A 144,179-nucleotide genomic window follows, 5' to 3' on the forward strand; every position below is an offset into this window, starting at 1 on the left:
CAAAACGGAGTAATTTCAAGTGTTAGAGAGTCGTTATTCCCCGGTCTCTGCGCCCTGAGATGTTGGCGCTTGTGCACTCAAGTCACATAGGAGGTGAGGCCTGTTACAGACAAGCACGTGACACACTGTATTGGCCAGGAATGCAGAGTGAAATCAAAAACTATGTCAGTAAATGCACAATCTGCAATGAATATGCCATTGAGCAACAGAGAGAGACGATGATGTCCCACGAGCTACCGATGCGCCCCTGGCAGATAGTAAGTCTAGATCTCTTCCAGCACAGTGGCAAAGACTTTCTGCTGGTAGTCGATCATTACTCAGACTTTTGGGAGATTGACCTCCTCCCCGACCTCTCAGCAGAGACAATTATCAAACGCTGCAAGGCTCAGTTTGCCCACTATGGCCAGCCAGATAGGGTAATTTCAGACAATGGACCCTAATTCTCCGGAGTTGAGTTCCGAAAATTTGCTGCAGGATGGGAATTTGAGCACGTCACTTCATCACCACGACACCCAAAAGCTAATGGGAAGGCGGAGTCCGCAGTAAAAATCGCAAAGAACCTTTGCAAAAGGGCTCTGCGAGAGGGCAAAGATGCCTGGAAAGCAATCCTGCAGTGGCGCAATACCCCAACAGAAGGCATGGATAGCAGCCCGGCACAGCGCCTCATGGCATGGCGCTTAAAAGCAGCTCTGCCAGTAGCCAGCACTCTCCTGGAGCCATGTGTGGTGACAGACGTGCTGGTGAAGCTACGTCACAGAAGAGAGGTCTCCAAGTTCATCTACGACAAATCAGCAAAAGACTTACCTGAGCTCAGGGTGGGTGAAACGGTGCGAATGAAGCCACTACCAGGGGACCGGACAGGCCTCTGGAGACTCGGATCCTGTGTACAGAAAGTGGCACCACGCTCCTACTTGGTCGAAGTGAATGGATCACTGTACCGTAACAGGGTTGACCTTCGGATTGCTGAGCCAGCACCTCAGAACCACGATGGCCAAAGGGGTCGCATGACAAAAGACAGAACCCCTGCAAGTCACATGGGGCCTGAGGCACTGGGCGAAGAGCCAGTGGATCACAGGTCGGCCGCTCCCTCGCCCTTAGACATTCAGGTGACATGCCTGTGCGGGAACCCGCAGTCCTCGCAGACAAGCCTCCTGTCTTTTCACGCTGCGGGCGTCTGTCCCAGCCACCAAAAATACTTCATCTGTAGGTTTCCCATCAGGGATTGTTGACAGACAGAGATAAAAGTGAAGAGAATATCAAAATGTGTTGTTGTTACCTGAAACAAATAAAAAAATAAAATACTAAACTGTTCATGTTGGAAATTGTTACTAGGTTTGTTTTGTTAGTAAATTGACACCTCTTGTCCTATTTTATTAAATGGAAGATGTTATGGGTGTAAGATGGCACAGTGATGCCATCTGTTGGTAAATGTTCATTACTGCAACTCTTGTGTTTTGTGAGATACCCGGATGTGTTGTGGTGTACTGAACAAGACTGGTTACTCGCATCAATGCCTCTGTCTCGTCATTTAACATTCAAACAATAGCCACCTATCTAACATGGCGTCCCTCTATTTTGGCAGGGTGTTTGAGTAGGCTAAACTAGCTAGCTGCATTTTCTAGCTAAGTAAGTGAAACTGAAAAAAATGACAACCTCTCTCTCTAACTGTTCAACTATTGTCTTTCTCTCTCTTTGAGTCAACTACTCACCCCATTTTATGCCCTGCTGTGCTAGCTAGCTGTAGTTTATGCTTTCAGTACTAGATTAATTATCTGATCCTTTGATTGGTTGGACAACATGTCAGTTCAAGAGCTCTGATAGGTTGGAGGACGTCTTCCAGAAGTTGTCATAAGTATTGTGCAAGTCAATGGAAGGGGGTGAGAACCATGAGCCTCCTAGGTTTAGATTTGAAGTCAATGTACCCAGAGGAGGTCAGAAGCTAGCAGTAAAAATTGGACATTGTACAAATTGGAGAATTCAGAGAGCGAAGCAATGACCCATCATAATTGTACAACATTGAGGAGTCATGAAGTTGATATTGTGTATTATTAGACCAGCCACACCCTAGAGTATGAGTAGTTCTGGATTTGTGCTACTTTTTCAGCAATTTTGGGAGGTCCACAGCTTCCATGGAAGAACAATTAAGACACAATGGTGTTTTTAGTCAGATTACAGTGTGGAAATTCTTACTATAATGTAAGAACTATTCTTACTATATAATGTTTGAAATAATAATTTATCCAATTGATTTACATGTTGACAAATTAGAGAAAATGTTATATCATATGAGATGTGATTGAGTATGTACGACAGATACTGTATAGGAACCTAAACCACCATAGACTGTGTTTTGGCAGTGCTAATTTGGAGGCTGGACTCATTGCCAGGAAGTGGACCTGTCATTCCGATTTCTTGCCGTGTCCTTGTTAGCTAGCTAGCAATAACCAATGTGTACCATCTGGAAATATGATTTAAATAGTGCCTAAGCGCGACTTTATAATACATTTGCACTCACCCCTTGTTGGTAACTTAATAGCAACAGCTAGCTATGTTACGAGTTGGAAGAGCAGTGGCCTGGTAAGTGGGGTAATAATATTTCCAAAAGCTCAACCTTTAGCGCCAGCTGGCTAGTTTAGCTAGCTAGGCTATATCGAGCTAGTTAGCAATGCTGACCACAATACTATCTAGACAAGTTAAACAATTATACATAGATAGACGTTTTCAAACAGCAATAGTTGATGGCAGTGATGGCAGTACAACTTCTAATGAAATGACTGGCTAACTTTGCTAGATAACGTTAGTTGGCTAGAGCCGGTAGCGGCTGATTACGAAAAGGTTGTTATTCCTCTGTTGATGGTCAGGAAGCTGGTTAACTGGCCATTAGGTAGTTACGTTGTAAAACAAATGCCAATCACTGACAAGCGGCCTGCTCGTAAATAGTTTTCCAACTAGCTAGCTAACGTTGGATGGGGGTGTGTGCTGGCCATCTGCAAAACAAAAGCAAAGGCTGACATTCTGGTAGCCAGTTAACGTTAGCCAGTTAACGCAGTCAACTAAATTAGCTAGCTAACGTTACTGTAGTATTTTTAGGTAACTAACGTTGCTGTAGTGTATTTAGCCAGGCAGGTGTTCAGCTAGCTTTCATATTTTTTTTTCGCTTTCTTTCAATCAACACTGTCATGCTATTGTTCATCATCATGTTGTAATGTACAGTTATAATTCATCTTTCAACTAATCACACCAAACTGATGTCTGCAGAAGGTAGTGTTGAATTTACTTGTGGGTCTTAATCCCTGACTCGTTTTCTCTGTCTTGTCAGCGTGGCCTGCAAGAACCTGGTCTCCAAGAACATGGGGGTGAGGTTCAGGATGCCCTTGCAGAAGCTGCACCCGCTGTCCCGTGCCATCCACCACCGGTACAACGCCAGTGCCAACGCCCAGCGCCCCCCGCACTGTTCGGCAGCCCGCCACTTCACCTCCATGTCCCGGCTGCCCATGCGGCCTCCCAAGCCTCCCCCAGGCGGCCATGGCGGCTGGCGCTACCAGCAGCACCGCAATTTCTGGATGCTGCGCCTAGCCTCTAGGCTGCTCAAGCTCCGGTACATCGTGCTGGGCTCGGCAGTGGGAGGCGGGTACACCGCCAAAAAGGTACCGCACATTTGAGGTGGAGGAGAGAGAGTTGAATGTTAAGGGAATGTATCCTAGACACAGATTTTCCACTGAAAGTGCTTTGTAGTCCAGGACTAGGCTTAATCTGTGCCTGGGTTTCTGTCCCATAATTTTGATAGAGAATCTGTTTAAAATCTAGATAGTGGTTGACACTCTGACACTAATTGGCTTTACCTGCTTGGTAAGAGCTTTGAGAATAACAAACACATAGATATAGTGGTTTATTACCGTTCACAGGATCAAGTGATATTGGATTTGAATGCTGCTTTTGTAATCCTAATGTATGAGTCCACCTACTGTTCTTAACATCCAGTGAAACCGAGGTTAATTGCTCTACAGTTGACTGCTGCTCTGCTAGGGTGTATGTTTATTCAGGTCATGTGACGCGCTAGGCTGCCAGCATAATGAGATGCCCTTACGAGCGTGTTATCTCAAACCCATTTCACTATATGCACCAGGTTAATATATGATTCTGTTGAAGTTTAGCTTGTGTAGGCTAGATGTCCAGACTCCGTCACGCCTCTATTTTTAACCCAGACTCTTTCAAGACAGAAGAAAGGAAGGGACCTTTTAAAGACTTAACCCTTTCCTGTCACTTAGAATGTGAAATATGCCCTATTAAATACCATGGCATTGTTGAATACTTGTTTCTGATTGGCTTGAAGGGCATTCTAGAGCGTGCATTATTTAAGGGATAGTCTACGAATGCATAGAGCCCCAAGAGTTGATTAATAATCAACAGAGCTCAGAGTTGATTATTCCTTTTATACCATGGTTATAATTGAACACACTTGCTGCTAGAAATGTGTTAATTTGCTTGTAGAAATGTGTTCAACATCCAGTGAAAAAGCAGCTCAATCAGAACATGTAAGATAGCCATTGAATTCTATTGTGCAGGTATACTGTGCGTTATCGGGAAATAATGCACACTCAAGAATGCCCTTCAAGCCAATCAGAAATGAGTGTTCCATTGTATAATTCCCTATAATGCACGGTATAAGTCAATGGCTATGAAGTTCATTCTTACATGTTCTATGTTTGAGCTGCTTTTGAAAGCAAAAGCTGATTTTGAAAATATTATTGACATTGTTGAATTAGATTTTCATAATAGCAATATAGGACTAATGGTTTGGTTAGCTAAGCTAGCAAGTCTATTTGTTTGGTTACCAGGGCAACTACTGTAGCTACCTAGTAGGGGTGTGCTGATCTCATCGTAATCGTATCGGTTTTATCACATTTGATACTTGTGATCGTATTTACTTGTGATCAGAGAACATGGAAGTGCGCTTTAAATGCCTGTAAAACATGAACAGTACAAAAAGTATCTATTAATGCACCATCATTCAGAGCACATCTCCGAGCACATTGTCATGTTCCTTCACTCATTTGCACACATTGTTCAAAGTTAAATGACCCCGACGGATGAAAATGTACATGATTTTCATAGTCCTATTCAATTATCAACAGAATAGGCTATTCACCTAATGCATGGCTGGCTGGCTACTACTGCCTGCATTTATCCCAGACACAGGTTTAGATGAAGGTAGTCTAATTTGTTCGTCCCATTTTTATTGTTTCACTTTCAAGAGGAGCAAATAATTTTATCCTCCCGACACTTATGCCACAACATTTGTCCAATCAAAACAAGCTATCTACATTTGTCATTTTATTTTCTAATGATCTGTCACTCTGTAAACGTGCCCGGGCAAGAATAAATAATAGCAAGCAAGCATGGCTTGTATCTCATCGTCAGCAATTGAATAAAGTTGACAGAAAATAACTAGATTGAGCAACAGTGACTAGCTCCAGATTCTGATTCATACATGAAGGTGAGACTTGTGCCCTGGGGGAGGCGGCAGAGATGCCTGCCTGTCTGGGGGAAATGAGAGCATCTTGTTCTAATCCAATCATTGCAGCAGGCTCAACAGATACCCCGCCCGTTTCTTTATAGAAAGAACTCACCAATAGCACTTCATACTGTATCAGTGAGAGAGAGATGGGTGCTGGCACCTGAAAATAACTTTATTTAAATCACGGATAATTACAAAAAGAAACTTGCGTCATAATTGTATTCAGAAAATGCTCCATATCAGTTATGATACTTGTTTTGTCCAAGTACTCTGCACAGCCCTACTATCTAGTTAACCTGCTGGCTACTTCGGTGAATGTTGAACACGTTTCTAGGTGCAAATGTGTTGAATTTAGGGCTGGCTCAATTACTCTATAACCGTGTAACCGATAGTTATGGATGAAAATAAAATAATTCTTAAAAGGTTATCACACATTTTTGGAACGAATAGATGCTTGAAGACGGGACGGCCGGGCATTCGTTCACTTGAGTCTGTTTCTGCCGTAACATGAACTCTTAACAACGTGATAACTTCCTGCTTTGCTGCTATGCAGGAAACTTGCAATGGTCGCCAGTCCACCCATTATGCCACCATTGGCTTGAACGGGGTACGCCCATTCCATTCAATCTATTTCTATAGCTTCACATCCATTGTTTTTTTTTGCTGCTAACAGTTAATACGGTGACCGTGGTCTTTTGGTTGGCCAGTTACCATCATCCACAATTCCATGACCGTCACAGCCGTAGTTAGATTATAGTCGCGGGATAATCAATCGGATAATCGGAAAAGATCTCTGGAAAATAATGCCACGCCGTGGAAGTGCCACTCCGCTAGAACACATACCCCTTACTTATTGTCTCCTAACCCATCCCTTGAAATGTTGTTCTTGTTAGTCTTTAATGGAGGTTTTTTGTTGTTGTCCCATTATCACATGTTGAATTGTAAATTGACCATATGATTGAAATGCCACTTATGTTCTGTTTTTCCAGACCTATGAGGAGTGGAAGGATATGCTGCCCGATATGAGTGCATACAATTGGGTAATACCTGATTTTGTCTGGGAGCTGAGTGATCAAATTGACCTAGGTAGGTGTGTCCCCTGTATGCCACAAAATGCCTCGTTAGAAGTCTGTGAACTTGAAAGTGTTAAACACCTTGTCATGTTGGTTTCTTCTCTGTCAGTCAGTGCAGTGTGTGGTTGTTCAGATGTGAATTGTAAAACATTTTAATAAGCATTCAGACTGAGCCATTGCTATTTTTCTCTTAAACTGGAATCCTTGTTGGTGAAACTGCCATGTCCGTTTTGCGATATTTCAACAACGAAGGAGTTGCTGCAAACAACAAACACTGTTTTTTCACCCCCCTCTGATATCATTGCATGCGTGATAGAACAGTTTTTCGATGGGCAACGCTCCCCAGCTCTGCTTTGTAAACAAAACAATAACAATGGCCGTGGGGCGGACAGTGGCGCTGTTTCCCCTAATGTGGATTCCATCTTTAAGGCTGCTTATTTAGTTTGGTTCATTTAAGTCTGATGCAAGGAGCACAACATTTGTTCAAATGGTCAACTCCACTAACCATATCTCACTTTTCTACACACAGATAAACTAACCAAAATTCTGCCTGAGTTAGAGGAGATTGCCAAGCTCCTACCCGAGTTACCTGACTTTGATAAGATAGGAGAGAACTTCACCTTCCTGAAGAGCATACTCTCCACTGGTGAGTACACAGTCTTGTCAGATAAAAAAATAAAAAAAATTGCCATTTTATGCTTCAATATGCCCATGTTGGACGTTAATCAACTATTTTTGCATAGGATTAGATTTTTTTTATAGATCTTAGGTGAAGTGGCAAAACGTTTTGAGCTTTATGAATCCAGAATAGCTATAGCACCTGCCCCAAGTGGTAGAAAGTCACACTCCACGTCATTGGTTATCTGAATTTGAAGTGGGCTTCTTTTGTCAATCCTTGTCTAATCACTCCTGCATTACCTACTGTTGCAATCTACTTTCCAGCAATCAGTTAAATGTTTTATTTTCGCCAATTTACGGTGCCAGTTCCAGCCACTTTTCACTTTCCTGCCTCTTATCTGGGCTTTTGCATTATTGATGTCCTTGTGAAGTGTATCTAACACCACAATTGGGCTGCCTTGTGTTGAAATAGTGCCGCTCAATATGCTGCTTGCTGGAAGTCCAGAGGAAGTGAGGAGAGAGAGGACACACTCTAGGGTGTATTCACTAGGAAGCAAATGGGCTGAAATGGGAGGGGGAAACTTACCTGAATTTGTCCAATAAGAAACTGTTGTCTTCGTTGCTAAATGTTTTCCCTTGCAGAACATTTTGCTACGGCGTGCACTACTGAATACACCTCGAGAGCTATGGAGAAATTTCCACCCGTCTCTATGATTGACATTTTTCAAAGCATACTATAATTATTTACTGACGGCAGCTGTTTTTATAGGCTAAGTCACAGATTTTGGAATTTTGAGTACTAGAATGGACAGGAACCTTCTTCTGCTGGGCTAAAGCTCAGCCATTTTGGTCAGGGAGTTGGTCATCCATGATCTTCCAGTGCTGTGATAAGATATTGTGTAAAGTAATTTATTTTTTATGTGTCCGAACTGTATATTTGTTACCTAGGGAGCCAGACAGTTTTTTTTTAGAGGAATGATTCCATAAATGTTTCAAATGAACAGCCAACATTCCATTCAAATAATGCAGTCAATCCACAGCCAGACACTGGCTGAGATCAGTTGATGTTACGACTTAGACAAATTGTAAATGCAACGACTACTGCTATTGTTTTCCAAGAAAACAAAAAATGGAGGCATTTATGGTCCGTTTACATATATTTTAGAAGCTATTTATACATCAAATTTGTATGAAACCCATATAGATTGCATTTATAATATTATGTCAATATTATATATAATATTATATGACAATATTTTAGGTAGACAGTTGTATTACAACATTTCTGATATCACATGCCTTTTATTGTCCTGTAAAAAGAGGGATTTGGCCTCTACTGCCGTTCAGTCCAATTATTAGACTAGTTTGGATTTCTCCCTGACTAATATGGCTGCCATTTTCACCCCATTCTGGAACTTTGAGGGTTTATGACATTGCCCCTCGAGTAATTTAATAGGATCTCTATGGGCTAAGTATAATTTCCAAAGTAACTGGGTCTAATTTAGGTCAATATTAGTAATTTGACAATGTTACTATTGTATGCATGTGATGAGCATAAGTGAACAGTACCAATCCATTGATTTCACACAGTCAAATTAGGCCAATCGATTAGTTATCCTGTATAATGAGTAGTATCACAATTGCGTGCCCAGATTGCAAAAGTCGCCTCTGGACTTGCAGGCCGCAGCCACAACAACAAGCTCACATTCTGGCAGCAGGGCCTTGCCACATGTGTCCAGCAGTGACCCTGCTCTGACCCCTTTTTGCTTCAGTCTTTTGATTTTTTTGTTGTGTTCTTCCTCCCCACCCCCCTCCCCCTCCGCATTCTTCACAGGTGTGAGTGTGGGTAGTGAAGGAGCTTCTGGTCTGCGTCTGTTAGGTGTGTACACCCCACACTCAGCCCCTCCACTCTCTTCCCTGGTGCTGTTTGAATACCCAACGTTGGTGTGTGTGTGTGCAGCAGCACCCTTGCAGACGTGGTTAACAGGGGTTTGGAGCCAAAGACGATGTCAAGTGTTCCTGGATTGGCACCTCCTAACTCAACACGATTGGCTTTACTTATTTACCAACTGATTTATTTGTCCAATAGAGCATCACAGTGGAAATGTCATAATACCCTTAAAACCTAGCAGTTAAACCATACGTTTATCCCATTGGGGATTTTAAGACTTAAAATAAGCACTGTGTTTCGTGTCGGTTTACCCTGGTGGTGTGTTTTGATAACCATGTACATCTCTCTCGGACAAGGTGACTTTTATCAATATATTCTGCTCTATTTATTCTCAGATTTGAAAATGCTAATTATCTATTTAAAACTTGCACAGAATTGTCAATTTAAAGAAATGTATCCAATTTATTCATTGCTACGTTTAGCTAACATTAGATAGTTAATCCAGAGATTCTTACCTTTGCTTCGATTCGGCAGTCTCGTCCAGATCATGATGGTATTTGTAGTTCTTTATGATAGCCACGTTAGAAGCAAATAAGCGTCTCATTTTCTTGCTGGAAAATACAAGTTAATATATTGATAAAAGTCACCTGTTCCTTGAGAGACTTACACGATTATCAAAACGTTACCCCAGGATAAGCCTACACAAAACACAGCCATTATTTTAAGTGTTTCTAAAATCACCAATGGGGGGAAAATGAACGGTGGAAAAACAATTGGAACCATTTCCCTGTTTGAATGCTAGGTTTTATGGGTATTATGACTCATTCTGTGGTACTCTATGCTGCTGTCTGAGACGCCAATGACAAATTATTAATGGAAGGATTTGTCTTTTGGGTGTCCATAGTACCAGAGTGTGCTTTGATTGACACACAGGCTTTAATTGATGCAGAGGATTTAACCTTTTGATATTGATATCAAAAGGGTGCAGAGAAGGACATTTTGTGTACTGTCCCATTGTGTAATTGAATTCCTCTAAAAACACAATTCCTCAAACTGAATTGGACAAACTTGGAATTAATTGAATTGGATATGATAATGAGGATCTTTATCCTTCTGGTCTACAGTGCTCTTAACAACAGATACAGTCTGTTTGTTTTGCATAGTCTCCTCTTCTCCCTTGTCATGCAGTTTAGTCTGACTGTGGCTTTTGTCTGTTCTGCTTGTGTGTTTCTGTATTTTGACTTTCAAGTTCCTCCTCTCTCTCTGGCTTCCCTGGGCTCTCCCCCCTCCTGTACTTACATTATGGGATCCCTTATCCTTGGCTGAGAGGGCTCTCCTTGTCTGCTGGTAGCTGATGCTTCTCAGATGTTTGGAAGAAGCGCAGTGTCTTTGATGGATGCAAACACCTCGAACCACATCCCTCCCTCTTCTTTGACTTGCTAAAACAATGGGTGTATTCCTTTCATGTCCCAAGTGGTTCCCTATGTAGTGCACTACTTTAGACATGGGCCCATGTGGCTCTTTTCAAAAGTAGGGCACTATATAAGGAATAGAGTTCCATTTGGGACGCAGTCCTGTACGGTATGTGCAAGGCTTGTTATTGACAGGGCTTTCATTGGCTGGACGAGAGATTGTTGTTCCATGACACTCAAGGGCAGTTATTAAGCGATAAGGCCCGTGGGGGTTTGGTTTATGGCCTACACACCACGACGAACGGCTGTTCTAAAGCACGACGCAACACGGAGTGCCTGGATACAGCCCTTAGCTGTGGTGTATTGGCAATATACCACAAACACCTGAGGTTCCTTATTGCTGATAAGGCAACTGGTTACCAAAGTAATTAGAGCAGAACAAATTATCACGGCTTTCAGCCAATCAGCAAATTCTATTGTGAGCAATATTTTCCAAACATTTGAGATTCTGTCACATGGGACCGGGTGCTTCTTCTGATCTGGGGCATAGATAAAGGCCTCTCTAATGTTGGGCATGCCATTACTTTTGACTCATTATTACTTACTGCTAATAAACTATTAAAGATAATGTATTATCATGTGTGGGTAACCTTGTGTTTGTCAAGTGTTATAATTGACTGTTTTGTTGTCTCCTAGCAGAAGCCCCTGGGGACACTCCAGTGAAAGCAGCCACAGAGGTCCCGGTCACCGCCACACCGGAGGCCAGCGACAAACAGTTCAAGAAGGCAAGCATGCTCTGCACCGCCTTACTAGCTTACCCTCACTCCCTGTGACATATAGCTGTGTCTCATTGTGGAAAGAAACTGCTGCTTGTTGAGTTCGCAGTTTGGGGCAATTCCATTTCAGCTCCAGGCAATTTGGGAAATGAAGTGAGATTCAATTCTTGAGTTGAAAACTGCTAGAGGTAAAGGGCAGTATTCAGGTTGTTAACTGAATTTCTGCTTATTTTTACTGGAATTGACCCCCATTCTGGCTGCCTGTTTATGGATAAGTGGTTTTTAATATTGTATGTTGTTGACCATTGAAAATAGCAGAGATTTGTACTCTGTACAACTGAGGTTCGTATACCAGCTTTTATTTTGTCACATGTACAACATTATATTTTTTCCTGCTAGGGAATGCAGGTATGTTTTTTTTGTTGTTGTGTTACCATTTGTGACATGGAGGTGATCATTAAGTCCTCAATCTTACAGAGTAATTACATCATGGCTAGAAAATCATATGGGCTATATGCACTTATGCTGATATTTGCCCTTGCTTCCCCCCCCTCATGCTCCTCTGTGTTGTTTTTCCAGAAGTCTCATGCTGCATTCAGGAGATGATACTCTTTAGCTTCTGAACAGTACTTTTGTGTCTTCCTCTGTTTCATTCCCGTTGTCTTCACATACTGCCCATTTTATATTGTTCCTCTGCTCCCAAGGGGCTCTTCCGCTGTTGTCCTCAAGTTCAATGGAATAGTCCCGCTTTTAATGTTTTCACGCTGTTCAACCCTAGTGACTTTCATATGTTAAAAGAGTGACCTATTGTAGAACAATAGGCTGAATATTAGACAATCTATGGCATCCATATACCTCTACCCTGCTTTTAATCAAAAGCAGTGGTCCCAACATGATTTAAAAAAATATATATATACATTGTCATAGACCAACTTAGGGACCGTTGGGCTTGAGCTTAGCTCCTCTCCCACTGGACGGCATCACGCTTTCTGCTCCATCCTTGACAGATCACTCATTGCTAGAATTCCTGGTTAGCGGATTCACAGATTTCCTGCTTATTCCCTCCTGATTCCAGCAATATTCCAAATGGGATTTCTGGAAAACCTGAGAAATTTGCAACCCTATTCCCAGTGCAGCTTGCTTCGCTAATCATCAGGCTAATTTTAGCAGAGAATATCCTTTTCAATATAATTACATGTGTTGAATATCAGCCACATTTTAAATAGCTTACCCGCTTTCAATTATGTATCCAGTACATCTACACATGGGCTTTTTTTCTTCAAGACCTCAATCCACGATTTCTTGAGTGTTCATTTGTCATATCTACATTGCCTCGCCTAGCATAATCATTCTTTAAGTTGCAGGGTATCAGTTGTGTTTTGGTATGACTAAAAAAGCCATAGTGATGGAAGACTGCTAAGAAACCATTACTCTACAGAATCCTTCCCTGTGTGCCACTGGCTGAGGGACACTGGTTGGGATATCAGTTGCTTCGTCCGCGTTCAGATCTCCAGACTGGCAAGTCTGTTCTGGAGTCTCTTTGACAGAGAAAAACTGACTTTGTTGGGTACCGATGATGTTGGCAAGATCTAGGAGCTAGACGTCGATTCAGTTTACCCACAAGCTTTGACAGAATGGTGACCATCGATGATGATGGGCATAGGCTAGGCATAGATCGACATTGGGTTGTCTAGCTGTAGGTCAGCCCTGGCTCCAGCTCCAGCTTAGTTGGTTGGTCAGTGGGTTGCTGGACTGACGGGTACAGTAGGTTGTGTTGACGGCTGTGTTGCTCCTGCCTCTCTCTCACTGTGACGTCCCTCAGGGTCTGCTCGGCGAGCTCATTCTCATTCAACAGCAGATCCAGCAGGCCGAGGAGGAGGTCCGGCGGGCCGCCGCATCCAAAAACGCACGGCCAAGCCCAGATCCCGCCCCCAGCCCACCCCCACGCCCGCGCCTGATACCCGAGCCAATGCCAACCACCACCCCGAACCCCAGTCCCAGCCCCCCTCAGCAGAAACGCAAGGTGAAGGTCCTACCCCTCCCCACCCCCCCCCCTCCCACCACCCAGCTCTCATCTGTAGAAGCCCCCTTCAGAACGTAAACAGTAGAACTGCCCACAAAACCACCCGCCCTCCTCAGGATGGACAAACCCCCTGCCGTTTAAATTCACACGAATGGAGATTTGCTGAGTAATTTAATATGAATGCTGTTTATGAGATTGGTGGATGAAATTCCTATGATCCTATACCGTTTGGATTTGCCTCATTTAGCAACCCTAGAGCTCCTTCCTAGCTCACTATCCTATGTGAAGTGGACAAGAAGGCACTGTGGTGCACTTTATTGTATCTCTAGTCATTGTTGATTTAAACTGCAGTCTTTTTATAGCTTCGGCTATATGCTACAAGCAACGAATTGTACTGTGCATTGTTACTTTCTGATCGCTGAGTACAATGCAATGATATTAGCAAATATTCAATTAACAGCATCTTTTGTATCACTTTGCAAATTTCTGGTCAGCTTTGAATTCATTCTGGTCTAGCTGCTTTTGTCTTATTAAGTTAGTTTGCATATGCTATTTAGCCTATATACAGTTCCTTGTAAAAGTATTTACCCCCTTGGCGTTTTTGCTATTTTGTTTCATTACAACCTGTAATTTAAATGGATTTTTATTTGAAATTCATGTAATGGACATACACAAAATAGTCCAAATTGGTGAAGTGAAATGGAAAAAAATGACTTGTTTCCTAAAACAATAAATGTAAAACAGAAAAGTGGTGCGTGCATATGTATTCACCCCCTTTGCTATGAATCCCCTAAATAAGATCTGGTGCAACCAGTTACCTTCAGAAGTCACATAATTAGTTAGATTGCACACAGGTGGACTTGATTTCAGTATCACATGATCTCAGTATCGATACGCCTGTTCTGAAAGGCTCCAGAGTCTGCAACACCACTAAGCAAGTGGCACCACCAAGCAAGTGGCACCATGAAGCCCAAGGAGCTCTCCAAACAAGTCAGGGACAAAGTTGTGGAGAAATACAGATTTGGGTTCTAAAAAAAAAATATCAGAAACTTTGAACATCTCACGGAGCACCATTAAATCTATTATGAAAGAATATGGCACCGCAACAAACCTGCCAAGAGAGTGCCGCCCACCACAACTCACGGACCAGGCAAGGAGGGCATTAATCAGAGAGGCATCAAAGAGACCAAAGATAACCTGCAAAGCTCCACAGCGGAGATTGGAGTATTTGTCCATAGGACCACTTTAAGCCGTACACTTCACAGAGCTGGAAGGAAGAGTGGCTAGAAAAAAGCCATTGCTAAAATAAAACAATAAGCAAACACGTTTGGGATTCGCCAAAAGGCATGTGGGAGACTCCCCAAACATATGGATGAAGGTACTTTGGTTAGATAAGACTAAAATGTAGCTTTTTTGCCATTAAGGAAAATGTCTATGTCTGGTGCAAACCCAACACCTCTCAACACCCCGAGATCCCATCCCCACAGTGAAGCGTGGTGGCAGCATCATGTTTTATATCGGCATGGACTGGGAAACTGGTCAGAATTGAAGGAATGATGGATGGTGCTAGATACAGGGAAATTATTGTGTGAAACCTGTTTCACTCTTCCAGAGATTTGAGACTGGGAAAGAGGGTCACCTTCCAGCAGGACAGTGACCATAAGCATACTGCTAAAGCAACACTCGCGTGGTTTAAGGGGAAACGTTTAAATGTCTTGGAATGGCCTAGTCAAAGCCCAGTCCTCAATCCAATTGAGAATCTATGGTATGGCTTAAGATTTCTGTACACCAGCGGAACCCATCCAACTTGAAGGAGCTGGAGCAATTTTGCCTTGAATAATGGGCAAAGATCCCAGTGGCTAGATGTGCCAAGCTTATAGAGACATACCCCAAGAGACTTGCAGCTGTAATTCCTGCAAAAGGTGGTTCTACAAAGTATTGACTTTGGGGGGTGAATATTTATGCACGCTCAAGTTTTCTGTTTTTTTTTGGTCCTATTTCTTGTTTGTTTCAAAATTAAAAATATATTTTACATCTTCAAAGTGGTAGGCATGTTGTGTAATCAAAATCTACAAACCCCCTAAAAATCGACTTTAATTCCAGGTTGTAAGGCAACAAAATAGGAAAAATTCCAGGGGGGTGAATACTTTCACCAGGCACTGTAGGCTGCATTGCAGTAGCACACATCTCGCTTTATTCAACCTACCTAAACATACTACCCCGTCATCCCCCGCAAACTTCCCATTAGTGTGAGCAGACATTGGAAAACATCATCCATCCACATGGTGTCCAGCAGTGTGCTGTGACCGCTATGTTGTGCCACTGGTGGGATGGCATGTCTGATGCCTGGAAATCTGAATCACCTGTCACCAGTTCAGTACCGCAGTAACACAGCCTAGGCTCCCTATCTCATGCAAGCCGCTGGACTACGGCCAACGGTCCTCCCGTAACACTTCACTAACGTACGGACAACCTACACTGCATGGAGTGGAGGGACATACCGCTGCATGGTGTGCTGTGCACTTCTGGAATTATCCTAAATGTCAGTTATACAGTGAAATCTATCTAATTGGGTATAGGCCTATATCAGGATGTAGGAATCAGTACTAGATCTTTCTTCTTAGTCCACTAATCAGATTAACTGCTATAGCCTATTATCATGACATTGCAATTTGCACGTAGTTAGCACAATCACCTTTGCTATAGCCCCTTTCTCTCATCTATCAGTGTGTGTACTGTACTTGTTTGTGTGTGTGTGTGTGTGTGTTTAATCTGTTGTCCCTTCTTGCTGTCCCAATCCATCCGCTCACTGGTGCTCTGTCTCCTTCTGTCTCTGCTTTGTGATCTCCACCTCTCAAAAATGAATTGCAGGTGTGGAACTCTTTAATCTGGGGAAGGGCTGCTCAAATCATGAAAAATCATGTTTGATCATGCTGTAATAATCTTGATAATGATCTCTTGATTGATGATTGGTATAATTCAGACGTCTTTTCCAGGGCCTGATTTTACTTTTTTTTTGCACTATGATTTACTGTATTACATGTTAAGACCAAACAAATGACTTCAACCTGGACTGGAATCAGTTTTCCCCCCTTTTTTTCTATTAACTTGGCTTTCCTCCGCTGCGGTGCCCACTGGTCTGTGTAATGTAACGTGCACGTTAGCTGTCTGATGATGCTAGTGGTCTCAGTGGGTTTGGAGTGGCTCACAGTGGGTGATGGGTTAAATGTCCCAGACATGTGAGAGAGAGGGTTAATGAACTTGCTCTCTGTCTCCAGTCTTCAGACAAGGAGAAGGTGGACCAGCTGCAAGAGGAACTGCTCCGAACTCAGGTACAGCCCAATATGGTCCGTATCCTTCCTTGTTTTAATATACCCCAAGTTTTTATACCACATAATAAAAATCCGGGTTAACTGATTGCAAAATAGCTGGGAAGAGATTTCCGATGTAACAATTCCATGGCACATTGTGTGTGTGAACTGATACACAAAACAACGCTTGATTCAACACTTCAAGTTTTTCAGTTTAAATTATTATCAGAATTTCTTGCCACCAACAGAATGGTATATACACCCACCAGACAGTTTATTAGGTACACCAACCCGTTCACGAAAATGGAGTCACGTGGCCGTGGCTTGCTAAACAAAGCAGGCAGACAGGCATCAACGCGTTCAGTTACCGTTCAATGTATTGTAAGAATGGGCCAAACGAGTGACCTAAACGACATTGAGCGTCGTATGATCGTCGGTGCCAGGCACACTGGATCCAGTATCAAATGGATGGGCCAATAAAATAAATACATCCGGTTTACTTTGGTAAATGGACTGAATGGTCCAGATATTTCCTTTAATAGACTCTACTTGTAAGGTACCACATTCACCTTGTAAAGTTAGGTTTAGAAAAATCCAGTTTACTTTGACAAATGGACTGAGCGAGGATTTGTTGTTAAAGCTTGAACTTCTTTCTCTCTTGCACGTAGATGAAGTACCAGCGCATGCTGGAGAGACTGGAGAAGGAGAACAAGGACCTGAGGAAAGTGGTGCTGCAGAAAGACGAGAAGGGCATCCACCAGAGGAAGATCAAGGTGTGTGTGAGTCACGCACACCACACACACTCTTACACAGTCATGCACATACACACACCAGTGTTCTGCATGGTAGTACAAGTTAATCAATGAGTTTGTTTCAAAACACTGTCTCCTGAAGAAATAGACTCAATCTCCCATCAGGCATTACCCTAAAGTATTTTTCTATCTGTGTTCCTTCTACAGAAGTCTCTGATTGACATGTACTCTGAGGTCCTGGACATCCTCTCAGATTTTGACTCCAACTACAACACCCAGGATCACCTACCCAGGGTAAAGATAAATCAAAGGGTCATGGCTGTCTGGAAATGCAATCAAATTAAGGAGACATTCTTTTTTTATGTTCATGTTTCTTTAGTAGATCCCATAAATATTGGGGCCATACTTAGCAACAGAAGTAACCATTTTAAATTGAAATAGTTTCCTTCAGCTCAAAATGTGTATTAGCCAATTACATTAAATTGATTTATGACAGAACGCTAAATTGGAGCTGGTCCCATTAGATAAGATGGCACACATTATCCCTATGCTAACCTCACCAGGTGGCTGTGATTATATCCTGGAACAAATTCTTCATCTGCCTATCAAAGGTCTTAGACTTTATATCCACCAACTAATGGAATTTCTTAAAATGGGTCAACCCTGACCACTAGAAGGATATTTTAAAAGTACTAATTCAAGGTTTACTTTTGTTCCTTTGGTCTGTAAATAAATGTTGTCCATATTTCATTTGAATTTTATTAGGATTCCCGTTAGCTGACGACATAACGTCAGCTAATCTAATCTTCGTGGGGTCCAACACAGAACTAAAAAGACATTACAATTTATATTAAGACATCACAAACTAGAGGTCGACCGATTAATCGGCATGGCCGATTATAGCCTGGGCAGGCTGACCTTGCATTCCACGAGGAAACTGCGTGGCAGGCTGACCACCTGTTACGCAAGTGCAGCAAGGAGCCAAGATCAGTTGCTAGCTAACATTAAACTTATCTTATAAAAAAACAATCAATCTAAACATAATCACTAGTTAACTACACATGGTTGATGATATTACTAGTTTAACTAGCTTGTCCTGCGTTGCATATAATCAATGCGGTGCCTGTCAATTTATCATTGAATCACAGCCTACTTCGCCAAACGGGTGATGATTTAACAAGCGCATTCGCGAAAGAAGCACTGTCGTTGCACGAATGAACCTAACCATAAACATCAATGCCTTTCTTAAAATCAATACACAAGTATATTTTTTTAAACCTGCATATTTAGTTAAAATAAATTCATGTTAGCAGGCAATATTAACTAGGGAAATTGTCACTTCTCTTGCATTCCGTGCAAGCAGTCAGGGTGTCAGGGTAGGGTAAATGCAGCATTTTGGGCCGCCTGGCTCGTTGCGAACTGTGTGAAGACCATTACTTCCTAACAAAGACCGTAATTAATTTGCCAGAATTTCACATAATTATGACATAACATTGACGGTTGTGCAATGTAACAGCAATATTTAGACTTATGGATGCCACCCGTTTGATAAAACACGAAACGGTTCTGTATTTCACTGAAAGAATAAACGTTTTGTTTTCGAAATGATAGTTTCCGGATTTGGCCATATTAATTACCTAAGGCTCGTATTTCTGTGTATTTATTATATTATAATTACATCTATGATTTGATAGAGCAGTCTGACTGAGCGGTGGTAGGCAGCAGCAGGCTCGTAATGCTTGAAGCACAGCGCTGTTTATGACTTCAAGCCTATCAACTCCTGAGATTAGGCTGGCAATACTGTAGTGCCTATTAGAACATCCAATAGTCAAAGGTATATGAAATACAAATGGTATAGAGAGAAATAGTCCAAAAATAACTACAACCTAAAACTTCTTACCTGGGAATATTGAAGACTCATGTTAAAAGGAACCACCAGCTTTCATATGTTCTCATATGATGCAAAAATGTATCATACGCAGATGACTTCTGTATTTTGAAAGTATTTGATGTCCTGAATTTGCCTGTCTGGTTTGGTGGTTGTGTTTTGTTGCTACTATACATCAATTGGTTTGAGGAATACTCTAGTTTCTTGAAGAATATAACATTCCTAAAGAACATCTAAAGACTGGATAGCCATTTGATGCATCCTTGACTAGGCTACTAATATTAGACATTTTCAAGTTTTCGCATACGTGAACAAAATCCCACGTGTTTGTTTCCGTTTCACACACATCCATGTTGCGTTTCTGCAAAACGGATAAATGAGGACCTCGCAACATTGAAGTTTCCTAAAAATAAAAACCAAAGAGCCTTATGGATTTGTCAAATAAAATGTAGGCTACCATTATCACCATCACTTCTAGGTGGCACACTGCTAAACGGTGAGTGAATGTAGACTATAGCTATGTGCACTCTGTTTAGCTTCTGTACACTAATGCCCATCCTCCTCGAGCATGGGAATGTAATATAACGGGCATGTAATATAGCATATGCACTATGATTATTAGGCAATAGCAGTGTGTTTGTGTGCTTGGCTGAATGAGGTAGCTCCTTACTCAAATTCTCCATCTTCAACCTGTTGGATGCAGCCTACGTCACTTTTCAACACGCGAACCCAATAGAGGTGAATCGACGTTTCAAAGGGGGAAAGGGGGAAAAACTCATGTGTGATTTTGATCCATTGCTACGATCTGCGACAAATGACGTGGACCAGAGAGGAATTGGAGCAGTCAGTCGAATACACGGTCATGGTTTGCTTTGATGTTCAAAACGTGCTCTCTAGGTTTAGGACGCTCCCATGAACACATGTTGGAACACCAGCTACGTGAACGATTTGAATTGGCTGATGCAGAACTTGTTCCAGAACAATACCACTGCCACGTGGTTAGCATAGGGCTAACGTGAGCCATTTGAGCTGATGGAACCAGCTACAATTTAGCGTTCTGTCACGTGTAAGTAAATCAACGATTTTAATTGGCTGATAAGCATTTTGAGCCGTTGTTATGAAATGCTACGCCTCTACTGTCTGTCACACCCATTTCATCCAACCCGCCATCTTCCTCCTTCCCTCCCTCCACTGTGCTATACTCTAGGTGGTGGTGGTGGGAGACCAGAGTGCAGGGAAGACCAGTGTGTTGGAGATGATCGCCCAGGCTAGGATCTTCCCCCGGGGCTCTGGAGAAATGATGACCCGATCTCCTGTCAAGGTAGAAGAACTCATTTACCAGACTGCCTTAACCCCCTCAAAATCCCTAACTTCCAGCGCTGTATCTACAAAGATATCAAAGATGTATAAGATCCAACGCTTACTTGGTGTTTGTTATTTTATCTGGGATTTGGTACATCCATTTTGTAATTGATGTATAGCTGTTGATTTTTGGAGAATATAACTTTTAAGTGGCGGAGTGACTGCTTTGTAGTTTTTTTGAATCCCAGATTGCCCCTTTTTAAGGCAAAATGTCCAAACCTTACCTACTGCTGTGGCAATGGTTTGATAGATTTCTTCTTAGGCTCTGTAGGTCTACACGGTTCCATATGGGACGTTCTAGTCCTCAGTTTGATTGGTTGAATGAGGCCTATGTGGTCTGGATGGATGGGCAGCATTACCAGACTACTGTTGTGGTTTTGGCCTGGGGACTTTGAAAGTGGTCAATTACATTTTGCCGCCTGCTGTTCTCTCCCCCTCCACTAGGTGACGCTAAGCGAGGGTCCGCACCACGTAGCCATGTTCAAGGACAGCAGCCGAGAGTTCGACCTGGGCAAAGAGGAGGATGTAAGTTTTATACAGCATACATATGTGCGGGAGGGGTGACTGGACTGTAAACAAATGGGGAAATCTGCCTGTTTTAATCTTAATTCATTCACTTGTTTTCTTGTTTATTCACTCATTCATTTATTAATTATTGTCCCTGAAGCTGGCTGCCCTGAGACATGAGATCGAGCTGAGGATGAGGAAGAGTGTCAAGGAGGGACAGACAGTCAGCCCTGAGGTGAGGACAGAACCTTTATAGCTTTCAGCTTAAAGAATGTGTACTTCAGTTTGTGCCTAAATGTTTGTTTCCATATGGCAGACGATCTCTCTGAGTGTCAAAGGACCAGGCATCCAGAGGATGGTACTAGTGGACTTACCAGGAGTCATCAGTGTGAGTGTACACACACACACAGCTACACACGCGCAGAAGCACATACAGAAACACACTTGCACACACGCTTGTGTACATAAACAGTGACCATACAGTGGTAGGTGCAGTGATGCTATATAACTCCTCTCAGACTGTGACAGCGGGCATGGCAGCCGACACCAAGGAGACCATATTCAGCATCAGCAAGAACTACATGCAGAACCCCAACGCCATCATCCTCTGCATCCAGGGTGAGTCAACGCTGGAGTCCCCCCCCTTTTCATGATCAAATATGATCAGATCATCCTTGAGCTCCTTTTCTTCCTCCCCTCCCCTCCGCTCCTCTATTCCCTTCTCTTCGGTCTCATCTCTCCTCTCTGCTGCCTCCTCCTCCGCTCCTCTCTTCTCTGCTGCCTCCTCCTATTCCTTTACCTCACCTGCCCGTCCCGAACCCTCCATCTCTCTTTCTCGTCCTCAGATGGGTCAGTGGATGCGGAGCGCAGCATCGTCACAGACCTGGTCAGTCAAATGGACCCGCAGGGGAAGAGGACCATATTTGTCCTGACCAAAGTAGACCTGGCAGAGAAGAACCTGGCCAGCCCTAACCGGGTGAGATTCGCCAACACACACACTTTCAAAATGTTTGTTTTTAAACTTTTTTTGTAACGTGAAGCAGAAATGAGTCTAGGTAGTCCTGAAACAGAGCATGGACAAAATGCATTTGTCAAGTTCAAATGTTCTGAAAACATTTATAATCCTCTTTAGCCAAAAAGGGGGTGGCCTTTCATTAGTTTTAAAAGCTGGATGGTACACTCAAACAGTCAAGAGGTACAGACTGGATGAAACCCAATGACACTTGATTGCATTCTCCCTCGTCTTGGATTTGATGTATTTCTCTCCCTACAGATTCAACAGATTGTTGAAGGAAAACTGTTTCCTATGAAGGCCTTGGGCTATTTTGCTGTGGTGACAGGAAAAGGTAAGTTGCATTACAATTAGGGTGGCAAAATTCCAGTAACATGCCACCAGGATTTCAGGGAATTTGGGGAAAGTTACTGGAATTTTGCCACCCTCATTACAGAAATGTACATTAGTTGAATCTGGCCTGAGTTAGTCAGGTCTTTAATCATTGACATGTGCATCTGTTGTCCCTTCTTCCCCCAAGGCAGTGCCGGTGAAAGCATCGACTCCATCAAAGACTACGAAGAGGACTTCTTCCAGAACTCTAGACTTCTTAGGTGGGTGTCCTGACTCCCTATTATTGCACATTCGGTTTAGAAAAAGAATTGCCGGTAAATTCATTAATTTGGTGAACGGCCATGGTTTTCAATGAGAATATATTTAATTTTTTACATTCTGCTGAAATTGAACATGTTATCCTGACCTGTGTCCCTCTCTCCTTCAAAGAGATGGTATGCTGAAAGCCCACCAGGTGACCACTAAGAACCTCAGTCTGGCCGTGTCCGACTGCTTCTGGAAGATGGTCAGGGAGTCAGTGGAGCAGCAGGCCGACGCCTTCAAAGGTAACCAGACGGGTTAGGATCCCAAACGACACCTCTATTAGGTTGGACACATAACATTTTTAACATTTTTTTTTCTTTTTTTCTGATAAAAACCAGTTCACTGCATCCGCCGTGGAGCCCAGTTTCATAGTATGACCATATTTCCCAGCTGCTTGCCGTCGTTTTGAAGTAATCACAAAAAAACAGGCCTTATTTTAGGGCATTTTTCACCCTGCCAGCTCCTATTAGTTGTATTGAGCACCGTGGCACCAACTCATCTTCCCGAATGTTCGATTCCCAGCTTATTGTTCTATGTCACAATGCCTGCTTCGCTATTGTTGGCAATGAGACTTGCTCACGTTGTTGGTAGTTCAAATGTAAACAACAACAAAAATACTCATGGAACTCGGAGGTCGTCCCGTTGTTTCCTATAGGGGAAATATAGGCATGTCTGTCTATTTCGCCAAATATCTCGCAATGTGTTTATTTAGATCTTTTTCAAGTCGTACGCCATTTTAATCATGAGAATCTCCTCTTTCTAATTATGTAAATCTGGGCAGTGAGCTCTGTTGTCATGACATTCTAGCCCCAAAATACTTTTTACCCTTGCATTGCTGAGCTCCCCTCATTGTTTTCCTATGGAGAGGCATGCCAATCTATTTCACCAAATATCTCACAATGTGTATATTTAGATTTTTTTTCAAGTCAGGCACCATTTTAATCAGGAGAATCTCCTCTTTGTAATTATATAGGTCTGGGCAGTGAGCTCGGTTGACATCGATCACTAGACCAGAAATAGTCTGAAGTTCCATCAAGGTGCAGATGTTTACTTTTTTCCCCAGTTTCGTCCGACGAACAGATTGCAGTGGTAAAATAAATAAGGATACATTTTTTGTGCCATTTTGTCGAGATTGAATTCTAAGCATCACTCCAGTCAAAACAGGCTCTGCGAACGTTCGATTCCATTCATTTGCTATGGGCTCTCGCTAGTGTTCCAGCTTAGCCAACGTTCTTTTGCCATTTTTCAGCCTTGGGGAAATGTTGACTCGTTCTATTGTCCAGCCTACGTCTATATGAGGCGCCAAAGGCTTCAATGGCCTCCTTCTTTTCCTTCCTGTTAGGCCATCTAGGCATCTTCTTCCTAGCCGGCATGTGTCACTCTCATTCCATGGAGGGCCAAATGTCTGCGGGTTTTCAATCCTCCCTTGTACTTGATTTATTGAATTAAGGCCAGGCAGGCACCACATCCTAATAGGGTATTTTTCCCCCCCTTAATCATATCACAGTCAGCTTTTACCAGTTGAATGTACACAGAAATATAATACTTTTTTGTAATACAATTTTTTTGAAATATTTTATTGACATATGCAAATGAGACAACTTCTCATTATGTATTTGCATATTGTGCAAATCCATTTTTCCGAACACTGGAAGAAGTCAGCCTAAATTCTTCTGGATTTTCTTTTTAGGACACTCCAGGACTAGGCTTGTCCAAAGCAGGTTGTGGATAAATATATTTTAATCGATCTGTAAAGTACTAAATATGTAAAATGCTTTTTTGGTGCATTTTTCCAAAGAACAGTATCTAGATTCAAACGCGATTAAACGGTAATCTTGTTTATCATGATTTGTGAATGACTACCTCCTCTCTGTACCCCACACATACAATTATCTGGAAGGTCCCTCAGTTGAGCAGTGAATTTCAAACACAGATTCAACCACAAAGACCAGGGAGTTTAGCCAATGCCTCGCAAATAAGGGCACCTATTGGTAGATGGGGTAAAAAATAAACAGAAGTGAATATCCCTTTGAGCATGGTGAAGTTTTTAATTTCACTTTGGATGGTGTATTAATACACCCAGTCACTACAAAGATACAGGCATCCTTCCTGACTCAGTTGCCGGAGAGGAAGGAAACCACTCAGGGATTTCACCATGAGGCCAATGGTGACTTTAAAACAGTTCGAGTTTAATGGCTGTGATGGGACAAAACTTAGGATGGATAAAGAACATTATAGTTACTCCACAATACTAACAATTACAGAGTGAAAAGGAAGCCTGTACAGAATACAAAAATATTCTAAAACATGCATCCTGTTTGCAATAAAGCACTAAAGAAAAGCTGCAAAGAAATTAACTGTACTGAATACAACGTTTTATGTTTGTGGCAAATCCATCACATCACTGAGTATCACTCTCCATATTTTCAACCATGGTGGTGGCTGCATCATGTTATGGGTATGTTTGTCATCGACAAGGACTAGGGAGTTTTTTTTTAGGGTAAAAAGAAACGGAATAGAGCTAAGCACAGGTAAAATCCTAGAGGAAAACCTGGTATTCAACAGACACTGGGAGACATTCACCTGTCAGCAGGACAATAACCTAAAACACAAGGCTAATTATACACTGGAGTTGTCTTACCAGGACGACATTGAATGTTCCTGAGTGGCCTAGTTACAATTTTGACTTCAATCAGCTTGAAAATCTATGGCAAGATTTGAAAATGGATTTCTAGTAATGATCAACAACTAACTTGACAGAGCTTAACATTTTTTTTAAAGAATAATGTGCAAAATTATACGATCCAGGTGTGCAAACCTCTTAGACTTACTCAGACTCACACCTGTAATTGCTGCCAAAGGTGACTCTAACGTGTATTGACTCAGGGGTGTGAATACTTATGTAAATTACATATTTCTGTAATTCATATTCAATACATTTTTTAAATGTGTATATCGGTGAGGGGAAAAACATATATTGAATACATTTTGAGTTCAGGCTGTAAAACAACGATGTGGAATAAGTTACGGGGTATGAATACTTTCTGAAGGCACTATTCAATTATTTCATCCAAACTGCTTTGTGCAAGTCCCGCCTCACCCATCTACTCATTGTCCAAAGTAGTTAAAATGTATTAATGTTGATGACGGTAGTATTGATAATCGAAATAAAATATAAATGTTCATGATCTTTTTTTATAAACATTTTGTTTCATTTTTTGAAAATACTAATATTAATGGACCAAAATACAAAAATCTCAAAATTGACAGGTAGATGCAAAACTATAATTTCAGCCTGCGGTGCCTGGACCTTTAAGTCACTTATTAGTTAGGAACTCCCCTCAGCTGGTTGTGTAGGTCTTAATTGGACAAGCACTCTGCCATCCATGGAATGAGTTTGACACTCCTGTCCTCGTCTCTTACAGCCATGGCTGACCACCACCACCCACCTTTTGTTAGTGAGCGATGCACACTTTTCCTCTCTACTTGCACCCCCCTCCTGCTCCCGAATACACTGCCACACTTCTCCCCTCGACCGGCGCTGCTTCCCAGCCGCAATTATCCCAGACAGCCGGTGGTCCTCACTAACAGTAGCAGCAGGGACTAGATTTATTGCCCTCTGGCTGTGGTGTGGCTCTCCTTCCCATTGTGTGGCGTATTGATCTGCTGCACGTCAAAAACCATCCTCACAGGCCCAGTGTCTGGCGCCACTCTGGCCCAATAACCCACCCACGGGCAATTAGCGACATCTTCATTGTGTAGGGAGAGGAGAGGGACAATGGGGAGTGTGTGTGTGTGTGTCAGGGTTTCCGTTCAAAATATTTGGCTCCGGACAACGTGACCGGGAAGATTTTAATTTACCGGACATTTAATAATTTACCAGACGTCCATATGCTTACTGAAGGTATGCATACTGAAGGTATACTGAACAAAAAAAGTGTTTTTCCCATTTTTCATTGGCTGAAATAAATGATCCCAGAAATTGTCCATAGGCAAAAAAAAAAAGAAGCTTATTTTTATAAAATACACAAATTTTCTTACATTCCTGTTCGTGAGCATTTCTCCTTTGCCAAGATAATCCATCCACCTGACAGGTGTGGCATATCTAGGATCTGATTGTTATGTTCATTACATAGGTGCACCTTGCGCTGGGGACAATAAAAGGCCTCTCTAAAATGTGCAGTTTTGTCACACAACACAATGCCGCAGATGTCACAACTGTTGAGGGAGCGTGCAATTGACATGCTGACTGCAGGAGTTGTCCACCAGATATGTTGCCAGAGAATTTAATGTTTGTTTCTCTACAATATACTGCCTCCAATGTCATTTTAGAGAATTTGTCAGTATGTCTAACCGTCCTGATAACTACAGACCACTTGTAACTACGTCTGCCCAGGACCTCCACATCTGGCTTCTTCACCTGTGGGATCGTTTGAGGTGGTGCTGAAGCTTATTTCTGTCTGTAATAAAGCCCTTTTTGGGGGGAGAAAAACTAATCCTGATTGGCTGGGCCTGGCTCCCCACTCGGTGGGCCGGGCTCCACCCATGGTTGCGCCCTTGCCCAGTCATGTTATATCCATAGGTTAGGGGCTAATTAATTAATTTAAATTGACTTGACTTCCTTTTATATGAACTGTAACTCAGTAAAATATTTGAAATCGTCTCATGTTGCATTTATTTTTGTTCAGTATAAATACGGAGTACACAATTTAAAAATGTATTCAGCAGAAATATCTAAACAGAATGAAACAAAACACTTTTTGCATATTTAAAGAACTGGTTTAGATTAATAAATATGCCTACAATAATAATGCTATGCAATAATAATCATGATAAAACAAATGTAAGTTCCAAAATTGCATCCTAACTGAATGGCACACAGTAGCCTGCATCTAACTTGTGTTATACTGCTATTAAAAATACCATCTTCGCAGTCAACAGTAGCCTAGGCCAAACTTCTGGTTTTCTGTTGTACCTGATAATTAATTACACCCACCTGGTGCCCCAGATCTAAATCCATCCTTTGATTAAGGGGATATTTGTCCTGTGTCCTTTTGTCTTCTATAGCTCAGTTGGTAGAGAATGGCGCTTGCAACACCAGGATAGTGGATTCAATTCCTGGGACCACCCATATGTAAAAAAAGAATGTATGCACATTTGACTGTACGTCGCTTTGGATAAAAGCATCCGCTATATGCATGGTGTTGGGCTGCCCCATTTAGTCAACTGGTTGATTGTTTGGTCCATAGGCTGTTGGTCAACCAATATTTTTTTGTTGTTGTTGTCAAGCAGTGGCAAATACATTGTAAAAAATGATGGCACCTGAGACACCCGTCTGATTCACGCCTGTATGAGTGGACTAATCCATTGCGGAGGCCACGGGTATGGCTCACCAGTTGTACATTTAATTACCATTTCTAACCTACAATGTTTGTTTGGTTCCGGTAATTTATTTTAGTGCGTTCAACTTATTATTACAGTCTTACCGTTGTCATTTGTCGGAGAGGACACGTTGCTTGCGGAGCGTAACACCTAGGCTACACCGTTTTGGTGTCTTTAATTCCTTTTATGAGTTGGCAAGTTTATTCATTGTTTAAGGTTTGGAGTGCTTCTGCCAATCTGGAGTAAGGACACGCACCTGATTACACACAGAAGTAGGCCTAGGCTACCTGGCCTGCACGCAAATGTAGGCTTATACATGTGCCCATTCGGGGATTTGATACCGTTTCTGTACCGCCCAGAATATTTTCAACAATGTTGCAAGTTGACTAGAACTAGCTTAGGCCTGACCAAGTTAATAGTTGATACAATGTTTCAAGTAACTTGCAGAAGGGCCATACATGGCCTACGTGATTTCTAGGTTGTGTGTATCAGGATGTTTTCTACCTGCGGGCTGCAATGTTTTTATTTGTTGGCTTTATGTAGGCTCTTTTTACGTATTTCCAATGGCAATAGAAGTTACTTTTTAGATTATCATTTTCATTTAGATATCATTTTGTTCTAAATTAAATTAAACTGTTCCACCAAAGTGTGCATATGAAAATCAGCACGCAGATCAGTAGAAATGGTACGATAGCTTGGCACTTCAAATGGAAAAGGTTGTTGACCGCCGGTGTTGTCTTACTGGTAACTTCAGGAGCATAACAGTAGAATCTGTGAAGGCCAGCAGCAGCGGGAGCAGGGTCAGAATATATATATATATATATATATATATATATATATATATATATATATATATATATATATATATATATATATATATATATATTTTTTTTTTAATATAATTATATTTATCTCTGACTCCCTCTAGTAATTTGTCTGTCTTTGTTTTTGATCGCAGTGCTTAAAGCATCAGAGAAGCTTAGTAGCCTACGTGTAGTTGATTTACCTCAAATATTTCGACCAATCGAGTCGACCAAGATTTTTTTTTTAGTCGGGGATAGCCCTAGCATGGTGTATATATTATTTGAGTTGGCCTGTACTCTGACAAAGAACTGTCTGTCCTCTTGTCCATCAGCGTCCCGCTTCAACCTGGAGACAGAGTGGAAGAACAACTACCCCCGTCTGCGAGAGCTGGACAGGGTAAGGACCATCGATATATACAGTGCCTTGCGAAAGTATTCGGCCCCCTTGAACTTTGCGACCTTTTGCCACATTTCAGGCTTCAAACATAAAGATATAAAGCTGTATTTTTTTGTGAAGAATCAACAACAAGTGGGACACAATCATGAAGTGGAACGACATTTATTGGATATTTCAAACTTTTTTAACAAATCAAAAACTGAAAAATTGGGCGTGCAAAATTATTCAGCCCCCTTAAGTTAATACTTTGTAGCGCCACCTTTTGCTGCGATTACAGCTGTAAGTCGCTTGGGGTATGTCTCTATCAGTTTTGCACATCGAGAGACTGACATTTTTTTCCCATTCCTCCTTGCAAAACAGCTCGAGCTCAGTGAGGTTGGATGGAGAGCATTTGTGAACAGCAGTTTTCAGTTCTTTCCACAGATTCTCGATTGGATTCAGGTCTGGACTTTGACTTGGCCATTCTAACACCTGGATATGTTTATTTTTGAACCATTCCATTGTAGATTTTGCTTTATGTTTTGGATCATTGTCTTGTTGGAAGACAAATCTCCGTCCCAGTCTCAGGTCTTTTGCAGACTCCATCAGGTTTTCTTCCAGAATGGTCCTGTATTTGGCTCCATCCATCTTCCCATCAATTTTAACCATCTTCCCTGTCCCTGCTGAAGAAAAGCAGGCCCAAACCATGATGCTGCCACCACCATGTTTGACAGTGGGGATGGTGTGTTCAGCTGTGTTGCTTTTACGCCAAACATAACGTTTTGCATTGTTCCCAAAAAGTTCAATTTTGGTTTCATCTGACCAGAGCACCTTCTTCCACATGTTTGGTGTGTCTCCCAGGTGGCTTGTGGCAAACTTTAAACAACACTTTTTATGGATATCTTTAAGAAATGGCTTTCTTCTTGCCACTCTTCCATAAAGGCCAGATTTGTGCAATATACGACTGATTGTTTTCCTATGGACAGAGTCTCCCACCTCAGCTGTAGATCTATGCAGTTCATCCAGAGTGATCATGGGCCTCTTGGCTGCATCTCTGATCAGTCCTTGTATGAGCTGAAAGTTTAGAGGGACGGCCAGGTCTTGGTAGATTTGCAGTGGTCTGATACTCCTTCCATTTCAATATTATCGCTTGCACAGTGCTCCTTGGGATGTTTAAAGCTTGTGAAATCTTTTTGTATCCAAATCCGGCTTTAAACTTCTTCACAACAGTATCTCGGCCCTGCCTGGTGTGTTCCTTGTTCTTCATGATGCTCTCTGTGCTTTTAACGGACCTCTGAGACTATCACAGTGCAGGTGCATTTATACGGAGACTTGATTTCACACAGGTGGATTGTATTTATCATCATTAGTCATTTAGGTCAACATTGGATCATTCAGAGATCCTCACTGAACTTCTGGAGAGAGTTTGCTGCACTGAAAGTAAAGGGGCTGAATAATTTTGCATGCCCAATTTGTCAGTTTTTGATTTGTTAAAAAAGTTTGAAATATCCAATAAATGTCGTTCCACTTCATGATTGTGTCCCACTTGTTGTTGATTCTTCACAAAAAAATACAGTTTTATATCTTTATGTTTGAAGCCTGAAATGTGGCAAAAGGTCGCAAAGTTCAAGGGGGCCGAATACTTTCGCAAGGCACTATATATATATCCACATATATATATATATATATATATATATATATATATATATATATATATATATATATATATATATATATATATATATATATATATATATATATATATATATATATAAACCTGCAAAAACAGGTTTCTAGAATTTTTTTCAAATGTATTTAAGAATAAAAAACTGATATCACATTTACATAAGTATTCAGGCCCTTTACTCAGTACTCTACCATAAAGGTAGACTGATGGAGTGCTGCAGAGATGGTTGTCCTTCTGGAAGGTTCTCCCATCTCCACAGAGGAACTTTGGAGCTCTTTCAGAGTGACCATTGGGTTCTTGGTCACTTCCCTGACCAAGGCCCTTCTCCCACGATTGCTCAGTTTGGCCAGCTCTAGGAAGAGTCTTGGTGGTTCCAAACTTCTTCTATTTAAGAATAATGGAGGCCACTGTGTTCTTGGACTTTCAATGCTGCAGACATTTTTTGGTACCCTTCCCCAGATCTGTGCCTAGTCACAATCCTGTCTCGGAGCTCTATGGACAATTCCTTCAACCTCATGGCATCTCCTGTATACCAACCTTACCTTGTCACAACACAACTGGTTGGCTCAAATGCATTAATTTGTGGAATTTCTTTCCTTCTTAACTTTTGACAAGGCACACCTGTTAATTGAAATACATTCCAGGTGACTACCTCATTAAGCTGGTTGAGAGAATGCCAAGAGTGTGCGAAGCTGTCAAGGCAAAGTGTGGCTACTTTGAAGACCAGCAAATATGAAATATATTTAGGTTTACTACATGATTCCGTATGTGTTATTTCATAGTTTTGATGTCTTCAGTATTATTCTACAATGTAGAAAATAGTAAACATTTTAAAGTCCATTGAAGGAATAGATTTTTTTTTTAATTCTATTTTTTATAAATTTGCTAAAAAAAATGAACATGTTTATGCTTTGTTATTATGGGGTATTGTGTGTAGATTGATGAGATTTGTTTAATCCAGTCAATTTTAGAATAAGGCTGTAACGTAACAAAAAGTCAAGGGGTCTCAATACTTTCCGAATACACTGTACAAATATATATATTTCTTTAGGCCTATATATTGTTTTACTTAATTATAGGTAACTCTAGTCTAGTTAGGACTCTGTCTGCTTCTGTCCACAATAATGTCCTTTACCAGTCCAGTTTTCATGTCTAGGTTTTTCCTGACATTTTGAGAGAATGGTCAACCGTGCCAGATTCCACCAGCTAATCATGAGTTTTCTGTTCATCTTATCCTCCAGAATGAACTCTTCGAAAAAGCCAAGAACGAAATCTTGGATGAAGTTATTAGCTTGAGTCAAGTCACACCGAAACACTGGTGAGTGTTTGCCATGGTGAACATGTAGCCCTTCAAATGATGTTTTATTACCTACAGCTTTATGCACATTATTATTTCGTTTTTTAAGTTATTAAAATAATATGGCTAACAACTTAGTGTTCTGTGCTTCATATTCAAAGGTCATTAAATGAATTCAGGAATTCCGTGGCCCTTAGACGACTTTGTCTGTAGAAGCTCTGAATGGTGCAGGTGGCTAGTGTGTGTGCTCCTGTCTGTGTATATGTGTATTGCCCCCCCCCCCCCCCCCCCCCCCCAGAGGTTAGCAGTAGGCTAAATGAGATGGATGTCCAGTGGTTGGTGAGAGGCTAAGAGCCCCTCCGAGCCCCATCTGTAGCGCTGGATCAATGGCCTGATGAATGGGCTACGGTGCGACTGGGGTTGGTGGGGGAGCCAAGATGGCCCTGTTAGTCAGCAATGCAATCAAAGCGTCTGAGAAGTGTGTTGTATTGATACGAGTGGAGCTGGGAGCAAAAACAAAGGGTTGTGTATGAAATATGAGTGTGTGTGTGTTTTGTGATAAATGAGTCTTCACCAGCAGCCCAGGGGGATTGAGTAGGGGTTTGTCCCATTGTCATACAGCCCTGGACCGATAAAGAGCCAAGCTTTAGTTAACAAGCTGCTGCGCTTTCATGGGGATTTGTCTCAAAGGGCATTCTGTTCCCTATCTAGTACACTACTATTGACCAAAAGTAGAGCATTGTATAAGAAATAGGGTGTCATTTTGGGATGCACCCGCATAGTGTTGTCTCCAAAGCGGTGTCCAACCACAAAGCGCTCACTAGGTTGTATTTCGCCCCATCTGCCCTTTGCCCCTGCAGGGAGGCCATCCTACAGAAGAAGCTGTGGGAGCGCGTGTCCACACACGTCATCGAGAACATCTACCTGCCGGCAGCCCAGACCATGAACTCTGGCACCTTCAACACCACCGTGGACATCAAGCTCAAACAGTGGACGGACAAGCAGCTGCCTCACAAGGCATTAGAGGTAGAGTGCTGCTCCCTCCATCTCTTTAAATCTCTTCATGGCTGTGGAGCTGTAGTGCATTTGGAAAGTATTCAGACCTCTTCCCCTTTTCCACACTTTGTTACGTTACAGCCTTATTCTAAAATGGATTAAATAAACATATTCCCTCATCAATCTATGCACAATACCCCATAATGACAAAGCAAAACTGTTTTTTAGAATGTTTTGCAAATGTATTAAAAATAAGAAACAACTTATTTACATAATTATTCAGACTTTTTGCTATGAGACACGAAGTTGAGCTCTGGTGCATCCTGTTTCCATTGGTCATCCTTGAGATGTTTCTACAACTTGGAGTCCACCTGTGGTAAATTCATTTGATTGTACATGATTTGGAAAGGCACACACCTGTCTATATAAAGTCCCGCAGTTGGCAGTGCATGTCAGAGCAAAACCAAGCCATGAGGTCAAAGGAATTGTCTGTAGAGCTCTGAGACAGGATTGTGTTGAGACAGATCTGGGGAAGGGTAGCAAAGCATTTCTGCAGCACTGAATATCCCCAAGAACACAGTGGCCTCCACCATTCTCAAATGGTGGAGGTCAGAGAGGTGACCAAGGACCTGATGGTCACTCTGACAGAGCTCCTGAGTTCCTCTGTGGAGATGGGAGAACCTTTCAGAAGGACAATCATCTCTGCGGCACTCCACCTTTCAGCCCTTTATGGTAGAGGGGCCAGACGGAATCCACTCCTCAGTGAAATGCACATGACAGCCTGCTTGAAGTTAGCCAAAAGTCACCTAAAGGACTCTCAGGCCATGAGAAACAAGATTCTCTGGTCTAATAAATTTTTTTGGCTTGATTGCTAAGCATCACGTCTGGAGGAAACCTGGCACCATCCCTACTGTGAATCATGGTGGCGGTGGCAGCATCATGGTGTGGGGATGTTTCAGCCTCCTGGAACTGGGAGACTAGTCAGGATCGAGGGAAAGAAGAACGAAGCAAAGTACAGAGATCCTTGATGAAAACCTGCTCCAGAGCACTCAGACTGGAGCGAAGATTCACCTTCCAACAGGACAATGACCCTAAACACATAACCAAGACAAAGCAGGAGTGGCTTCGGGACAAGACTCGATGTCCTTGGGTTGCCCGGACTTGATCCCGATCAACCATCTCTGGAGAGACCTGAAAATAGCTGTGCAGCGACCCTCCCCATCCAACCCGACAGAGATTGAGGATCTGCAGAGAAGAATGGCACATCTGTATTTTGGGGAGTTTCTCCCAATCTTGTACTGTCATACCCAAGAACACTCGAGGTTTGTAATCGCTGCCAAAAGTGCTTCAACAAAGTACTGAGTAAAGTAAAAATATATATATATATGTTTATACATTTGCGGTCATTTTTAAAAACCTGTTTTTGCTTAGTCATTATAGGGTATTGTGTGTAGATTGATGAGGGGGGAAAAAACTTGTAATCCATTTTGGAATTAGGCAGTAACAAAATGTGGATAAAGTCAAGGGGTCAAAATATTTTCCAAATGCACTGTAAATGTCATAAGGAATTGTTTGTCTTGTCAGGACTCTCTGTTGTGATTATTTCAGATGATGGAAACAAATGTATTATTATTGGCGATGGATGGTTTTACTGTGGTCGTCAATAATGTCCTTTTTGTTCCAAATTTGCATTTTCCTCGCAATCACTATGTCTGTGACCATTCTGATTGGTATGACAGTAACGGTATGCGAATACTGTGGCATTGTCTCTGTAGCTGGCCATGGTGCTGTGTTGATACAAGGCCCGATCCTCTCCTCTGCCCCCCCCAGGTCGCCTGGGAGACGCTGCAGGAGGAGTTCGCCCGCTTTATGGCCGAGTATAAAGGGAAGGACCAGGACGACATCTTTGACAAGCTCAAGGAGGCGGTGAAGGACGAGAGCATCAAGAGGCACAAGTGGAACGAGAGGGCCATGGACAGCCTGGTACTTAAACATGGACACACACACACACAGAGTAAAAAGACTGACATCGCAATACTCTTTACTCTTTTGCATATTCAACCACATACAGCAGGCAAACATTATTGTACGCCCAGGTTTCCTGTCTCCCCTTGTGCGTAATGTCCTTTCTGCTGTCTGTGTGGGTTGTCAGAGGGTGATCCAGCACAATGCTCTGGAGGACCGCTCCATCACAGACAAGCCCCAGTGGGACGCGGCCATCCAGTTCATGGAGGAGACCCTGCAGGCACGCCTCAAAGACAGTAGGTCACACACTCACCTTCACCGTGGCTTACTGCCTTTACGATCAACCTCTTTCCCTGCCTGTGTTGCTGATGTGTGTATGTCTCCCTCTCTCTGCACCTGTCTCTCTCTGTTAGGGTTGTCACGATACCAGAATCGCTGTACCACGTTACCAGATTTTCCGTGGCGAAAAAAGGAAACAGGATTTAGACTAAACTCTTATGGTCCTATTAAAAAGATACTTCATGTAAAATTGTGGGTGCTATAGCTCGCCAATTAAAACAAATGTGACTCTAGGTGACAACATAATGCTGTTTGTTTCTAACACCGGGACTGTTTTCCTCAAGATATGAAATCCGCTTCGTGTTTTGTTTTCTTAACACGATACTTCCGAGGGTCGCGCTACTGTATCGTGACAACCCTAATCTCCCTCCCTCCCTCTTTGCACCTGTCTGCTTCTACACTACCTCTCATACTATGATCTCACAACCTCTGTGTGTCTCTCCTAGCGGACTCTGTGATAAATGACATGGTGGGTCCTGACTGGAAGCAGCGCTGGATGAGCTGGAAGAACCGCTCGCCCGAGCAGCACACACGCAACGAGACCCGAAACGAGCTGGAGCGCCTGCTGAAGCTCCACGAGGACCACACGGCCTACCTGGCCAACGACGAGGTCACCACCGTCCGCAAGAACCTGGAGGGCCGAGGGGTGGAGGTGGACCCTGCCCTGGTGAGGGAGACCAACTCTGGTCACATTTTCTGGTCACAAGTCTTAGAAACTCCAGTGGAGGAATGCATGTAATAACTTTGCAATAAGTACGTATGCATTTATTGAGGAACTGGGCAGGTGGAAGTCGTATTGTGTTTTCAGATCACTGCTGATAGAGGAGATGAGTACTCAAAGACACAAGTATATCAATTCCCAATCTGTCCTTCATACCATCATGGCCACCTAATCATCCCCCGTTTACAATTGGCTCATTCGTCCTCCCCTGTAACTATTCCCCATGTCGTTGCTGTAAATGAGAATGTGTTCTGAGTCAACTTACCTGGTAAAATAAGGGTTAATTTTAAAATCAAATAGAATTTAGATGCGCGCACACACACAACCTATCCCACATCCCAAGACACCATGAAGCAGAGCCTGTCCCTCTCGCATTCTGGCCCTCTACTACTTCCTGTGTTCCAGATCAAGGACACGTGGCACCAACTGTACAGGCGTCAGTTCCTGCAGAAGGCCCTGCAGCACTGTAACCTGTGTAGACGAGGCTTCTACTACTACCAGAGACACTTTGTCGACTCGGAGGTAAGTGACCTCGGCTCCAAGGCAAGCTGCCAGAGGTAGCTGTTCTCAACTAAGATTTCAGAGACACATTGAGGTGAATTCAACAAGGCTTTCGTTTCGGCGAACATGTTACCATAGTAACACTTTCAGTTGAAGGATTTGATTTGAATGAACGTTCCAAAATGTTACGGTGAAGGCACAAATAGCTCATTTTTTGTAAGGATTATTAATTCTTACTCGATATAATAGCCTACATCAGAAGGACGTTCATTTCCAATGGAATCTGCCGTTTGCCTTGCAGCGTTGCAGACGCTGTTCTGTGTGGTGCATATGTTGGATATATCCAACTGTATGTGTAGACTTGACAGAAGTGGAAGCACAAGGTGAATGTTGAACTGTTGTTGCACACGTGCTCAGTAAAAAATTGCATTACATAATGAGAAAAGTTTGACTGCAGAATTTATTACGCAGCATTGATGCATTGACGCTGCAGTTAGCACAAAATAAATGGAACGTGTCATTGTATGTTAGAAAAGGTTTGAGAACTATTTCCCTTGTTGAACGCACCTTTTGGACTGTAGTGCATTGTCCCTCGAGCGACACTACCCGTTCCCCTGCCTGCAGTAAAAACCATGCGTGTCACTTCTACCCTATCTCATTTTCACAGTCTTGTTTCTCTTCTTCCATAGCTGGAGTGCAATGACGTAGTGCTGTTCTGGAGGATCCAGAGGATGCTGCTTATCACAGCCAACACGCTCAGACAGCAGCTAACCAACACAGAGGGTAGGCTGGGTCCGGGGTATAGGGCCCGAACCGGGGTATAGGGCCGGGACCGGGGTATAGGGCTGGAAATTGGGATTTCAGCCGTTACAAAATGTGGAAATCAAACTGGAAACCAGTGGAACAGACTTCCTGTGTTCGTCGTTGCAGAGATTGCCATGCCAGCATAGGCTTCATGCCTAGCTTGATTATCATGAGTTAGCTAACGTTGGGCTAGGCAGAACTGGGTGGGGTCATCCAAGACTGAGCTACAATGAACTTGGGCTTAGCAGGGAAGAACCAACCGCCCATGGTCAATATTATTGTCATGTACCAACACACAAGCCCTCACTAGAGCATACAGGCAGGCAGCTGCATACCGGCCCCACCGGCCTGAAACTGAAGGCTTTATATCTCTGAACTGGTTCAAATGAGAGGGACGGTGAACAGTTCGTTGAGTCATAGAGTTTGAACGGAGAATGTCTGCCCTCAGTCTGACCCTCAGTCTGAGTGAGCTACGGTGTACTGGGGAGCTAGGTAGCAGACACAGAAGAATTATAGCCCATGTCCCAAATGGCACCCTGTTCCCTACATAGTGCCTTACTTTTGACCTAGTGCACAGTTGTTTACCAGTGCCCATAGTGAATACGATGCCATTTGGGATGCAGCTACTGCCATTAGCTGAGCTATATGGTGGAACCAGATGTGCTGTAAGCTAGGGCTGGGCGATATGGCCTAAAAGTCATGTCTAAAACTTTTATGGACTTCACAGTATATCACATTTAAAAAAAATAATAATAATCTCGAAATAAGTTGATGGTACAATTAAAGGTCAAATCCACTGCACTTCAAACAGACAGCAATAATCTATTGAATTCAGAGCTCGTGAAATTATACTTTACGATAAATATACAGTGCATTCGGAAAGTATTCAGACCCCTTGACTCTTTCCACATTTTGTTAGGTTACAGCCTTATTCTAAAATTGATTAAATTGTTTTTTCCCCCCCCTCATCAATCTATACACAGTATAATGACAAAGCAAAAACAGGTTTGGATTTTTTGGGCAAATGATTACAAATAAACTATCACATTTCTGTAAGTATTCAGACCCTTTACTCAGTACTTTTTTGAGGCACCTTTGGCAGCGAATACGGTCTTGGGTCTTCTTGGGTATGACGCTACAAGGTTTCCTCCAGACGTGGCATTGGCTTGGCATTCAGGCCAAAGAGTTCAATCTTGGTTTCATCAGACCATATAATCTTGTTTCTCATGGTCTGAGAGTCCTTTAGGTGTCTTTTGGCCAACACCAAGTGGGACCAAGGCCCATCTCCCCTGATTGCTCAGTTTGGCCAGGTGGCCAGCTTTAGGAAGAGTCTTGGTGGTTCCAAACTTCTTCCATTTAAGAATGATGGAGGCCACTGTGTTCTTGGGGACCTTGAATGCGGCAGAAATGTTTTGGTACCCTTCCTAATACATTTGTTTCCATCATCTGACAATTCCTCTCGACCTCATGGCTTGGTTTTTGCTCTGACATGCACTGTTAACTGTGGGACTTTATATAGACAGGTGTGTGCCTTTCCAAATCATGTCCAATCAATTGATAGTACCACAGGTGGACTCCAGTCAAGTTGTAGAAACATCTCAAGGATGGTCAGTGGAAACCGGATGCACCTGAGCTCAATTTCGAGTCATAGCAAAGGGTCTGAAAACGTATGTAGATAATGTTTTTCTGTTTTTATTTTTTATACATTTGCAAAAATGTCGAAACCAGTTTTGGCCTTGTCATTCTGGTATATTGTGTGTAGATTGAGTCAAAAGGGGGTCTGAATACTTTCTGTGTGTACTGTATGCTTCACCAAACATAAGACCCACTAATAATGTAATAATATAATGGCTTTCAAGTCTATGAAAATGCCCTTTCTGGTACAGATTTAACCAGAACCATGCATAATACATTCACTAATAATGAATAACTTCTTGTTGCAAGTTAACACAGGTCTGAACAATCTCTCAAGCACAAGCCCACGTGCTAGTGAGTAGCCAGCTAATCTTTTTCTATATTTGAAGTTAAGCCAACTTGAATCTATTTTTCTAGCTAACGAGGCAGAACAGTTGAATTGTTATTCACACATATTGTCCATCTCCGACTGTTTGAACAGCCGGTCTACTTTGTTCAGATGTTGAAATCAAGTGGCCTACCTTATTTCGCAGGATGTTAAATGACTTGCCAATTTCTGATATAATTGTTCTTTATGAATAGTCTGTTTTTTATAAATGTGCAATAGACAGCTGGTGTAACAGTCTTAGGCTAAAATGCTGCTAGCACTAAGTGATACCGCGTGTGTGTGTGTGTGTGTGTGTGTGTGTGTGTGTGAGAGAACAGAGAGGAAGAGAGGAAGAGGTGACGCGAGAGGTTTCACTCTGTCCAAAATAACCCCAGGGTGTTTGTATGGACTTATTCTGGACCTCAGCTTGTCGCTTGCCTTCCCGCCGTTGGAACAACGACTCCCATTGTTACGGCGGAGACATGAGCATCTCGTCATTACATAGATATCTGGTGTAAATGGGAAGGTGCACCCAGCGCAGACAGGAATGAAGGAGACGAGACCAAAAAGACAACATTTAGAACAACGCTCATAAAAACAATATATAGATTTGAATTAATCAAATTATTTTGATATATCACCCAGCCTTATTGTAAGCTCAACTGTCCTGTCCAAAGAGCACTTGCTCCATATTTCTAGGCATATATAGCTATATATATCTATGTATATCTCTATATATATCTCTATGTATATCTCTATATATATATATATATATATATATCTCTATATATATATATATATATATATATATATATATATATATAGAGAGAGAGAGAGAGAGAGAGAGAGAGAGAGAGAGAGAGAGAGAGAGAGAGAGAGAGGAGAGAGAGAGAGAGAGAGAGAGAGAGAGAGAGAGAGAGAGAGAGAGAGAGAGAGAGAGAGAGAGAGAGAGAGAGAGAGAGAGAGAGAGAGAGAGAGAGAGAGAGAGAGAGAGAGAGAGAGAGAGAGAGAGAGAGAGAGAGAGAGAGAGAGAGAGAGAGAGAGAGAGAGAGAGAGAGAGAGAGAGAGAGAGAGAGAGAGAGAGAGAGAGAGAGAGAGAGAGAGAGAGAGAGAGAGAGAGAGAGAGAGAGAGAGAGAGAGAGAGAGAGAGAGCTGCCTTCAGAACAGCCTCAAGTCGTCTGGCATGGACTCCACAAGGTGTCAAGCGTTCCACAGGGATGTTGACTCCAAAGCTTCCCACAGTTGTCAAGTTGGCTGGATGTCCTTTGGGTGGTGGATGATTCTTGATACACACGGGAAAGTGTGAAAAACCCAGCAGCGTTGCCGTTCTTAACGCAAACCGGGGCTCCTGGCACCTACTACCATACCCCGTTCAAAGGCACTTGTCTTTTGCCCATTCACCCTCTGAATGGCACACACACACAATCCATCTCAATTGTATCAAGGCTTAAAAATCCTTATTTTAACCTGTCTCCTCCCCTTCATCTATACTGATTGAAGTGGATATAGCAAGTGACATCAATAGGAGATCACAGCTTTCACCTTGATTCACCTGGTCAATCTGTGTAATGGAGAGAGCAGGTGTTCTTAATGTTTTGTAGGCTCTGTCTAGGTCTATGTTTGCTGTGTCTTTGATGTCTGACATTTTGTGGTGTGTGTGTTCACACATTCAGTGCGGCGCCTGGAGAAGAACGTGAAAGAGGTGCTGGAGGACTTTGGTGAGGACAACGAGAGGAAGGTTCACCTCATCACCGGACGCAGAGTACAGCTGGCAGAGGACCTCAGTGAGTCACCTCACACACACACACCAGCTACACACACACACACACACACACCAGCTACACACACACACTCACACACACTTCGGTTTAACCAGAATGGTACAGTCACATTTGTGGTCCCTCCTGTTTATGCCTTACTAACGAATAGATCACTTATATTATGGTACCTAGTGGAAGAACAAATATTGTTTTGAATATGATGGATTTGGCTGTGCGTTTCTCTTTCGCCGATTTGACGGCCGTGTGGTTTTGCATAGTACCAGACGCCACTAGATGGCAGTGGTGGAAAAGGAAAGGTGAAGTCTTCTCATTCACCATATGTCAGCACATTGGAAGAGCTTGACCATCCTCTGTATGTTACTGCTACGGATTGACCGCTAACAGTGGGATGTCTGCTTCGTGGCACTGACGTCTTAGACAACGCTCTGACCACTGCGTAGCTTAATTTGCTGTATACCCCCCCGCCACACGCATGTGCATTCTGGACACACACATTTTTACATGACCTTACACTTTAGGAACTTAGCAGACACACACGCTCTCTATTTCAAGATACGTGAATGCGCATATGGACTCACACTCACACTCACACACATACTCTCTCGCTCTCTCTTTCATCTCTCCTTGGGACTTGAGACTTTAATTGCTGCTCTCGGGAAAGGAGGTGGTAAGCAAAAGAGCGGGAAAGAGAGTGTCTGGCAGCAGCATTTAGGTAACAGTGTGCTGCCCGCCGCCTGTCATGTCGACTAGCCCAGCTCTGCTCTCTGGTAAGAAGCTCTGCTGATTAAACACAGCAATATGTGGAGCGGCCGAGTGGAGTGTCGACAAGCCCAGACGTGCACACACACACACACACTGATAACAGAGGAAGCAAAGTGACAGTGCCTGAGTGTGCTTCTATAACTTTCAACATGGTCATAGTATCATTTTTCTATGGTAGTGCACTATATGACCCATTTGAATATACAGTACCAGTCAAAAGTTTGGACACGCCTACTCATTCAAGGGTTTTTCTTTATTTTTACTATTTTCTACATTGTAGAATAACTTTATTTTATTTTGTATATATATATATATATATATTTGAGGTTCTTCAAAGTAGCCACCGTTTGCCTTGATGACAGCTTTGCACACTCTTGGCGTTCTCTCAACCAGCTTCAAGAAGAATGCTTTTCCAACAGTCTTGTAGGAGTTCCCACGGATGCTGAGCACTCCTTCACTCTGCAGTCCAACTCATCCCAAACCATCTCAATTGGGTTGAGGTCGGGGGATTGTGGAGGCCAGGTCATCTGATACAGCACTCCATCACTCTCCTTCTTGGTCAAATAGCCCTTACACAGCCTGGAGGTGTGTTTTGGGTCATTTTCCTGTTGAAAAATAAATGATAGTCCCACTAAGCGCAAACCAGATGGATGGTGTATCGCTGCAGATTCTGGTTAAGTGTGCCTTGTTAAAAGTTAATTTGTGGAATTCAAGGCACACTTAACCAGAATCTGCAGCGATGTTAATTGTGTTAACCTGTTAATTGAAATGCATTCCAGGTGACTATCTCTTGAAGCTGGTTGAGACCATGCCACGAATGTGCAATGCTATCAAGGCAAAGGGTGGCTACTTTGTAAAATCTCAAATATAAAATATATTTTGATTTCTTTAACACTTTTATTTGGTTACTACATGATTCCATATGTTTCATAGTTTTGATGTCTACACTTATTTTAAAAAATAGTAAAGAAATTCTGAAAATCCCTTGAATGAGTAGGGTGTCCACATTTTTGACTAATACTGTGTACATACAGTGCCTTTGGAAAGTATTCAGACCCCTAGACTTTTTCACATTTTGTTACGTTATACAGCTTTATTCTAAAATTGATTAAAAAAAAATATATATATATATATATATATATATATCACCAATCTACACGCAATACCCCATAATGACAAAGCAAAAACAAGTTTTTAGAAATTTTAGATCATTACTAAAAAAAATGAAATCATATTTACATAACTATTCAGACCCTTTACTCAGAACTTTGTTGAAGCACCTTTGGAAGCGATTACAGCCTCGAGTCTTCTTGGGTATGATGATACAAGCTTGGAACACCTGTATTTGGGGAGTTTCTCCCATTGTTCTCTGCAGTTCCTCTCAAGCTCTGTCAGGTTGGATGGGGAGCATTGCTGCACAGAAATTTTCAGGTTTCCAGAGATGTTCGATCGGTTTCAAGTTTCGGGCTCTGGTTGGGCAACTCAAGGACATTGAGGCTTGTCCGGAAGCCACTCCTGCGTTGTCTTGGCTGTGTGCTTAGGGTCGTTGTCCTTGTTGGAAGATGAACCTTCGCTCCAGTCTGAGGTCCTGAGCACTCTGGAGCAGCTTTTCATCAACGATTCTCTGTACTTTGCTTCGTTCCTCTTTCCCTCGATCCTGACTTGTCTCCCAGTCCCTGCCACTGAAAAACATCACCACAGTGTGATGCTGCCACCACCATGCTTCACCGTAGGGATGGTGCCAGGTTTCCTACTGATGTGACGCTTGGCATTCAGGCTAAAGAGTTCAATCATGGTTTCATCAGACCAGAGAATCTTGTTTCTTATGTTCTAGGAGTCCTTAGGTGCCTTTTGGCAAACTCCAAGCAGGCTGTCATGTGCATTTTATCGAGGAGTGGCTTCCGTCTGGCCACTCTACCGTAAAGGCCTGATTTGGTGGAGTGCTGCAGAGATTGTTGTCATTCTGGAAGGTTCTCCCATCTCCACAGAGGAACTCTGGAGCTCTTTAAGAGTGACCATCGAGTTCTTGGTCACCTCCCAGACCAAGGGCCTTCTCTCCCGATTGCTCAGTTTTGCCGGGCGGCCATCTCTAGGAAGAGTCTTGGTGGTTCCAAACTTCTTCCATTTAAGAATGATGGAGGCCACTGTGTTTTTGGGGACCTTCAATGCTGCGGAAATTTTTTGGTGCCCTTCCCCAGTTCGGTGCCTTGACACAATCCTGTCTCGAAGCTCTACGGACAATTCCTTCGGCCTCATGGCTTGGTTTTTGCCCTGACATGTACTTTCAACTGTGGGACCTTATATAGACAGGTGTGTGCCTTTCCAAATGATGTCCAATCAATTTAATTTACTACAGGTGGACTCCAATCAAGTTGTAGAAACATCTCAAGGATGTTCAACGGAAACAAAAGGCACCTGAGCTCAATTTTGAGTCTCAAATCAAAGGTTGCGGCGTGTGTGAATTAAAAAACACGTCCTTGGGTGGGTGTGTGCGCGTTGGTGTGTGATATAGCTTAGCTTTCAATGTTTTATCTGTTTATGATTTCATACATATTCAGAGGTGTGTGTGTGTGTGTGTTTCGTGGTCAACACAATTACCTGTCTGTTAGCACTGTATGTGTTTTCTGTGCGTATTCACATGTACTTCTGTCTCGACTCGTGGGCAATACGATACCTACCCTTGAGGAGCAGGCATAGTCACAGTCGTGTGTCTCTTTCCGGTATGCCAGTGGGGCTGCAATGAGTCACTAGGCCTTGTTCCTGTCTGTTTGTGCCTGCTACCGTGGTAACGGGAGACCCTGGGAGAGAATTCATATGCTGTTGGCCGTGACACACACACACACACACACACACACACACACACACACACACACACACGCTCTGACCCTCCCCCAGGAACTGACCGTTAGTCATACAGAGGACTATACCAATAAAGACAAGTCCAGGCCTGTTGACAGAGTGTGTGTTGGGGTTGTTGCTAACTTGTATTAAAGTGTGTGGGTGTTTACAGTAGCCTGTGTGTGTGTGTGTGTGTGGATCGTTGCTAACTGGCTCCGTGTTGGTCATTCTTTGTTGGTAGGCAGAGAGAGCGGCCCATAATAACAGGCTATTGTGCAGTGACAGACTGAGGCGTCCACACTACAGTAGCCTGCTTATTTAGTGAAGCCCTGCTAAGTGTATTAGTGGAGCAGCATGAGAGAGGCGTGCTGCCAGCCTGCCAATGCCTTGTCCTCTCTGTTTCCAACACACACACGTGTGCTCACACATACACATACACACACCATTTACCATGACACACACATACACACACAGTTGAAAAAATGAGGGCACACACACAAACACACGCGCTAGCCTATTGTTAGTTCTTCCTCAGTTTAGTTTGTTAAAGGTGTGTGCATTTGACGGCGCTTTCCACTTGCAGCTATGATATGGTTGTTGCTGTGTCTGGCTCCTATCTGTGTTTGCCGGCTAGACTGGCATTCAGGTGTTGCCTTGAACACACATACACGCCTCTCTTTCGACTGTTTGACCCTTCTTCAACACACACACAACACACTCTCACAAACACCACCGTGTTTCACCTATAGCCCTGTGGCTGTTAAATCGTTGTCGCCACTACAAAATGTTTTTTTATTTTATTTTTTATAAATATTTCTGCTTTTTAAAGGGATATCTAGCTGCAAACTAGCATTAACACAATAACTGGAAGTCTATGTGAACAACTAGAACGCTAGGTGTTTCCATAGAGTTCCTTTCATTGTCCATAGCTAGCAATAGCTCATGAAACTGCCTTCAACTCCCTTCAAACTGCATAAAAAGACATTCAAATGGTATCTGGTAATTCATTTGACTGTTAAAAAAAAAAATAATGAATCCCGCACTATCCCTTTAAGATAAGTGACAAGTTATACAAAGTATAAGTCAGCAGAAGTGACCACAACCCCCCCCCCCCACCCACCCACTACTTTTGCCACTGCTGCTGAAAACAATCTTTGGGGAAGCACTGACACATGTTCTCACTCACTCACTCACACACCCTCACTCACTCACACACCCTCACTCACTCACACACCCTCACTCACTCACACACCCTCACTCACTCACTCACACACCCTCACTCACTCACAGACCCTCACTCACTCACACACCCTCACTCACTCACACACCCTCACTCACTCACACACCCTCACTCACTCACACACCCTCACTCACTCACACACCCTCACTCACTCACACACCCTCACTCTCCCTCACTCACACCCTCACGGACGCACGTACGCGCGCACACACACACACACACACATCAGTTGTTAGGTTGAGTTTAAAAGGGGCTGCCTTCACTTCCTATTATGGGGGTCATGTTCTCTCACCCAACCACCAGAAGGGAAACAGAGAGGAATAGAATAAACGAGAAGACGCTCCTCTCTTCGTCCCCTGCTTCTATCACAGAGGAGTTCCTAGACCTACGTAGGGAATAGGCTACCATTTGGGATGCAGACGTCCGACTCCTTCCCAGAGTGTTTGAGGAGGGAGGGTGGTGGGGCTGGGAACACAATGGTCACACCCCATGTTGGCGGAGACAGACGGGAGGTTACCTGCAAGCCAGACAACCCGCAGAGAGTTTCCCTGCCTGGGCTTGTCCTCCTCCTCCTCCGACGTCCTCTTGTCACTCGGAGGCACCGAGGAGGAGTGATGCTTCAGGAGTCGAGGCTGATTTTCAGAATACTTTCACTTCATCAAAAGCTGTGCAGGAGGAGGATAGGGGTTCTGAAGGGATGTAAGATACACTATCAAAGCGGGTATCGACCACACTACCTTGTGTAACAAGGCGTTGAGCCATGGTGCTCCTGAACTCCAAAACGTTCATTGGAACTTTACCGACGCTTCTGCACTCCAACCTTACGGTTTGCGGAGCACTTTTTTTTTTGAAGACCCGAGCTACGTTAGGTCAAATGGGTTCAATCCATTCATGTAAGGTTGTCGGTCTAGATGTAGTACGAGTTGAGGATCGTGCTGGTTAGCCGTCTGACAGTGTGGAGTTGGTTGTCTGTCTGTAATGTAGACCTAGATGTGTGCTAGAGGGGGCTGTGTCCCAACTGGCACTCTCTATTTCCTGTGGGCCCTGGTCAAAAGTAGTGCACCATATAGGGAATCGGGTGCCGTTTGGGACGTTGCCCTGGAGGTCTCCGAAGGGCAGTGGAGCCCATCACTCTAAATGACCAGATCGACTCTACTGGGCTCTTAGATAGGGCTCAGCGCACAGGCACAAGACTAAGTGCCGAAGTCCAACTTGGAAGTTTGGAGTTCTCTATAAAGTTAGGCTATTTTCTTTGCCATTTCTCCCCTTAATTAGGCTTGGGTGGTATACTGTGTCTACTGGGGTATTTTTAAATTCCGACGGTACGATTTTTCAATACCTTTTTAAAAACGTATATTTTGAGGCACCCTAAAGCGTCTGTTTTTTTTAAAATTATTATTTAACTAGGCAAGTCAGTTAAGAACAAATACTTATTTACAATGACGGCCAAACCCGGACGACACTGAGCCAAATTATGCGCAGCCCATTGGGAATCCCACTTACGGCCGGGTTGCAATGCAGCCTGGATTCGAACCAGGGTGTCTGTAGTGACGCCTCTAGCACTGAGATGCAGTGCCTTAGACCGCTGCGCCACTCGGGAGCCCTATCTGAGATGTGCCAAATAAATGATCACCAGCTCAGGGCTCCAGCTATTCAGTTGGCTCGCTAACTTAGTGGCTAGATTGCAAGATCAAGTTTCTTGGTTACAGCTTCTTAAATATGTGTATTATGATATTTTATTTTTACATTTGGAAAAAAATGGCACCGCTTGTGTGCACTGCCGGTAATACCGTATACCGCGGTATGGTACAGGAACGGTATGACGGTGTGAACATCTGGATACCACTCTACCCTCCATCTAGTTCCAAACTACAGGCCCGCGAAGCCAAATGCAGGCCCCGGGCAAAATTAATTTGAGGCTCTCGTTCATCCAACAGTCTTAACAGTCACCTGAGGGTCGTCTTTAACCACGTATGATACAATGAGATCCAATACATTTTTCCTGGTAAATAGAAAATATCAAGCTAATGTATTTAATGGTGATATTAGACATGATACAAGTGGCCGTCTTGTGATGTTTGGCTGAACTCCGACGTGGGCCTCTCCTCTCGCACACCTGTGTGCTGTCTGGCCCCTCCCCCTGCAAGACTCGACAGGAGGAGATCCCACCAGTTTAGCTGTGTGTGTGTGTGTGTGTGAGAGAAACTGAACATGGTGTTGTTACACACTCGTCATCTGAAGGCTGGAGAGGATGTCCCCTCATAAAGATATTAGGCCAGGCCAGGGGTTATCTAATGGAGGGCAGGGAAACTTTATTTCAATGCTCTTGCTCAAAGCGACCTGAGCCTCACCTGGCAGCATGCTTTGAGGGGGGGTGGGGGGGGGCACACTTCTCTTAACAAAAGGCAGAAATGTGCTCCCTGGGGCAGTCTGGTGTTAAGAGCGATTTGCCCCTACTCGCAGCAGACAGGTAGAGCCCAGTGCCACTCAGGTTTCACACGGGGGAGGTGTGTGTGTAGGAGGCGGATCGTAGGAGTACTAACAGTGGTGCAGGGTGTGTGTAGGTGAAGCGACGTGTGTGTGTGTATATGTACGGGGGGGGGGGGGGGGGGGGTGCGTTTGTGTGGGTGAGGGGGAGAGAAGAGGAGCGCACCACAGGCCAGAGCAGCTGCATGGCATGATGCCTCCTCTTCTTCTCCCTCCCTGGAAAGGAGCCCAGTGCTAATATGGAACTGCAGGCCCGTCAGGAGACGACTGACTGGATGTGGGCTGCTGCCTTAATTCCAGTAATACACAACTCAATTACAACAACCCAAGAATACACACTCTCCCTCTGTCTACGTGCCTCTCTTTAACCCTTGCTCTGTTTTCCATCTCTCTTTTTTTTTTCTCCTTCTCGCTATCTCTTTCCCTCTTCCCCATCTCTCTCTCTCGCCTTTATCGTTTTTGCCTTGTGACAGACTGACACTCCTTTGACTCCTCATGATGGGAGAACATGTGCTGTGTGAACGCCGCCCGCTCTGGTCTCCCTCCTCTCTGAAAGCATAAGCCTTTGCTTTTCAGATGCCATGAAGTTGTGGCCCTGAAAGGGAAGTTGCGGGTGTTTATGCAGCTTGTCACATTGATGGAGAGCGCGTGTCTCACAGCACACAGGCAGGCGGAGTGCTCCTGTACACAGACACATGCCAGCGTGCGTGCACACACCACACACACCCACACACACACACCATACGCACTTCTCTTCACCTTCATCCCTTGGTCTTTTCTAGCTCTCCCCGCGAGCTTAGTACTGGTATTGTGTGTGTGTGTGTGTGTGTGTATACAATAGCACTCTAGGTTGTCTGGACCTGCTCCGTGGAATGCCCTCACACACTCCTCCATCTCACATCTTCTCCCTCTATCCCTTTTATCTCCCCCCCCCTCCCTTCCCTCCTCTCCTTTGAGCTGCTCTTCCTCTGGAGTGATTAGCGAGGCTCAGTGAGAAGTGCTCCTCTGTTTCCTCCTGTGGTAGTGGAAGACCTATAGGAGTATTAGGTGTGTGTGTGTGCGCGCAAGGTTTTACTGTGTTTGCTCTGGGCGGCAGGTCACAGCAGAAATGCCCCGCCCCTGACCCACACATACACACATCTGTTTGCTCTCTCCTCTTAGAGGAAGCCTAAGCATCTGCCGTAGGACAAGATGGCACTTGTCTGTTGCGTGTGTATGGAGCGACGTAGCATGTCCATGAGTTTTATGTACTGTTGCCTGTACTAGGGTTCTGGATTCCTGAGGAGCAACATTTCATCACACTGTTGCGTTTTACATGGGAGGATGCTTGGGGCTATACGTTTGATTTGGAGCTCTTTTCTTATTTTTTTTTGTCCTTTGCAGATTTGCCAATCCTCAGTCCCTCAGCCATTTTACCAGAACAAGTGGCACTGTCTTATTTTTCGGATCTCGAATTGTCCCTTTAATCACTTAGGGGCCATTTGATGCTGCTCTTGCTCTCTCAAGGGCCCCGTTGTGTTTGAATGCATTGGCAAATGAATTGGCTGCCCCTTTAGGTTAAGCTTTTACTCTCCTCTAGATCTGTACATCAATTTGGTGGTTTGAAAAAAGCATTTTGTTGGCTTTCCCCTCATGTCCTCACATAGACAAATAGATGGTGAAAGAAGTGCTTTTATCATAAATGGACGTTAGAGGCTGTATTTTCAAAGCTGAGTATTTTTTTCTTTTTTCCTATATCCTCTGACTGTGCCCCAAATGGGAAGGCCTATGGGCCCTGGTCGAAGGTAGTGCACTACATAGGGAGTAGGGTGCCGTCTGGGATTCAGACTCTGGCATTAATTGTAGTGCTAGTTTAGAAGTTTTCTCGTAAAGAGGAAACATCAAAGATTGACTCTGGGCCAACTTGTCCATTTTCTCCGGGGCTGGGAGTAGACAAACACTACATTTAGAGTTGTCATAACGCCGCTTTAAAACATACTGCTCTGTCTATCCTTTCATCTGCAGCCAGCTCTCTTCCTGTCTTAGCTCTCTCACACACACCAAACTCCCGACCATGGATGGGCTCTTGCACGCACACGGTACGCACAAGCTCACACGCAACGCATGTGTACACATATTTGTGTTGTGTTTTTTTATTTTTTATTTTTATTTTACATAGAAGGAACAGGGAGCATGTCTGATGTTAAAAGCACATGTGGGTCTGCCCCCCCATCCCCTCCTCTCTGACAGAGGACTGTTTATACCCCTCCCTGACAGCCAGTGGAGGAAACAACTTCCGTCTTCCCAACAGCTGGATCAGAGGCCCTCCCTACACCCGGCCAGCCAGCCGCTCCCAGTCCCAATCACGACCTCCTAACCTCCTCCCTCATCCTTCTCTCCTTTTCCTCCCCCTGTCCCCTCCTTCCTCGCTGAGGCTGGGAGCCAGGGCGGGCTGTCCACGCTCCCTCCGACACATCCCTGGTGTTTTGGTGACCCCGCGCCCTTACCCCATCCCCCTATTCCCCTGCATCTGTTTCACAGGCCCCGCAGCAGCAGTCCCTGGATGGTTGTAAATCTCTCCTTGCTCTGCCTGAGTGTGGAGGATAAAGGGGCAGGGGACATTTTTGGAGACTGTCCACCCTATCAGAGACTCAGACAGAAAGAGACGGGGTAGGCTGTTGGACCTGCCTTTCCCAGGCCTTGTCTCAATGCTCATCTACCCTCCTCTCCTTGCCTCCTCCAAGACCACTAAAAGCAACAAATGAAAGCACTAATGTGTGTGAAAGAAGTACAAGGCAATGGAAGCTGTTTCAGGCCATTGGGGGACACGTTTACGCAACCTTACCTGTCACCTATCAGTGATCATCAAGAAAAGGTTACAAGGAACGGAAGCCTCTGAGGAGTGTAGAGACACGTCCCTGGTGCTCCTGACAGAGTGATCGGTGGGAAAAGAGGAAGTGGAGGAAGTCGTGATGTGGGACAGATGAGCGCCCAGTGAGGATTCCGACCGTCTCTTTCCCTCCCAGCAGGGCCCCAAGGGCCCCATTCCTGCAGATCCTCCTGTCACTCAAGACACAGTCTGTCTCCCAAATGTCCTATGTAGCGCACCACTTTTGACCATGGACCCATAGAGCTCCGGTCAAAAGTTGTGCTCTATATGGAGAATTAGAATGCCATTTGGGATGCATTGTCTGACAGCACCGTTACTGTTCACACACTTAGGCCCCTGTTAGTTGTCCACGGCTCGAATAAGAGGATGCGGTAATAGGAAAACCACACACTTCCTCCCTCGCATGGTAAAAATAGAGCCGTCTGTTTTAAGTCTTTTCTTTTAGTTTTTTAGTTTTTAGTTTTTTTTGAACAGATGAAATGGGGGATTTTCTCAATGTCTTCCCTGCACATGGGCTACCAGGGGTTAGATTTGGATTACGTTTACTGCTGAATGCTTTAAGTTGCCAGGTCTTCTCGTTTTGTGTATTAGATTATTTTATCAGACTTCTTCCCATCGCCCACTGACAATAGCTAGATTTCCATCCTATTGGCGACAGATTTTCAATACGAGTTCTAAAACCTGCATCAAAACAATATGCCAGTTTTCCCGCCAGCGATGTTCCCATCAAACGGGCTTTTTGCACATCAAAGGCTTTGCGTAATGACACAGTGCACATAAAAAACACTTTTGCCATTTAAATGTACCACATAAAAAATACAGGTGAAATTTCCAGACGTATTTTCAACTCACACAAACTGTTGCGTTTTATGGACAATGTGCCCATTTTGGTCTTGGTACATGTGCTTTAGCCAACAGCTCGCAGATACGGTGCAGTTAGGCTAGCCAACATGATGAGATTATTATGGGTTAGAGTGAGATTTTTTTTTATTTGTCAAATGGCAGCCTAGCATTGCACATCATGTCACCAGAATAAGACCCTCAATGTTTATTGGAAAGAAGCTTCAAGCTCGTCACCATGTCTTCTGTAGCCTAATAAATTGCAAGCTTTCCCGAGTCGTAGTGGGAGTTCCAAGTTTACTTCGAATTTATGGCTTCCTCCTACATTTCTTGCTTAATTCATTTTACAAAGCCGTCGACTTTTGTGAATACTTCCTGTTTCTATCAGGCCGGTTCTGACCCCCCCCCCCCCCCCCCCCCATGCGTCAGGTAATTCCTCTGCGTGAAATGGTTGGATGATATCCTGGTTATAGATAAAATAAACTTGATGTATGTTTTCAGAGATGGTGTTTTGATTGTGCTTGCAATGACACATTTCACTCTTGTGGTGGCGTTAAGGAATTCAATGTTTGTTTGCAGTTTTTGCTGTACTATGTGTCACTGGGACAGGTGTGTGTTCTCTCAGGACCAGCTGGAAAGCCGTATTTAGCGGAGGGAGTTGGAGTGGTGTGTGTGTTCTGATGGGTGTCGTCGGCCGTCTCTGTGGTTCGTTTGGGATCAGCGCTGTTCCTTCATGGTACTTACCTTCGCGGGACTGACTGACATGAGTCGGACCTCCCAGATTCGTCTGCGTGTGATAGAAGTCGTGGAGACGGAGAGACAGCTGGAGGGGGGGGGGCTCTTTCCAAGGTGTCGACCCTGATTATGGATGTGCTGTGTGCCACAGTCAGACTATGCCTTGGTATTGAACACATTACAGTTGATTCTGTTCAATGTGTCTGTCTGCCTGCTTATGTGCGCGTTCACACACGCCCGGGCGCTCGGCGGCGGGCAGTCCACACCTGTGGCTCTGAGGGATTATGGCAGTGATTTAACATAAACACTCTGTCACCCCGAGATTATCAGGCCGACATTACCCAGTAAGATTGATTATCCAGGCTACTTAGCTGCAGTACAGACCATCTGAGTGCAAAAGGTTGGCTTTAGAAGCCTGGGAACTCTGGCTCTCTGTGATTTTTACCATGATTTACAACCCTCCCAAAACAACTCACAAATTACATAGATATTTTCTGAATTTCCAGCTTGAGTGTCTTGCACAGTTTTTACAGTATAAAAGACTTGTCATTACTCTGCGCTGGTATGTGAAATACAGTCTCAATCGTGTCCAGGTAAAGTAAGATCAGTGATGTTATGATTTTGTTGGAAGAATTAAGAAATATGGGACGTGTATGGATTCCTTTTTCTCAAAACCCTCTCAAATTCATCGTCCTCTGTGTTTGATCACACTGCTGTTTTCCAACATTAAACCTGTTGAATCCAGTAGTGTGCCGCGAGCTAAGATAAATCCACTTAGGAAATGAAATCTCCAGATTTTGCTCGTTAACCAATTTTACAGTTTAGTTGTTGACATCTCGCCCTTTTATAAAAGCTGTGTCGATGTCTGTCAATAAAAACTGTACAAGAAACTACACAGCTCGTCTTCACCTGGCGTTTGTTTTCCCCGCTCTGCTACTTTGTTTAGTCTGGCCCCTCTGGTGACCCCGGGTTGAACCTGTTCAGGCTCCGGGCTCGACTCCTTGGTTCTGCTCTCCTCAAACATCTGGTTCCTAGATGAGCCCTCCAGAGCCAGCCCTGATTCATGGCTTTGCCACTGACGGGGCGCGTTTTGCCCGACGACATTCCGCTTTCTGCGTCCGCCTCCTGCAGCCCTTACGTTTTTATAGCGTGTTACAATACAGATTTAGAGACGAGTCAAGTGACATGGCGACGGCCCGCTCTTCTGCTTGTTGCATTAAGAGATCGGCTTTCAGTCAAGACAGGATTGCGCATGCAGACGTTCAAAGAGTCGGATCACCCCCCCCCCCCCCCCCCCCCCCCCCCCGACTGTAACCTTGCTTGTGACAAGAGAAGTTAACTCATTTCATTTTTTTGAATGATGACAGTTTGGGACGGGAGCCTCCTGACCAAGCAGTGAACTCGGCCCTGTCTTGAGTTGGCTGATGCTGGACCGGAGCACCATGCAAAAACAACAGGGGCTGGTCTTGGCACCGAACGTTACCCACAGAAAGCCTTGCGCTGACACTTTCTCTAATACAGTCTCCCTTCTCTAACGTCTGCCTTTCTCCTTTCACATCAAACTCTAGAGAGGGGCATCCCCCATATTAAAGAGATTACGGTCTCTCTTCTCTCCATCTGTATGGAGCAGTTGTTCAGCCCGGACCACACTGTTTCACAGTCTAATTACAGGTCAATTAAAGGATTTTCCCTCAGTCCCTTCTCCTGCTCCGGCCACCGAAGGCTTACAGCCTTTACAGCTCAGCAGAGTGGGAGTGAAAGAGAGATAATTTCATGTGGAGATCAGCCGAGAGAGGGACCTGAAAGAGGGGATTGGGAAAGGCCCGGAGTCCCCTGAAAAGGGGCCTCTGGGATAGAGGCCAAAGGATTATTGGAATATTCATGACGAGATAAAGGGGAGAGCGGCTGAATAGCAGTGTCTCAGGGCTCATCTCTTAGGTAAACATGCGCCTATATAGATTATATTTTTTTATTCCTCTGAGGCAACATGCAAGGAACGGCGACTCTGTCCACTTCGTGTGTTGCATTTCCGTACGCCTCAAAAGGAAAGCCGCCTTGTTGTGGCCTTTTTCTTTCCCTTGTCGTCTTGTTGGACAAACAGATGGGGAAGAGAAATAAATATCTATTTCTCACTGTTGCTGCCCAAAATATTGGCTTTTTCTGAAAGCTGCCATTCAGAGCCGTGCGTGCCCTCGCTTTTCTCCCGCAAGATGGCAGGGCCTTCTTTATAACACCATTATAAATTAAAGTGAATTGCGGACCGTTTACCTATCAAATTCTGGTAAAAAAAATATATATTGAGACCTCCTACAGCTATAAGGTAAGAGAACTGCTAAAACACTGTAAAATGGACTTCAGGTAAGGTTACCCCCTGTGGTTGACCTGTTGCAGTAAGTGGTCCACATCGAGCAATTAACTCGACACAATAGCTCCCGTGTCACAGTCACATCTAGACTCCGTTCAGCAGTGACGCTCTGAAGGTGAGCCAGGGGTTTTCCCCTCTTGTTTTGATGTACCCTCTCCTCCTCCCTTTTTTTTCCCCCTCTTCTCCCGCGGGTCTGGGTCAGACAGATGTTGCTAGTACTCCTCATCCGATTGAAATGATGTTTAGCGGCAGGATCCTGGCCCACACTCCTCCTCCCGGTATGTGTGCTCCATAACTTTCTTTTTGAGCGGTATGGTTCGAGAGTGGGGCTCCAGCCGGGTAAGGTTTCAGCCTCGCCACACCTGCCGTGGTAGTGGAGCTGTGGAGCCGTGTCAGCGTGCCCTCTCTCCCAGCCCTAATGCCTCCATTAGGTGTTGTAATCTCCCCTTACCGCCTCCCTATTGTGCCCTGACGTGTTTACTGAGTATCAAAGGCTGGGGAATTTCTTTTTGCCACCTGCCAGGAGAGAGTGTGTGTGTGTGTGTGTGTGGAGAGAGAGAGAGAGGAGGGGGATAGGTGCTTTTCTGACACTGCTTGTGCTGTTTTTCCACTGTGTTTGTGTGAGGTCAGTGTTTTCTCAGCACTTTTAGTGTTATATTTCAGGGCTCCGAGGTGTGTGCGCGCGCGTGTCCTCAAAGGCTGCCGTGTGCCTTTCATCCGTCAGAAAGGGATACCTCTGCACCCGTTCCCCTTCAAAGGGTCTCGCACGAGCCCCTCGCTCTAGGATGAGGTTACCCTCTAAAGCACGCATGCAGCTCCCACCTTTTGTGTTGACCTGAAATGGACACTTAAGACATCGTTGTTCCCATGTCTAAACCGCTATGATTTATTGTCCCCGTGGAAATCGAGGCGACTTATGGTTTTGAAGCTTTCCGACCTTTTTGAGTCAAAAGTATTTGAAGATACTCTTCTGATTTGCATCTCGTGAGGCTGATTGGAAGTAGCTGAGTTGCAGTTTGTGCCTCAGAGTTTTGTTTGAGTTTGTGCTTGGGGCAGCTCCAGTCGGATTAGTCTACTGGAATAGAGCGCGAAGGAGAGACGGGGCCAAGGATGGGTGCAGCTGGCACTGCTACTCCCCTATAGGCCTCTTTTTCTCTCTCTCTCTGGCCCATAGACTTTACTCTTGCCATTGTTAAATCAGTGATTTAAAGAGTCTCTGTTACTGCAGTCCCTCGTGTGACAGTACATGTTGTCATATGGACGGATTTCTCCTCGAAACGACCCCAACGGCGGGAGGTGGTGACTCAACGTTTCTCCAGTATATTTTCCCTTTCATGTGGAATGTTGTCATGGTATCTCCCGTCCATTAGCTAGACGTGTGCCTGGGGGGACATAACATGTCATCGGTTCGGAGGGGAGGGGGGGTCTTTGATGTGGTGGTGGCGGTGAGCTTACTTGAAATGGCCCAAAACTCTCCTCTTCATCAGAATATTTCACTGAAGTGGTCAGTTTTTTTTTTAGGTTTGAGGGCTGTCAGTGGGGAACCATCTGCTGTTGGGCTGAAATAAGAGGTGACAGTGGAGGCACAATGGCCTGTGACAAGTCTGTTATTCTGCAACATTTCAGGGCGTTGGTTTCACAATTCACAATTCACACACTGTGAAGGTATGCCATGGGCTATTATGAACACTGAACAAAAAATAAACACAACATGTAAGGTGTTGGTCCCATGTTTCATGAGCTAAATCAAAAAATCTGAGAAATGTTTCATATGCATAAAAAGCTTATTTCTCTCCAATTTTGTGCACAAATTTGTTTACATTCCTGTTGGTGAGCTTTTCTCCTTTGCAAAGATAATCATCCACCTGACAGGTGTGGCATACCAAGAAGCTGATTAAACCGTATGATCATTACACAGGTGCACCTTGTGCTGGGAACAATAGAAGGCCTCCCTAAAATGTGCAGTTTTGTGGACTCACCTTCCATGGCCACAGTCACGCTGGAGAAGTGTGCTCTTCACAGATTAATCCCGGTTTCAACCGTACCGGGCAGATGGAGTGTATGGCGTCGTGTGGGTGTGCAGTTTGCTGATGTCAGCGCTGTGAACAGAGTGCCCCGTGGTGAGGTTAATGTATGGGCAGGCATAAGCTACGGGCAACGAACGCAATTGCATTTTAACAATGGCAATTTGAATGCACAGAGATATCGTTACGAGATCCTGAGGCCCATTGTCATGCTGTTCGTCTACCGCCCTCACCTCATGTTTCAGCATGATAATGCATGGCTCAATGTCGCAAGGATCTGTGACCAAAGATTCATACCTGTATTCCCAGTTGTAAAATCCAGAGATTAGGGCCAAATGAATGGATTTCAATTGACTGGTTTCCTTATGCGAACTGTAACTCAGTAAAATTTTAAATGTCGCGTTTTTATATTTGAGCTGTAACTTGTGTCACTGGTAGTTGGTCGCCACGGTTCTGAGAAACATCTCAAACTCCTTGGGTTGTCTCGCAAATACTAACACAATAGAATAGAATAAGCCTCTTTTAGCAGAATCAACCACTCACAAGTGGTTTTCTGTGACGTACTGTATGAACTGAGGCATCTTGGATGCTCCATATCAGGGTTGGGGTCACTTCGAAGTCCGTCAATTCAGCAAGTTATTTAAATTGAAAAATTCTAAAATATGAACTTTTTAAACATTAAACAATTTGTTGAGAATTCATTGAAAATTTTAAAAAATCCACAAAGTCAGATTTTTTTTCTTTACTTCTTGAATTGACTGTCTTCAATTTGGAATTGACCCAACCCTGCTCCATATCCGCTGTTTGTTTTAAATTCTCAACTAACCCACTCCCTTTGGTCTTTCCTCCTCTGCAGAGAAAGTCCGTGAGATTCAGGAGAAACTTGAAGCCTTCATAGAAGCTCTTCACAAGGAGAAGTAGAGCATCAGGTATCTGACTCTCAGTGATCACATTGTAGATATCTCACATGTGCTACAGTACATTGACTATTAGTGGCCAGCATTGTACAGAAATGTCTCTAACATACCTCAAATCATGTGAATACACACAGTACCAGTCAAAAGTTTGGACACACCTACTCATTCCAGAGTTTTGCCAGCGGTTAAGAGTGTTGGGCCGTTAACTGACAAGTTAATCAGTGGGTAATGAAAGTTTTTATTAAATAAAAAGTTGGGGGACAAAAACAAAGTGCCCCCCCCTCCCTAATCTTATAGTGAGTGGTACATGCTCAGTCTGCCCTATGGCTCAGCCCAAACACTACATCATTCACGCACCTCTGTCTCTCTCTGACTCTGAATTGCACCAAATGGTTTCCAGTTAAAAGTATCGTTCCTGTACCGGAGCCCATGTATCTAGATGCACATCCCTTAGCTTCTATTCAAATGATGCAGCTCATTGCTGGTTGATAGTGTCACTGTCCCACCAGTAACGAATGTTCTGTGGAATCATTTGAACTATCTCACCCTTTGTCTTTGCAGAAACCATTGGAAGCAAACCTGCGGATCCCAGAAGCAATGCACTGATCAAAGAAAACAACCCCCTCCACCTCTGTAAATGACTACTCCCCCACCCCCAAATCTGATTTTAATGTCTATGGCTTAGCTTACAGCTCCCCTTTACACACCTCACCGACAAGAAAGGAGGGGAATGAAAGAAGGAGCCGCAGCACAGGGAAGAGAAGTGGAGTGTGTCGGACAGAGCCCTTTTAAACTGAGCTGGGTCCGTTTACCAGCGTGGCAGAGCATCGAGCACTTTCTCAGATCTGGGTGGGCTCCCTATCACAGCCTCATGCCTTCTCCACAGGGCTTTAAAGGCCCTGGATGTGTTCACCAGACGTGTCCTCTTCACACACACAGCAATCCAACAACTGTCTCCTGCCTCTTCTTTTTTTTTTTTTTTGCTCGTCTTTTCACTCTTTCGACGGGGAGGAAAAAGACGAGCTTGAAGTTACACACCACCTGACTAACCGAGCGACATCTCTCTTGCTCTCGACGATGTTGTACAGGTTTTCTCTCTCTTCACACTTCCTTTCCTTTGGTTGGGACTTTGTTTAATTGGCTTCAGCACCGGTCAGAGAGTTGCTTCCAAAATAGCACTCTTTTCCCTATGTAGTACATGAATTTTGAGGACTTCTTATTGCTATTGCACTTTAGTTAGCCCAGTGGCTAGCTCTAGTCCAACTCTTACAACTTATCGACGTCACTGAACCCCATAGTTCACACTGGTACAACAGTCAACCGCCATCCTCCCAAAACTCACATATATTAACAGTGGTTCATCTATTCCACACAATATAATGTAGATTTTTATTTTGTCGAAGCAGACCTGATTTGAGAGTTGTGCCTGCTATTTGATAGGAAGTGTGCACGAGCCCACTAAGTACCTCTCTCTGGGACCTTCTGTGTGTGTGTGCACCTCATCATCATCACAAGTTTATGTGATAGCAGTTCATTTCACAACGGGACTAAGCAACCTCTGTACCATGTTCGTTCTGGAAAAGATCCCGCTTTGGTTTCTATTGGACTAGAATCCAGTTCAATCTGCAGTGGATGGAACCACATTGGTGGGGGAAGGACGCTAGTGACCTCACTCGATTCAAACGTGGTGATAAAGCACGGATTGGGTTCCTGGTACTGGACTCAACCACACACCATCCTCCCCTCCTTTGACTCGTACTTTCACTGTTTCTGCTTCTCCATGATCTTCTGCCTCTCCATGATCTTCTGCCTCTTTTTTCTCGCTCTTCCCTCTTCCTCTCCTGTTGAGCCCTCTCGTCTCCTCTGTCCACCTCATCCTAATCTCTATGCCTCTTTTCTCTCTCTTCTCTCTCTTTTCTCTCTCTTTTCTCTCTCTCTCTTCTCTTTCCCCTTTCCCCTTCACTCTTTCCCCTCTCCCCTTCACTCTTTCCCCTCTCCCCTTCTAAAGCCTATCTCATGATAAGATGCACTAAAGGAGTTAGTCGCATTCTTAACCCAGCTCATTCATATGTGTATGTGGGTTGTGTACATGTACATTTAATACCAATCATGCATCTGTTATTGCTTATGGGAGGAATATCAGAGTTCAATGTGCTTGTAACAGTATATCCATCGGTCGGTTCAACACGTACAGTTCTCTTTTATGTTGTAGAATGAGGTGTTTGCATGGTATAGCCCTTCAGATGTGCTTTATTTATTACGGATTTGATTGTGTTTAAGAAAATAAGTGAAAATCAAATTGACGTTAATAAAAAAAAAAGTAGCATTTTCCATGAAGTCATGTCCATGTTCTGTTGACTACATCCGTCTACCTTCTGCTGCCGCGGAGTGTTCTCGAAGTGTTGAGGACAAGACAAGCTAACACAAACCTCGGCCGAGCGCTGCGGGGTGGCCGTCTGATCGCCTCTGACCCCAGAACATCGGTGGTCGTTTTTTTGGGGGGGGTTCGTACCCCAGCGATTCTACATGTTGAACAGTTCATACCCAGCGGGCGATCTTCTGCCGCACGGACGACGGTCTTGTTGGTCTGACCTTTGACTGAAGACTTTTAGTTTTTCCCTCGCAGACATAGTATGCATCATCCTGAGCTGCGGAAATCCCCTGTGCGCCCTCCTTCAGGTCTGTATCTCATTTGTCGACATTGAGTAATGTAGAACTTGAATGGTAAAGGAAAACAAAAAGTTGGCTTTGTGCTTGTTGGGAGAGTATATGAAATCACTTAAATGTCCACCCCGTTTGTATACAGCACGCTTCTTTAGACAGCTGTGTTTAGTGTGTCGTTGTTGCTCAAACCTACAGTGGAAGTCGGAAGTTTACGTACACCTCAGCCAAATACATTCAAACTCAGTTTTTCCACAATTCCTGACATTCAATCCTAGTAAAAAAAATCCCTGTCTTAGGTCAGGATCACCACTTTATTTCGTTTCTTTCATCACATTCCCAGTGGGTCAGAAGTTTACATACACTCAATTAGTATTTGGTAGCATTGCCTTTAAATTGTTTAACTTGGGTCAAACGTTTCGGGTAGCATTCCACAAGCTTCCCACAATAAGTTTGGTGAATTTTGGCCCATTCCTCCTGACAGAGCTGGTGTAACTGAGTCAGGTTTGTAGGCCTCCTTGCTCGCACACGCATTTTCAGTTTTGCCCACAAATTTCCTATAGGATTGAGGTCAGGGCTTTGCGATGGCCACTCCAATACCTTGACTTTGTTGTCCTTAAGCCATTTTGCCACAACTTTGGAAGTATGCTTGGGGTCATTGTCAATTTGGAAGACCCATTTGCGACCAAGCTTTAACTTCTTGACTGATGTCTTGAGATGTTGCTTCAATATATCCACATCATTTTCCTTTCTCGTGATGCTGTCTAATTTGTGAAGTGCACCAGTACCTCCTGCAGCAAAGCACCCCCACAACATGATGCTGCCACCGCCGTGCTTCACGGATGGGATGTTGTTCTTCGGTTTGCAAGCCTCCCCCTTTTTCCTCCAAACGTAACAATGGTTATTATGGGCAAACAGTTATATTTTTGTTTCATCAGACCAGAGGACATTTCTCCAAAAAGTATGATCTTTGTCCCCATGTACAGTTGCAAACCGTAGTCTGCCTTTTTTATGCCGGTTTTGGAGCAGTGGCTTCTTCCATGCTGAGAAGCCTTTCAGCTTCGGACATGATGAACAGCTTTGTGGAATGCACTCAGAAAATGAACAAGTGGTATAAGAAGATATTTCTCCAGGGTAGCTTCAAAATGCAACAAGCCAATACTTCTCTGACGCAATTAGCATATATATTTTTTTATCGTGTGTCAGGAATATACACAAATATTATGCTACAGTACAAACAACATAACACGACATGCACAAATACACTGCTCAAAAAAATTAAGGGAACACTTACACAACACAATGTGACTCCAAGTCAATCACACTTCTCTGAAATCAAACTGTCCACTTAGGAAGCAACACTGATTGACAATAAATTTCACATGCTGTTGTGCAAATGGAATAGACAACAGGTGGAAATTATAGGCAATTAGCAAGACACCCCCAAGAAAGGAGTGGTTCTGCAGGTGGTGACCACAGACCACTTCTCAGTTCCTATGCTTCCTGGCTGATGTTTTGGTCACTTTTGAATGCTGCCGGTGCTTTCACTCTAGTGGTAGCATGAGATGGAGTCTACAACCCACACAAGTGGCTCAGGGTAGTGCAGCTCATCCAGGATGACACATCAATGCGAGCTGTGGCAAGAAGGTTTGCTGTGTCTGTCAGAGTAGTGTCCAGTGTATGGAGCCGCTACCAGGAGACAGGCCAGTACATCAGGTGACGTGGAGGAGGCCGTAGGAGTGCAACAACCCTGCAGCAGGACCGCTACCTCCACCTTTGTGCAAGGAGGAGCAGGAGGAGCACTGCCAGAGCCCTGCAAAATGACCTCCAGCAGGCCACAAATGTGCATGTGTCTGCTCAAACGGTCAGAAACAGACTCCATGAGGGTGGTATGAGGGCCCGACGTCCACAGGTGGAGGTTGGGCTTACAGCCCAACACTGTGCAGGACGTTTGGCATTTGCCAGAGGACACAAAGATTGGCAAATTCGCCACTGACGCCCTGTGCTCTTCACAGATGAAAGCAGGTTCACACTGAGCACATGTGACAGACGTGACAGTCTGGAGACGCCGTGGAGAACGTTCTGCTGTCCGCAAAATCCTCCAGTATGACCGGTTTGGCAGTGGGTCAGTCATGGTGTGGGGTGGCATTTCTTTGGGGGGCCACACAGCCCTCCATGTGCTCGCCAGAGGTAGCCTGACTGCCATTAGGTACCGAGATGAGATCCTCAGACCCCTTGTGAGACCATATGCTGGTGCGGTTTGCCCTGGGTTCCTCCTAATGCAAGACAATGCTAGACCTCATGTGGCTGGAGTGTGTCAGCAGTTCCTGCAAGTGGAAGGCATTGATGCTATGGACTGGCTGGCACGTTCCCCAGACCTGAATACAATTGCGCACATCTGGGACATCATGTCTCGCTCCATCCACCAACACCACGTTGCACCACACTGTCCAGGAGTTGGCGGATGCTTTAGTCCAGGTCTGGGAGGAGATACCTCAGGAGACCATCCGCCACCTCATCAGGAACACTACTGAGCCTCATTTTGGCTTGTTTTAAGGACATTACATCAAAGTTTGATCAGCCTGTAGTGTGGTTTTCCACTTTAATTTTGTGTGACTCCAAATCCAGACCTCCATGGGTTGATAAATTTGATTTCCATTGATCATTTTTGTGTGATTTTGTTGTCAGCACATTCAACTATGTAAAGAAAAAAGTATTTAATAAGAATATTTCATTCAGATCTAGGATGTTATTTTAGTGTTCCCTTTATTTTTTTGAGCAGTGTAGATACTTTTGTACCTGTTTCCTCCAGCATCTTCAAGGTCCTTTGCTGCTGTTCTGGGATTGATTTTCACTTTTCGCAACAAAGTACGTTCATCTCTAGGAGACGGAACACGAAGCCTTCCTGAACGGTATGATGGCTGCGTGGTCCCATGGTGTTTATACTTGTGTACTATTGTTTGTACAGATGTACATGGTACCTTCAGGCGTTTGGAATTTGCTCCCAATGATGAACCAGACTTGTGGAGGTCTACCATTTTTTTTCTGAGGTCTTGGCTGATTTATTTTGATTTTCCCATGATGTCAAGCAAAGAAGCACTGAGTTTGAAGGTAGGCCTTGAAATACATCCACAGGTACACCCCCAATTGACTCAAATGATGTCAATTAGCCTATCAGAAGAATTGGGGAAAAGTCAACCTCCAGACGAAAATGTCTTTGTGCTATCAGATAAAGCCATGACCTAATTTTCTGGATTTTTCCAAGCTTTTTAATGGCACAGTCAACTTAGTGTGTGTAACCTTCTGACCCACTGGAATTGTGATGCATTGAATTATAAGTGAAATAATCTGTCTGTAAACAATTGTTGGGAAAATGACTTGTGTCATGCACAAGTAGATGTCCTAACCGACTTGTCAAAACGATAGTTTGTTAACCAGATATTTGTGGGAGTGAATGAAAAACGAGTTTTAATGACTCCAACTGTATCTTGTCTTGAAGCTACAGTACTGTATTTCAGTGCTGGTGACCTGCGTAATCAAGCACTCGCTGCTCCCGGTCGGGCCCAACAGCCTGCGTGTCGAGGTCTCTCTCGACTCCTGGATGCGGCCCGCCCCGAGGTAGTATGGGGGAGGGAGCTGAGGTGTAAGGCCTGGCTGGCTGATTAATCTCAAAAGGGCTCGAGGTCCTCCACTCCGCTCCTCTTTCACAAGGACCTGGTTGTTACTGCATTTCCACGTCGCCAGGGGGCAAAGGGGGGCGGTGGTAGTTGGGACGTTAGGGGTCTGCTCGCTGCCACCACCTGAGGGGGGCGTACACACATCCGCGTTAACTGGCTTTATTTTTGCATTCGTGGGTGGCTACATACCCTTTTTTGTGAAGAAGAAGAAGAAGAAAAAAACGAACCTAATGACTCTGTACAGAGTCTCAGAAGAATGGGGGAAAAAGTCAACCTCCAGACGAAAATGCCTTTGTGCTATCAGATAACCATGTTCAGAGGAGGAAGGACACACTATACAACTATTAGCATCTCCAAAGGCTGTCACGTTGACTAATAGTCGGCCACACAACGGCACAGTGGCTCAGTTTGTTCCCCCCCCCCCCCCACCATTATGCGCCTGACACAAAGGGGATGGAAGACTGGTAAAGACCTGTCAAATGTGCCACTGCAGCAGACGCTTACAAAGCTTCATTTCTACTCTTCTCAAAAGAGTAGTCTTGTTCTTTTTTTTCTTTTCTTTTTTTTTAATCCTCCCCTCACTTGCACCACTCCCTCCCCTGCATTTTGGCGGGATAGGGAGGTCAGGGTGAGGGGTGGGTGTGGACCTCACTACTGTGAATGAGTCTTGGGGAGAAAGAGAGAAATTCAGAGGTTGTGGTTCCTGGCAGTTTGGGTCATGTTAGCATTTGTTTGCCGCCTTGTTGGAGAGTATTGCTTTGTTCCTCCTCTCTCTGTGTCCTAGGCTAGAGAGCGAAGGAGGGAGAGGCTGAGAGAGAGCTTGTACTGAGAACCCCAGAACCCCACTCACAGTGGGCCACCAATGGAAGGGAGATCAGGGAAGAGGTGTTGAGAGAACTGCCATCTGCTTTTAAGGGGTCCATTCAAGACTTCAAATCCCCAAAACTATGTTTGAAAAGTTTGTGTTTGACCTCCATACAAATTTTTCAATTCTATTTGCTATTAGAGTTTTTTAAAATGTATTTCAATTAATAAGTAAATAATAATACAACACTTTTGCACGTGTATGTGTCACTTTCAATTGGACAGTAAGTATTTAATTTATTTGCAACCTTGCAGGCAAACTGACAGTGTATCTTATCAGACAGAGGGCTGAAGAGAAGCAACAGGCCCTATTCTTCATTTTCAGCAACAAACACTTTACTGTCCCAAGGGCCCAGTGCTTTCTGTGCAGGGGAGAAAAGATGTCACAATTGGCTATTGTGCTCATTATGTCCCAGGCATCTTCCCATTGCACTGTGGGGTCTACTCGCTGAATTTGGCCCATGGGGATTTCGGCCAAGTCACCGAGGTCAGCGACCCTCCACACACACACACACAGTATCCTATCACCACTGTCGTCAGATTCTAGGTCAGCTATAAACTACTCTTAATGCCTCGACTTTATTTTTGACCATCTGATGGGTGCATTGTAAAAACAGTGAACCCGTGTGTATCCTGTGTATGTGTGCCTGACACTGATAGCACAAGGGTGGCAGTGTATAACGCAGGGTGTATCTCTACCACATTTCTTCTCACCATTCATTCCTATGAGCCGGATGAAAAGGGGGGTGAAAAAATCCATAAAATGACCTCACCGTCTCGCGGCAGGGAAAGCCATAAATGAATTAGCGCTTTGTGAGGGAAATGGGTCCATTTAATGGATTCCCAATGGCTGATCTATATTTCTGCCTTAATCTCTCCCCAGACCGCTGTTGTCCACTCTCACGCACAGGGTCGCCCCCAACGCACAAACACCGGGCTTGTTCACCCTTTTCAATAGCCACGCTAACACACTGTTAGAATTCAATTAACAAGATACCCGCCGTCTACCAGGACAGAGGGTAAACAGTAATATCGAAACGGACCCAATGAAACACATTGAAACAGCAGGGATCGAGAGGGAGGAAGGGAGAAAAACGGCTCATGACAGGGACCAGGGACTTTCATGTGTTGATAAGGAGTTGCCATGGAAAAACACATCGCCACACAAACTGTTTCTTAAAGCGAGAGGAGAAAGCGAGGGCTGGCCTGAGCTTTTTAGTTCACGGGGTAACGGGTTTGCATGGACTTAGAGGGATTACGACCAGCATTCATGGAAATCCGGGGGCCAGCAGGTGAGGTCTAGGCTCAGCTAGCTCATCCTTTAGGTAAACTGCTCTGGTGGGGCTGGCGTTGCCAGGTTTGGAGGATGGGGTGGGTTGCCATGTCCAGGCTGCGTTGCCAGGATGAATGTGTATCTGTGTCCACAGTGGCGGGAGGGAGGCAGTAGGCTGATCCCTCCCGGTAGAGTTCCTCTGACGGGGCCAACACTTGTCCCGGGATGGGGACACTGAGGACCCACTTTCACTGTCTAAGTGGCATAGTGTGGCCACAGCAAAAAGGGTCTGGCGACATTACTTGACTGGCCAGAATGGTATCTTAGCAGGCTCTAAAACCTTATGCAAACAGGGGGACTCGGAGTGAATACACAGGCTCAATGCTAGGGTTCTCTGACTGGCGTCTATAGCATGGCAGCGTTGACATTGGGTGAAGTCGAGTAGAGATGACAGCTCGGCTGGTAAAGTGAACAATGCCAAACAGTCTTTTTGTGTCCTTTTAGGAAATGCTGAGCTGATTTAGATGGAACTGATACTCTTAATTGGCTTTGCATTTCTAAATGGACTGGTGTGTTATCTGTTTTTGCCAGGAACTGTCAAGCATAAAAAAAGACAACCTTTCATTGAGAGAATGGGAAGCTTTTTTCCATGAGACTAGAATAAATCGGAGCCATGTGTCCGTGGCCGAAATCTGGCTTGCCTACTACTTACTTAAGCTGCATACTGTGTACTAATCGTACTCCGTACTATTTAGAGCACACTGTTTTTAGGAAAAACGTGCAGTGCCCATCAAATGTCAGCATACTAGGCTCATCCTGCTGAGAATGCTTCATGAAATGCGTTGATTCCCGCCATTCATTCATTTTCGTACAGCGCGTTGTCAGCTGTGGTCAGGCGCACGTGGGTCTCGAAAGACTATTCTCTTTTCAATAGTGTGCAGCGTATTCTACTAGATGAAAAGACTAAATGAGTATGACATCCTGGCCTTGAAAGCATTCTAAATGTTTCAAATTTCACGTACTATAAAGTACTATTTAGAACGCAAGTACGGGTATTCTGATATGGCCTCTTGAGAATGGCGTTTCCCCGACTTCTGTTGCTGTGAATTTGTGACTATGGCTATTGTACATTTTACAATTTCTTTCCCTTGGTTACATTGAATTTGTGATGTACTTTTGTGCATTTTCTCATTTAAGAATCTGTTTTTATACATTCGTACATTACTGTTGTCTATTTGATGAATACATATCACTAACTGAATAATGCGGTCTGTTATTTTTTTTTATCAGTCTCAGGCCTTGAGTATTGAATCAGAGTACTTGGTTGAGTAAACAGCAACAGCAAGAAATAACATAAACCACACACACACACAGGCATCTCTGACTGACGCTTCACTGTAAAGTCCATGGAGAATAAGAGCACCTCCTCCCAGCTGCCCACTGCTCTGAGGCTAGGAAACACTGTTACTAATCCACTATAATTTAGAATTTCAATAAGCATTTCTCTACGACTGGACATGCTTTCCACCTGGCTACCCCTACCCAGGTCACCTGCCCGGCACCCTCCACAGCAACCCGCCAGAGCCCCCACCATTTCTCCTTCACCCAAATCCAGTCAGCTGATGTTCTGAAAGAGCTGCATAATCTGGACCCCTACAAATCAGCCGGGCTAGACAATCTGGACCCTCGCTTTCTAAAATTATCTGCCAAATTTTTGCCACTCCTATCACTAGCCTGTTCAACCTCTCTTTCGTATCGTCTGAGATTCCCAAAGATTGGAAAGCTGCCGCGGTCACCCCCCTCTTCAAAGGGGGTGACACTCTAGACCCAAACTGCTACAGACCTATATCTATCCTACCCTGTCTTTCTAATGTCTTCAAAAGCCAAGTTAACAAACAGATTACCCGTCCCACCGTACCTTCTCCGCTATGCAATCTGGTTTCAGAGCTGGTCATGGGTGAACCTCAGCCACGCTCAAGGTCCTAAACGACATCAAAACCGCCATCGCACCTGCTCGCCCGTCCAGCATCACTACTCTGGACGGCTCTGACTTAGAATACGTGGACAGCTATGAATACCTGGGTGTCTGGTTAGACTGTAAACTCTCCTTCCAGACTCACATTAAGCATCTCCAATCCAAAATGAAATCTAGAATCGGCTTCCTATATCACAACAAAGCATCCTTCACTCATGCTGCCAAACATACCCTTGTAAAACTGATCATCCAACCGATCCTCGACTTCGGTGATGTCGTCTATAAAATAACCTCCAACACTCTACTCATCAAACTGGATGCAGTCTATCACAGTGCCATGCGTTTTGTCACCAAAGCCCCATATACTACCCACCACTGCGACCTGTACGCTCTCTTTGGTTGGCCCTCGCTTCATACTCGTCGCCAAACCCACTGGCTACAGGTTATCTACAAGTCTCTGCTAGGTAAAGCCCTGCCTTATCTCAGCTCACTGGTCACCATAGCAGCACCCATTCGTAGCACGCGCTCCAGCATGTATATCTCACTGGTCACCCCCAAAGCCAATTCCTCCTTTGGTCGTCTTTCCTTCCAGTTCTCTGCTGCTCATGACTGGAACGAACTGCAAAAATCTCTGAAGCTGGAGACTCGCATCTCCCTGTTCTGAGGGCAAAAGTGCGAGCAACTCAGTTATTAGATGGTTTGAGCACACAAGCTGGTACTTTTTCCACAGAAATCACGGTTGGAAGATTCCTGGAATCAGGAGTAAATAAGCAAGAAATCTGAAATCCTCCAACCAAGATTTCCTGAAGACCCGGGGATTTTTTTTGAAAGTTACTGGAATTCTGCAATCCTACATACAAATAAAAGTCTGATCTGATCCAATGTAGGATTCAGACAGTCTTCGCGAGACAATAGGGCACCATCTCTCAGGCCTCCACACGCCCCTTCTTCAACCAGGGTGTCCCTTAACTTCCTCAAATATTGAGTCAGTGTCTTGGGGTAAGCAGTTACACTGCCTGTTGTGGTTGACAGTTGCTGGCGAATGGCTTTGTCCCCATTGTCCAGGATGGGTGCATGGCCCCTTGGCCTCCAAGCCAGGACCTGCCCTCCGAAACCAGGGGAGAGGGTGTGTGTGTGTGTGTGTGTGTGTGTGTGTGTACTGCATACACCACGTGTGCCCGAGCATCCATCTGGGTGTGTGTTGTCACTATGTCTCTCTTTCCCCTATCACTGTGGTCCTGTGCTCAGGAATGTTTGCTCTGACACTACGGATCAACTGTAGTCCCGTCTCCCTGCATCTCGCCTCTCCAGCCTCAAGTCAAACAGACACTGCCTTGGCAAGAGCCGAGCGGAGGCCCCTTTATCTCCCAGACGTGGCTCTTCCTTTTAAGAAGAGGAAGGTAAATAATGACAGGGATTTAATAGGTGGATAATGTGGTCTCCGGGTGCAGGGGCTTGACAGGGACTGTGCAAACAGGCCCATCCTCTGACCAGGGGGATACAGCACGTTCCCTCTACAGTGACCAAAGAGATCTGACTGCGGGGAGATTTTAAAGATCTGAAACGCACACATTCTGGGCTTTCATCTGAAACATATATACACACACACTCACACAGAATGAAAGATGAGGAGTTTGGTCTTTTGTATTGGTTTTGTTGGTTGAGGCGAGACTGTGTGGCTGGCGCAGTGGGATTCTATTGCTCATAGAGGGCTTGCGACGACGAATTCATACTCCAATAAAGGGCCCCCAAACAAATTGCAGTTCAGTTTATTCATTCCAACTTTTTATACATTTTGTGCATTGTTCTGTAGTAACCTGTCTGGGCCAGTTGACCGGACACCGATTTAAGCCTAGTCCTGGACTAAACTGTATGTTCAAAGGAGATTCTCCATTGAAAGTGCTTCCTAGTCCAAGACTAGTCTTTAATCTGAGTCAAGGTAACTGGCCCTAAAAGTTTGACTGTCTCCCATGCTAGCAGATAGGACGGGGCCCCATAATAGACCTGCAGCATTTTGTAACCTGGTGACTCCTCACATGCTGAACACTGGGCTTGGAGGCATTGACCTGGTTGGTTAACTGCCCATAGACACGCGGTAAAGGCACTGTCAGTGGTGAACTGTTGCCTTGTCTGAGTCCTGAACATACACTCGGACAATCTTATGTTGATGCTGTGGAAGGACTTGTAACCATTGTAAATAAGAATTAGTTCTTAACTGGCTTTACGTAGTTAAATAAAGGTTAAATAAAAATAAATACATAAAATTGTTTAAAAAAATGACTCATGAAGTAAAATAAACTGGTCCATCAGTCACTCAGTCGATTGGCACCTTGGAGTTAAATATCTTTCTTGCTCTCGTGCATTCTGTCACGTATACACACACACACACCTCTAGGCTGGACACATTCATCATGGCTTGACTGTCTCCAGATAAGCGGTCTTCTTTTTGAGGACGTTTCCACTAGTTCCACCTCGACACACCCTGACCTCCAGGGTAGTATTGAGTTTCCCTGCAGGCCTCTTTTCCCCTGTTAAATGTTGACCTCTTGACAATCCTTCTCCACTCACCCCCTGGCCCATTCCCTCTCCCAACACACACACACACACACACACACACGTGGGCACACACACCTTTTTTACTCACTCTAGTCTGCTCCACGCCCGTCAAGATGAGCCCCACCCCACCCCCCTCCTCATAAACACACACACACACCCCCGACAGGCACAAAGTTCTTCTGAGGTCTCCAGGGACCAATTAAGGATGTCTACCTGCCTGAGTCCTTCTACCCCTTCCCCCTCCACCTAACACGCACCAGCCACCCAGACAGCGAGAGGTGAGGGGTTAGTGAGGGCCATAGGTCAATACAGTCTAAATTGGGCGGTCAGGACTCTGGACAGCTGCAGACTGGGGGAGACAGGCTCATGAACTTACTGCAGGCCATGAGGATTGGGGACAAAATTATAGGAGCTCTTAGATACGACATTATTACAGGGCGCGTGCACTTAGTTACTAGTGAAAGCCCCCCCCCCCCCTTTGCACAGTCGTCACAAAAATCTAATTGAATACGTTTTTAGATTACATTTTAAGACAGCATAATGTGAAAATTGTGCAAGGAGTGTGACCACTTTAATTAGGCACTGTATGCAGACACGCACATACAAAGTAAGGTAAATGGCATTTTATCAATACTCAGTCAACACACGTCGTCATCCCAGCCAGGAACGGCCACGGTTTCCATTATTTCTTTCTTATTATACAGGTAGGCCCACATCAGATATAGGCATTGCCCATTTTAGTGAACAGAGAGCCCATCTTAAGGCTCCCTACTAACTTTGTCATTTAATACCGTTTGTCTATCACACATGTACCAAAATCTAAATGAATATATAGTACCAGTCAAAAGGTTTGGACACACACCTACTCATTCAAGGGTTTTTTCTTCATTTTGACTATTTTCTACATTGTAGAATAATAGTGGACATCATCAAAACTATCAAATAACACATACGGAATCATGTAGTAACCAAAAAGGTGTTTAGCCCTATTTGGTAAAAGACCATCTTCTGTATACCACCCCTACCTTGTCACAACACAACTGACTGGCTCCAACGCATTATGAAAGAAAGAAATTCCACTTTTAGCAAGGCACACCTGTTAATTGAAATGCATTCTAGGTGACTACCTCATGAAGGTGGTTGAGAGAATGCCAAGAGTGTGCAAAGCTGTCATCAAGGCAAAGGGTGGCTACTTTGAAGAATCTCAAATATAAAATCTATTTGGATTTGTTTAACACTTTTCTTTTTCTGTGACTATGATTCCAGGTGTTATTTCATAGTTTTGATGTCTTTACTATTATTCTAGAATGTAGAAAATTGTAAAAAAGAAATAAAGAGAGAAAAACCCTTGAATGAGTAGGTGTCCAAACTTTTGACTGGTACTGTATACCAGTTACCAATGTAATTTGATCAACTTTGTTATTTTCCTAGAACTAACTGAAGGAAATCCGCTTGAAACAATGGCTCTGGTTATTCTCCACTGCTGGCCTGCTCTCCAAGCATGAGCCTGAAGCCACAGACTGGCCAAACCAATGTTTCTAAAAATGGACTCAAAGGCACTAATAAGTAATTTTTTGTTTAATTTAATTATAAGTCACAGCCTATATGCGCAATTTAAACACTATAAGGAATGAATGCAACGAAATGTTGTTTAAGTGCTGTGCTCTGTATGTCCCTCCCAGCCTATGTGTCACACAATATATTTCTTTGTTGGCTATAGCCTTGAAATAATTGAAATAATAAAGCCTAAATAATTCATTTTCGAGTGTCACAAAAATAGATGGGTGTTGGTTAAATTGTGATTTTAATGAATGGAGCTCATTTTCTTCCTGTGAGCTTGGAGTGGTTTTTAGCACTCATGAGCAGGATTTCCAACCGCTCCACTCTGCTCACATGCTCTGCTGGATATCAATTCCATCACTGGTAAATGTGTATTGTAGCTGTCTGTTCAATCCCACCCTGTTGGTCAGTGTATCAGGACATCAAAGCTCCCAGCTCAGTGGTGAAGACATAGGAAAGAGGATAAGACTACTGAGGCTAGACAACAAAACTAAGCCCAACCTGAAAGACCAGTGAAAGACAGAGAGGGCCCAGTAATATGGGATCATCCCTGCTGTAACACCACCCCACCGCCCCCACAAAGAAAGCCAGTCAGGCCGGTGGTGGTGGTCATTCTCTGACCACGTATCCATGCCAACCCTGCTCTAACCCTTTCCCTCCTCCCCACATTGCCACCGAGGGTCCGGAGCCCTCTGCCCTCTTTTATTCCCCACATATTATAATCTGCTGGATTAGAGCCAGCGCTGCTTTGTCTCCGGACGTGTCCAAACATGGCAGGAGGTCAGAGGTCGCTTTGGCCGCTGGCCTTGGCCCTTGGTGGCCCCCGGGTGAGAGGGCGTCCCGGGAGCATCAGGCGTAGTAGGGATCCAGCGAGGGCAGGGGGGCCTCATAGCGGGCTTCTCCCTCCGTGGCAGGTCCAGTCTGTAATGTGCTCAGAGGCTGGTCTAGGCCCGGCTGGCTATGTCCAGCTGCCCTCTCAAAGGCCTGGCGCTGAATGGAAGGGCAGGAAAAGGTCAGACTGGCTGCAGCGCTCCACTGCCTTTGAAATGCCATAGATACCCCCCCTTGGCCCTCACGCTCCTCGTCCTCCGCCCTGCCTTGCTCCAGGCCACTCTGCAACGACAGTATCCATGGACACTAGTTGTTACAAACACTACGGACAATAGTTACTTCACGTTTAGTAACATTGGTGTGTATCATTCATCAAAATGGGTTTATATTGGATTCGCAGTCTGTACGGGACATAAAGATACCTCCAAACACCGCAGGTCCCTCAGTATCCTTACACAGGTTTTTTAGAGGTGTTCTAATTGAGTGCCACCCCTAGCTATGTAAGGAGTCCCCAATCCCTCCACACTCCAGACATGTGCTCCGTCTGTTGACACAGAACTCAATTAGGGCTGATAAACACACAGGGCCAAGTCGGTTGAACACAGCCGCTAATGTCTTTAGCCTCCCCTCTGAGAGCTAGCCTGGAAACGCTAATTCTATTACAGCTGTCTGCTCCACAGCGCCTAGTAATTCCATCAAGTGTCCCGTGTTAACTTACACATACTAATCACATTTCAGTACAACTAATAGTAATCAATGGAGAGAGATAAAGTGCCCAGAGGTAAAGTAGTCAGGGAGAAGTCAGGCAGCGGGCAGGCAGCTAAAGGGACTGACTGTTTTTACACACATTCCACAGGGAGAGGGAACATTAGGTTTGATTTGTGGCAGATATTTGTGCAGCACAGTTTGGGGGATGAGATATTTCGATCTGAAGGTGAATTAGTGTAGTGCAACCGTGTTGCTTCCGTCCCTCCCCTTGCCCCAATCTGGGCTCGAACCAGGGACTCCCTGAACACATCAGCAACAGTCACCCTTGAAGAATCGTTAGCTATCGCTCCACAAAAATCGCGGTCCTTGCAGATCTAGGTCTTAAAGCAAGCGACATCAGCAATTGAAATGCTACTAGCGCGCACCGCTATCTAGTTAGCCATTTCACGCTGGTTATACACACCCCTCTTTGGCCTCCTCCTTCTCCCGCAGCAACCAGTGATCCGGGTCAACAGCATCAATTTAACAGTGTTGCTTCCTTCTGTCCCTCCGCTCGCCCCAACCTGGGCTTGAACCAGGGAAACTCTGAACACATCAACAACTGCCTCCCACAAAGCATCATTACCTATTGCTCCACAAAAGCCGGGGCCCTTGCAGAGGAAGGGGAGAGTGATGTAGGAGAGCAGAAAGTGACGCACCACTAAATCGTTTGCCATTTCACACCGGTTCCAGTAGCTTATTATCTATCAGGAGTCCTTACTACAGAGGATTTCAATTTGTGTGGCTCTGTCATTTGAACTGATGATGGTTGAATGACCGTAGGCTGCAAGTTAAAATGATATTTTCAAATTGATCCAATGATCTGATTGATGTCTCCGTCAATCAACAACCTCTCCCCTAAATACAATACATCTGATGCTTTCCTGGAATATTCACACAAACGTAGGTTCCCAGTAACACTCTTCATTACCCAAAATGAGATGGCATCTCCCTGCTCTCTAAACATCACCAGAAACTCGTCCCCAGTTAGACACAAAATGGCTGACGTTGCAGCCAGACCTAGGAGGAAGAGCTACTGTACCTTAGTGTGTCTCCTCTAATGAAGCGCACAATTACGGGCCTCTTGGCTCTACAGAGGACGTTTCCAGAGCCCGGACGCCTGTTCCCTGGCGCCTTACAGGCTAATAGGCTCGGCCAATGGAAGGCTTTTCTCTCCTTTTCTTTCCTCTCACACAACCAAGAGGAGCAATTAAATCCAATTGGAGGCTATTGCTTGGGACTGGGGGCCCCTGGAGGCCTCGGGCCGGACGTTTAATCATGAGGTGACCTAGTTGCCTGATAAATGGGCCTGGGGAGGGAAACTGTTCGCCGGTCATTAATCTACAGTCAGATCAGGACAACAGCACATGGCCATCTTGGCGTTAATTGGCAACTTTTGGAGGGAAAGGCTAGATGGAGATGGATGTTGCTCGAGTGATCCATAATTCGGCCCACTAAGGTTCCGATGAAGGAAGAGAGGGCGCCTCTCCAGGAATCCGAGGGTTTCCGCACCTCACGGTTGTGAAAACATGTTCCAAGGCAGCACGTAAGGAACAGACACCAGGTTACCACGGAATGTTATTCATCACGTGCTTCTTAAACGACAGGTCTAGACTAACAGTGAAATGCTTACAACAAAGCAGAGGGAGAGAAAATAGAAAAATAACAAAAGCAATAACACATAATAATAAATACACCATGAGTAACTTGGCTATATGCACGGGGTACCAGTATCGAGTCGATGTGTAGGGGTACGAGGTAATTGAGGTAGATACAGAAAGCACTAAAAGTATTGGGAGAGTGATATATGTTTTTAATTTGGTCGTCTCTGATTATGATTGTCATGGGTCTCGGGTATGTGTAAATTTAACAGACCCGTTTCAGAAACCGAACGCGACAGCTGCATTTGAAACGGAGAAATGTTATAATTTACGATGCTGCTCTTGCCTTTCACGACAATGGAGCCTAGAGGGTGTAGCTTGTTGGCTAACCATAAGTCATCAGAGCGGCAATAGGCTACAGTCCTAGAGCCTCGTGTGGAGCAAAAGTTAGGAGATATCTAATCAATGGAAGATTGATACTGAACAAAAATATTAACGCAACATGCAACGATTTCTATGATTTTGCTGAGTTACATTTCGTATTAGGAAATCGGTCAATTGAAAATAATTCATTAGGCCTCAATCTATGGATTTCATGACTGGGCAGGGGTGCAGCCATGGGTGGGCCTTGGAGGGCCCAACCACTTGTCAGCCAGGCCCACCCACTGGGGAGCCAGACCCAGCCAATCAGAATAAGTTATAGACTCAAATACTCCTCAGCACCCCCTCCACCCCCCTTCAGACAATCCCGCAGGTGAAGAAGCCCGGATGTGGATATCAAGGGCTGGCGCTATTAAGGTACACGTGGTCTGCGGTTGTGAGGCCAGTTTTACGTACTGCCAAACTTCTCTAAAACGATGTTGGAGGCAGGTTATGGTAGAGAAATTAACAAAATTATCTGGCAACAGCTCTGAAGGACATTCCTGCAGTCAGCATGCCAATTGCACGCTCCCTCAACTTGAGACATCTGTGACATTGTGTGACAACACTGCACATTTTAAAGTGGCCTTTTATTGTCCCTAGCACAAGGTGTAATGATCATGCCTTTTAAGCAGCTTCTTGATATGCCACACCTGTCAGGTGGATGGACTATCTTACTATCTTAGGCAAAGGAGAAATGCTCACTAACAGAGATGTGTACAAAATTGGAGAGAAATAAGCTTTTTGTTTGTATTGAACATTTCAGGGATTTTTTATTTCAGCTCATGGAACATGGGAACAGCACTTTACATGTTGCGTTTATATTTTTGTTCAGTATATTTATATTCTGACATTGCTCGGTCTAATATTTATATATTTCTTAATTCCTTTCTTTTAGTTTTTTGGATTAGCATGAATTGTTATGTATTGTTCAAAATTACTGCACTGTTGGAGGTAAGAACATAAGCACTATGCTACACGCGCAATAACATCTGCTAAATATGTGTACACAACCAATACAATTAGATTTTACTTGAAAATATCTGTGAAGACACTTGCCAGCTGGTCAGCGCATGCTCTGAATGCGTGTCCTGGTAACCCGTCTGGTCATTTGAATATTAACCTGTTTAAAGCTTTGATCAGCTACTTTTATTTTACCTTCATTTAACTAGGCAAGTCAGTTAAGAACACATTCTTATTTTCAATGACAGCCTAGGAACAGTGGGTTAACTGCCTTGTTCAGGGGTAGAACTAACTCGTTGGCCATTTCACACCGGTTCCAGTAGCTTATTGTCTGTCAAGAGTCCTTACTACAGAGGATTGCAATTTGTGTGGCTCTGTCATTTGAACTGATGATGGTTGAATGACTGTAGGCTGCAGAACACGTCTCCTTCCTGAGTGGTATGATGGCTGTGTGGTCCCATGGTGTCCATACTTACATACTATTGTTTGTAAAGATGAATGCGGTACCTTCAGGCGTTTAGAATTTGCTCCCAATGATGAACCAGACTTGTGGATGTCTACCATTTTTTTTGGGGCTGATTTCTTTTGATTTTCCCATGATGTCAAGCAAAGAGGCACTGAGTTTGAAGGTAGGTCTTGAAATACATCCACAGGTACACCGCCAATTGGCTCAAATGATGTCAATTAGCCTATCAGAAGCTTCTAAATCCATGACATAATTTTCTGGAATTTTCCAATGGCACAGTCAACTTAGTGTATGTAAACTACTGCCCTGCTGGAATTGTGATGTGGTGAATTATAAGTGAAATAATCTCTAAACAATTGTTGGAAAAATGACTTGTGTCATACACAAAGTAGATGTCCTAACCGACTTGCCAAAACTATAGTTTGTTAACAAGATATTTGTGGAGTGGTTGAAAAATGTGTTTTAATGACTCCAACTTAAGTGTATGTAAACTTCCAACCTTCAACTATAAATTATCCATATCTCTATTCAGCCACGACTCTGACAAACATAGGATATTACAGTTCTTCAGGTCCCATTGATAGGATAGTCTTGAACGGAGCTCGTCCTGTTTGTTCTCCAGGGATTGTACGTTTCAAATCAAATGTATTGGTCACATACACATATTTAGCAGATTTTATTGCGGGTGTAGCAAAATGCTTGTGTTCCTACCTCCAACAGTGCAGTGATATCTAACAATTCACAATACACACAAATATACAAATAAAATGGAATTAAGAAAGAAATATTTGACTAAAATACAGTAGAATAGAATACAGTATATACATATGAAATTAGTAAAGAAGTATGTAAACATCATTAAAGTGACTAGTGTTCCATTATTAAAGTGACCAGTGATTCTATGCATATAGGGCAGCAGCCTCTAAGGTGCAGGGTTGAGTAACCGGGTGGTAGCTGGCTAGTGGTTGCCTTGAGATAGATGCTGTTTTTCAATCACTTGGTCCCAGCATTGATGCACCTGTACTGACCTCGCCTTCTGGATGATAGCGGGATGAACAGGCCGTGGTTCGGGTGGCTGATGTCCTTGATTATCTTTTTGGCCTTCCTGTGACATAGGGTGCTGCAGGTGTCCTGGAGGGCAGGCAGTGTGTCCCCGGTAATCTTGAAGCAAGTGGGGACATCAGACTGGGATTGGGAGAGATTGAATATGTCTGTAAACACTCCAGCTAGCTGGTCTGCGCCTTCCTTGAGGACGTGCCCCGGGTTGTCATTTGGGCTGGCAGCCTTGCGAGGGTTAACACGCTTAAATGTCTTACTCATGTTGGCCACGGAGAAGGAGAGCCCACAGTCCTTGGGAGTGGCCCGTGTCGATGGCACTGTGTTATCCTCAAAGCGGGCGAAGAAGGTGTTTTGCTTGTCTGGGAGCAAAACGTCGGTGTCCGTGGCACGGTTGGTTTTCATTTTGTGATCCTTGATTGTCTGTAGACCCTGCCACGTACGTCTCTTGTCTGAGCCGTTGAATTGCGACTCCACTTAGTCTCTGTACGAATGTTTTGGCTGTTTAATTGCCTTACGGAGGGAATAACTACACTGTTTGTATTCGACCATATTCCAAGTCACCTTGCCATGGTTTGAACTTTCAGTTTATCGTGAATGATGCCATCTATCCATGGTTGCTGGTTTGAGCAGGTTTTAATAGTCTCAGTGGGAAAAACATCCCATATACACTTCCGGATGAACTCAGTCGCCGTGTCCGTGTATACAGTGCCTTGCGAAAGTATTCGGCCCCCTTGAACTTTGCGACCTTTTGCCACATTTCAGGCTTCAAACATAAAGATATAAAAATGTATTTCTTTGTGAAAAATCAACAACAAGTGGGACACAATCATGAAGTGGAACGACATTTATTGGATATTTCAAACCTTTTGAACAAATCAAAAACTGAAAAATTGGGCGTGCAAAATTATTCAGCCCCCTTAAGTTAATACTTTGTAGCGCCACCTTTTGCTGCGATTACAGCTGTAAGTCACTTGGGGTATGTCTCTATCAGTTTTGCACATCGAGAGACTGAATTTTTTTCCCATTCCTCCTTGCAAAACAGCTCGAGCTCAGTGAGGTTGGATGGAGAGCATTTGTGAACAGCAGTTTTCAGTTCTTTCCACAGATTCTCAATTGGATTCAGGTCTGCACTTTGACTTGGCCATTCTAACACCTGGATATGTTTATTTTTTAACCATTCCATTGTAGATTTTGCTTTATGTTTTGGATCATTGTCTTGTTGGAAGACAAATCTCCGTCCCAGTCTCAGGTCTTTTGCAGACTCCATCAGGTTTTCTTCCAGAATGGTCCTGTATTTGGCTCCATCCATCTTCCCATCAATTTTAACCATCTTCCCTGTCCCTGCTGAAGAAAAGCAGGCCCAAACCATGATGCTGCCACCACCATGTTTGACAGTGGGGATGGTGTGTTCAGCTGTGTTGCTTTTACGCCAAACATAACGTTTTGCATTGTTGCCAAAAAGTTCAATTTTGGTTTCATCTGACCAGAGCACCTTCTTCCACATGTTTGGTGTGTCTCCCAGGTGGCTTGTGGCAAACTTTAAACAACACTTTTTATGGATATCTTTAAGAAATGGCTTTCTTCTTGCCACTCTTCCATAAAGGCCAGATTTGTGCAATATACAACTGATTGTTGTCCTATGGACAGAGTCTCCCACCTCAGCTGTAGATCTATGCAGTTCATCCAGAGTGATCATGGGCCTCTTGGCTGCATCTCTGATCAGTCTTCTCCTTGTATGAGCTGAAAGTTTAGAGGGACGGCCAGGTCTTGGTAGATTTGCAGTGGTCTGATACTCCTTCCATTTCAATATTATGCTCCTTGGGATGTTTAAAGCTTGGGAAATATTTTTGTATCCAAATCCGACTTTAAACTTCTTCACAACAGTATCTCGGACCTGCCTGGTGTGTTCCTTGTTCTTCATGATGCTCTCTGCGCTTTTAACGGACCTCTGAGACTATCACAGTGCAGGTGCATTTATACGGAGACTTGATTACACACAGGTGGATTGTATTTATCATCATTAGTCATTTAGGTCAACATTGGATCATTCAGAGATCCTCACTGAACTTCTGGAGAGAGTTTGCTACACTGAAAGTAAAGGTGCTGAATAATTTTGCACGCCCAATTTTTCAGTTTTTGATTTGTTAAAAAAGTTTGAAATATCCAATAAATGTCCTTCCACTTCATGATTGTGTCCCAATTGTTGTTGATTCTTGAATGAAATGTGGCAAAAGGTCGCAAAGTTCAAGGGGGCCGAATACTTTCGCAAGGCACTGTACATCAATGTTATTACCAGAGTCTATCCGGGACATATCCCAGTCCGCGTGATCATAACACTCTTGAGGCATGGATTCCGATTGGTCAGACTAGCATTGAATAGACCTGCTAATAGAACAGAGAGTATAGTGGATTATTTATTCGCCGACGCGGTTTCGTCAGGGTGCCCGCATGTTGGCGGCCTCTATTACGCCGTCTTCTTATTTTCTGAGTCTCTGGGACTTGGGCCTATCGTCGTGAGCAGAATGTCCTGCGCCGCCGACTCGTTGAAGTAGAAATATTCTTCCAAATCTTGGTTAGTGATAGATGTTCTGTCCAGAAGCTCTTTTTGGTCATAGGAAACAATTTCAGAAACATTGTGAACAAAAGGAAGTTCAGATCAGTGTAATAAATCACAGAAAATAGCAGAATAGGTCAGGAGTTCATGAAACGGCAGCTATCCATTGCAGAGACCTAGACTGTACACATTTAAACTCTTCCATTTTTTTCCCCCTCATAGCCTATTGTCCCCATTCTCAACTGGCGGAGAGCCGTCCAAATCCAGATCTGACAACAAAAAAAAAAAAAAAACTCTACTGTATATACATATATATATATTTTTAGAACTCATAACACATGGTGATGTGTTGAATTGGAGGAAATTAGCTTTAAAAAAGCCAAATGTTCTCTCCACCAACAATAGGGGTGTGAACCAATTGAACAGTTTGGGGTTGCATGGGTTGTGAGGTGGGTGGTTTGATCCTACGCAGAGAAATTAAAATATCCATCCAGACCTATGCCACCTTGGAAATTTGTGTGACTGGATCTCCTCAAAGAGTACCCCTGGCCTATTGTTTATGTGTCCATACAGATTTTGTTGAGTATATTGTATAGTATTTTTCTCATGACTATTGTGTCGGTTTTATGTCCATCTACGGCGAGCTCCAAAAGTCCTGGGACAGTGACAAATGTGTTGATGTGGCTCTGTACTTCAGCGCCTTGGATTTGAAATGATACAATGACTATGAGGTTAACGTGCAGACTGTCAGCTTCAATTTGTGGGTATTTTCATCCATAACCAGTTAAACCGTTTAGAAATGAAAGTACTTTTCGTACTTAGTCCCCCTGCCCCCATTTTATGGGACCAAAAGTATTGTGTTCTGACATACAGTGGGGAAAACAAGTATTTGATTTAGCAGGTTTTCCTACTTACAAAGCATGTAGAGGTCTGTAATTTTTATCATATGTACACTTCAACTGTGAGAGACGGAATCTAAAACAAAAATCCAGAAAATCACATTGTATGATTTTTAAGTAATTAATTAGCATTTTATTGCATGACATAAGTATTTGATCACCTACCAACCAGTAAGAATTCTGGCTCTCACAGACCTGTTAGTTTTTCTTTAAGAAGCCCTCCTATTCTCCACTCATTACCTGTATTAACTGCACCTGTTTGAACTCGTTACCTGTGTAAAAGACACCTGTCCACACACTCAATCAAACAGACTCCAACCTCTCCACAATGGCCAAGACCAGAGAGCTGTGTAAGGACATCAGGGATAAAATTGTAGACCTACACAAGGCTGGGATGGGCTACAGGACAATAGGCAAGCAGCTTGGTGAGAAGGCAACAACTGTTGGCGCAATTATTAGAAAATGGAAGAAGTTCAAGATGACGGGCAATCACACTCGGTCTGGGGCTCCATGGAAGATCTCACCTCATGGGGCATCAATGATCATGAGGAAGGTGAGGGATCAGCCCAGAACTACACGGCAGGACCTGGTCAATGACCTGAAGAGAGCTGGGACCACAGTCTCAAAGAAAACCATTAGTAACACACTAAGCCGTCATGGATTAAAATCCTGCAGCGCACGCAAGGTCCCCCTGCTCAAGCCAGCGCATGTCCAGGCCCGTCTGAAGTTTCCCAATGACCGTCTGGATGATCCAGAGGAAGAATGGGAGAAGGTCATGTGGTCTGATGAGACAAAAATAGAGATTTTTGGTCTAAACTCCACTCGTCGTGTTTGGTGGAAGAAGAAGGATGAGTACAACCCCAAGAACACCATCCCAACCGCGAGGCATGGAGGGGGAAACATCATTCTTTGGGGATGCTTTTCTGCAAAGGGGACAGGACGACTGCACCGTATTGAGGGGAGGATGGATGGGGCCATGTATCGCGAGATCTTGGCCAACAACCTCCTTCCCTCAGTAAGAGCATTGAAGATGGGTCATGCCTGGGTCTTCTAGCATGACAACGACTCGAAACACACAGCCAGGGAAACTAAGGAGTGGCTCCGTAAGAAGCATCTCAAGGTCCTGGAGTGGCCTAGCCAGTCTCCTGACCTGAACCCAATAGAAAATCTTTGGAAGGAGCTGAAAGTCCGTATTGCCCAGTGACAGCCCCGAAACCTTCTGGAGAAGGTCTGTATGGAGGAGTGGGCCAAAATCCCTGCTGCAGTGTGTGCAAACCTTGTCAAGAACTACAGGAAATGTATGATCTCTGTAATTGCAAACAAAGGTTTCTGTACCAAATATTAAGTTCTGCTTTTCTGATGTATCAAATACTTATGTCATGCAATAAAATGCAAATGGATTACTTAAAAATCATACACTGATTTTCTCAGATTTTTGTTTTAGATTCTGTCTCTCACAGTTGACGTGTACCTATGATAACAATGACAGACCTCCACATGCTTTGTAAGTAGGGAAACCTGCAAAATCGGCAGTGTATCAACTACTTGTTCTCCCCACTGTATTTGTATTGAAGTTTTAGTATTTGGTCCGATATTCCTAGCACGCCATGATTACACCAAGCTCCGGACTCTACAAACGTGTTAGATGCATTTGCTGTTTATTTTGTGCCCAATAGAAATGACTGGTAAATAATGCATTGTCACTTCTACATTAAATATGGATGCTACCATGATTACGGATAGTCCTGAATGAATTGTGAATAGTGATGAGTGCGAAAGTTAGACGCACAAATATCCTACTTCTAACACATTCTAACCTCTCATTACAATAATAGAGGTTAGAATTTGTTTGGGTGGGATTATGATATTTGTGTGTAACTTTCTCACTACTAGAGTCACAAGCTTGACGTAATCATTGCGTGCTAGGAATATGGGACCAAATACTATACTGTTGACTACTTAAATACACAAATAAGTGAATTTGTCCCAATTCTTTTGGTCCACTAAAATGTACAAAAAGTGCTATAATTTATAAACGGTTCACCCAATATGGATGAAAATACCCCCAAATTTAAACTCACAGCCTGTACTTCAAATGAGGTGTAGACCTTACTGTGAAAAGTATACAATAATATAACATTAATGAGGCTATATACAGGAGACACCGGTACTGAATCAATGTGCGGGGGTTAAAGGTGAGTTTAACCTCATCGCCATTGTATCATTTCAAATCCAAAGTGCTGGAGTACAGAGCCGGAACATCGAACATTTTGTCACTGTCCCAATACTTTTGGAGCTCACGGTTATGTGTTTGTGTACACGTATAATTCCTACAAGACTTACACTTATCTCTCTTGTTTTGTTGTTGCCTTGTCTCTCTGTGATATGGGCAGTCCAATCAAGGTTTCGCCTTTCTAAGGTGAGGTGAGATGTACTCAGTCTTCCAGTCGGCTTTCTGGCTGATGGATGGAGGCAGGGAGCTAGGTAGGCACCGAGGCGCCGTACTGATAACAGCCATAATTCAACAGCGGCTTCCTCCCAATGTTTGTGCCCAGTCAAACACTGTCTGTCGGCAGGGATAGATGGATGTATAGGGGGGGGGGGGGGGTTAAAAAAGGGGGCTGAGGGGGGTAAGGCAAAACCCGTCCTAGTCATACTCTTATCAGGCAGGCTTCTTTCATCCTCTCCCTCTCTACCCCCTCTCTATTCTCTACCAGGGTCATCCTCAGCCAGCAGTACATGACCATAGCCCATACCACCGCCTCATAATTAATCCAAGGTGTGCATTGGGATTTTCTGTTCACTATGACAATTGTCTAATGAACATATTCCACAATCACTATGAACTTCCCTTCTATTTACACCATAGCCCCATTAGGGCAACCTACCCAGCCCGCCCTTCACACAACTTCATTCCGAACAGCTCCACACACACATAACCTCACACACAACCATGTGCGGACTTGAAATGCAATACCATCTAATTGGGACTTTTATATGGATCATTATGACAAATCTAATGAACAGAATGAAGATGTGGCCATATTGGAACCACTGAGGCCATATTCTCACTTGACACATAATTCCACCTCATTGGGGCTTTTCACACATATTTCCAGTCAGGACGAGGCTACAAATGAGTGTGATTCCTTTCACGTCCAGAGCTCTGGACAGCAGCTGGAGAATTGCCCTGTTGGGTCCCTCCCCGTTGTGCACTGATCCGTCCAGGCTCTAGTTAGCCTGTGTTGAATACGACCTGATCCTTCTGCTCTCCACAGGAGAGACCGGCCTGGAGCTCCAGGCCTGACCCGCACACAGGGAGGGGGGGCCAGGGTCAGGCCCCAGTGTCAACAACCCAGGAAAGGGCTCCACACCAGCCCATGCCCCCCTGTCCCTCTCCCAGCCCTCTGCATGCCTGGCTGGCACCCTGCTGTGAGGGGGGCCACCAGGGTTCCTGGAGGATCATTGTAGCTGGTTAGCTGCCGCTGACCACTGACAAAAGGCCCTCGGGGGCCAATGGTCAAAACGAGGGGGCCAAATGTACTGGAGTGAGTGAAAGCGAGGGGATCGGGGCACCCCTGTGGCTTGGGCCTAATTTGGCAGGATGCCGGCCTGGTGTGGCGGCCACAGAGGCAGAGCCCAACAATGGCCGGGCACACAGGCACACAATAATGTTTGTGCAGGGGCCTTTCTGGGGGCCAACCCAGCACTCTGAGGGCCCATCTGGACTGAATGAGCTGTCCTGCGATGCTATTGAGAACATCAGTCTTCATTTCATGCGTCTTTTGATACAAGGCCCTCTGTGTGCTCGTACATTCCTTACAGATGGCTGTCGAGAGTCTACGTGAGTGTGGCACGTTTTGGCCATGGTTGTTTCACTGAGTCTCTCAGTCTTGAGGAGTGCGGTAACTGTCATCTATGGAAGTAGCACCTACTGTATAAAGCACATACTGTACATCCCGTATAACGGTAACAGACAAATGAATCAATCGTCAGTATGACATGAACTAGACTCTTTGGAACATACATACGTCTATTTGCATAATACTGCAAAATACTTTGTTCGGGCTTTAAGGAATATTTTCAGCACTGCACTCATAAGCATTTATTAGAGCAATTACCCACAAGTCATAGGTTGCATTTTTGCAACTCATAAAGAACCACGCTTTTGACGTATCCAGGAAACCCAGGGAATTCTAGTCTAGTGACGTTTCGATTGTATACGCACGGACCGCAAGTTATTCTGGGTAGGAGAGCATCTACTAAAATAATTGATTGTCCGTTCATGAAGGAACCACAGTCCCCTGTATAAGACCTCTCATAGTGGCTGGAGAAGCGTGACTCACATCCCTGGTGGTGGGTGTCCCAAATACGACCCTATTCTGTATGTAGTGCACTACTTTTGACCATGGCCCATAGGTAGTAGTGCACTATATACTGTAGATAATAGGGTACCATTTGCGACAGGCCCTCAGTCTGTTACCAGTGCCAGACTGGACTGGACTAGGGTGAATGAATGGGCGCTTAATGAATGAAAGAGGGTGAGAGGGGGAGCGTGTGAGAGCAGGGGAAGTGAGCACAGCAAGCTGCGGTAGAGAAGGCCCTCAGCAGGTCCCTAGCCCCAGCAGCAGCCCAGGGACAGGATGTGGGATTGTTCTGTGACAGGGGCCCGTGAGTGTTCCATGGCCCAGCATGCCGTGCTGCATGCGGGACGTCAGGCAGGAAGCGACCAGGCGTGGGCTGTGACCCCTGGGTAATGAGTACCAGCCTCGGGGGGATTCCTGGCCTACTGGCCGGCACGCTCCCAGCACGCAGCCTTCCCCGACCGCCCCTTCGATCGCTACGCATAGCGTCCACGGTTCAACCTCCTCCTCGGTGATTACCCCAACGGTCCCCTGCTGATTTTTTTTTTGGGGGGGGGGTTACGTCCTCCCAGTCCAGCCACCATGCCCAGGTATGTTAACCTGTGGGGAACCTTGGAACCTGAGGGCAGTGACACAGAGAAACCAAGCCTCATTGTGTTGTCCACATTCCAGCTGGATATATCAGGGCCTCAGCTATGACCCCTGGAGAATGACCCTGGGGTTATCTATACAAACACTGAAAAACTTTATGAAAGACGATATATAACATGAGTAGGCATCATAGAGGTGGATAGTATATATAGTTTGTTTTAATGTCTATTATAACGTCTGTCTAGTCCAAACAGTTTGAGCTACAAACTATTTGGACCCCATTATTGAAAGATGAGAATCTGCAGATGTTGGCTGTTTTGCTCTTTGACCTCCACATGTCTGAAGGTAACCTGGTACTGGGTGGTAAAAATGAACAAAAATAAATGGTGTGTAGAATGTGCCATAAACAAAGGGGTTAATAATAATAATACAAAATAAATACATTTTGAGCTTTCTTATATCTTTCAGATATAGGACAGACACTTCAAAACATACCCCCATTTCTGTTTTGCGATGTATGAGTGTGTTATTCAAAGACCGATATTATTATTTTTTTATACCTACTTGGGTCCTAAAATTCAAAATCAAATAGCTAAATATATGTTATCTATAAAAACAAATGATTGACAGACGTGAGATAAAAGGTGCTTGTGCATTGATAACCACACCAAAGACGGCATTAACGCTACGTTAGAAACGAGAGGCGGCCCTTCCAATAGCCTTTTATTGTACACTGTTAGCCCGCTGAATTTGCGAGAGAATTTTTCTTTCATGTTGATTTCTGAAAATGTGGCACTGACTCGCCCGTGGATTGATATTCACGCGTTGTCTCGATGAACAGTCCGGCATTCGACTAGCCACGTTCGACATTTACGAGCAGTTACAACCTGCTAGATTTAGCGGCCAGGCGGACAAGCGGTAATCATTGTCATAATATGGATGTAGCCTGAGCTGGAATGTGAAACTAACTGAAGCTTTTAGAAAACCTTGAGAAGATCTAGCTAGAGTCATAATATACCACCGGAGGCACTCAGGCTTGAGTGTGTGTGTGTGGAACTGTGTGTGCGTGTCTTCCTGTCTGTGGGGAGGAAGCTCAGTCTCATGGCAAATTTCGCTCTTCCCATGCCTCCTGCTCTCGCTGGCGCTCTGCTTGTTAAGGGCTGCCATTGTCAACTGTGTGTGAGTGTGTGGTGTATGTGTGTGCTTCCTTGACAGGCTCTCGGCGAGTCGGGGTGTCAGACAGCAGACTAATAAGGGCTAATTCATGAGGCTGGTCTTTAAAGGGTCCCCCGTCATACAGCGCCATGGGCCAAGGCTGTACCAGTCAGGTTCCCAGGACACATCCATTCAACCCAGCCCCAGCCCCAGCCAACTCACTCCAGGCACAACACAACAGACAGGGGGGAAAGGGAAAGGGAAGGAAAATACTGTGCCCAAACAGCCCAAAGACAACACAAAACCAAGGAGGCACCAAAGTAAACCGTGGACACATTCAGATCCCACGCAGGTAGCCTCGGCTAAAAAGGGCCCCAAATTTGTTCTTAGTGACACAAGGGCCATTAAGCCAGGGGGGGACGGACGTGTCTGCCTGGGTGTTGACACGGGTAAGATTGAAGAGGCGCTGGTTTTGCTGTCTCGAACGCAGCTCTCTGCTTGTCAAATGAATGCACATTCAGAGACAAACTTAATTAGCAGGCGTCAAGTCTTGAAGGGGGTGTCAAAGGCAACAAAAGACGTTTCTTTTGACGTATGACTCCACACTAAACGTATCCCAGCTATCTCTACCAGCTGATTTGCGTGTGCTCTCCATATTATAGACGGAGACCGAGACAGTGGGAGACTGAGACAGTAGGAGGACGGAGACAGACGATCACAGGCACTTGTCACCAGCTGGTTTGGTTTTGCATTTCCTATTTTCAATAAGACAGATCATGTTCAACATAAGCCTCAATGTTGTGTTCCCCTTCCAGCTCTGGAGAGAAGATCATTCAAAAACCCTCTGTGTACTTTCACTACACTCCCCAAAAAATTAAGGGTTCAACCAGGGGGACGTGTCTGCCTGGGTGTTGATACGGGTAAGATTGAATTAAGGGTTCAACCAGGGTTCTTCTAAGATCCTAAAAGTTCCTTGAAGAACCTTAGGGTTCTTGGCACTGAAGAATGCCCCCAAAGGGTTATTCCAAGAACCCCCATGAGAGGTGGGGTTCATCGCAGACCTTCCTCCATTGGTGGGGGTTCTTGCAGGAACCTAACTGCCCAACTAAAACATTTGGATTTGAATTTGAGATGAAAGTAGGTGCAGGCACATAACTGAAAAATGTAAAGAGCTCCTCAATGTAAGCGAAGGTTTCTCCCTTGTATGATCTAAATTCATATTGAAATTGACACTTTCTCCCTTTTTTAAAAAGAATGTATAAAACAGAAAATGGACACAATTCAATGGATATCAATCAACAAAGTGGTGAGAATATGGTAAAGGCTATACCTGCATTGGGTGCAGATGACTGAACTGCTCCCTTTTGTGTGTGTCTGAGGCTGCAGGTATACTGACCAGGCACACAAAGGTATGTATACTTGGTATGTTGTGCAGATCACATGCATCATCTACAGTTCATGTAGGTTCCTCTAAAAACCTTACAGCCATCCTCCTCCTCTCTTACCTCTTCAATGGAAATCTCAGAGACCTCTACATTGTGGAAATGTATTTGTATATAAAAAAAAAAAACATTATCAAAAGTGTTTTTCATTCACATTTACCACAAAAACCATGGTATGAATACTGCCATGTGCACGTTTCTTTTAAAAATCATCTGCATAATTATCTTTTTTATTTTTGGGGGATTCACACACCACCCTCCCCACACCTCTGATGAATATAACAGGAAACCTGTTCAATCACCATGCACTGCAAAATCATTCTGGCTATGGATATGGAGAACATCAACACATTCACATCAACATGCCAGAGGATATATCCATTGGACTTGGGGCTCGGCTGAAAGTTTACCTCATCTTTGGATTTTTTTAAATACTGCTTTGCCACTAAAATCATACTCCACACTGACAACTAAAATATTGTGTTGTTGTTATGCGTATAATGATTCATAAGAGGAGAGGGCGAGTTAAAAAATGGACCCAAAAAGGTTCTTCAAGTAGGTTCTTCAAAAAGGTTCTTCGAGGATCCATTACAATGGGTCATTTGAAGAACCATTTGAAAGGGTTCTCCGAATAATTTATAAAGGTTCCCGCACAGTTTAAATTTGAAGAACCCCTAAAGAATACTCCAGGAACATGTTCTTTTTAGACTGTAGGATGCCTTTACCCTATAAGATTCACAGAAACGTGCGTGCGCACATGCACGTGAATGTGCAAGTTCGTGCGTATGTGCATACATTTTTTTTTTTTTAAATCTGACGTTTGGACCTGAGCCGTGCACTGCGGTTGGGTGGCACTCTCCTCCATTACCCATCTGTGCCCTGTGACTGCTGAAGGGGCCTGATGAACAGTGCTTGTGGTTTACGATGGCACCGTTAAATGATGCTGTAGACCTTCTTCTCCCCAGGCAATAGAACATGAAGCATATTTCACCTTCTCTCGCTCCCCTATTAAAGAAACGTGGTGCTCTCTTAACCAGTTCATATTTCAAAGTACTGATGGTGAAAGAAGTGGCTTGGTGGGAGATAGCAGATAGCCAGCCATGTCACACAAACAATTCATTTATGTCACCCAGATCTGTACAAGGGAAGGGTGATGCGGGGGAGAGGAGGAGGGGGGGTCAAAACATCTCCATGACAACGAGATTGAAAACATTAAACTTCCTTGGGTAGAAACCCTATATAGGGGGGATGGGGGAGGTGTATTTCGGATGAGGGCTTGTTAACAATACCTTTAATGTCATAACCCAGTGCCCTCTCTTTGGGGCTTGGGCGGCGCACTGCGACCAACACAAAAACTCAAAGGCAGAATGGATTAGAATATGAGTGAAAAGATGTCTGAATCAAACCTAGTGGATTGGGGAGATTAGAGGGAGAGAAAGGGCTCACATGAGCAATGACACAGTAATTACTATCTATTGCTTTGGGAGTGGAGTTACATTTATAAGTTACTTTTTCAAGGGCTTTCTCGACCTCTGTGTTTTCAACAACATCGCTACGTATTTTAGAGAAATACATTTTTTGGGGGTCAAATAGTAAAGGCTTTTATTCACACAGCTGAAATAAATACATGTAACTTTCTTTCCTGTTTTCCAATTAAAATGGGATGAATGATTGAATTTCTCCCACAGATTATACAAGACACTGAACTTGTACACGATCCTCTTCTGTTCGAGTCCAGTGCCGCAGTCAATCTAGTTTGTAGATAAGGACATTTAGGAACAAACACTTTAGAAAACAACATCAACAAAACATCCGGTCTTTACCTTTTTTAACGAACCAAAATGGATTTAACCTTTAATCAATACCAAGACAACCACTGCAAAGGTTGTTGCTTTTGATACTAATCCCTGATCAGTATCTGTTTGGCCACTCGGTCTCTGTTGTATCACTGAGTCCAAACTCAGGACAAACTTTGACACAACACCTGTCCACCCCACAGAGGAGCCTTCTGGTGGAAGCCTTCTGACTCCTGTTGACCAAATGATTTCCCCCTCTCCTAATTATTTTCTCCAAACTCTTGTTGAGAAGCATGGACCAGCACTTCTCCTGAGTTTGCACTGCTCTCCACATCTTCTAACTAGTCTGAAAGGACAAGAGGAAGAAGTGGGGAGAGACAAAGGAGAAGAGTCTCAAAGGCAAACAAAACAACAAACAAAACCTCCGCGTCATTGTTATGGAGGAACCCCCCCCCTCCTCTCGTCCTTCCCTCCTGTCTTCAGAAACGCTGTGTTGTTTTTTTTGCTAGGCTATGTCCGTCTCTGTGGAGACCTGGGAGCCCTTTTTTCCCCCTTTTCCGCTCTTCCCCTTCTTTCTCATCACTCGGCTCCCGGTTGACGCCCGTTCCCGCCCTCCATTCACGCCGTCCCTTCTACCCTGTGTAAAACAAAGCGGGGCGCTGAAAGGACTCTGAGGTAGGTAAATGTATTCAGTGACACTGGCCGGATGATTCTATTCTGTGCCAGCCCTGTAACATTTGTTTCCAGGCTTGTCTGAGGGCCGGGACAGCGTGTTGGGACCATTGTCCCACATGCTCTCCACACAGCCCCGCAGTTAATGGTGCCCTTGTCCAGGGCCGCTGGAGCAGAAACGCTCACCCGGGCAGGCCCGAGCCACCGGGAGGTGGGGGGAGGAAGGGGGGGGTCCGGTGCAGTCGGGCCCACCTTCGAGGTTGCTATGGGAAGTTGCCCGCTCTCGGAAAAACACTCTCAATGAAAGCTAAAGTTAGCTAGTGAGAGAGAGAATGCTGGAGAATGACAACAACGGGAGAGCCCACTGACTGAAGGGGTTAGCAGAACCGATACTAAACCCCCTTCCCTCCCTCCACCCTAATAGCCCCATCCCTCCATCCCTCCACTCGTCCCACATCTGGCCTATCTATCGGCTTCTCTTTCACTAGAGGCCCCTGGAAGTTGTCTTCCTCCCTCATTCTCTACTTGTCAATGTCTGGGGGTAATTCACCCTACCTTTTCCCTGCCCCCTCCTCGCTTCTCCTCTCCTCTCCTGTGTGATAGAGCAGTGAGAAGGAGGCCTCAGGGAGCACAATATCTCGTCTCCCTTTCTTCAGAGTGTGAGAAGCGGCCTGTATATGAGGGGCTGAGGGGGCCAGGTGCGGCTGGAGAGGGCGAACGTGAGCGCTGGGGAGTGCGGGGGGCCATAGGGGGCAATGGTGGACCCCTCCACTGCCACTGTCTGGCGAGGGCCCCTGGGCTCTGAGATGGAGACTGGAGAGGCCATCTTCACTGAGAGGCTGGCTTTTTGTCTGGTGCTCTCACGGTCCAGGGTGGCTTGGCCTCTTGCTCTCGTCTCTTCTGTTAGAGGGAGCGGAGTCAGTCTGGAGCTCCTAGCAGCTACACTTGACTCCCTGGGATAATCTTCTGGGTACAGACTGGAGGGGTTCTGGAAAGGTTCTTTTAAGGGTTCTTTTGGGCTTCTTTTTAGGTTATTTAACAGCACAGCAGTGGCTCAGTGGAGCAGTGGAGAAAAATCCACATCTAAGATCCAATATATCGTGTCAAATGTAGTGTGTGGTTATTGGTAACGGGGTCGGTGTCAATTCGAAGTCAGTCAATTCAGGAAGTAAACTGATTAAAAAATTTTTTTAAAGGGCATCTATTTCCAATGACTTCTCAACAAACTGAAAAGCAGAAGATATTTATTTCAAATGTTGCCATTTTTCTATTTTGAATTAAAATCCCTTCCTGAATAATTGACTGCCTTCAATTCGAATTGACCCAAACCCTGATTGGTAAACGTTGTTTTTGAATACATCACAACCACTCCCAATATATGCCATGGCTTGGGACTGTAAACTGGATCATGCAGATATCCAAAGCAAATGAAAACTAATTTGCAACTGCAAAGCCCATTAAAATAGTTTGTGCACTTATGAGGAGCTGACTTTGTCTTACATGTATAGATCTTTTATATGTGAATCCAATATGATTCTTCTATGGATGTTATCTACAGTACAAATGGATATTATTGAGTGTTTGTACACACAAGTGGCATTGAAACAAGTTCAAATGCATTGTATGGGTTTTATTAACTATCTTCGGCCATACATTTATAATGAAACGACCACCTCTGCTACAATGGAGCCTGGCCGGCCATTGAACTAAGCCGAAGTGAAAGCGACCACTTGTTTGAAAACGGTACCCCGTCTGTCTGATGGGATTTCTCATACATTAATTCACTCATGAAATCCCTGTATAGAAATGTCCCCTGGCTATTATGCTGCCAGTCTCGGGGAGCTGATTCTCACCAGACTCAACTAAACAGGAGTTAAGTCCGTAGTTTACCACTGCAGATCTGTGTGTGTGTGTGTGTGTGTGTGTTTGTGTGTGTGTGTGTGTGTGTGTGTGTGTGTGTGTGTGTGTGTGTGTGTGTGTGTGTGTGTGTGTGTGTGTGTGTGTGTGTGTGTGTGTGTGTGTGTGCGCGCGCGCTTTTATGCACATGTGAGCGGGGTTTCAAACACTTTCAGAGGCTCACAAGCCGCACTCACCATCAAAACCAATGCTGGGTACGGGGCACCTTACCGAAATGTGTAGGATTACGGGCTCCTTGGCTGATTCTTCAAACCCACTCCTCTCAGCATGATCAAGTTGATTATGACGCTTAGATATTCCCTAAATGAGGAGGAGATGAAAGGAAGAATAAGGAGGAAGGGGAGGAAGGTTCTCAAAGAGGAATCGGCCACGTCTCGCAAAAATGAATCTATAATCTGTAATCCTACAAAGGAAGTGGAAGCCATCAGGGTGTCGGGCTGGTTTGCTGACTGTGGCTTTATGTCTCTGTTGCTCCAATTCAGACTGTGAGGTTGAGAGGCATAATAATGATTAAGGACATTAAAGGTTAGATTATAGTAGGGACAAGGGGGCCCTTAATCTGTGAGGTACTTTTATGGCAATTGTGTTGGTCTCTTAATGGAAAAATTCCTCAGGGCCCATAGAGAGACACTGGGCTTTTATGGATCACGTCTCTCTATATTGCATTACTTCAAATGAATATTACATGTGAGCACGCGCCTGCACGCACACACGCGCACACACCATCCGTCAGTCAAGTGCCATCGCAGCTCCACAAGTGACTGCACATGCACACACTGTTATGGGGTTAATGCGTTGCAAGATGTAAACGGCTGAATATTATTACAGCTTCTTTTTCAAGCGCATTACTTTCAGAATCGGAACTCTGCCGGCACATTCTATTAAAAGAAAAGCTTTCTCTGTCGAATTCATGCTGGAACTCGTTTCCTGTTGTCTGACGAATGGATTGCTCAAAAAAAAAAAAGTAGCCTCGCTGAAGAGATGGGCCTTATGTTCGGAAAACACTATTTTCACAGCAAGTAAAATCGCAGTTGTTATGGCCTTCTCGTGTTGTTATTTATTTTTGATGGGTTATTTGACTTCGAGGCGAACCCGGTACAGAAATGTTAGTTCAGGCCATTTTGGAAAGGTTCGAAAACATTTCGTCACTGCTTTGAAGAACTGAAAATGTCTCACGGGTTGGTGTTTTACTAGGCTACAAGCTGTTGTCACATTGAGGCCTGGTCACACCTTATTACCAAATGAAGAAACCTGTGCTCAGGTAGACGTAAATCCGGGACACTCCAATTAGTATAATATGTTACGTTTGGTATGGTATGTATTCATTTGTGGACACCATAAGAGAACACTTAAGAGAACATGTGGTTTGTATGTTATGTCTTAGGGATCGTTAGTGCGTTACCTTTTCACCGTAGAATTATTGGGCAGTCATGTAAACTATGTCCAGACGTTAAAGTGAAGGAGAGCTCATGATGATGTGCTGATTAACTACATCTTAAGTTGACATATTGTGTTCCAAAATGTTTGGAATTGAAAAGGCTGAATTAAGGCGTGGCCTTATCACATTATTATTGTAACATGTCGTGCTAATTGGAGTGCCCCAGATGTACATTTACTTTGTCACATCTACCCCTGAGTACAGGTTGTACTAATATGTGAGTGTCCATCATCCATTGTGTATGATATGTTCCAAATTACAATTGGTATGATATGTTACGAATTGCAATTTGTACAATATGTTACAAATTCCAATTTGTTGTAGCTAACATTAGCTAGGCTAGGGGTAAAGGGTTAAGGCTACGGTTAAGGTTAAGGTTAGAGTTAGGAGTAAGGGTAAAGGGTTAGTGGAAAGGTTAGCTAATTTGCTAAGCATTTGCAAAGTAGCTAAAAGGTAGTAAGTAGTTGCAAAGTAGCTAATTAGCTAAAATGCTGAAGTTGTCCGTGATTAGTTTGGGTTGCCAGACGTTTTTGTTATACGCCCACCTATCTATCCACCCTGAACAACCACCCAACTTTCATTTTTGCCTTAACCCTTATGTGCTATGTAACCATACCAAACACAACATGACATAATAATTTGAGTGTCTTGGATTTACGTTTACTATGGTACGTCTAGTCTATGAGACCAGGCTGAATTAAGGCGTGGCCTTTTCATATATTATTGTCAAATTGTGAATAAAAAGAGTCTGATGATTAATAGCAGGTGGAATTGACACAGACGCAGAGAAAAGAGCACATGCCTTTTTTCTTATTTTAAACATTTAGATTTCTATGTATATTCTGATATTTTCAAAACACCTACTCTTGCTAAACAACTACATAATGAGCCACTGTGCTCTATTTCAAAATATCACTTTTTTTGGAAAATAACTAGGAATCCATGTTCCTCAAGTGAGCACTGGTGAGACAAAAGTTTGTGTGGATTAAATATATTCTCTTTTGATGTTATTCTGTTCAATTCCATTCTTAACCATAAACTGAGTGTACAAACAATTAGAAACACCTTCCTAATATTGAGTTGCACGCCCTTTTGCCCTAGGAACAGTCTCAATTCGTCAGAGCATGGACTCTACAAGGTGTCCACAGGGATGCTGGCCAATGTCTATTTTGTCTCAAAGATTTGTCTCCTCCCCTTCATCTACACTGATTGTGTAGATCACAGTTTACGGGATCATAGATTTCACCTGGATTCACCTGGTCATTCTATGTCATGGAAAGAGCAACAGTCCCTGAGGGAATTCCAGGGACGGCCTGTCATAGCAGACATTGTGGGGTGGTGAATAGGAATGCCTCCAGATCGGCCCCTGGGAGCCTTGGGATTTTATGTCTGTCATGTCATTAGAAGTGTATCCTCTTCTGCATCGTTGGCAAGCTTAATTAGTTTGTGAAAGTAATGCAAAAGTAATGAAACTAGCAATATAGCGCATTACTCTGCACAGAAAATAATATTGTAACTTAACACGTTACTTTTGATTGAAAGTAACGGGTTATACGCAATGCATACCTTTTTCAGGTAATGAATCCCAAGACTGCACACACATATCAAAAACTTTAAGAGAAAGATTTGCAGGGGTGGAACTATAATAGACCGCCAGGGTGAGTGTTTCCTGTAGGAATGGTTTATGGCCAGGAAAGAAGGAGACAGCTCATAAATCAGGGTGGTGGTCCTAGCATGCAGTCAGCAGACTGCTACTGGGTCAGAAGGCAAATTGTGTAAAGGAAGTGACGTCATTCAGTATTAGACAGGCGCGAGGCTCAGGCAGTTGAGGTAGCAAAGAAGTGTTCTGTCCCAAGTGGCGCCCTGTCCCTATGTAGCGCACTACTTTTGACCAAGGCCCATAGAGATGAAGAGGATTAAGTCGGTAAGGGATTGTTGACGAGTATAATGATGATGATACTGCCTTAAAAAAAACATACCAGAAAGCTGCATCACATCGTACTCTCACTCTCTCTCTCTCTCTCTCTCTCTCTCTCTCTCTCTCTCGCTCTCTCTCTCTCTCTCTCTCTCTCTCAGTGAGAAGCCCATCTCTTGGCTGTGTCCCTGGGCTGCAGGCTGAGTAAGAGAATCCTGTATTGTCCTGCATGGCTTGTCAGGTAAAAGTGCTCTGGGGCAGTAGGGCAGGCTGCAGTGGAGCAGCTCTCTATTCACTACCTAAGAAGGTATAGTGTACTCCTGGGAACAGTGAGAGGCTCCAGTCTCGTCTCAGGTGGCCAGAGTTAGTGCACTCAGACCAGGGTGTGTCGCCAGTCGCCACTGAAGAGCTGATCCGATAACGGCAGGCACAGGAGTGACATCACTTGAGACCTAGCCATAACAGTAGCTCTGAGCTGCTGGTGATACAGCTGTCATAGGAGTGAACGGACTGGCCTGTGTTGTGAGATTAATAGTGTGTTATTAATAGCTTCTCCTATGGATAACAAGAGAAGATTGATGGCGTCATTTAGAGGGCTAGACATGTTCTTGAACATATAAACATGATATTCTTCAAATGTCTCATTTTACACATTTAGAATCTACTATTTTCTTTCCACCCTACCCCCAGCCCCCCCCCCCCCCAAGAGATCCTGATGTATCCCCCTACCAGATCCCACTCCCCCCTGGTGTCCCTGACGGAATTCCGGGGGCGTTCTGTCATAGCGGACATTGTGTGGTGGTGAATGGGAATGCCTGCAGATCGGCCCCTGGGGGCCTCGGGATCAGCTGTGGCTCAGTTTGCCACGGGCCCGTAACTGAACCTTGGAGATGGAGAGGGAATACTCCAAAGGGAAAGCCTGGGATCCAGTCATGAGAATGTGAGCTACGTTATCGGGTGTCTCTGCAGCCCCAGGAGGACTCTGGAGATACATGAGACGTGGTCGTTGCAGTGGTGAACTCAAAGCAGGCTTTTCTCTGCTCTCAACACAGCATAGGGGTGTTGTTGGAAGTCCACGGGACATGACAAAAGTGCAACAGGAACTAAATCCAATGGATTGAGACACCCGAAAACTAAAACAAACAAGAGACTAAACATTTATTGAATAAAGAGTCCCAACACAATTTGAAATGTGTGTGTGTAACGGAATACAATACATGTCTTATTCTTATCCCTTCCCAATGTTTATTTCACTTGTATAATTTCTCATAAACATAGTCAACTGCTTGAACAAATGCAAATGTGCACGTAAAACGGTCATTAAAATAATGCACTATGTAAAATCCCCAAACAGTCTCTTAACTTTTGAATGATTAGGCAGGGCCAGATTAAGGCCCCCTGTATACCGTGACCACTAGAGGGAACTGTTGGTTCTTAATGGCCACTGAAATAATGCTCATTGTCGAGGAGATTCACCACAGGAGAAATGATCCTTTATCCATGAATGACATTATGCCAAGTAATCCCCACACAAGATTGAGTTTTACTGAGGTGTGAATTAGGTTTGATTATATTTCCTTCCATGTACACAGTAACAGTCAAAAGTTAGGACACATCACTCAAAGGTTTTTCTTTATTTTTACTATTTTCTACATTGTAGAATAGTAGTGAAGACATCAAAACTATGAAATATCACATATGGAATCATGTAGTAACCAAAAAAGTGTTAAACAAATCAAAATATATGTTATATATGAGGTTCTTCAAAGTAGACACCCTTTGCCTTGATGACAGCTTTGCACGCTCTTGGCATTCTCGCAACCAGCTTGTGTTGTGACAAGGTAGGGGTGTTGTACAGAAGATACAGAATCCCTATTTGGTACAAGACCAAGTCCATACTATGGCAAGAACAGCTCAAATTAGCAAAGAGAAATCACAGCTCATCATTACTTTAAGACATGAAGGTCAGTCAATACGGAAAATTTCAAAAAAGGTCCTTCAAGTGCAGTCAAAAAGAAAAATCAAACGATATGATGAAACTGGCTCTCATGAGGACCGCCACAGGAAAGGAAGACCCAAAGTTACCTCAGCTGCAGAGGATAAATTCATTAGAGTTAAACTGCACCTCAGATTGCAGCCCAAATAAATTTTCAAGTGCAGGCACATCTCAACATCTTATGTTCAGAGACTGTGTGAATCAGGCCTTCATGGTCAAATTGCTGCAATGAAACCACTACTAAAGAACACCAATAATAAGAAGAGACTTTCTTGGGCCAAGAAACACGTGCAATAGATATTAGACCGGTGGAAATCTGACCTTTGGTCTGATGAATCCAAATTTGAGATTTTTGGTTCCAACTGCCGTGTCTTTGTGAGAGTAAGTGAACAGATTATCTCCGCATATGTGGTTCCCACCGTGAAGCATGGAGGAGGAGGGGTGATGTGTGGGGTACTTTGCTGGTGACACTGTCAGGGATTTATTTAGAATTCAAGGCACACTTAACCAGCATGGCTACCACAGTATTCCGCAGCGATACGCCATCACATATGGTTTGCGCTTAGTGTGACTATAATTTGTTTTTCAACAGGACAATGGCCCAAAACACACCTCCAGTCTGTGTAAGGGCTATTTGACCAATGAGAGTGATGGAGTGCTGCATCAGATGACCTGGCCTCCACAATCACCCGACCTCAACACAATTGCTTTGGATGAGTTGGACCGCAGAGTGAAGGAAAAGCAGCCAACAAGTGCTCAGTATATGTGGGAACTCTTTCCAGGCCGTTGGAAAAGCATTCCTCATGAAGCTGGTTGAGAGGATGCCAAGAGTGTGCAAAGCTGTCATCAAGGCAAAGGGTGGCTACTTTGAAGAATCTAAAATCTAAAACACATTTTGATTGGTTTCACTCTTTCTGGTGACTACATGATTCCATATGTGTAATTTCATAGTTTTGATGTCTACATTCTGCTTCTTCTTCTTCGATGAGGTTTAACAGTGGTTGTCATCCAATAAATGTGACATTACCACCACCTACTAGACTGGAGTATAAGTCCCTTGTCCCCCCCCCCAAAAAGAGACAAGGAAATAAATCAACAAATACCCAACCACCTTAAAAACCTACCACCCTACTCCACTATTTAAATCTATCTAGTCCTACAGAACTCCACCCCTCAACACACCCTGTAACTCTTCTGACGTCAAGTCTCGCATACCCAATAACTTCTCTGCAGCTGCCACCACCACAACCTCAATTTTTCTGTGACTTATACTATCCCATCCCTGCTGTACAGTTGATAACCATTCCTATGAACACAAAAACAAAATAATCTTCCTGAAGCATATATCACTTGTTGGCCCCTCCCTCTATACTGGTACAGATCTACTAGTCACACCCCTCCTCTCAGGATCCATCCACCTTGACCCATCTTCCTCTACTTCCTTCACTGTCTCAGCATACGACGACTTCTGCACTACTCTGACCCTGGAAACCTCAACCTGCCTCTCTCCCACCGGATATCCCCAGCCCCATGACAATTTACACACACCGCTACTTTTCCCCAATGCTTCACATTCCTTTTTCCTTATGACCTTCTGCAAACTTCTCACACCTAGGAACCTCCCTGCTACACACTGCTGCCACATGCACATAAGCTTGACACCTGTAACAACGTAAAGCTCGTATGGGATAACTATAAATAAATAAATATATCCTAACACAGGGGTGCAACTTTGGTTTTAGAAGTGGGGGGGGCATTATTATTATATATTTGTTTTTATTATCCAGTCGGATAAACACTCCAAACAGCCAACCCGACCCGTATGGAGGCTGCTGCATGGTCGTAAAGCACACAGTTGCCTTGTGTTGTATCACTTTACAATGATAAAAAAATGAAAAATCTGAATGTGGGGGGGGGCATTGAAAGTTGGAAGTTGTGCCCCTGTCCTAACGTCACTTTGTTTGGAAAAGACTCCACATCAACTCTGCACTTCGCCCTTGGTTTGGAAGCCATCTCATATGCTGCTGTGCGTGCAGAGGCAAAGTAGCCGTGTCACTTTGCCAAGAAGCAGACTATCACTACTGAAGATGTAGGCAGCTTAAGTAAAATACAAGTTTGCCCATGGTGGAATGTGAGTACCCCCAACTATGTGGTTTAGTTCATATTGGGATGGGATAAAATAATATATTTGAATGTATATAGACTACTGGACGACGGAATTTCCACAGGCAGAAATTCAGCAGCTTCGCACGAGCAGACAACCAAGCATAAAACTTTGCCTCAAGCCACAGGTACAAGTAGCCTAGGCTTAATTGCGGCCAGCTGCATCACTATTAAAGCTAGTTGAGGAGGAAAACGATGCCTTTGCAGCCTGAATGGAGGACGCTTTATGTACGAGCCACTCCACAGGGGACACGAGTGTATTACGGGGAATGCACATCGATCCTAAGCAGATCTAAAGGCCACTATTGGCTGCCTAGTCAACCATTCGCGGCAAACAACCATACAAGTAAATTGTGTATTACGTGAGCTCTGACGTCGGCGAGTGCATCTCTTACTCATAATCCATTAAATTGTAATTATGCTCAATGTAGCTTTACCCTACTCTAGACCATATCAACACAAGAGCCTTCCTACCATCTCCAAATAGGGAACCGTTTTCAGGATTTTAAAATATCTTTCATGGTTCTTCAACACTTTGAAATATTAGTCCTTTGCGGTTGACTATGGTCTGCAAGTCATAGGCTATGCATACCTGCTGAATATGCAGGTGGCTTAGGTGATCCCAGAACAGACCTCAGGTGTTTCCACTGTCTACCTTCATCTTACAGGGGGGGCCTCTCCAAAGTCTCCCTTCCAACTTTCATCCACCATTGAAGGCATCGACAGTAGGCTACTGTCCTCTGAAGTCAGAAGGTACAGAAGGACCATGTTTGCTCCCGGGATTACTACATTACCATACCAGAGGCTATACGGACTGCGACAGACAGTCAGTCAGACAGTCGGCCAAACAGCCAGAGGTGAGTGCCGCCCAAGGTAAATTCACAGTTGCTAATGAGATGAGCAGAGAGTGGCGGTGGGGAGCAGGGTTGGGGGTACTCGGTGTGTCTCTTGTCTGTAATGGTTTCCCTTCCGGGCCGGCTGTTGACTCAGATGGGGTGAGTAAAGGCCGAGGTGAGGCCCCCTGTGGGGTGTGGGCCCTTCATTCTCATAGAGCCAGCCTGCCTGCACAGTACACCCAGTGGATTAGGCTAATGCTGGCCCATGAGGGGGCTTGCGCCTCTGATCTACCCTGACAGGAGGTGATGGATTAGGGCATTGTGATGGCAGACGTCAACCCAAGGGCCGAGCGGGACCGAGGAGGGACAGGGCCAGTGGCCACCCAATCCCTGGGCTCAGCGACGTGTCGACAAGGGATTATCCCGTTTGTCATGTCATGTGAATGGGTCTAGTGTAGGACTCTCAGTAGGTAGGGCTGTAATGTAGGGCCTTAGGTAGGGCTGGGGTCTAGGCCCCTAGGTAGGGCTGTAGTATAGGGTCCTCCTAGGTAGGGTGAGAACTGAGCTCCCTGTGGTTAGAGGAATCAAGCTGAGGCAGGTTGACTAGATGGCATTGGGGATTCTGGGTGTTGGTCAGAATGGACTAAAACGTATGAGCTAGGCATTACTCAATGCAAGTGAAAATCATCAATCATCAACGGGCGTTGACATCCATTCAGGCATATCTAACGCTAGGATTTTGGCCCTAGCAGTAAGCAAGAGGTTTAGTTTCACATTAGAGACACCTCTCTTGGAAACCGCAGTGGCACATTTTAGCACATTTGCCTGAATCCTGCTCGGAGAAATGTGAAAACCAGATTGCCCAGTGTGTATTTTATGGGTTTCTTGACCCTCCCTCCTCAACGTTTTTACTACATGCTCTGTCTTAGTTCTGGAAACCTCCTACACTCCAAGAGTGCGTCCCAAATGGCACCCTGTTCTCTATGTAGTGTGCTACTTTTCACCAGGGTCCGTAGGGCTCTGGTTTAAAGTCGTCCACTATATAGGTAACAGGGTGCCATTTGGTACGTAGATCTACTCTTGGTTCAGTCGCCTGACTTTAACCGTTTTTGTATTTATTTGGTAATTTCAGGGTAAATATTAAGATGGGTGATCGTCACACGTAAGTATTTGTACGTGGCCACTCATTCATTAAAGCAATCGCAAGGCAAATTTGAAGCCTGCCTTGTCCACCGTGTCCAGTGTGAGAAAGAAGAATGTGTTTCTGGAATAGTGCATTGCCAGTGAGGACGATGTTAGCCACACGCTTGGCACGCTGTCTGCGTCTGGCCCTGTCTAAATGCAACGACTATGTGAAAAGGTTAGCGCTTCTCAGTGATGGTATTTGAAGTCGTACACTGAACAACACACTCTGCCATCCACACACTCTCGGCTGCTTCCCAAATGAGACCCTATTCCCTATAGAGTGCAGTACTTTTGTTTTGACCCAGGCCTATACGGTAGTGCACTAAACAGGGTGCCAATTAGGATGCATTTCTAGGGTGCCATTTAGGATGCATATATAGGGTGCCATTTAGAACTCATTTATAGGGTGCCATTTAGGAAGCATTTATAGGGTGCCATTTAGGACGCATTCATAGGGTGCCATTTAGGAAGCATTTATCAGGTGCCATTTAGGACGCATTTATAGGGTGCCATTTAGTTCTGAAAGAAGAACATACAATTGTTGTTTTAGGAGGTGCCTTTTTTTACTCCTGAGATAAAAAAAAAGGGAAATATACAGTGATTGTAGCTCTTGACTGGAGGATAGGGTGAGAATTTACCGTTTAGCTTAGCGTATTTACATCAACGTACAGGTTTCAAGACACAGATGTGCATTGAGGACGCATTTAATTGCCAGCTTGAACTCATAGGAATCACTCTGTCCACATCACAAAAGAGAACCTCAGAAAGAGAAGAAGTGCGCGCGAGAGAGAAAGAGAAGACACGATCAATCGTGTGTGTGTGTGTGTATGTGTGTATGTGTGTGTGTCTGCGTGTGTGTCTGTACATACGTATCTTTGTGTGTATGTGTGTGTCTCTAGTTGTGTTCTGCTGTGACATGTGGCATGGAGGCTGCCGAGCGTCATCAACTCACCACGCTCCGTGTGTCACGGCCTGCCGCTTACGTGTGTCATGCGTGGGCGTCTCCTGACACGTGTGTGTGCGTGTGTGTTGTTGGTGTGTGTGTGTGTGTGTGTGTGTGCGTGCGTGCGTGCGTGTGTGTGTGTGCGTGTGTGTGCGTGTGTGTGTGTCTGTGTGTCTTGTCCGTCTGGGCTGACGCCGTTACTGAAACACACCCACATAATGACACTGTCTGCCGTGCCATCAGGCCCTCCACTGTGCCCAGACTGGGCCCCTGGCACCCCACCTCTCTCGTTCTCTCTCTCTGTTTCTCTCTCTTTCTAACTCATTCTCTCTCTCTGTTTCTCTCTCTCTCATTCTCTCTCTCTTTCTAACTCATTCTCTCTCTCTCTAACTCATTCTCTCTAACTCATTCTCTCTCTAACTCATTCTCTCTCTCTAACTCATTCTCTCTCTTTAACTCATTCTCTCTCTAACTCGATTATCTCTCTCTCTAACTCATCCTCTCTCTCTAACTCATTCTCTCTCTCTCTAACTCATTCTCTCTCTAACTCATTCTCTCTCTCTAACTCATTCTCTCTCTCTAACTCATTCTCTCGCTCTCTTACTCATTCTCTCTCTAACTCATTCTCTCTCTCTAACTCATTCTCTCAAACTCATTCTCTCTCTCTACCTCATTCTCTCTCTCTAACTCATTCTCTCTCTCTAACTCATTCTCTCTCTCTCTCTAACTCATTCTCTCTCTAACTCCCTCTCTCTCTAACTCATTCTCTCTATAACTCATTCTCTCAATTCAATTCAAGGGCTTTATTGGCATGGGAAACATGTGTTAACATTGCCAAAGCAATATATAAAGTGAATATATAAAGTGAAATAAACAATAAAAATTAACAGTAAACATTACACATACAGAAGTTTCAAAACAATAAAGACATTACAAATGTCATATTATATATATACAGTGTTTTAACAATGTACAAATGGTTAAAGGACACAAGATAAAATAAATAAGCATAAATATAGGTTGTATTTACAATGGTGTTTGTTCTTCACTGGTTGCCCTTTTATCGTGGCAACAGGTCACAAATCTTGCTGCCGTGATGGCACACTGTGGAATTTCACCCAGTAGATATGGGAGTTTATCAAAATTGGATTTGTTTTCAAATTCTTTGTGGATCTGTGTAATCTGAGGGAAATATGTCTCTCTAATATGGTCATACATTGGGCAGGAGGTTAGGAAGTGCAGCTCAGTTTCCACCTCATTTTGTGGGCAGTGAGCACATAGCCTGTCTTCTCTTGAGAGCCATGTCTGCCTACGGCGGCCTTTCTCAATAGCAAGGCTATGCTCACTGAGTCTGTACATAGTCAAGCTTGTACACAGTGGTCAGGTATTCTGCCGCTGTGTACTCTCTGTTTAGGGCCAAATAGCATTCTAGTTTGCTCTGTTTTTTTGTTAATTCTTTCCAATGTGTCAAGTAATTATCTTTTTGTTTTCTCATGATTTGGTTGTGTCTAATTGTGCTGCTGTCCTGGGGCTCTGTAGGGTGTGTTTGTGTTTGTGAACAGAGCCCCAGGACCAGCTTGCTTAGGGGACTCTTCTCCAGGTTCATCTCTCTGTAGGTGATGGCTTTGTTATGGAAGGTTTGGGAATCGCTTCCTTTTAGGTGGTTATAGAATTTAACGGCTCTTTTCTGGATTTTGATAATTAGTGGGTATCGGCCTAATTCTGCTCTGCATGCATTATTTGGTGTTCTATGTTGTACACGGAGGATATTTTTGCAGAATTCTGCGTGCAGAGTCTCAATTTGGTGTTTGTCCCATTTTGTGAAGTCTTGGTTGGTGAGCAGACCCCAGACCTCACAACCATAAAGGGCAATGGGCTCTATGACTGATTCAAGTATTTTTTAGGCAAATCCTAATTGGTATGTTGAAATTTATGTTCCTTTTGATGGCATAGAATGCCCTTCTTGCCTTGTCTCTCAGATCGTTCGCAGCTTTGTGGAAGTTACCTGTGGCGTTGATGTTTAGGCCAAGGTATGTATAGTTTTTTGTGTGCTCTAGGGCAACAGTGTCTAGATGGAATTTGTATTTGTGGTACTGGTGACTGGACCTTTTTTGGATTTTGGACCATTATTTTGGTCTTACTGAGATGTACTGTCAGGGCCCAGGTCTGACAGAATCTGTGCAGAAGATCTAGGTGCTGCTGTAGGCCCTCCTTGGTTGGTGACAGAAGCACCAGATCATCAGCAAACAGCAGACATTTGACTTCGGATTCTAGTAGGGTGAGGCCGGGTGCTGCAGACTTTTCTAGTGCCCGCGCCAATTCGTTGATATATATGTTGAAGAGGGTGGGGCTTAAGCTGCATCCCTGTCTCACCCCACGACCCTGTGTGAAGAAATGTTTGTGTTTTTTTGCCAATTTTAACCGCACACTTGTTGTTTGTGTACATGGATTTTATAATGACTTGGTTGTCAATTAGGGTGTGCAGGGTGAATACATGGTCTGTTGTACGGTAATTTGACATTTTGACATTTGACATCTCTCTCGAACTCCCTCTCTCTCTAACTCATTCTCTCTCTGTAACTCATTCTCTCTCTGTAACTCATTCTCTCTCTGTAACTCATTCTCTCTAAAAATCATTCTCTCTCTCTAACTCATTCTCTCTCTCTAACTCATTGTCACGATCGTCGTAGTGAGGAGACCAAAGTGATGTGAATACATACTTTTAATGTAAAACGAATGAACACAAAGTACACTGAACGAACAAACACCATGAACATGACCACTATCAACACTGAGTGCAAACATGCAACATCACATAGACAATCACCCACGAATTACCCAAGGAATAAGGCTGCCTAAATATGGTTCCCAATCAGAGACAACGATAAACAGCTGCCTCTAATTGAGAACCAATCTAGGCAACCATAGACATACAAAACACCTAGACTAGTAAACAACCCCATAAACATACAAAAACCCTAGACAGGGAAAAAACAACAAACCACCCCTTGTCACACCCTGACCTAACCAAAATAATAAATAAAACAAAGATAACTAAGGTCAGGGCATGACAATCCTTCTCTCTCTCTAACTCATTCTCTCTCTCTAACTCATTCTCTCTAACTCATTCTCTCTCTCTCTCTAACTCATTCTCATTCTCTAACTCATTCTCTCTCTCGAAATCATTCTCTCTCTCTAACTCATTCTCTCTCTAACTCATTTTCTCTCTCTAACTCATCTCTCTCTCAAAATCATTCTCTCTCTCTAACTCATTCTCTCTCTAACTCATTTTCTCTCTCTAACTCATTCTCTAACTCATTCTCTCTCTCTAACTCATTCTCTCTAACTCATTCTCTCTCTCTAACTCATTCTCTCTCTAACTCATTCTCATTTCAATTCAATTCAATTTGTTAACTCATTCTCCCTGTCTCTAACTCATTCTCTCTTTCATCATCTATCTCATTATTGATCTAATTCTCTATTTCATTCTCTAACTCAATGTCTCCTTCCTCTGTTCTCTCACTTCCTTTCTTTCTTTCTTTCTTTCTTTCTTTCTTTCTTTCTTTCTTTCTTTCTTTCTTTCTTTCTTTCTTTCTTTCTTTCTTTCTTTCTTTCTTTCTTTCTTTCTTTCTTTCTTTATATCTCTCTCTCCCTCAGCACACAACCATTAACCGGCAATTTTGGCCTCCTTGCTCTGAATCATTATGTTTAATGTAATTACGCCATGCATAGAGAGGGCGAGAGCTTTGGGTTCCAGAACCATCTCTTGGAGGGTGTTCCTCTGCAAATAAAGCCTGTGGCGCTGTAAATCGTCAAAGTGCCTCTCTGAGCGGGCCAGCCAGAGGAGAGAGTGCCAGTCCTCCACAGACCAGGCGTCGCTCCGACCCCACTCGCACCATCTGTAATTGCCTGCTTGCCGGGGCCTGCTGCTGTGTAATTTGGACGTGGCGGTGCAGTGGCTGGATGGTGCTGACAGGATAAGGGGCCTGAGATTTAAAGCTCAACTTTCTCTCTTTCTCCCGGACCAACTTTTTAGTTCTTTCTCTCTCCCTCTCTCTTGGTTCTTCTGATTCCGTGAATCTTCCAAGTGAGATTTCAGCCTAATTCCTAGAATCTTACTCAATACCTTTTCTGTGGTCCACGGGTATAGATTAACTGCTATTCTCCTCAATCATGACAAAAGCAATGTTTTTCAATTCCATCTTTCACATAGGATTCGTGTTATGTTGCCTGTAAAAAACAATTGGGCAATGTTTAAATGATTATTGTTGGCATTCACCTTTTATTTGGGCCATTGCTTAGCTGGCAAGGAGCAAGAGACATTCTACTTTGACCATGTTGTTGTCATAGTTGTCACGGTAACCCGATCTGACAGAAGCAAGTTCTACATTTCTCCAACAGAATACACAGCTTTTGTTTTCTTCACGTTCACAACAGTAGGTTAGTAGCTTGCCATACTTGTAAATCATTTGCAAAAAAAATGAGCTCCTGACGTGTTCATTTCCCTGTGATGTTGTCATAAAAAGTTGCCTACAGATAAACTCAAAACGTTATCAGATGTGTTCTGATGATTACTGAACATGAGCTGGCTAGACTGATGGGTTATTTGGTGAGAAAGGTAGAGCCGGTAACGTTGCTATTTGGACCAGGCTGCAGCAGACAGCCGATTATGTGTTTACACTTTTTCATAATGACAAGTTTGATGTTGGACAACAACCATAGAATGTTCATGATTTACTGCGTGGTACTTTTAAACATATTACCGCATTCATGGCCGCCTCGGTTGGCGGAAATTAAAATACAGGCTTTGTTACCGGCAATACCTTTCAGATATAAAGAAAATGGTTGAAAAATTGGTGGCATGGTAAAGTTAGTGGCTTTACCTCTGGGCTTGAAAGGGTTTAGAGACTATATAAGGCAAGAAATAATGTGCTTACTATGCTTATTAAAATTCTTTGGCAAAGACAATAAGTACAAGCATCCTGACAGATGCAGGGCTTGTCCCGCTGCACTCATGCAGGTGTGTGTGTGTAGGCAGTGTGTGTGTGTGTGGGTTTCCTTCGATGCATCCCACTCTGCATAAAGAGGGGGAGGAGGAGGGGAGGCTGGGTCTTTAGTGACAATAACCCCCCTCTAGACCCTCTCCGTTGGTGTGGGCGTGGGACAGTTAGGCGTCCATTCAACACCCTTTCAGACCCCCCCAAGCCGCCCCTGCCGCATCCCACATTCTAGGGATGACTACCTGCCCAGGAGCCCTCCTTGGCCCTCCTCGGCCCATCTGTCTGCTCCGGGGCCTGGGTGGAGGGGGCTGACACTAACCGCTAACCACCACACCCTGAGTGCTGCTGAATGCTGACTCAGCCCTATATCTCTCTCTGTCTGTTAGACTGGCAGCTGGAGGAAGAGGGGAGGTAGTGGAAGGGACAGAGTCACGCTGGGTTTGGGTCGGGTGCGTGGGTGGGTGGGTTGATGGGAGTGTCTTTAGGGCAGGAGGAGTAGTTAGTTGTGTATGTGAGTGTGTGTATGGCAGGAGGGGTTGTGTGTGTGTTTGGGTCTGTGGTAGAGAACGTCCCGTTATATGTTCACTGAAATATGACCACACTCACATACTTTAAGCGTGTCAGTGGAAACAAGCACAGTGCAAGTCAAGACTCCTCGGACCAGTGTATTCAGCTGCCTGGAAATATGCACTCTCCCTCACCCACAGTGAACATGGAGCATTGACTTACACGTCCTCTCAACCCTGGGAGACGGCTGGATGTTCAAGATGTTTAAACACAAACGCGCTGGATAAACGTTGCTCTCTAGACCGGTGAGAGACCACACTTCATCTATCCCCTCAGTGGGTGGACACCGTTGGATGAGTTAGCTAAACAGACCCAGGCGCTGCAGGCGCTGCGGCTGCAGGCGTGGGAAAGGCCCGGCTCTGATAATAAGCAGTCCTCCTTTTCCTTACCTCTGCGGGCTTTGGCCCAGACCCTCCACCACCCCTCCTTCCCTTTCTATCCCCCCCCCCCCCCACCCTCCCTGGAGGTGGGTGGGAGTGGGGCCGAGGTCAGTCAGTAAGAGGCCCACAGCTGGCCGGGGCTGGCTGTTTATTTGGGCAGGCCCAACCAAAATAAGCCTCAACAGGCCTCGCTCCCGAGGAACCTCGGCGCGGCCCTTTTCATGTTAACAACGGGAAATGGCCCCGGCAGAGGATGGAGCGCCTCTTGCAGTACAACAGCTGCTCTATATGAGAGGGAGAGAGAGACGTGGGATAGATGGTCTGTGTTCCCACACCCTCGCTTCCTTCCTGCACTGCGTGATGTCATTTCAATCCCTCATCATCATGTTCAGCGGGACTGCCCGTTTAATGTGTCCTTAACTGACTACCAACGATGGTGATCTCTGTTAAGAACAGGTGTAATGAAACCTGCTCTTCTTGGTGTGTCCTGTATAGTGGTGGTGTGAGGCACATCAATAGCCACGGGTCATTGACCACCTACTGGGCACAGACATCATTTCAACGTCTAGTTTGATTTACATTTTGTTTGAGTTGTCAACTAACGTGAATTCAAAGTGAAAAAATGGATTTCAGTAAAACAATATAAAAAAAGACTGTTAATGTGGACGGTTTTTTCGCATATCTAAATCAGTTTCCCACGTTGATTAAACGTCCTTGTTGTTGTTTGAAGTAACGTTGAAACGTCTTTGATTCAACCAGTTTTTTAGCCGAGTGAGCAGTAGTTCTAATCCATCTGTTTGTCTTTATTGGCTGGGAAGGGCCTTTTGATGGATAGGATAACGGGCAGTTGAAAGCGTCCCCATCCTGCCTTTCTCATCACATCGCCCTGTGCTGACCCCCTGTTAAGAGGGTCATTGGGCTTCATGCATACGTGGACAGGTGAGCCCCAGGCCTGATAGGCCCCGGTGAGTGACAGGTGACCGCCCACTGGCCCCCTCCAGCCGTCAATCACTCCGCCCATCCTGGCCTACTCCTCCCCCTGCAGCTCTGCTCATCTGCTGCAGGCTGTAAAGCAGACAGGTGATCCTCTTCAAGCCCCCGTGCCTGCCTATTACCCTCCTTATCCAAACCTACCTCACCCCTTCTACATCAGCCAGGGACCCAGCCTATCATGTCCAAGCACAAAGTCCAACGTTCTTCCCTCAACCCAGCCTTAGTACCGCCTTAGTCACCTATGCCCTGCTATGCCCCAGGACATCTTCTTCAAACTCAGACCTTCCTATTCTCCTATCCCCTCAAACCAAACTTCTCCCATACTCCATCAACCGCCACTCAGCTCACATGTGCTGCTTGTCTGTCAGACAGCTGTGTAGGTGAGGGCTTAGAGAGTGTGTTCCTGCCTGGTTGGGCACTCTGGCCCTTGACTGGCCTTTGACAGTGGGGCCCAGTGTGGGGGCACAAAGAGGGACACGTGTCATTAGGGCGAACAGATAACGCGGGGGCTGTGGCCGGGGCTCAGGGAGGGGCAGCTGTCCATCAATCAGGCAGGCAGGGTTTCAGGAGCCAGATACAGCCACATATGGCTGTTAGATCAGGGTCTGCAGATATAGTGCGAGGCCTGCAGTTTGGCAGAGTAGTAAAACCGTGCTGAGTTGGAAAGAGCTGCTGAGGACATGGGGTCATACCAGTGTGTCTCAACAACCCTGATGTCATCGTATTAAGTCCAGGCACAACACCCTACTTTGATTTTTGTTTCTCTTATTAATCATATCACAATCAACATTTACCAGTTGGAAACAAATATAAGATGTTTTTGTATGAAAATGTTCTGAAATGTTGCCTGTACCACAATGCATTTTTTTATGAACACTGGATGAAGTCCAAATATTTTGGTAAAAATTTGATAACACTCCAGGACAGGACTTGCTTGGACCGGATTATGGATAAATATTTTTTTCAAATACTCAAGACGTGTACAGTTGAAGTCGGAAGTTTACATACACTTGTGTTGGAGTCATTAAAACTAGTTTTTCAACCACTCCACGAATTTCTTGTTAACAAACTATAGTTTTGGCAAGTCGGTTAGGACATCTACTTTCTGCATGACACAAGTCATTTTTCCAACAATTGCTTACAAACAGATTATTTCACTTATGTTTCAATGTATCACAATTCCAGTGGGTCAGAAGGTTACACACACTAAGTTGACTGTGCCTTTAAACAGCTTGGAAAATTCAGGAAGATTATGTCATGGTTTTAGAAGCATCTGATAGGCTAATTGACATCATTTTAGTCAATTGGAGGTGTACCTGTGGATGTATTTCAAGGCCAACCTTCAAACTCAGTGCCTCTTTGCTTGACATCACGGGAAAATCAAAAGAAATCAACAGAGATGCCTTCTGTCTCCTAGAGATGAACGTACTTTGGTGCGAAAAGTGCAAATCAATCCCAGAACAACAGCAAAGGACCTTGTGAAGATGCTGGAGGAAACAGGTACAATAATATCTATATCCACAGTAAAACGAGTCCTATATCAACATAACCTGAAAGGCCGCTCAGCAAGGAAGAAGCCACAGTTTGCAACTGCACATGGGGACAGAGATCGTACTTTTTGGAGAAATGTCCTCTAGTCTGATGAAACAAAAATAGAACTGTTTGTCCATAATGACCATCGCTATGTTTGGAGGAAAACGGGGGAGGCTTGCAAGCCGAAGAACACCATCCCAACCGTGAAGCACGGGGGTGGCAGCATCATGTTGTGGGGGTGCTTTGCTGCAAGAGGGACTGGTGCACTTCACAAAATAGATGGCATCATGAGGGAGAAAATTCTGTGGATATATTGAAGCAACATCTCAAGACATCAGTCAGGGAGTTAAAGCTTGGTTGCAAATTGATCTTCCAAATGGACAATGACCCCAAGCATAATTCCAAAGTTGTGGCAAAATGGCTTAAGGACAACAAAGTCAAGATATTGGAGTGGCCATCACAAAGCCCTGACCTCAATCCTATAGAACATTTGTGGGCAGAACTGAAAAAGCGTGTGCGAGCAAGGAGGCCTACAAACCTGACTCAGTTACACCAGCTCTGTCAGGAGGAATGGGCCAAAATTCACCCAACTTACTGTGGGAAGCTTGTGGAAGGCTACCCAAAACGTTTGCCCCAAGTTAAACAATTTAAAGGCAATGCTACCAAATACTAATTTAGTGTATGTACACTTCTGACCCACTGGGAATGTGATGAAAGAAATAAAAGCTGAAATAAATAATTCTCTCTACTATTATTCTGACATTTCACATTCTTAAAATTAAGTGGTGATCCTAACTGACCTAAGAGGGAATTTCTACTATGATTAAATGTCAGAAAACTAAGTTTAAATGTATTTGGCTAAGGTGTATGTAAACTTCCGACTTCAACTGTACATAAAATGCATTTCTGGCAAATTTTTCCAGGAAGATGTTATCTAGAATTAAAATCTGACAACATGTAAAAATTCCCTCTGGAGAATATATCTAAGGATAACCACACAAACTTTAGAGAACGTAGATGCTGCTGAAGCAGCGAAATAGGTGTTGGTGTGTGGAGAGAGTCGGACTTTCTTGAAATGGCAGTTAAAGACAAGTACACTGAATTTTTGAAATTTTTACAGATTAAAAGACGAAAATACCCCAAAATCTCAAACTGTTTGCGAAGATGCAAAAATGTCATTTTAGCCTGTGCTGCCTGGCCTTTAGTATACACTGTATATACTGAGTATCCATGACATAGACTGACCAGGTGAATCCAGGTGAAAACTATAATCCCTTATTGATGCCACCTGTTAAATCCACTTCAATCAGTGTAGGTGAAGGGGAGGAGACGGGTTAAAGAAGGATTTTTAAGCCTTAAGACATTGATTGTGTACATGTGTCGTTCAGAGGGTGAATGGGCAAGACAGAATATTTAAGTGCCTTTGAAAGGGGTATGGTAGTAGGTGCCTGGCGCACCGGTTTGAGTGTGTCAAGAACTGCAGCACTGCTGGGTTTTTCATGCTCAACAGTTTCCATTGTGTATCAGGAATAGTCCCCCACCCAAAGGACATCTAGCCAACTTGACACAACTGTGGAATGCTATCGACATCTTGTAAAGTCCATGCCCAGACGAATTGAGGCTGTCTGAGGGGAAAAGGAGGTGCAACTCAACATTAGGAAGGCATTCCTAAGGTTTTATACACTCACATTTTGTTACGTTGCAGCCTTATTCTAAAATTAATTAAATAAAACAATTTCCTTGTCAATTTACACACAATACCCCATAATGACAAAGTAAAAACTGATGTTTTTTTTGCAAACGTATTAAAAATAAAAACCAGAAATACCTTATTTACATAAGTATTCAGACCCTTTGCTATGAGACTCGAAATTGAGCTCAGGTGCATCCTGTTTCCATTGATCAACCTTGAGATGTTTCTACAACTTGATCCACCTGTTGTAAATTCAATTGATTGGACATGATTTGGAAAGGCACATACCTGTCTATATAAGGTCCCACAGTTGACATTGCATGTCAGAGCATAAACCAATCCATAAGGCCATAGGAATTGTCCGTAGAGCTCTAAGACAGGATTGTTTTGAGGTATAGATCTGGGGAAGGGTGCAACATTTTTTTGCAGCATTGAAGGTCCCCAAGAAAACTGTGGCCTCCATCATTCTTAAATAGCAGAAGTTTGGAACCACCAAGACTCTTCCTAAAGCTGGCCGCCCGGCCAAACTGAGCAATCAGGGGGGACAATACTGACTTTATTGTCCCCATTGGGGAGATTTTGTTGCTGTGTCATGTACACACTTAAGGTGGTGTTTAAATACAAAATAAATTGACAATACAACTTTCATAACAGTTACATACCAATAAAAAGAGACTTGCCTGCTGGCCTTACTGGGTCGATAGGAACATGAGCCCGTGCTATTTAGGAGGGATATCACACCTGGCACAAATGATTGTCTAGTGCTGTTTTTCCTGCTGAGGGGTGCCCTATACCTGCACCGAGAGGGGAGAAGTTCAAAGTCCGGGTACAGGGGGTTGCTTGGTCTAAAATTATTTTGTGAGCTTTGCCGAGGTCCTTGACCTTAAAGATCTCATTCAGGCCTATCTGTTTGACTCCTTGCTTGCTGTGCTGATGATCCTTCTCAGCACATTTCTCTGGCTGACAGTGGCATTGCCAAAGCAACAAACAATACAAAAAGTAAAAATACTCTCAATTCAAGATTTGTAAAACAGAGTCAGTATAGTGCAGTCAACATGAACTGACTTGCCTAGTTAAAAAATAACATGTTCTCACCTCTGATAGATGTTGCAGAGGTAAGTGTTGTACGTTTCCTGAAGTCTTTGCACATCTCTTTGGTATTGAGGACGGTAACACCACTCTACAAAGTCATTTAGGACCGGGCCATGGTGTCCCTCGTCAACAGGCGAACTTAACGAGGTGTCTGTCAGGACGGTACAACTATTAGTGAACAAGATGTACACAAGTCGGGACAAAAAACATCTATGAGGAGAGCCTGTGTCGGTGGTGCGTATGTCCGACACGTGGGGACCTACTTGGTCAGGGAGGTGACAAGGTACTCGATGGTCACTCTGACAGAGCTCCAGAGTTCCTCTGTGGAGATGGGAGAAGGTCAACCATATCTGCAGCACTCCAGCAATCAGGCTTTTATGGTAGAGTGGCCAGACGGAAGCCACTCCTCAGTGAATGGCACATGTTAGCCTGCTTGGAGTTTGCCAAAAGGCACCTAAAGACTCTCAGACCATGAGAAACAAGATTCTCTGGTCTGATGAACCCAATATTGAACTCTTTGGCCTGAATGCCAAGTGTCACATCTGGAGGAAACATGGCACCATCCCTACGGTGAAGCATGGTGGTGGCAGTATCATGCTGTGGGGATGTTTTAGCGGCAGGGACTAGGAGACAAGTCAAGATCGAGGGTACAGAGAGATCCTTGATGAAAACCTGCTTCAGAGTGCTCAGGACCTCAGACTGGGGCAACGGTTCACCTTCTAACAGGACAAAGACCCTAAGCACACAGCCAAGACAACACAGGGGCAGGTTCAGGACAAGTATCCGAATTTCCTTGAGTGACCCAGGCAGAGCTCGAACTTGAACCTGATCGAACATCTCTAGAGAGACTTGAAAATCGCTGTACAGTGACGCTCCCCATCCACCCTGACAGAGCTTGAGAGGATCTGCAGAAAAGAATGGGAGAATATCCCCAAATACAGGTGTGCCAAGCTTGTAGAGTCACATCCAAGAAGACTAGAGGCTGTAATCGCTGCTTACTGTGCTTCAACAAAGTATTGAGTAAAGGGTCTGAATACATGTAAATGTGATATTTCAATTTATTTTATTTGATACATTTGCCAACATTTCTAGAAACCTGTTTTTGCTTTTGTCATTATGGGGTATTCTGTGTAGATTGATGAGGAAAAATACAGATTTAAGCCATTTTAGAAGAAGGCTGTAAAGTAACAAAATGTGGAAAACGTCAAGGGGTCTGAATACTTTCCGAATGTACTGCATATACAGTATATGTGTGTGTGTTTTATTATCACATACACCAGATACAGTAGGTGCAGTGAAATGCGTTGTTTTCCAGGGTCAGCCATAGTAGTACGGCGCCTATTGAGCAAATGTGGGTTAAGTGCCTTGCTCAAGGGCACATTGACATATTTTTATCCTCGTCGGCTCGGGTATTCGAACCAGCAGCCTTTCGGTAACTTGCCCAACATCATGAACAATATGGAGAATGAATCACTGTCAGGCTAAGAAAGTCACTACTGTCAATACTTTTTGAATCAAAAGCTAACATTCTTTTTTACTGAAAATCATTGACACATGTGGCTGATCTGATGAGCACCAGATGTCTGCATAACGGTCAGATCCTCCTAATGTCAGATATCCTCCCTAGGCCAAATTTCTCTGATTCAAACTCATGAGCCCCCTGCTTGGGCTACCTGCAGCTCGCTCCCACCTCATCAAGGGGGTCCTGATTCTTAATCGTTTTCCCCCTCCCCAAATGCAGACTGCCCCTCTCTTGGGCCTGTGAGCTCCCCCTGACATCATTGCTTTGACCCCCCCCCCCCCCAATGTTCCCCCAACCCCTCCCCTCCGCTCCGTTAACCATCACTCCAGGCTTTGACAGCAAGTGGGGTGACTCCTGACAGGTTGCATTGATCTTCACTGCTGGGAAAGGAGTCGGCCTGACAATGGAGAACATGTGTCCATTTCAGGACAAGCCCTAACTTGTCTGACCCTCATTTGGGATGCGCCCTCGAAAGGCCGTCGTTTGAAAGGAAACCATCATGATTTCTCAGACAGGAATTTGCTTTCCATGTTTCAATTTTTTAAAATGTTTTAGTTCTTCCTATATCAAATAAAAGTGACAATTCTGCATTTTTTTTTTGCTGAGTAATGACTAGAAACACTTTGATTTGTTAATTGGAGTTATATGAGCGCTGTACGTGGTGGGTCAATTGGATTCAGAGCTTTTCAAATCCGTCTAAATCTTCAAGCATGGAGAAATCTGTTATTGTCTGTGTGTGATTAGCTAGTTCCATTCCATCTCCATAACCTCCATGTAAACATTAAATATAAGACAGCCCACTTCTGAAGCAGCTTTGACAGACGATATGAGCAGCTATGTGTCTTCGGCTGCTTTCAAACGGCTCAATGTGGACGGATTAACCAGGACCACTGTAGGAACACAGTTCAGTTGTCGTTTGGCTATCGATTTCGTTTTTGCTTCCCAAGGCTGCGTTGTCCCTTAAGTGTTTCGCATTACACTGGCCCATGGAAAAACAACAAGGCAGTCTTACATCGTCTAATGCACTCCATGTCCTTGGGTCAAACCCAAGTCAGCGTTGTCCTCAGCACAATGTGGAAACGAAGGCATCTGAGCATCTCTCTCTCTGTCTGACATAAAATGGAACTCCTTTATTTTCCACAAACAGGCCTGTTGACCAAGTGATGATTGAAAGAGTACATCATTTAGAAAAACAGTTACAGCTACAGCCACTACACCTTGCCAATTCAGACCGGCACGTCAGTGTAGTTTGGGAGAGGTTCATGGCTTCTCAAGACGCTCTTCTTTTCCTTTCATACACAGATAGAGCAGATGTCTCATATCCATCACAGAGAGGACTGCAGTGTTGTCATGTCATTCAGGTTTAGCACGAGTGGATTAGAATGGTGGAAGAAGCTCGAAAGGCTTTAAAGCCACAGAAGCGGGTCACTTGATTTGGGTCTGGAAGTGAAAAGTGGATTTCAAGTTGTTTTTGCACTCCTGAACTGAGTCTAAAAGGATTTCCACAGTTGCAGTCTCATTCTCTTACCTTCTCTGGGTGAGAATTTGTATTTAATTGTTTTATTTAACTAGGCAAATCAGTTAAGAACAAATTCTTATTTACAATGACAGCCCAGGGACAGTGGGTTAACTGCCTTGTTCAGGGGCAGAACAACATATTTTTACCTTGTCAGCTCAGGGATTCGATCTACCAACCTTTTGGTTCCTGGCCCAACGCTCTAACCACTAGGGAAGGGGAAAGGGGATTAAATAGGGGGAGAGAGAGGACGGCAGTGGCCAAGGGGGGGGGGGGGGGGGGGGGTCCTAAAATGTGTTCCCCTCCTCACAAGGAACACATTTCCCTCAAGGACCCTTAAGGTTCGCAATGATGGATTCTACGCCATTTTGAATATTGTGAAAAACACTTAAAACGCAACTCCTCTGGCACCGAAAGACCGATCTGCACAAAACTTGACATATGGCATCTATGGACCAAGCTCTCAGAATTGTTGTTTTTCCAGGATAGTATCTTAAACAACATGGCCAATAAACATTCAATCTGGCACATACAGTGTCTTGCGAAAGTATTCGGCCCCCTTGAACTTTGCGACCTTTTGCCACATTTCAGGCTTCAAACATAAAGATATAAAACTGTATTTTTTTGTGAAGAATCAACAACAAGTGGGACACAATCATGAAGTGGAGCGACATTTATTGGATATTTCAAACTTTATTAACAAATCAAAAACTGAAAAATTGGGCGTGCAAAATTATTCAGCCCCTTTACTTTCAGTGCAACTCTCTCCAGAAGTTCAGTGAGGATCTCTGAATGATCCAATGTTGACCTAAATGACTAATGATGATAAATACAATCCACCTGTGTGTAATCAAGTCTCCGTATAAATGCACCTGCACTGTGATAGTCTTAGAGGTCCGTTAAAAGCGCAGAGAGCATCATGAAGAACAAGGAACACACCAGGCAGGTCCGAGATACTGTTTTGAAGAAGTTTAAAGCCGGATTTGGATACAAAAATATTTCCCAAGCTTTAAACATCCCAAGGAGCACTGTGCAAGCGATAATATTGAAATGGAAGGAGTATCAAACCACTGCAAATCTACCAAGACCTGGCCGTCCCTCTAAACTTTCAGCTCATACAAGGAGAAGACTGATCAGAGATGCAGCCAAGAGGCCCATGATCACTCTGGATGAACTGCAGAGATCTACAGCTGAGGTGGGAGACTCTGTCCATAGGACAACAATCAGTCGTATATTGCACAAATCTGGCCTTTATGGAAGAGTGGCAAGAAGAAAGCCATTTCTTAAAGATATCCATAAAAAGTGTCGTTTAAAGTTTGCCACAAGCCACCTGGGAGACACACCAAACATGTGGAAGAAGGTGCTCTGGTCAGATGAAACCAAAATTGAACTTTTTGGCAACAATGCAAAACGTTATGTTTGGCGTAAAAGCAACACAGCTGAACACACCATCCCCACTGTCAAACATGGTGGTGGCAGCATCATGGTTTGGGCCTGCTTTTCTTCAGCAGGGACAGGGAAGATGGTTCAAATTGATGGGAAGATGGAGGGAGCCAAATACAGGACCATTCTGGAAGAAAACCTGATGGAGTCTGCAAAAGACCTGAGACTGGGACGGAGATTTGTCTTCCAACAAGACAATGATCCAAAACATAAAGCAAAATCTACAATGGAATGGTTCAAAAATAAACATATCCAGGTGTTAGAATGGCCAAGTCAAAGTCCAGACCTGAATCCAATCGAGAATCTGTGGAAAGAACTGAAAACTGCTGTTCACAAATGCTCTCCATCCAACCTCACTGAGCTCGAGCTGTTTTGCAAGGAGGAATGGGAAAAAATGTCAGTCTCTCGATGTGCAAAACTGATAGAGACATACCCCAAGCGACTTACAGCTGTAATCGCAGCAAAAGGTGGCGCTACAAAGTATTAACTTAAGGGGGCTGAATAATTTTGCACGCCCAATTTTTCAGTTTTTGATTTGTTAAAAAATTTGAAATATCCAATAAATGTCGCTCCACTTCATGATTGTGTCCCACTTGTTGTTGATTCTTCACAAAAAAATACAGTTTTATATCTTTATGTTTGAAGCCTGAAATGTGGCAAAAGGTCGCAAAGTTCAAGGGGGCCGAATACTTTCGCAAGGCACTGTAGATGCATATAACTCCGAATACTCGTGTTGTAACAAAACTTGGTACACACGTTCCAAATACTATAAATCCCATTAAGATCGACCACCCGGTGGCGCTATAATGGGCACATGTTTGCACTCTTGATCTGTTCGACTCAGAGTGATGACATTTGGCGCACATGCTCAGGGATATGAGTCTAGCTAACCTGTTAAGTATGGTTCAGTTTGGCCCCATGGCAGCTTATTGTTTCATTTATTCATGCAAGTTCGTTGGCTCATAGCGGCCATATAGTTTGTGCAAGAGTTTTGGAAAATATTGTTGGAAAATGTACGTCTATTGATTCTCTATTCCACATTTGGTGCCGATCGGTCCAGCAGGTCTGTAGAATAATTTGTTTTGAGGTAATCAACATCAACCATTTTTGTCCAAAATACATTGCATGATCTGTTTGATTTTGAGTCCTGATAGTTGGCGAGCGAGGTAAGGAGTACAGAAGTAGCTCATCCTTGGCCAATTTGTCTTGATGGTGGCACAGTGGGCCCACATCTTAACCCCGGCATTGTTTCCGCAGGTTTTGAGTTTTTCTACATTCATGCACTTTTTTTATGCTGGCATGTGTGATACTTTGCTCGTCATAGGGATGCGCTGAGCTCACAGGAGCTGTGTGCTAGTAAACTGCTAAAATTACACAATCCCAACTCTGCTCAGAAATGTGAATAGTCCATTTACATTGAACATGCTGTTCGGAATCTGTTCCCCTGGTTCCCCCTCATTCAATGAATGAGTATTGTATGACTGATCTTATGTACTTCATTTGCCAACCGCTAATTGAGGACATCTCTCCTTGCGTCACTCGCGACAGAACAAGCTGATGTGTGGCGAGTGTGTGAGAGGGAGTGTGATTGTTCTGGGGCACAGAGGGCGGGTGCTTTTCATATTTGTGGTGGATGCATGCTCTGATTAATCCATCACAGCTCTGCTCTATGAATGTTCTGTAGTGTAGGCTACATCCAACCTATCATTTTATAACAAAATTAACTGTTAAACGCTTTGCAATTTGGGATGTGACACATGAGACACTTTCCCATGTTTAATTGGAGAGGGAATCCAAATGAATGTTTGCATTTCTACTGTGTGTGTGTGTGTGTGTGTGTGTGTGTGTGTGTGTGTGTGTGTGTGTGTGTGTGTGTGTGTGTGTGTGTGCGCGCGCGCATGTGTACGTCCTTACTCCTTTTGAGTCACACAACACAAACCTCTCAGGACTCATTCAATGGCCATCACATCTGTGGTTTCTGAGAAAACCAACACGTTATTTAGTCATTATTGTCTTGACATTCAGCTCTGTTCAAACCCTGGGGGGGGGGGTCAGATCTGTGTTATCACAGGCACAAATCAATACGTGGTGTTCGGCTGAATGAGCCGTTTACTACTGTATCTCTGCATTCAGGCCTCTTAATTGTCTTGGGACAGAGCCATTTGGTACTGTTTCTCAGACAGACCCCGTGATGACTAGTCAACCTAAGCAGTCTGTCTGTCTATGGGAGGAGAACCTCCCTCTTGTCTGACAAATGCTCTACACTGGCTGACCTGTGAGAAACCCGTGTGCTATTCTCTTTAATAGCGCACGCATTTATTTATTTATTTACCTTGTTCTCGTATTCAGAAAGACAAGGTTGGATCTTTTCAGGGGGCTTCAGATCCAGACAGATGGCAAGCTGCACTGTGTCTACTTCCTTCCTCTACCCACTGATGGATGAGTAACAGTTAGCGTCGTTCGCTAGCTAACCTCCCTTATCACTGCTTGCCATGGAACTCCCCTCTCTCCCACTGGAATGTTAACCTTAACACTCTCCAGTTTGTGTCTGTCTGTCAGGGGCTTTGATGTGTTCCATGATGGGTCACCTTGTCCACATTTCTGCCCTGACCCGGGGAGGCCGCCCTGGGTGAAGCACGCTCAATGGCTTCCCCTGTCCTAAGCCCACAACAGGCTCTCTTGTGCTGGCGCTCTGTGAGGCTCTGAGAGCTCTCTGTGAAGGCATTCCCACCTGTGGCAGGCCCTGGGACAGACGTAGGGACGTGTAAAATATCAGTCTGGGAGGGCCTCAGAGAACAGCACAGCTGTGAATCTAATACCACCTACAGGCCTGGGAAAGCTTGCCTAATATGACACATGCTATATCCTGTCTGGGCCTGGCCGGGCCTTTCTTTGGTGGTGGGAGGGGGAGAGGGATGTGAAGTGTCTGTGTGCAAGGGCGTGTGTGTGTGTGTGTGTGTGTGTGTGTGTGTGTGTGTGTGTGTGTGTGTGTGTGTGTGTGTGTGTGTGTGCGTGTGCGTGTGCGTGTGCGTGTGTGGACAGCTGGGGAGCGGCCACGCATTGCAGTGATCCTCCAGCACTGCCTGTGTTAAATGTTAGACTGTAGAAATTGCTCTCGCTGAGCAACAGGTTCAACATGCTGCAACCGGGAGAGTGACAGGGCACTTTGTTCCTGTCGTCTGATCTGTGATAGCTGAACGTGTGGTGATTTTCCTATCTCAGCATAGCTGCGATGTCTGGGCAGGGAACGTGATATGAAGGTGTATAGAGGCATATAAGCAGAGGAGATATCCTATAGAGTAAAGATAGAGAATGCCAATATGGTGAATTTTTTTGGGGGGCATAATTTTCTTACGTACATTTTAGTGTCGAAGGTGAAACGATAATCATAGTCAGCCAAATCTGGGAAGTGTGGGTATTTTCACAAATAGCAGCCAACCCGTCAGAACAGAGGCGTTGTGTACAGTAATAGGATAGTTTTAGCGTGTGATAGGGATGTAAGCCTCACACTTCATCTCTAATGGACTCTCCAGTGAGTTGCTCATTGACCCTGCTACACCTGTGCGGATGTGTGAGAGCTTTTTGCGGGCTTTTGATTTAAATCCACCTTGAGTCTCCCAACTTGACGAAAGGGGTAAATGGAAGGAGAACGCAACTCTGGCTGACACCGGTGAGGCGGAAGAACGGGGGTGAGAGTACACCGTTCGCTCCTTACAGTCTTACCCAGTAATACTTCTCCCCTCTCTACCTGGGATTCAGCTCTAGCCCTCCTCCCACGACCAAAATTAACCAGGCCTTTGATCAGCTTAAAATGAATTACCCAACTTTACCAGTCGGCAGTTCTCTCTAAAACTCCCCTTAAGCTGCCCGTTGACACTTAACAGCAAATTAAGGGTATCATGAACCAATTTCCAGTGTTAATTGGGAAAGTTCTTCAAAGTTTGCATAGATCTTAGTCCAGGATTTCTTCTCAGGCTTGACTTTCTCTTTCTTCTGCTTTTCATAATTGACTAGACAGTCTCTGTTAATTAGCGTGCTGCTTTGGTTCGAACGCTGTTCATGCTAGCTCAGTTGCGTTTAGCCAGGTTTAGCTATAAGGGTCATGGTTCCACTCTCTGGGCTGGTGAGCGCTCCTTGGTGACTGTTGCCCTGTGTGAGTCATTAGCAGAGGGCCCCGGGGATGGTGGAAGCCTGTGGGGGCCACAGGCCTGGCTTATTTAGGCTCTGGTCTCCTGAGGTGAGGTTAAGGAGTGGGATCAGGCCTCCCTGAGCGCTGCTGGCTGGCTCTCTGCCACCATGTTATCCATCTTAGGGCCTAATCGAGTTAACATATCAACAAATCTCTCGTCAGGGGCCCCCGCACCTGACACTCCCAGAAAGGGACCCAGAGGGAGACGCCAAGTTCCCAGCAGTAGGACGTTGCTAAGAGAGGAGCCGAGGCACCCGTAAAGGTCTTCCTCGCCTGCCCTCCCGAAGAGAGTGCTCCCGCTGGGCACCACGCTGCTCTCTGGCCCCTGGTCAGCCACAGAGCTCCAGAGTGCAGAAGCCGGGGGCCATAGTTACTGAGGCACACAATGGGCAAGGGACACAATAGGAGCACTATATCACACAGACTGTCAATGCATTTAAAGGCAACCCACGGACAATTAGCTGAAAGGGCGCCAAGGCTTCACGGCTGTGGGTTCCAGCACTGCAGGCCATAGGAGACAAACTGTCCACCCACGCGCAAGTGACAGCTGGCGATGCTGCCCAGAGAATACATTCAGAGAGTCCTCGGGACTACCCGGTGACCTCCAAGTGTGTCCAAAAAAAAAATAAAACACATGCTGAGCTGCTATTCGTGGGGCCCCGCCTTGGTTTATGACTTGTTGAATGAGAGGGGGAAACGTCTCCAGTCCAAAAAAATGGTGGCTTTTTTGGTAGCGATATTTAACAACAAGAATAGAACGGAGGACTTTGTTGAGGAAACCAACATTCAAAAGCAGTCACCAGGAAACACCTTAGCGAATGGCTCCGGCCTCCGTTACTTTATAGCGTCAGAAAGAAATCGACATTATGAGGCAACATCACCAAGCATCAAAGACCCAAACCTAGAAACAAACAGCTGTGTTGTTAAAGCTAAATGAGGCTGAAGTGAGTCATCTCTACACACCCTGGACATTATCATGTCTCCCTCAATTCGATTTTCGGCAGATAATTAAAGAAATATTTTTATTTGCAACTTGCATGTGGACTGAACATTATCCGACATGAAAAACAAATGCCATCTTTGATTTGGGCAACTGGGAAAGAAGTCCATCTGTTCATAATAGCCTAACAAGAACAAAATGCCCTTTAGGGCAATCGAAGCATGCCTGCCTTCCACAACCAGAACAATTGCAAGGCTCTAAACTTACTTCTGAAGTGTCCCAGTATGATGGATTCACTTAAACGGGTTGGCAAGCAACAAACCGTTCTCAACAGGATGAGAGACGACGCTCTTCTTTAATTCGGGCCCCAGATATACTCTTGAAACCACATTTTTCCTAAAGACGTGAATTAGAGGTTGGTGCATCAAAGCTGGCTGGTTTTGTTGATGAATGGAAGGTTTCAGGGGACCCATGTGAATGGGAAAATCGTGCGATGACTCAACGGCATCACATTTGTGGAATTAATAGAAGAAACGTCAAAAAGCTGGCGACAAAAGTTCAAGCGGTGTAAGCATGAACATATTGTGCTTTTAGAGGGGTCTGAGAAAGGGCTGAAGCTAAACAGGGCCTGAAATGAGCGCAACCCTTAGCATTCTGCAGTTCAGGCCCGTCTATAAATCATCCCTCTGGCCACTGTGCTGACCAGCACTGACCGCCTCGCCTCTTTGGCCAGGAGCTTGGCCTGTGTCCGGATGGGGCCCTGACCCGTGAACCCTGGCCGAGGCTTCTCGGCCAATGGGGGCGAGGTGCTCAGTGCAGCGACCCGGGCAGCCTGGGCTACCTGCTGCTCTGGGATAATGCAATTGGACACAGCCTTCAGGATGATGGAGCATGGGGAATTCTCCACGCTGACCACTCCAATTGCCACTGACCACTGCAGCCAACACTGACAGACCACCTCTTCGGTGGCACAGAAAAATGGGCCTTTTAAAATATTATGTCACAGATGTTGTTTCTTTTCTTCTTCCTTCTATCCACATTGTGTTTTTATTTTGGGGATTCTGCGGCTTGAGTCTTTTCAAATGGTCAGGGACGAGGGCAGTTGCGTTTTAAAGGTATTTGTGTTCTATGGCCTACTCTTTCCATTCTATATCTTTCCATATGCCGGTGTTCGTCTTAAATGTGAGGATCAATTCACAGAGACACATACGAAGGGATAACCTGTAGCTGAAGATAATCGTGTAATCAAGATAGTAGGCCTACTGCTGTTTTGTCAAGTGGGCCACATAACATAGAGGCTAGAATATTACTTGAATATAAGCTTGAATAATAGTTGTCAAATAGGTTGGATTATATCAATGTGCACCGTCGAGGAACTTTATATACTGAAAAATGGCTGTCGAATTTGGTTTAAAATCAGATTTTAGGACTTTGTGGGCTGTGCCAGCTAGTCACCGCTCAACAGAGCCGACTCCAGGGAAAGATTCATGTCAACCTGCGTCATATTTAGTGTCTCCTGTGCAATATTTCCTGTGGGCATTTCTCAGTAAACCCCTGTACACAAATCCCACTAACCCATCCATTCAAGCCTACTGAGATGATCCAAACTCATGTTGTTTCCACGAAGGCTGACATCTCCATCTCACTGTCAGCTCCTCTGCATTGTTTATGGTCCTGGGTTCATGCTGTCAGCATAATTATCAACATTAACCCAGACTAAGAATACCTCGGCAGGACCCTGGCCCCATGTGACTCAATCCCTATCTGCTTGTCCTGAGGAAAGTTGTGTCTCTGGGTTCTGCTCCCACATGTCTCTCTCGCTCTCTCTCTCGCTCTCTCTCTCGCTCGCTCTCTCTATCTCTCTCTCGCTCTCTCTCTCACTCTGGCTCTCTTTCTCTCTCGCTCTCTCTCTCTCTCTCTCTCTCTCTCTCTCTCTCTCGCGCTCTGTCTCTCTGTCTCTCTTTCTCTCGCTCTCGCTTTGTCTCTCTCTCTTTCTCTCTCTCTCTCTCTCTCTATCTCTCTTTCTTTCTCTCTCGCTTTGTCTTTCTCTCTCTCTCTCGCTCTCTCTCTCTCGCTCTGTCTCTCTTTCTCTCTCGCTCTGTCTCTCTTTCTCTCTCTCTCGCTCTCTCTCTTTCTCTCTCTCTCTCTCTCTCGCTCTCTCTCTCGCTCTGTCTCTCTTTCTCTCTCTCTCGCTTTGTCTCTCTCTTTCTCTCTCTCTCGCTCTCTCTCGCTCTCTCTCTCTTTCTCTCTCTCTCTCGCTTTGTCTTTCTCGCTCTCTCTCTCTCTCTCGCTCTCTCTTACTCTCTCTCTCTCGCTTTGTCCCTCTCTCTCTCTCCCTCTCTCTCTCTCTCTCTCTTTTGAAAAGGTGTGTCATAGACATGCAGGTGTTTCTCTCTCTCTCCCCGACCTGAAGGACCCCCTCCAGTTCCAAACAATTAAACTCTCAATGCAAACTAATGCATCCGACTGACAGGCAGCTTAAGCAAATGACTTGTTTGGGGACCTGGTCCAGGTTTCTTGGGCTTAAGGACGGCTGAGTGAATTTCCGCTGGGCGCGTTTGCATTACAGAGCAGCATGAGAACGGCAACTGGATCCACTTCACCTGAGAGTTCACCAGGTGTCTCTGTTGGTTGGTTAGTCGTTAGATTTTGTGTTGGATAGTGTGAACAATATTCTGGTGTTGTCTAAGACCGGACGTCAGGGTTATTTTTGTAATGGAAAACACAATGTCATTTTATTCAAACACTTCTTCATATAGAGATACTCATTTGTTTTATCTGCCTTCTCTATCGCTGCCTACATATGTAAATTCAATGAGTCATTCCGCAAAAATCCGGAAACATATAGCATGAAATGGGGTATTGTGTTTGCCTTCAAAACACCAAGGTTTCTCTTCAAAGCATATTCAATATGCACCAGTAGAGACCATTACTCATCTCTGGACGTAGTTAGGCGTGAGGTCTTGGCACATTGCTTTTGGCTTTACGTGGGGTACAATGTCCCCTATGTCCCAGTGCTATGGCCCCCAGATGGAGAGAGGGAGAGAGGTGGAGACCTGTCACCGTTGCCCAAGCTGGAAGGGCAACGATGGCCACATCTGCCGTCTTTGTGAATGGAGGAGTTTAATGGAGGAATATGGCGCCAAATGCGTTGAGGGCAGGGACGAGGACAAAGATGGATGGGAGAGGTCATGGGCTTCCTCTGGCCCAAAGCCCCAGTGCCTTATCTCTGACCCTCAGTGGCCAATCGATTGGCTCTGGAGCATTAGTCATTGGCCAAGCCAGGCTCCGTGCTTTCATTCCCTCCTCAGGCTCATGGGCAGCACATTGTCCACCTTCATGGATGCGTTTCCATATGGAGATGGACGGAAAGCTAGAGGTGGTGTGTGGACTGGTCAGTTGAGTTTAAGACGAGGGAGTTTGCAGAATGACCTGGCCACAGCGTGAGCTGCTTGTGGGGGTAGGGAGAGGTCTTATCTGGCCCTTATCTGGAGGTTGCTGCAGCCTGCAGACTTGAGCCTTGGTGCCCCACAGGGTAGCCATTAGGGAACAGGACAAGGGGAGTCCAGGGGATGTCTGCTCTGGGATCCAGGCTTCTAATCCTGGATCCCAGGCTTCCCTTTGGGGGGGGGGGTTGAGTTCCTGAGCTCCTGGGTTTCAGGCAGGTGCTTTAGTAGTCCCAGGAACACAATTAGCCTGTCTCAGGGTCTGGCTACTTCTGTTGCCCTCTAAGCCCATGGGAGCATTAACTCTTGCCACATTAGCCAGAGTGTAAAAGTCAGCAGGGGTGTGGTTTCGTAACAAGCTAAATCCGGATTTAGACCCATGGATCTTTTCAGTCAACGTCAACAAAAATGTCTAAAACAAAAGAAGGCCCCATAATCCATACATGTCTTTTTAAAAATGTTTATGTTACAAGTCGCTTCAGCGACCAAGTCGCCGTTTCCTCTAACGATGTACCACCCCTCTATTCAAGGACTGTTTGGGTTGAATTTGTCTATCTACCTAGTTGACTCATTCCAATCATTGGCATCTTCGTCTCTGCCTTTAGTCTGTTGGCATCTGCTGCCTCCGTTCAGAGCCGATCTTCACTACCTCATGTCTTAATCTGTCCCTCTGACTTACTCTCATTACAGCCCAGCTTTGAGCTGCTACATGAGAGTGAAATTAATTGTGTGCTAAGCAGAGTGGAATTAACGGCTTGCACTGAAATCTGTGGCCAGGCCGGCTTAGCCCCTCACCGATCACCCTGATCCTGCTTGTTACAGGAGCTTGGCCCATTGTGGATGGTGAGGCTTCAGGGCCTTGTCTCTGTCTCTTTTGTCTTTTGGGGGGGCTTATCCTTTTGTCCCCCTCCTCGTTCCTCATTTCAAGCGGTATCACAGCTGCCCCCTCAATTCACTCCGGACGCAGGGTGACCCCTCTCTCCCCAGGACCCTACTGTAAAAGAAAACACACAACAACAACCAGGACACAAGTCTTGTTAGACTTTAGAATGGAGTAGAATCTTACTCGACAGTTTGTCTGACGAAATGCCTTGGCTCACGTGGCAGAACTCGAAGTGGCAACTATAGCAAGTTGGCGGTTTTCATTTTGTCATGTCACAAACGTGTGATTGTCACGGAAACGTATTGTTTCAATCTGGTCATTTTAGGCTGAATATGCGAGGAATATTGAATTATTTGGTTTATCTTTATCTTCCCCCTTGCTTGCAAACTAATTAGCCAGTTGTTATCTTCATTTTCAGGTGGTAGTGTCTGAGTAAGGTTTCCCACTGTATCTGGCCCTCCATGGGAATCCCCAGCATGTGTTGTCTAGCCATCTGTCCTCTCCAAAGATGCTGACTCATTGAGAGCCTGGAATAAAACTAATATACAGCCAAACAATCGCCTTAAACAGCTTGGTAATGTTTTTATGGTCTCTGTAATGACACCCTGCAAACTAAAACTACAGGATCCCCCAAAAACCCTTACATGGTTGTAAATATGTATTAACCAGAAAATGGGCCTTGTTTGGCATCATTTAGGGGAGACAAAGACGGGGTCTTTCACAAAGAGGGAAGATGCAGGGAGAAAGAGGGGATTCAACTTAGCTAATGAGTTGCCCCATAGAGATGTAAAGAGGTGGCTCTTTACGGAGATGTAATTGCCCCACTGGTTGGGCCTGATAGAATGTAAAATGCTTGATTTCGGAGCTCTGTGCCCACTGTCCATTGTTGCTATGCTAATCCAGCCATGACCAGAGACTGTTATGTTTCGGGGTGGTTTTTATTGTGAAGTGGGGTGGAGGGGACAAAGTCATTAAAGAGGGGAAACTCTTCGATCAGGCCGAGAGGAGAAAGTCTTTGTTGAGTGTTCCCTCCCTTTGGAGTTTGTTGGGTCTCAAAGGGAAGGACCCCCTCCACCCCCAAATAAAACTAAAACCTCTAACAGTTAGGAGAAATGTAGGGCCAACCAATTTACCTGAGTCCTTCATGCACAAGGGCACTTCTCAACCAGCACTTCCCAACCACTCTGGCCAACTCAGATTGCTTCCCTGGCACCTCAGGAGAAGTGGTCAACCATTATGAAAGTGGACAGACTAAACTTGTGTCAAATGGTCATTACGTGTGGAAAGATCAACATCGAACCGTTACTGTATGTACCACAGGGGAACACTGTTCTCTTGACAAAATGGTAGGTCTTGAAGGTCTGTAGGGTCTAGATTTCAGTGCAGGGTCTTCACTGGGCCAAGTAAGTGTCCTCACACAAAGATCACATTTTTCCATGAGAAAACCGAGATATGGCGGAAGCAACCATTTTCTCAGCAGGGCATATTTAAAGAAACAGTGCTCTTTCGTATCTTATTCTCGATGTCTATTTCACAGCGACGTGGCCTTTATTACAGCAACGTGTAGCAATTTTAATGATTTCAGTCATTGCCCCTTTGTTACATCTACCTTAAACCACTCGCTGCGTTATATGCCTGAATGGAGGGGATATCTGTGTTTGTGCAGCGAGCGATGAGGACTTGGAGATATACCTCCGAGTGAAATGTAAAACAGCTATTGCAATTACCCATAACCTCAGCGCGAACCTAGCCTGGAACAATGCAACTGTTTTCAAAGGCTTGAGAGGCGCGGCCGTGATAAGTGGGGGAGATAACAAGAAGCCGTCGTCAAGTGTAACGGAGGAAGAGGGGATTTTCCCTCGAGCCTACGGTGATATGGGCATTAGAGGACCCCACTTTCCTACGCGACTTGTGCTTTATACCTTTTTTTAAAGTGAAGACAAAGCATTCCACTTTAGAAGAAGCAGGTTGCTCAGACTATTTGAATTGCATTTATTCTAGGTCAATAAAAATACATCCCCAAGGTGTATAATTTTGGCAATTGCTTGATTTATACTTTGACACGCGATTGAAAGAATTATCATATGATCATTTCCCTTTTTCGTTTTGTCCAGTGCTGCTATTATAGTAAAGGCTCAAATGTGTTCCGTTGGGGAGGGATCTGGACTGGCTATGGTCTCTGTTATCAGTTATCCGTGTGTTGCTGTAATCAAGGTATCGGGGTTGTGAAACTCACCGGGATTGTTGGCGGATTACTCCTAACTTGCCGTGTGTCGCTGTGTCACAGAGTTGTGAAAGGTCTGTCGGGACTGTCCGGATATTAGTCAGTATGCTAATATCCCAGGCCAGAATACAGAGAACAGATATGGGATCAGGCAACGGCTACCTGTAAAATTATAGGCCGCTGTCCCTTTTTTTGGGGGGGGGGGGGTCTCTTGGCAGTGCGGATTACTGAGGTGCACTGTTTCAGTCTGAGTATGTGGGTGTGTGTGTGTGAATGGACACACACACCAACACACATTCTTACACACACTTTGTTTGGACACAACTTTGGACACAACTAATCTGTCCCCCTTATTGGACCACATGGCTATGGCTCTAGGTTTCACTCTGGTTTTAACGGTTGCAGTTCTCCTAGTTACGGACTTTTTATCACTTTATGTCGGCACGGGGCCAAAGCCATGACTCGACCGGTCAACCCCTCAAATCTGGTGGCACGCAGGACAGATGTGAGATGGGAGCCAAGCTGCTCTCTCTCTGTGTTCGCCCACTCTATCCCCTCCGTCAACACAGAGCTGAGACTCTATCACCCTGACAATGCTCCTTTGTCTCTGATGTGCTGTGATGGAGACCAACGCTCTCTGTTCACTCTGTTCTGTTCTGAATGTTGTTAAGGCGATTGTTTGATGTTTGGCCATCTAGTCTCTTTTTGGAGGTTTTAAGTCCTGTCTTGTTTCTGGGTCATTATGGCTTTGGGGTGTTTCTTATGTTGGGCCGATTTGCATATATTTGCATATACATATTTGTATATTCTCTGTGTGATGACAGATATACCGGTTTTGAGACTATTTATGTTTGAAACAAGCAAATGTTGAACCAGTTGGTCTATAGATGGAAGATAAGCAGCGGTCAACAAAAACTGTTTAAGCATTTTTTTTTTACTACAGCTTTATATGATTTCTTGCTTACTTCCAAGTCCAAATGTACAAAAACCTTAGATTTAAATGTGAATATTCAAAACATTATTAATTGTTTCTGTTTCCTTGAATTGCCTCTTTGAATTCATTCACAAATCACAGCCAGATGGTTGTAAATTAAGATAACGTTAGTCCTTTTCTCGATGGCTCATTCACCTCAAACTGGTTTATCTCACCCCAACTCGAATGACAAAGACAAGTAGACAACTCCTAAGTGCTTAGATGTGCGAGTGTGAACGGTGATACTTCACTGATAGAGATCTGATTTTTTTTTAATGATGTGTTGATGTCCCCACAGCAAAGACAGGCCAGGCTGATAGTACAAAATGCAAATGGCCGCCCACCTCCTCCATGCCGGGCAGCGTCTGCCTCAGGCGTTAATGAGGAGATGATAAGAGCCGGTGTTTGGAATAGGAAACCGTTTCTTAGTACTCCCTTAGCCCTGAGGTGTGAAACACATTAACGCCTTCTGAGCACACACACACACGCACGCACGCATGCACACACACACACACACACACACACACACACACACACACACACACACACACACACACACACACACACACACACACACACACACACACACACACACACACACACACACACACACACACACACACACACATTAAGGTGTTTACAATGTGTCAACAGCCTCTTCATTTTGACACATTCACTGTTAATCTATACCTGCCTATAGGGTATAAACCCTTTATCCACTAACAATATACTGGACAGAATATAGCATTCTCTGTTTGATTTAAGGAGATTTATTTTGAATTGAACTGAAGTATTAAATTGGTCATTTATCATACCGTGATTGTATCGATATGGTTGCATTTGGATGATTATACATTCAGTATTTCACATCTACTTGTGATTGAAATGTCATCCCCACTGGGAAGGGGCAGTGACAGGGTTGACCCTTCTCACCCTTTTAATTGATAATCAGTCGTTAACATAAGGGATCTTACATCTGACCGCATGAGCTCTCTCAAAGCAAATGAGTAACTGTGTGTGTGTGTGTGTGTGTGTGTGTGTGTGTGTGTGTGTGTGTGTGTGTGTGTGTGTGTGTGTGTGTGTGTGTGTGATGTGATAATGAACCAAGTATAAGAACAAACCTCCCTGTCCTTGTTTACTCAGATGGCCATCAAGCGTGTGCCCTGGGTGGGGACTACCAGAATGCTTTGCCTCACCCCTCACTCTTATTCTAATGGTGGCCCAGAGGAGAGGAGGAGGGGTGGGGCATTGTCATGCAGGGTGGTAAGGTGGGGAGGGTGGGGCAGGCGGGGATGGGGGGGCGGTGGGGGAGACAGACCTGACATGGACAGAGACTGCTCTATCCACATCTACCAGTTCCACCACTACTTGCTCTTCATTGTAATCAGAGGGCTGATATAAATACTATGCATGCCATTTTCACTTGGCTGAGAGTTGAGGAGATGTGTTGACACACACACACACACTTACCCCACCAGACATGCCACCAAGGGTCTTTTCACTGAACAAATTCAAGAAAGCGTACAGAATTATATAGAGCCATTATTGCATGGAACTCTGTTCCATCTCATAATGATCAAATGAACTGCAAACCTGGTTTAAAAAAACAGAGAAAGCAATTCTTCATGGCACAATGCCTCTGCCCTATTTGACCTAGATAGTTTGTGTGTATGTATTGATATGTAGGCTACGTCTGCCTTAAAAAAAATTTGATGGAGTTCTGTCCTTGAGTTGTTCTTGTCTATTAATGTTCTGTATTATGTCATGTTTCATGTTTTGTGTGGACACAGAGAAAGAGTAGCTGCTTCTTTTGCAACAGCTAATGGGGATCCTAATAAAATACAAGATGGCGCCGGAGGAGATGGCCGCCGTTTTACGGTCTCCTAACCAATTGTGCTATTATTTGTGCTACTACCCACAGGGCAGACATCCCAATCATTCGCAAAAGGAAGCGACGGAGAGGACGAAGAACCGGATGCCTCGTCCGGACCCGCAGAAGACAACTAGGAAAGCTGCCGTTACCGTCAATATTACTCGCCAATGTGCAATCATTGGACAATAAACTAGACGAGGTAAAAGCACGAATATCCTACCAACAGGACATAAAAAACTGTCTGTGCATATTTGTAAACAACAGCTGGTGCATGAAATCTAAGGAAGTCTCTAGATTTTGCTCGCCTGAAGTTGAGTATGTTGTGATAAACTGCAGGCCACACTACTTGCCTATAGATTTCTCAGCTATACTTTCGTGGCTGTTTATTTACCACCACAGACAGATGCTGGCACTAAGACCGCACTCAGTCAGCTGTATAAGGAAATAAGCAAACAGGAAACCACTCACCCAGAGGCGGCGCTACTAGTGGCCGGAGACTTTAATGCAGGGAAACTAAAATCAGTTCTACCAAATCTCTATCAACATGTTAAATGTGCAACTAGATGGAAAAAAATTCGAGATCACCTGTACTCCACACACAGAGACTCGTACAAAGCTCTCCCTCGCCCTCAATTTGGTAAATCCGACCACAACTCTATCCTCCGGATTCCTCCTTACAAGCAAAAATTAAATCAGGAAGCACCAGTGACTTGGTCTATAAAAAAATGGTCAGATGAAGCAGATGCTAAACTACAGGACTGCTTTGCTATCACAGACTGGAACATGTTCCGGGATTCTTCCAATGACATTGAGGAATACACCACATCAGTCACTGGCTTTATCAATAAGTGCATTGAGGACGTCGTCCTCACAGTGACTGTACGTACATACCCCAACCAGAAGCCATGGGTTACAGGCAACATTCGCACTGAGCTAAAGGGTAGAGCTGCCGCTTTCAAGGTGCGGGACTCTAACCCGGAAGATTACAAGAAATCCCGCTATGCCCTGCGACGAACCATCAAACAGGCAAAGCGTCAATACAGGGCTAAGATTGAATCTTACTACACCGGCTCTGACGCTCGTCGGATGTGGCAGGGCTTGCAAACTATTACAGACTACAAAGGGAAGCACAGCCGCGAGCTGCCCAGTGACACGAGCCTACCAGATGAGCTAAATCTCTTCTATGCTTGCTTCGAGGCAAGCAACACTGAGGCATGCATGAGAGCATCAGCTGTTCCAGACGGCTGTGTGATCACGCTCTCCGTAGCCGACGTGAGTAAGACCTTTAAACAGGTCAACATATACACAAGGCTGCGGGGCCAGACGGATTACTAGGATGTGTGCTCCGGGCATGTGCTGACCAACTGGCAGGTGTCTTCACTGACATTTTCAACATGTCCCTGATTGAGTCTGTAATACCAACATGCTTTAAGCAGACCACCATAGTCCCTGTGCCCAAGAACACAAAGGCAACCTGCCTAAATGACTACAGACCCGTAGCACTCACGTCCGTAGCCATGAAGTGCTTTGAAAGGCTGGTAATGGCTCACATCAACACCATTATCCCAGAAAACCCTAGACTCACTCCAATTTGCATACCGCTCAAACAGATCCACAGATGATGCAATCTCTATTGCACTCCACACTGCCCTTTTCCACCTGGACAAAAGGAACACCTATGTGAGAATGCTATTCATTGACTACAGTTCAGCGTTCAATACCATAGTACCCTCAAAACTCATCACTAAGCTAAGGATCCGGGGACTAAACACCTCCCTCTGCAACTGGATCCTGGACTTCCTGACAGGTCTCCCCAGGTGGTGAGGGTAGGTAGCAACACATCCGCCACGCTGATCCTCAACACTGGAGCTCCCCAGGGGTGCGTGCTCAGTCCCCTCCTGCACTCCCTGTTCACCCATGACTGCATGGCCAGGCACGACTCCAACACCATCATTAAGTTTGTTGACGACACAACAGTGGTAGGCCTGATCACCGACAACGACGAGACAGCCTATAGGGAGGAGGTCAGAGAGCTGGTCGGGTGGTGCCAGAATAACAACCTATCCCTCAATGTAACCAAGACTAAGGAGATGATTGTGGACTACAGGAAAAGGAGCACCGAGCATGTCCCCATTCTCATCGACGGGGCTGAGGTGGAGCAGGTTGAGAGCTTCAAATTCCTTGTTGTCCACATCAACAACAAACTAGATTGGTCCAAACACACCAAGACAGTCGTGAAGAGGGCACGACAAAGCCTATTCCCCCTCAGGAAACTAAAAAGATTTGGCATGGGTCCTGAGATCCTCAAAAGGTTCTACAGCTGCAACATCGAGAGCATCCTGACCGGTTGCATCACTGCCTGGTACGGCAATTGCTCGGCCTCTGACTGCAAGGCACTTCAGAGGGTAGTGCGTACGGCCCAGTACATCACTGGGGCAAAGCTGCCTGCCATCCAGGACCTCTACACCAGGCGGTGTCAGAGGAAGGCCCTAAAATTTCTCAAAGACCCCAGCCACCCCACACATATACTGTTCTCTCTACTACTGCATGGCTCTACTACTGCATTACGCTTCTGCTACTCTCTGTTCATCATATATGCATAGTCACTTTAACGATACCGACATGTACATACTACCTCAATAAGCCTGACTTACAGGTGTCTGTATATAGCCTTGCTACTCTTTTTTCAAATGTCTTTTTACTGTTGTTTTATTTCTTTACTTACCCCCACACACACATACACACACACACACACACACACACACACACACACACACACACACACACACACACACACACACACACACACACACACACACACACACACACACACACACACACACCTTTTTTTGGCACCATTGGTTAGAGCCTGTAAGTAAGCATTTCACTGTAAGGTTTACACCTGTTGTATTCGGCGCGCGTGACAAATAAACTTTGATTTGATTTGGAATACCAAATACTCTCAACTATCCTCTAATCTGGATAACTGGACAGTAGGCAATACCACCATTCATTCAGATAAACTTGTTAATGCTCTATATTTGATATTCATGTTTTTCTTGTTTTTTTCCCAAATGTGTCTATACAGTATCTCCCAACCTTATTTTAATATTTATTTATTATTTCCAACCATTGCCTTACACCCATAGCTCCCCCTTTAATATATAGCCTAAAGTTCTCCTGGAGTATATGAACGCATTGTCACTAGCAGGTTGTAAAAGAGACTAATCTCTCATTAGTAATGTCTTGCCTGAGGTCTTCTGAACCGCCAGACAGTTCTCATACAGTGTGGCGTTTGATTGCTTTTGACTGCCTGTGACTTACACTCAGGGGGAAGCAACCTGCATGATTTCATAGTGGGGGGGCTCATAAAAACTCTACGAGTGGGTGAGTCTGTGGGATAGGGGACCTAGCGCGCTGTGGTTTAGTTTAGGTGGTGTGGTGTCCTCCCCTCCCCCCAATAAAACTAGTGCCCGTGTCGCGGGGTGATGAGGTCATGGCTAAATCGGTGGCAGGGTTCAGCTATTAGCTGAGTCATGAGAGAGGCCCGTTTCAGGATGGCACTCGGCCCGCTAAATCAAGCTCCGCTTTTCTCACGCACACGCACACACACACACACAAACACACACACACACACACACACACACACACACACACACACACACACTTTAGCACCCGCCACTTCACAGACACGCGTGAACAGACACCTACAGACTTGAGACCCTGAGGCCACACACACGCCATCCCCTTGACACCACCAGACACACACTCAAGCTCCAAATGCGCATGCAGTGTGTACACACAGTGCGTGTTTGTGTGTGTGTGGTGTCCGGTTCTGGAGACACACACACCCAGACGCCAGACTCTGACGAGACACACACTCCATCAGGGCCATTGTGACTCACCTGGACAGCCGGGCAGCGAGAACAGCGAAGGGGAGTGTGTCTGGGGGGGTGATGTCATCTGTGCGAGGCACCAAGAGCAGAGCAGTCTGATGGATCTAACAACCTCTCACCTCCAGCAACCGCCACAATGCTGCTTTATGAAGGGAGCATGAAGAGAAGAATGGAGGGAGGAAGAAGTGAGGGAGAGAGGGATGGTAGTTTATGAATTGATGATGAGCGTTGAAGGGGTAGGGGGATACATTGAGGGAGAGCTGCAGAAGGATGGAGAAGTGAGAGTTGGTTAGGTATAGTGGTGTGTGTATACTAGAGGTCGACCGATTATAATTTTTCAACGCCGATACCGCTACCGATTATTGGAGGACCAAAAAAAGCCGATACCGATTAATCGGACAATTTTTTTAAATGTATTTGTAATAATGACATTTACAACAATACTGAATGAACACTTGTTTTAACTTGATATAATCCATCAATAAAATCAATTTAGCCTCCAATAAATAATGAAACATGTTCAATTTGGTTTAAATAATGCAAAAACAAAGTGTTGGGGAAGAAAGTAAAAGTGCAATATGTGCCATGTAAGAAAGCTAACGTTTAAGTTCCTTGCTCAGAACATGAGAACATATGAAAGCTGGTGGTTCTTTTTAACATGAGTCTTCAATATTCCCAGGTAAGAAGTTTTAGGTTGTAGTTATTATAGGAATTATAGGACTATTTTTCTCTATAGGAATTGTATTTCATATACCTTTGACTATTGGATGTTCTTATAGGCACTTTAGTGTTGCCAGTGTAACAGTATAGCTTCCATCCCTCTCCTCGCCACTACCTGGGCTCGAACCAGGAACACATCGACAACAGCCACCCTCGAAGCAGCGTTATCCATGCAGAGCAAGGGGAACAACTACTCCAAGTCTCAGAATGAGTGACGTTTGAAACGCTATTAGCGCACACCCCCATTTCACATAGGTTACACCAGCCTAATCTTGGGAGTTGACAGCGCAAGACTTGAAGCATTGCGAAGAGCTGCTGGCAAAACGCACGAAAGAGCTGTTTGAATGAATGCTTACGAGCCTGCTGGTGCCTACCATCGCTCAGTCAGACTGCTCTATCAAATCATAGACTTAATTATAACATAATAACACACACAGAAATACGAGCCTTAGGTCATTATTATGGTAGAATCCGGAAACTATAATTTCGAAACAAGACGTTTATTCTTTCAGTGAAATACAGAACCGTTCCGTATGTTATCTAACGGGTGGCATCCCTAAGTCTAAATATTGCTGTTACATTGCACAACCTTCAATGTTATGTCATAATTACATAAAATTCTGGCAAATTAGTTCGCAATTAGCCAGGTGGCCCAAACTGTTGCATATACCCTGACTCTGCGTGCAATGAACGCAAGAGAAGTGACACAATTTCACCTGCTTAATATTGCCTGCTTACCTTTCATTTAGCTAAATATGCAGGTTTAAAAATATATACTTCTGTGTATTGATTTTAAGAAAGGCATTGGTGTTTATGGTTAGGTACACGTTGGAGCAATGACAGTCCTTTTTTGCGAATGCGCACCGCATTGATTATATGCAACACAGGACATGCTAGATAAACTATTAATATCATCAAGGATGTGTAGTTATAACTAGTGATTATGATTGATTAAGTTGAATGCTAGCTAGCAACTTACCTTGGCTTCTTACTGCATTCGCGTAACAGGCAGGCTCCTCGTGAGGCAGGTGGTAGAGCGTTGGACTAGTTAACCATAAGGTTGCAAGATTGAATCCCTGAGCTGACAAGGTAAAAATCTGTCGTTCTGCCCCTGAACAAGGCAGTTAACCCACCGTTCCTAGGCTCTCATTGAAAATAAGAATGTGTTCTTAACTGACTTTCCGATTTCCGATTGTTTTGAAACTTGAAATCGGCCCTAATTAATCGGCCATTCCGATTAATCGGTCGACCTCCAGTGTGTACTGCACCTGCCTGCCTGTCTATATGCCTGCCTGCCTGCCTGCCCGCCTGTCTGTCTGCCCGCCCGCCTGTCTGTATGCCTGCCTGCCTGTCTGTATGCCTGCCTGTCTGTATGTATGTATGCCTGCCTGCATGCATGTGTGTGTTTAAACAGCCAGCCAGCCAACCAGGTCATGGCCCCGTGGTCCTCAGGGAGGAGACCTGGCCCATGGCGGGTAATCAGGAGCCACTTCCACAGTCAACAGGGAGATGAGACACACACACATAAAATATCCATTAACCCCTAAACCCAGGACTCAACAATAACTCACATTTATTCTCATTTTCATTAGCCTCAGTACAGTACAGTCATGGAGTTACAGTACAGTCTTGGAGTTACTGTGTTCCTATTTCATTTCATGATAAAGTGCAGGGTGTTGTCCTCAAGGGCAACAGTCCAGGATAGTGTTGTTTTTCCCCCTGGCGCTTAATTGATTAATACATGTAATAAACGTCACTAATTGGCCAGGGAGTGCACACACCAGGTTTTTCAGTTCTAAATGAGTCATTGATTAAAAAATTAGGATAACACGACAGTGCTTGAGGGCTGGAACTGTGCATCGCTGATATATGGAGGTAGATGCTCATAATGAACATCAAATGGTTGGAATTCAGTCAAGAAGCAGTGCAAGCGTGCTGTATTGTTCCATTTAACATTTTGATTGTGCGATATACTGTATATTTGTACAGCATTTGTTCGTGGATTGTTGTGTCGGTCACTCAATTGCTGCAGCGCCCTATAATTATCTGATTACAACCAAGGGAAAGGCAGCACTTATTATTGAGGCAAAGACTATGTTGTTCATAGCCTGCTGTAGTTTTACTGTTGTATGTAAAGTACACATGCGTTTTGCTGTGTGTGTGTATGTGTGTGCGTGTGTTTGGGGGGGGGGGGGGTCAAAGTTCAGTGGGTGAACCTGCCTGCCTGCTGTTGGCTATACTTGTTTATAGTCGTTATCAGCCATCGCAGGCGCTCTGATTGCTCCAGTGGCAGACAAGCTGACACACACACACACACACACACACACACACACACACACACACACACACACACACACACACACACACACACACACACACACACACACACGCCCCGGCCCCTGTCCTGCTCTCTCAGTCTTTCCCACACTGATAGCGATCTAGAGCGTGCCATAAAGCACAGCGGCAGATCACAGGGTACAACAAAGGCCCCTCCTCTCGCTCTCTCTCTCTCTCTTTCACACTCTCTCTTTTATTTTTATTTTCTCTCTCTCTCTCTCTCTCTCCCTCACTATCTCTCTCTTCTCAATTCAATTTACATTGACATTTTAAGGGGCTTTTATTGGCAGCGGTGGAAACATTTTCATACTCGAGTAAAAGTAAAAATTGTTTAAAATAAAATGACTCAAGTAAAAGTAAAAGACACCCAGTAAAATACTACTTGAGTAAAAGTCTAAACGTATTTGGTTTTAAATTAACTTAAATATCAAAAGTAAAAGCATAAATCATTTAAAATTCCTTATATTAAGCAAACCAGATGACACAATTGTATTTTTTATTTTATTTACGGATAGCCCGGAGCACAGTTAAACACTCAGACATCATTTACAAACAAAGAATTTGTGTTTAATGAGTCCACCAGATCGGAGGCAGCAGGGATGACCAGGGATGTTCTCTTGATAAGTGTGTGAATTAGACAATGTTCCTGTCCTGCTCAGTATTCAAAATGTAAAGTACTTTTGGGTGTCAGGGAAAATGTTAGGAGTAAAGAGTAAAAAAAATAAAAGTAAAAGTAATCAAAAATATAAATAGTAAAGTATTTGTATTTATTTATTTATTTATTTCACCTTTATTTAACCAGGGAGGCCAGTTGAGAACAAGTTCTCATTTACAACTGCGAGCTGACCAAGATAAAGTAAAGCAGTGCGACAAAAACAACAACACAGAGTTACACATGGAATAACCAAATGTCATAGTAAAGTAAACTATAGAGACCGCCAAAAAGTATTTTTACTTAAGTACTTTACACCGCTGTTTATTGGCATGGGAAACATATGTTAACAATGCCAAAGCAAGTGAAATAGATAATAAACACAAGTGAAATAAACAATAAAAAATGAACAGTAAACATTACACTCATAAAAGTTCCAAAAGAATAAAGACATTTCAAATGTCATAGTATGTCTATATACAGTGTTGTAATGATGTGCAAATAGTTAAAGTACAAAAGAGAAAATAAATAAACATAAATATAGGTTGTATTTACTATGGTGTTTGTTCTTCAAATGGTTGCCCCTTTCTTGTGGCAAAAGGTCACAAATATTGCTGCTGTGATGGCACACTGTGATATTACACACAATAGATATGGAAGTTTATCAAAATTGGATTTGTTTTCGAATTCTTTGTGGGTCTGTGTAATTTGAGGGAAATGTGTGTTTCTAATATGGTCATACTTTGGTAGGAGGTTAGGAAGTGCAGCTCAGTTTCCACTTCATTTTGTGGGCAGTGTGCACATAGCCTGTCATCTCTTGAGAGTCTGCCTTCGGTTGCCTTTCTCAATAGCAAGGCTATGCTCACCGAGTCTGTACATAGTCAAAGAGTTCCTTCATTTTGGGTCAGTCACAGTGGTCAGGTATTCTGCCGCTGTGTACTCTCTGTTTAGGGCCAAATAGCATTCTAGTTTGCTCTGTTTTTTTGTAAATTCTTTCCAATGTGTCAAGTAATTATCTTTTTGTTTTCTCATGATTTGGTTGGGTCTAATTGTGTTGCTGTCCTGGGGCTCGGTGGGGTCTGTTTGTGTTTGTGAATAGGACCAGCATGCTTAGGGGGCTCTTTTCTCTGTAGGTTATGTTTTTTTTATGAAAGGTTTTGGAATTGCTTCCTTTTAGATGGTTATAGAATTGAACGTCTCTTTTTATGGATTTTGATAATTCGTGGGTATCTGCCTAATTCTGCTCTGCAGGCATTATTTGGTGTTTTACGTTGTACA

General features: G+C 44.5%; 1 protein-coding gene across 8 annotated transcripts; it reads left to right on the forward strand.

The window, feature by feature from the left end:
• Positions 1–2,359: 2,359 nt before the first annotated feature.
• opa1 (OPA1 mitochondrial dynamin like GTPase) lies at positions 2,360–60,847 on the forward strand. 8 transcript variants are annotated; one of them, XM_036977817.1, is made up of 30 exons: positions 2,360–2,577; positions 3,320–3,647; positions 6,508–6,604; positions 7,121–7,237; positions 9,044–9,088; positions 11,212–11,297; positions 13,111–13,311; positions 16,590–16,643; positions 17,291–17,401; positions 17,582–17,668; positions 20,470–20,583; positions 21,069–21,149; positions 21,292–21,366; positions 21,448–21,519; positions 21,650–21,749; positions 21,977–22,107; positions 22,405–22,477; positions 22,664–22,736; positions 22,906–23,021; positions 29,297–29,361; positions 32,269–32,345; positions 33,185–33,350; positions 35,151–35,303; positions 35,473–35,581; positions 36,071–36,291; positions 36,751–36,867; positions 37,536–37,629; positions 41,326–41,436; positions 58,450–58,522; positions 59,072–60,847. In XM_036977817.1, exons 1-29 carry the CDS (start codon positions 2,549–2,551, stop codon positions 58,512–58,514), a joined length of 3,168 nt encoding a protein of 1,055 aa, XP_036833712.1. In that variant the 5' UTR covers positions 2,360–2,548; the 3' UTR covers positions 58,515–58,522; positions 59,072–60,847. The 8 variants fall into 8 exon arrangements, with proteins under 8 accessions (XP_036833712.1, XP_036833713.1, XP_036833714.1 ...); XM_036977818.1 differs by having other exon boundaries at positions 17,291–17,395; XM_036977819.1 differs by lacking the exon at positions 9,044–9,088 and having other exon boundaries at positions 11,209–11,297.
• The last annotated feature ends 83,332 nt before the right edge of the window (positions 60,848–144,179 follow it).

This window comes from Oncorhynchus mykiss, chromosome 5 (genome assembly GCF_013265735.2).
Source record: "Oncorhynchus mykiss isolate Arlee chromosome 5, USDA_OmykA_1.1, whole genome shotgun sequence".
Classification (NCBI taxonomy): domain Eukaryota; kingdom Metazoa; phylum Chordata; class Actinopteri; order Salmoniformes; family Salmonidae; genus Oncorhynchus; species Oncorhynchus mykiss.

What these genes read in the sequence shown, in the direction of transcription:
- opa1 (XM_036977817.1), top strand. Translation starts at nt 2,549, where the DNA reads ATGTTACGAGTTGGAAGAGCAGTGGCCTG. An exon ending in ACCTGGGCAAAGAGGAGGAT is followed by an intron (nt 21,150 to 21,291) that starts GTAAGTTTTATA and finishes TTGTCCCTGAAG; the next exon opens with CTGGCTGCCCTGAGACATGA. An exon ending in ACTTACCAGGAGTCATCAGT is followed by an intron (nt 21,520 to 21,649) that starts GTGAGTGTACAC and finishes AACTCCTCTCAG; the next exon opens with ACTGTGACAGCGGGCATGGC.